Source organism: Fistularia commersonii, chromosome 11, assembly GCF_037954325.1.
Source record: "Fistularia commersonii isolate RoL2024-O1a breed Wild chromosome 11, RoL_Fcom_v1.0, whole genome shotgun sequence".
Taxonomy (NCBI): Eukaryota; Metazoa; Chordata; class Actinopteri; order Syngnathiformes; family Fistulariidae; genus Fistularia; species Fistularia commersonii.
This window is the reverse complement of record NC_141294.1, coordinates 7,290,764-7,411,634: the sequence shown is the minus strand read 5'-3', so window position 1 is coordinate 7,411,634 and position 120,871 is coordinate 7,290,764. Positions and strand designations below refer to the sequence as shown.

Sequence of the window (120,871 nt, the reverse complement as noted above, 5' to 3'; positions counted from 1 at the left end):
AATGATATGTAAATGACTCTCAGGAACTTTTTTATTGGCAAAGTTGAGTATGGAGGCTGCACTGTCGAGAAAAATAATTCAGCACAACTATAGTCCTTTGGTATTATTTGAGATATTAGTTGGTACAGGTATGACTTATCCTTATATCACCTAAGTTGAGGCAAATTTTAAGCTTGAATACATTTCATTAAGCCACTTTCTCTTGAAAATTTGTACTGCCATATAATAGTTGCAGTTGACTGAATAGTAGCTTGTCTTTCTCTCTGTCTCTCACTGAGGTTTCATAGCAGTTGACATCCATGGACTTGCATTTCTGTCTCTTGCCATTTGCAATTTCTGTTAACGCCATTCTCACTCAGTCCCCTATGTTTAAATTAGTGTTTATTCCACTTGCCCTTCTTCTTCTTCTTCTCCTTTCGGCTTTTCCCTTCAGGGGTCGCCACAGCGAATCAACCCTCTCCATCTAACCCTTTTCTCTCTATCCTTCTCTTGCCCTGAAAACGCTAAATAGATATTTTATCCCCTCAGCGTTACCTTTGTGCACAGGGATACTTTTCACATTTTTCTGCCTGCATTATTCTGCAAAACTTGTGCTTTCCATTGTATTTTTCCCTCTTGCTTTTCCTTTTTTATTCCTGTGGCACATGGCCAAACTCCTGGTAGTTATTATCAGGAAAGATCGATATACTATCTTTGTACTTTTACCTTATATACCCATAATGGGCAGTGATTCAACTCTGTAACTGGATTTCTATTAGTGCATTTGATGCTAAGTTATGTCAAATCTACAGATGGAGTTCCTGAGCCACCATTGTGCTGAAGTTTTCCCAGTATGTTCTCATATCTTTCACCTTTTGTATCTCACTATAACGTTTATTTCCTGCCTTTTCCGGCTCTAGATCGCACGTCCTTTTGGCCCGATGGCTCCTTCTTTCTCGTTCTGTGATGTTTTATGGCAGCTGGCGTCCAGAGAGTCGAGTCTTTCAAGTTGTATTGTTTCTCAGAGTCCATTGCTGTCAGTTCCATAAACCAGGCGGCCATGAAGCTACAAGGGGAGGCAGCACATGAAGGAAAAGAAAGCACAGAGTTGTGATGCAGTAAGGTGGAGGCTTAATAAATTACTCAGAACAGTAATCAGAGAATTTATGGAAATTATTTGGACCGGGTGTGAAAGTGAGTTGAGATATGGGAATTTTAATCCCTGTTTTACAATGTTGCTTACAGAGAACCACTCAACGGGTCAGCGATATCATGGCAGTGGCACTGAAATAATGGAGTGCATTCCCTAAACAACTTGTGGATAAGAAAGGTAGAAAATGATAACACAACTGCAAAAAAAAAAAAAAAAAAAAAAGGATGGGTGGAAGAATCATTTGAAAATATATTTGGTTAATGGAGTTGGTGCTCAATGGAGAAATATGACAAGCACTGACAACCTCTGAAAAAAAAGGCTCGGAGAAGTTGAGTTTAGTGCTGACCTGCAAGTTGACATAGGCAGCAAACAAATTATTAGTTATTTCCAGAAAGGAATAATTTCTCTGCAGAAGACCCTTTAATGTCATTTACTTTGTGGTTATTTTTCAGAGGCCAAACTAACCCCTTTTCGACTGAGGCCTGATTTTTCAATTCTTGAAAATTGGTAGAAGTAAATTTTGTGCAAAACATAATAATGTACATAATCCCCAAAACATTTTATTTTATGTTTATGCTTGTTTTATTTGTGTTAATGTTGAAATTGTCAGAATGCAAACCATTCAAGTCAAAATCAGATGCAAAAAACAGAAAGTCTCCCCCAAGGCTCATAGATATTTTCTTCTCTACGTGTATTTTAAACATTTCAATCTCTGAAGCAAATGCTGATTTCAGGTTTATATTTTACTCTTTGAGACAATATTGTGTATCAAGATAACTGTGAGTCATTTCTGTATGATAAATAGAGCACTGGCTTTGCAGCAACAGCTTTGTAACTGATAACCTTGGAGTAGTTTTGTGTAGCTACATTAACATTTTTGTGCTTTTCCTGCATACATAATAGCTTGTCAAATTTTTGGAGTCTTGTTGCCATTTAAGTGGTATATTCATGAGTTTGAATTTAGAGGCAGGGGATTGTTTTATACTCATCTCTTTGTTTTATTCTCTCTTGATAGTCTGGAATAGATGACCAAGATAAGGCGGCACTGAATCAAAACCTGCCACAGCGAGGTTGCCTCTTTGTCTAGAAAACTGACAAATGGAAATTTCTGATAGTAAATAAACTTCCTGCTCAAAATTTGACCGGCAGTTTTGCAATCCATATGGCAGCACAGTTCCCAAAAAGATGACTTTCTTCAAGTGGAAGGAAGTTCTAACCTAAAAGGGTTTCAACTGTCTCCTCTGTGTAGTGATCTGAGATAGTTAGATGATGTTTGTAAACCCAGAATGAACTAGAGGCAAGAACCTGATACACAGTGTCCTAACTTTCAGAAAAATGAAGCTTCTAGACCTGATTGGCGGGGGGAAGACCATCCATCGGACTTTGCATGGTGCAAATACATGAAACAATAGAATATATGGGCTGGTATTGCTGTCATTACAGAGAGTATCCATATTACAGAAAACAATCACAATAGCCAGCGATTAATAAACATGCACACAAAACAACTAAAGACCACTTCCATCGCAGTGTTGGAAGTAAAAATTTACTTTTGAACCAGTAGCCAGCCGCTCTCTCAGGACCAATGATGTTAAGGAAAAGCAGCCACTCCATGCACTTCCCTTCTCTAAGCGTATTGATTAAACAGTCCTTACTGATGACTGCTCTGTCTCGGAGACAGTAAAGAGGGTTCTCTGTCACATTTAAATCACAGATCTGTCTATATATTATTAATTTCTTTTAAAAAAGAAGGGGGGAGGTGTCACTTGAGTTAGAATTTTTTTTTAATCTACTGTTAAAATCTTTTTTAGCTACATGAGTATGGACGACAGATTATTACGTTCATGTTTCCAGAGTAAACTCACTTTATGCTTTTTTTTCTGTGGACTGGACTGAATTCTCAAAAAGATTTGATCCAACTATTTTTGACTGCTCCCCTATCAGAATTACGGACCATTTCATTCTCAGAAAGAGCACAGAGTTTGATGTATTTGATTTTCTTGATCAACACTAACTTGGTAGCTCCCACACCTGTGAGCTCTGAGGTCGAACCATTTAAATTTACTGATCCCGAGAGATGCTTTACTCTTCATGACACAACCTCCCGGTAAATTCACCTCCAGTGCAGAGTGCAACCGCTTTAAACTGTGATGCTGCTGCCATTTACTGAGGGTTTTCTTGTAGCTTTGGAAAGTATTCCGGGGAAGAAAAAAAAATCAATATGCCGGAGCGGACACGTGTTTGATACAATGAAATGGCACAATATATTGCAAGAACATATACAAGGGAGATGAGGACAGCATTTGTCTGAGAGGGAGAGACAACTCTGTGTTGGCTGCATTTATATGTTGATTGATGCCCAAGTTATTGTCCAGAGCGATGACGGAGATAACTGTGCGGCAGAGGTGGAGGTATTCACCCCTATAGTGGAAATAGGATGTAAATAATGGACTTTATGCTGTGCATGATATTGAGCCTACGCCTACTTAAAGATGCCCAGGCTATAAATTTGAATTGGCATATACACAGAGGCGGCTACTGTGGCTTAAAGAGTACAGAGTAAAGTACTTTGTAAGCACTAAAGGGTGCATATATTGAGAATTTACAGCCGGTGAAGACCCATGCAAAATGTGTTTCTTCTTTTCAACGTTGATTTTTTTCCATTTGAATATCTCAAGGCCATGCATTGCTGAAGACCCTAAATATTAGAACGGTTTAGTAACTTACAACCAGATGGTATGTGGATGACAGACTCAGTTATCAAGTACATGTAATGAGAAGGCCACTGTAGATGATGCCTGTCAACAGATTTCTTTGAAAAACAGCAGTTTAATATCCATATGCATGCATGCTATCAAAGTGTGAAATTAGCTGTCCTGCTGTCATGAATGTATCACCTGACAGAAAATGAATGCAAAGAACAAATTCATACTCAGTCAGGATGCTTGTTTGGAAATGCTTTTCATTTTCTGCAATGGCAAAAGCCTCCCTCCCGTTCCCATGACAATTTTCAATAAATTTACTCCTGATTTGTGATCATTTTAAATAATCTCATGTAGTCGAAACGATGTTCTGGGTCTAGGCATTATATTTGGTTGGAGAAAAAGCAATGTCTTCAACCTTGCACACACCGGTTTGATGATGGAAACCATAATATAGGTCAAGTCCCAAGCAGCTTCCCTCTTCTCTCTGTCAAACACTCACAGGCATCAATATAATTGGAAATAGAAGTGTCTGTATCTTTAGAACATCATTTGAATGGATAGAACTCCACTCTTGCATTTAAAAAATCATTTGCGTTTCCTTTTATTTATCTATTCATTTGGAAAAAAAAATATATTCCACAGCATTGTGTGTTTGTGGTCTGAAATGATGTTTATGTGATGAATTATTCCTGGGTATTATCACATCAAATGTGTAAAGCTCCTCCCAATACTGCCTGATATGTGCCTCATGCAGTTGTTATTCGTTATCTTAGATCATTTCACCAGCTGTGAAATTGCTTCCCTTTCTTATATATAATTCCAATTTTCTTTCATTCTTGACTGATTTTATTTTGAAAAAACATCAAAAATGAAGAAAACCAAGACATACAAGCGGCAAAACATTTTTTCGATTTTTGTCCCTGAAAACCAATCAAATTCTGTGACCTTGCAACTACAATTTTAACAACTGCCAAACTCAAAATGAAAAGATATCCAGGCAGTTGCAGGTTTTCCACAACCAAATGTACCTTAAATGTTTTATGTTTGTTATATACTCAGTGTTTATTCAAGAGGAAATGTTACACTTGTGTCTAATTTATGAGACCAAATGGTGTCAAATGGCAAGTTTTTTAGTGCATTAGGGCAAAATGTATTCAGTGTAATTTTGATTTTATTATTTTTCAAATCACCCCCCTCCCCCTTCCTTCAAAAGGAAAGGCTTTAATAACGATTATCACTCCCTCAGGCTGCTCGGTCGTGACGATTTCAAACTCTGTTTTCTGGCATCGTATGCTGGCTCTCGTGGTTGAATCTGTACTTAAAGATATGTCTGCTCTCACAGGAAACACTTTTACCAATACTGAACTGCAAAACGTGTTTTGGAGTTCTAATGGCTGCAGGCAATGTTGAAGCTCACAGAGCCTAAATATGATCTTTACCCTTAGATCTTTACAAACAGGAACTTTAACATTACATGTAATTTCTTCAACAGGTGCGTTTATACTTTAGTATAAAGTGAGCCAGTGGTAATGCCTCAGGCGATAGGATCAACACAGTTTTATAGTTTTGTTACAAGTAATGTAACATTTGGTACAGCAGTGCTTCAACATCCTCCGACAGCCCTCCACAGACCCTCGACATCATCGCTGAAAGTGTACACGACCACTCTGTTGATTATTTCGCTGTAACATAGCAGACCTTCATCTATTAATTCTACTCAATTGAGGGATCCATCCATCTATGGTTGTGCGGGAATCATATACTGCAATTATAATCCTATTTACTCAGTTTTGATCCAGGCCCAACAGGATCTGTTTGGTATCATCCTTTTCTCTGTGTGATGCCTTGTTGTTTATATGATCAGGATTAATCCATATTACATCTCCTCTCACTGTGTAGGGATGCCTTGTAATCCAATGTAGACAATAAAATGCTTCTATTGCTGCAGGATTGGACAGCATTCAGGTATAGCAGCATTTTGGATACTATCATAACGTTCCAGCTTTTGTTTTATCCGTCACCTGCTGCTGGGATTTTCTGTAGCTATCTGGATGGACGGTCCAAATGAGAATAATGGCTGTCGTCGCTCTTTGAAAGGCTCATCAGTTCTGAATGGTATCTCCGGGGTTTGTACGCATAATCCCTCTGGTATCGTTGCGGGAGAAGAAGCCGTGTTTTGTAATGGAGAAAAACATCAGTTATATCAGTACTTTGTTCAGGATTACCAAAGTGTTCCTTTCTAAATTAACCTTTCATCACCACTTTCCTGTCACGAATGAACCAGGCTGCATTTAATTCATGACTCTCCCTCAGTGCTTCTTGACGCAGAATCTATTCCCCGTAGCTTTTTCTTTCTGAGCCTCCTCAGATCCACTTCTTATGTGTAGACCCTTGTTTTTCTTTAAACAAAATGTTATCGAAGCAGTCCAAGAGACATGAATCATCACCTCGATGATTGTGCAATTGTGCAATAAAATACATATTTTATCATTGTGGAGATTTTCCCTGACTGATGGTCAGAACAGAGTCAATTTAAAGATTGTGATGAACATTCTTATAGTTCTCTAAAATGTTTTAAAGAGGCTGGAAGGCTTTTGAAGGACTGAATTTCAATTAAATATTCATCAAATATTAGGAGTGTAATTTCCACTCCTGGTTTTAAAAAGCAAAAAAACAAACATAAAATAGGTATTCATAACCTTTTTGATCAGAGTAAAATGCTGCTTTTTTTTAATCATCACTGCTTCAACACCGTTGGTAGGCTTTTATTCACAGCTATTAGCGGAGACTTTTGCGGCCACTTGGTGTTAATTCAATCATAGATTGTGTTATTGTTAAGTCTGAGCCCTGACAGCTGAACTCTTGAAAAAGAAAATAAAGTGCCCCCTGTGAAAAAATGATCACTGATAAGTATTTCAACCCTGAATAAGAAAGAAACAAAGCATATAGTCCCTCTTCTTCTTATCATTTCTGTTGTTCCTTTTAGGAGTCACCTCAGCGACTCATCTGCCTCCACCAAACCCTCTCTTCTGCACCCTCTTCTCTCACATCAACTAACTTCATTCCCTCTTTCACTGCATCCATTGAGCTCCTCTTTGGTCCTCTTCCAGTATATTCCCCATCTCTCCCTCGCACAGATCCAGTCACTCCCAAGGAGGGCTTCAACATATTCATCTCTGCTACCTCCAGCTCTGCTTCCTCTCTGAACCAGATTGCATCACTCAAATCACCGTTGTCTTCTACAGCTTTCCTTTCATTCTGGCTGATACGTTTTTATCACACATCATATCTGACACTTTTCTCCACCAGTTTCAAGCTTTTTGCAGCCTTTTCTTCACCAGGGTATACCCCCATGAGATATTCCTCCACCTGCTCCATGCTCTCAATACAGATCACAGTGTTATCTGCAAACGTCAGAGAGATTCCTGTCTAACCTGTCCAAGCGGCTGCCCGCCTGGTGTTCAACCGTCCCAAATTCTCCCACACAACTCCCCTTCTTATGTCCCTACACTGGCTCCCGGTAGCCGCCCGCATCAAGTTCCTGGTGCTTGCCTACCAGGCAGTGAATGGGACAGCCCCATCTTATCTCCAGGTTATGGTCAAGCCACATGTCCCTACCCGTCCCCTCCGATCTGCCACCTCTGGGCTTCTGTCCACCCCATCACTCAGAACCGCCGGCTGCCGATCGAACCGGTCTCGGGTCTTCTCAGTCTTGGCTCCTCAGCGGTGGAACGAACTTCCGAAAAAGGTAAGAAAAGCGGGGTCGCTGCCCATCTTTCTCCGGGGGCTGAAAACATACCTCCTCACGAAGCACTACCCTATTAATCACACTTACCCCCCCAACACAAAAAAAGATTAAATGAATGTATGTATGTATGTATGTGGTTCTGAGATGGATATTCGGTTGAGTGGTCACCTTCTGACTTCCGAATGCTGGTACTTCGGATCTTCGGTGACTGAATTGCACTTCTTGTAAGTTGGATAAAAGTGTCTGTCAAATAACTGTAATGTAAATGTAATGTAACCTCATATGTCACCCTGTGCACCACCATAGCAAACAAGAAGGTGCTGAGAACTGATCCCTGATGCACACCCCAATCCACCTTGAACTCCTCTGGAGTGCCTACAGCACACCTCATCGCTGTCTCATAGCTCTCATACAATATCCTGCACCAGTCAATATTCTAAATAAATTATCATAATAATACAGGAAGGACCGAGGTTCCACAGGCAACCCTTGAACGGTTTCGCCAAAAACTATACTGCCACCTCTCTGAGAGACTTACACTTCCTGCCTCATCCTCACAGAATTCCATTCATTATGTACAGTACCTCTTATTCTGCACTTGGGGAGTCTTGGGGATGCTGGAACCTATCCCGGTTACCATGGGGATGAGGTGGGGCACACTTTGGTCCGGTTGCTAGTCAATCACAGGGCCACATATGGATATGAATCTAAATCAATACACACAAACATATATTATATACAAATAATATATATATATATATATATATCTGTGTGTGTTTGTGTGTGTGTATGTATATACATATATATATGTGTGTGTGTATGTATATATATATATATATATTTATATACATATATGGGGGTGTGTGTGTGTATATATATATATATATATATATATATATATGTGTGTGTGTGTGTGTGTGTGTGTGTGTACATATATATATTCCCTCTGTCATTCACGAGGAGAATTTTTACATTTTTTCCAATTAACCTTCTGCACGTTTTTGGAGTATGGGAGGAAATTGGAGAAATTGGAGGAAACCGACACAGGCACAGGAAGAACATGCGAGCTCCATACTGAAAGGCCCACAGTGGTAATCATGTGGGAATCAATCCTGTCTTTTGTGCTGTGAGGCGGAAGCACCGATCACTCTGCTACCATTTGTCCCTCCGCACTGCGATCCTAGATACCAAATAGGCTCATGCCTTCTTTATCACCCCTGTTTATTCAACCAACATGTTCCTTGAAGTCTGCAAGAATTACCACTCTATCACCTCTGGGGATGTTCTGCATCACTTCATCTAACTCACTCCACAATTTCTCCTTCTCTTCCAACTCATGTCTTACCTGTGGGGTATAACATCCAACACCATTGAACATTGCACTTTCAGTTTCCAGCTTCAGACTCATAAGTCTATCTGACACACTTTATACCTCCAGAACATTCCTAACAAACTCCTCCTTCAACATGATTCCTTCTTCATGTCTCTTCCCATCAATACCAGGATAAAACAACTTAAATTCTGCTCTTAAGCTTCTAACCTCACTACTTTCCTTCCCTGCATCATGTCACCCATTTCTCCCGCTGACCTGTCATCCTCCCGATACTCAAAGCCCCTACTTTCCCAGACTCTTGCCTTTCCTATTCTCTCTCCGTTTACAAACACGCCTTTCTCCTTTCCCTCTTCAACCCGCATCAGCCCAATTTCCACCGACTCTCTATCGGCTTTCAGCACCGATGGGGTCGCTGTTAACGACCCCATGACCGATCTGATGGGAAAGTCGAACGCTTGATTGGCATGTTGGCATAGGTTTTACGTCGGACGCCTTTCCTGTCACAACCTTTTGCATGTATCTGGGCTTGGGATTGTCTCAAGAAGAGCCCCATGACACAAAGCATAGGTCCTAAAGGTATTATTTTAATAACAGAGAGTGGAGTAGAATAGAATACAACTTGATTAATCCCCAAGGAATTAACATCAGCATCAACAAAGATGCTTTTCATATTGAATCCATGAGTCAGGTCAGTTCACAGTTATATTCAAGCTACAGAGGCAATATGTACTCCTGTGGTTTCGAAGTACAGAAAAACATTTAGAGAATTCATAGTAGGTGTTTGAGCTTGGACAGAAGATTACAGGAGCTGAAGCAAAGCTAATCGAGTGGATTTAGTCGTGCAATAATACCGTATTCTGTCGTCGTACCCAATTGGTCGAAGTGAATGCTCTGAATCTTCGCATTTATTCCAGTAGAAAGAATAAGATTATGTATTTTTCGTTCGGTGAGGGAGGGTATAGAGAAGGAGTCATAGTGGATGGAAAGAATGAGAGAAGGACACAGGAGATGGAAGTAAGTGAAGAGAGGATGTGTTTATCTCTTCTCTCCTTCAAAGCCAGAGGCTTGACTGAAAATGTGTGGGAGTTTTTTTTGTGTGCCTACTAAATCTGCCTCTCCCTTTCTGGCTCGGCAACCTTTTCTCTCTATCTGCTTCCCTTGCCGTCTTTGCCACTCCCTCACCAAGTTCCCTATGAACACTCTGTCAACTATCTATTTTCTATTCACCCCATCTCTTTTATTCTCGGGTCATATCTTTATTTGAACCTCTAGTCTCCATCATTGGTCGGGGATCAAAAAACCTTGAATACATCGAAGTCTGTAAAGCAGGCGGAGGGACTCTGTGCAGAATTGCCACAGCACTTCAAGCCTGAGAAAAGCTACTGGTAAAAGCTCCTCCTGACAGAGCTAAAAGATCGGCACACACGGTCAACCCGGATTCCCTTTTGACAAATTATATCAACATGTAAAATAAAATGTTCTGTAATTTGACTACCCGTTCACATCGCGGTAATCCGATCAAACAGGGCTTGATTACGATGACGGGGTGGGGGGGTGGGGCTTGCTTGCACAAAACAAGTATACAGATCTAACGTAGGGATGCTGCAGCTCCGATGTCCAGCTATGAGGCCCAATGGTCTTACTCAGTAATTATATATAAAACATTTAACCAAATGATGTGCTGTGTCTGTCTCACTGGCGCATCCCTGCTTAATAAGATGAGCGTTAATTGCCTCCGATATCAAGCGGTAATGAAAACAGTAAAGCAACAGGGTGACCTAAATACGGTGCAAATGCAGCTCTGTGACAGTAATTAGAACAATGACGACTTGGGCACAGCACAAGGTTCTGCCACACGAGGAAAGGATACAGTAGGTCCTTTCAAGTTATTTTCCGGCAAACATTCTTAAATTTGACAGTCAGGTTAGAGTTCAGTTCTTGTCCAGCATGGCCTTTGCAGTGTGTAACACCATTATATTCATCCTGAAAGCCCTTGGGAATTAAGGGGCATCCGGCTACCTTTTTATATTTTTCATCTTGACATTTTTGTCAAGGACATATATATATGTATGTATATATCACAATAATGAGGCTAAAACTTAACTTCTTGATGAGCCTGACAGTGAAAATCTGCATCAAATGTATTCTATTGAATGTAATTCATTTAGGTGCAGATGTGAGAGCCTTTGTGCGTGTGTTGGGAAGCGCTGTTTAAATTGAAACAAAAATAGCAGACCCATTGGCCTCCGATAACGTGTAAATACGATGTATTAATGTTAAAAAGACCATGAACAAAACGGGCATTCGTGATTCGTCTCTTCAGAGACGGAGCTGCTTCAGTGAGTTGCTATTGAATACTATGTGCCAATGATTTTTCATTCATCCATCTGCCCAGAGTGTACCTGCAGCTGTGCGCTGAAAAGAGATCAGATACCACCGAATGCATTGTCAATTACTCTGATGATCCATTTTCTATCTCGCTTTCAGATGCAAATATCATTCCCAGATACAGATGATGAGATATCAGACAAAAAGCAACACCTTGTCTCCGCACCGGCCCGAAAACAGGACAGAAACGATGGGTCTGTCGAAATCGGCACTCGTGGAGGATGTATTTTATTGAATTGTAGAGGTGGGACTATTGTATTTACGGTGTTTACAGTTCCATAATATGGAAATGCTCAAATAGTTTAATTACCCGTTAAGATATATTCCATTTAGACTCAACCAGTCGTTTTTCAGACTCTGCCATCCTGAATGTGCCCAGCAGGTGGCAACATGATGATCCTGACCGCCATCTGGAAAGTTGACTGTCAGTCAAAAATAAAATCTGACAGGATTTTACGTTCAACAACTGACTTTATTTGAACTTCACATTATCCCCCCCAGCTGGATTTCCAACACAAGCATGTTTGCAATTTCCTTTTTAAATCACTTTTAACGCAAGTAATCCAGCTAGGAAGGCCTCGCCATTTGCCTTGTCATGTTGTGATAAACTGCTTCTGGATGATAGAAGCCTAAGCGAAAAGTTAAAACAAGAAAATAAAATATAATTCACCCTCGATCTTGCCATACTATAAATCTTCTGTTCATGTGGCTTTTCCGGGACCTTGAAACGGAAAGTATGGATTCTTGCCCACGAATGTTGGCAATAGCAGCGTTTAATCCATCTGATTCTAGTTTGTCCTTCCATTTTTCAGCGTGCACTCCATACAAACTCAATACAAACGCATTTTACAATAAATTTAAATTCCTCCATAACCAGTTTTTGCTTGTTTTTATTGACCCAGTGCATCGTTCTTAGACGCACAACAGCAGCTGCACTTGTCCGCTTGTGATGCGTTCAGGTACATCTTGTAATTTTGTAAATTAGCAACAACCAAGTTGTTAAACAATTATGTCGGAGTTAAAATAAAATATCCAGAGCACTACTAATAGGACTGTGCATTCAATGGAACAATTCGTTTTAGAATCCCTTCTCTTTCCCTGTTCAATGTCATTTTTGAATTTTAATCTTTAAATTCCAATGTAGCACCAATTTCCCCGCCGGCTGCTTCGATATTTCCGACAGTACTTTAAGGTCATCACAAAACCCGGAGCTGATCCTTTCAAAGTTTCCTCCGAGTTCCTTGTCGGCTGGAGGGGGACGTGGGATGGATGGGATCCGATGAGGTGAAGAAAAAGCGGATAAAGATGCGGAAGGGCAGCTGATATGGAGAACAATGTGACTTCCGTTGGGCACGGCGAGGAAAACATGACTAATTCGAGTTTTACACCGGAGACGGGTCGCGCTGACGCTCACCGAGCGACGGTCCTGGAAAACCCACTGCAGGTAAATGTCTGACAAACATAAGAGTCCAGACGAAATTGATTTTCATTTAAAAAAAAAACAAGGACAAATTTGAAAGCAAGTGAAAGAGAATGAAGTCTGAGTCAACTGTGCTTTGAATTTGCATTAAAATACTTCAGTACAGTCTGTTACCTAAAGTCAATGTGGCTCATCGTCTTCCTCACTGACTTTCAGTCTGCAAATTGATTCCCCACAAAGTATTTTTCAATTATTTTTCAAGAATACGAAACAAGATGAGATGATTTTAGCCACGGGAAAATAGATAGATAGATAGATAGATAGATAGATAGATAGATAGATAGATAGATAGATAGATAGATAGATAGATAGATAGATAGATAGATAGATAGATAGATAGATAGATAGATAGACTCTTGTGCACTCCTCATCTTTCACTTGGTACTTAAGACACTTTATAGTTTTCACATGTTATTTAAGACACTTTATAGTTTATTTGTATTTCTTACTCTTCTTTTTTTACTGTTTATACAATTTTCTACTATTATTTATCATTGTTATATTTTTCTTGTAACTTTGGCATACCAATTTCCTTTGGGATAAATAAAGTTATTCTTATTCTTAGATAGATAGATAGATAGATAGATAGATAGATAGATAGATAGATACATACATACATACATACATACATACATACATACATACATACATACATACATACATACATACATACATACATACAAACATACATACATACATATCTGTGTTTGCAAAAGTGTTCATGTGTTCACTCTGTCTTCTTTTGGAATGGGGTTCTTTGCTTTATTACACTGCAGTTGGTTACTTTGTACAAATGTCATCTCTCACTGTGTCTGCCTGTGTCTTGTGATCCTCATGTCAGTCTTCCTACTCATGCGCGCACAAGCATTTTTCTCATGCTCATGTCCCTTTGCCATTGTGTGTCCTCTCCTCCTCTGACATGTTTGTGGGTGACATAATGCGGGTCCGGCGAGAAGCCTGAGAAGCACATGTAATGACTAATGGCACGTTGGTGGGCGTGACTGAATAGATGTACTGTAAGGGTCCTGAACAGCTGGCTAATAGGCCTATTAACCCCACCAACGCCGCCACCACCACCCACACCCTGTCCCAAGCTACCCACCGTTCCAGAACAACCCAACGTCCGAGGGACAATATTGGTCCGTCTTGCGTTTGAAATGCCTCCAGGAGATGAGCATTTCTTTGCTCTTGTGGATCTGAAAATTTGGATGGACTCAAAGTTTCATGCGGATAAATATTCACACCGCTCTCCTGCCCACTTCTGATTTTTTTTGTGTCGCAGGGGTTTTTCTCGAGCAAGCTTTGATAAATATTCAATAGAATTAATAACCATGACTAAGTTAAACCACCTTCTGTGTATCATTGAGCATTATGGACATCAAACATTGATTTTTATGGTATCTGCTGGAGGTATATCTGCATACAAGTCATTTGATGAGCATTTTTCTGATTTAGGTGCTCTTACCTGACATGAGCTGATCACAACATTCAAGTATTATTCTCACAATATGCTTTCGTCCTTCCACATCTGTTGTAAGATGCATTGTTGCTATAATAACTTGCGCTTTTCAACAAGAAAACCATTATGTTTATTAATACTGTCAACAAATTACCTGAATATCATCAAAGCTTTGGAAGAATCGATTTATTGGATTATTTCTTATTATTTGACAGAGAAGACTCTGCATGTTGTTTATACTCCCGAGAACTTTGCATTTGTGAATTAACTCCAGTATTTCAAACTTTTCCTGGGCAGTCAGTTGGTATTCTCAACTTTCGCAACACACAGCCGGAGTCACTCCTTAAATGTAACAGATCATTAGCCAAAAATAATTGTGCTTTAGATATCATGAACCAGAAGGTAAGATTCTACAGCAATTGGTCATCGCATTTTTATGTCCCTCAGTTTTCCTCCCTCTTTTCTGTCTCTGTGCTGACACCCATGCTTCTTCTGTACCCACCATCTCCGTACAGAAACCAGACATCAGCCCATCCTTGGCACACACAGACCCTCATTGTCATTGTCCACAAAGGCCCCATGGTGTTTGCGTTATAGGTCAGTGTCCCACGACAGAGGAGGATCGGAGCTGTCAGTCCTTCCATCCACTTTTGTCCCTTCAGCTTTTATCTAAGGGAACGCAGATTCAGGTGTTCCCCTCCTTTATGCTTTTTATGCAAGGACACACCTATGAGAAACTGCCGTCAGGTGTATGTTGTATTCCAACGTTCCCTATGGTATCTGATATTGGATGCTGGGGGGGTTACCAGGAAAAAAAAAAGTTATTGTTTGCTCAACGAAGAACAACCTCCAATTCACATTTATCCGGTAAATTACGACGTCGAGATAACAGAAGTCAGCCGACTCAGCTGTTGCAACGTATTCCATTCATCCATTCATCACTACTTATCCTGACATACAACCATTCCCCCTTTTCATTCGCGCATCCGGTCACCTATGAAGCTACGGCATGTTTTGGGAATGTTGGAGGCCTCCTGTTGGAATCGACCTTCTTGCTGCGAGGCAAAAGCGCCAACCATTGTGCCACGTGCCACCCAAGTGTATTGCAAGGATTGACAAATAAAATTGTTAAGCTATAACAGTGAGACACTTGTTTACCATTGACGCTACTAGATTATGTATTATTAAGGATTGTGCTCATGCAGTCGGCAAAAGAGAAGGAACTCTCAGTATTGACATTATCTTTTGTTTATACTTATATTCACACTAAGTAGTCAACCGGATTCCTGTTTGAGTTGATGGTTTTACTCCTTGGGCCAAATTGAAGAGTCGTAATATTTGAGGAGACTTACGTGAGATTTTAAAATCTGGTTTTCCATCTCTGGAAGGGATTTTTCTCTTATAATTCTACACCACTCTGTCCAGAGTTGTTTGCCAACCAAGCTGTCCTTCCTGCTTCCCTGCACTGAGGGTGAGAAGAAAAAGCCTCATGAACACGTTCAAGTACGGCATTGTAGTTTTCCTTAACATCACAAGAGTTAATGATTCATATCTTTTCTTATGAATACCATATGATATAGTTTTAATTTATAACAGGATGTTTTATTTACTCTTCTTACTAACAACTAATTCCAAATTCAAGCAATATGTTTTTCTCAAATAAAAGGCCTGTTTACCATTTTAAGGCCACCTAAGAGATAGCTAGAAATTTCATTTACAAAAGTAATGCTGCAATTCTGTATGTACTGTATAAATATATGTGTGAGTGTGTGTGTGTGTGTGTGTGTGTGTGTGTGTGTGTGTGTGTGTGTGTGTGTGTGTGTGTGTGTGTGTGTGTGTGTGTGTGTGTGTAGTACACCATGTACCATATTACAATCAAAGGCTGAATGGGGACTGAAATATGAACATTTGCTGATTTTGTTAGCTTTTAATGAATTCGCAATGTACTGAACAATGAAAAAGTTCACAGGGAGCTTAGTTCCCAAGAGTCTTTGCACTTTAGATAAAGTGTGTAGTGTTTGCTAAGCAAGTACAAGTCGAAGACACTCCCAGTTTATTGGCCTCGCCCGCTTTCACCGCTTTGTTTGCCTTTCCTGTAACAGGAAAACTCCCGCTCGTGATTCCTCTCTCTCTCTCCCTCACTTTATTTCTCTCTGCCTCCCTCTCTCTCTAAGGTGTTTGCCACCTGCTGCACCACCTGAAGAGAGAAAAAAAGTAGTAATAGTAGCTTGTGAGTGTTGACCTACACTACAGCTGAAATTTCCCCAAGATATAATGTATATCAGTAAGCTGCGAACAATAACAGCCAGGCTGAGAAGGTGTGAAAATCATGGTTTTCACATCCGCTTGGTTCAGATATGTATTTTAATTTATTTGCTAGAAAAAAAAGCTTTGAAACAGGAGTAAGTCAAAATTCTATTTAATACAGTGATTCAGCTTTTTTAGAGATGAAAATGCTAAGGTTCTCTTTGGGAGTGACCAGGATGCATAGGATCAGGAATGAGTCTGTCAGAGGAACAGCACAAGTTAGATCAGGGGTGTCAAACTCAAGGCCCGTGGGCCAGATTAGGACCGTGAACAGGTTTAATCCGGCTCGCAAAGCTAAACAAATACCAGGTTTGAGGAGTGAATTGAACAAAAGGTACGTAACAGTAGTTCATATGTCATGATTTTACCGATCCGGCCCACCTTCTAATAGATTTTCCCCCGTGTTGCCCCTGAGCTAAAATGAGTTTGACACCCCTGTGTTAGATGTTTTGGAGAGAAGGTCAGAGAAGCCAGACTGAGATGGTTCGGTCATGTACAGAGGAAGGATAGTGAATATATTGGGAGATATATTCTGTATATTGGAGCTGCCAGGCAGGAGGTCTCAAGGACGACCAAAGGGAAGATTTATGGACGTAGCGAGAAACGTATGAAGGTAATTGGTGTGGGAGAGGAGGATACACAGAATAGGGTTAGATGGAGAAGGTTGATTCGCTTTTGTGACCCCTGAAGGGAAAAGCCAAAAGGAGAAGAAGATGAAGATAGTGATTAAGCTTTTTCTTTTTCCATGAAGGTCTATGATATATTCCTGGTTGAAAATATCACATTATAAAAATGAATGCTGGATCTGACCTGGAATCTGAAACTGCCCCTGAATTCAAAGAGTTTGCCGTCCCATCTTCCATCCCTCCGCCATGGGTTATTACAATCAGACAGACATGTAGACCGACAGAGAGCTTCCACTGATCAAGCAATCCCCTCTGGAGAAGTAATCAAGTTCAATTCCCATCCTGGCTGAACTTGATCTAATGGTGTTTAGTCCCTCATTACTCTTCAAATTGTTTTTTTCTGCCGGGGGAAGTGGAGTAAACTCTCCCCAGGCTGTATATTCAGCACCTGTAATCTAAAATGCTGTTTCCTATCTCCTTTTCTGCCTCGCTCTCTCAAGCACACACACACACACACACACACACACACACATACGCGTACACACTCACATACGCACACACATTCATGTGCCCCTCTGTATTAACCAGCACCTCCTCCCATGCTCTGTACTGGCCAAGCAGTAGGCCACTTACACTCTGTCCTGCAAAGCTTGACAAGGTTATTGATCCTGGTTTAGTGAACAGAGAGCAGCTGGTCTGATAGATGACTCTGTCTGGCCATGTATTACCCCGGTGCCATTTTCATCACCACAGCGAGCCCGCCGCCACAGTTTGTGTCTGGCTTCTTTGACTTTTAGAGAATTGCGTCTGACATTGCATGCACACACCAAAACACATTTGCTTTGATATCATATCAACTCGGTAGAATCTCATTATCTTCCCACCCTTCTGTTTCCGTTTCTCTCCTCCACTTTTTTTTTTTCAAAATCCTGTTAACCTTACATTCACTGCAGTCATGACAAGTATTAACAGTTAACTACAAAACACTTGCAATTTAAAATAGAGTGATTTTGCCGTGTATAATTTGATGCCTTGCTGCAGGTCAGCAAACTCATCAGACTTGATGTAATGGTGAATGTGCAAAGACTAGCGGAGTGAACTTTTAAAAGTCTCCGTAAAACCATTCATCTAAATTCTTTATCAGACCAGAGAGAAGATGGTGAGTCAATGCATACATTAAGAGGATGAGGTGCAAGTAGGGCTACTTTAAAAATGGACAGTTTAATTGTGCAAAAACCTCAAGCCACAGGCTACTCATTTTTAGTTTTTTTGTTTAATTACATTTCTATTGTTAACCATTATAAGGTTGACCTCGGAGAAATGAGTATTTATAGGTATGCACGAGGGCGCTGTTCACGGTAGCACAGCAGCGAAGCAAAAAATGTGCTCTGAATGCAGCAGTTAGACTGATATTGTTAATTTGGTTGGTTTGCATTGCTACGTGCACCCTGTAAAGTGGTTTCCCTCATTCTTTTACAGCTTCAGTTTCACATTTTTCTCCCAAGACAAAGCACCAGAAGGCTTGGCATTTGTTTTAGTGGTGATTAAGAAAAAAAAAAAAATCATACTATCACATCTCTTTAAGTGAATCTGGGCCTTGTTTGAGGTTTGAGAACCTAAACATTTTTTTTGCTTAATTGCTGTAAAGGAATGCTTCACTATTAGCTGTTTACCCATCAATGTTGTAAAGAGGTGTGGCATGTTTTCACTGAGGTTATTAAACAGTTTTCTCAGGCAGCGTGAAAGACAGCCTGAAAATTGTTGACGTGTCCAGTTGCAACTATGCAAGTTGTCGGTTTAAATAAGGTTTTACAATCCATTAATTGACTTAAGGGCTGTTATATTGTTATAAACCATTTCAGATGGATATTATGAACAATAATTTACAGTCTCATTTTGCAGGATGAGCTTGAATACTTGTGCTCTCTTTCAGTTTTTACTCTGCTGTGTCTGTAATCGCAGCACAGTGTATATCTCTTCTTTTCCTGCATTTCTCCAGCACTTCTCTTTTTTTTTCTTTTCTCGAGTCTTGAGTCCCTTCACAGAACATCTCCCCTCCTCTCACCACCCCTTCATCACCATAGTCCTTCAGGAGGATAAATACTTGGATGTGCTTGGCTGCGGTTACTTCTTTTACCATGATTGAGTTTCTGTCTTCAGGTCGTTATCATTTTCATTCCACCCCCACGGCAAGCTTTCATTTCTTTTTAAGCTACGTCCGCCCGCAGTATGTTTAGGCCTTAAAATTTAATTTCCTCCCAGCTATAACTCTCCAGGTGAATTGAGGAAGTATCCTGGGAATGCTTAAAGTGAGAAGAGCGCGTATAAAAGACCTCATGACATTGCATAAATTGGTAAACTTTAGAATGACAATAACTGGGCCTTTGCCTTTTGGTATCTCAATGTTTTCTGTTTTGTTTTTTATATCAGTTGTGCTTTTTGGTCTACAATGACCTATCTGGAAATGTAATCTGGAGATTTCATTTTCCATTTGAATCCCTTTACCTTAGTTGCTCTCGGCCCGCCTTTCCAAGATTTTAGATCTGACCTGTTTTTATTGGGTCTCCAGCATAAAATTTCTCTGATATTCTTTGGTATTCAATACACTTTTGGTGTCTGTCGGGCTGCATGCGATTATTTCCCAAGGAATGGCAGCCTTTGCAGGACTTGTTTTTTTTTCCTCAGAATTTCTGTCATATGTCACTGTACATTTTTCAGAATGATGCTCTTGTGAAAAAAATTTGCCTTACAAATACAATGCTTTGATGCGTTGTGATTTCTGTTAAAAATACAGTGACATTGTGCTATTTTTGGCTTTGAATTGTGACGTTTTTCCCAGAAATAACCAAGTATTTCTGTTCCCTTAACCTAACAATTTAATGATTAACTAGCACACTATGCAATCTTGAAATAGCCTTTTTTAATATCTGCTACCAATATACAGCGCAACTCCCACCACACGACAATGAGACAAGAATTCAATACAAATGATGGCTTCATCTCAGGAATTTGTTATTCAAAGGACTGATCTGCCTGTGTTGGTTGCTGCGGCATACTGGAAATAAAAGCTAAACAAATTAAACAGACGTTTACAAATGAAGCACTTTCAGCTCCTGGGCTGCTTAATACATGTTAATTTCAAGTCCAAAAAAGAGACACGCAGAGGTAATGTTTTGACAGGAAAATAGTGTGCGGAGTAAATATTTCAATGGGTTGATTGTCTATGTTGGGGACTAATGTAACAAGTTGAAAACTATGAAGACGTTAAATATTAGACAGCAAAAACATGTCAGACAAAGTTGCAGACGCACAGGGGTTTTAACCTCCTTGACATTGTGTGCATCCCCTGTAGCGCTACATCATCATTTCAGTGAGTTAAGAATCTTTTTACATTTCCTTTACATTTTTCATTTATTTTTTTTACATCATAATGCAATATTAATTGTATCTGTTTCCATGGTGAAACCTTTGAAATTCTGCAATGTGCCTGAGATTATATCATATCCGTTCAATTGAGTCTATGATACAGTAAGATTGCCAAATTTCAATTTTTTGTTAGTGGTTTGAGGATGAAATACAAAGCAAGGAATGCAATGGATTGTAATTTGTCTTGTTTGGATGATAATATCTGCAAAACTGTACAAAAAATTCAGCTGTAGTCACCGTCTAGATATTATACTGACACAATGGGACTTAAGTAGCAATTTGCTGTTACGTTTTGGCATATTTGTTTGTAGGGGCCTGCAAACATGCCGACATCCGCTTTAGATTTCAAATCCCCACCGTACCGTAAATACAAGCTAAATAACCTACAGTATATACATTACCCTTGTTCTGCATGACGTAAACCTTCCACAGATGGTGAACATGTGTTTCTTCACTCATATTTACAAACATGCATCCTTGCCAGTGTGCAAGATTGATGTCATGGGAGGCTTAAGAGAATGAGAGAGCATGTGTTGTTTTTGTTTTTGTTTTTTTTCAGTATTTTTGCCAATTACAATATATGTGTAGGTTTGGGTTTATTGAGTATACGAATATAGAAACACTGGGATATTGAAAACCCTTGAAAAATGAACCGGCTCCAACAGAAAACACCTGCACTTTAACACAGACACACACACCATTGCTTTTCAACAGAATTCTAATGGAGCCAGGCTCTTTTCAGTTGTCATGGAAATGACAGATGTGACAGCGGGAGGGAAGGCTGCAGGGAGTGTTATGGGAGTTGTTGTGTGACAAGTCGAGCATCACCTAATCTTCTGTCTGTTTACTGTTTGTTTCCACAGACTTATCTCCTGGGAATCATCATCTCTATATGTGGGAACGTCCTCATCAGCATTTCACTCAACATACAGGTAAGAACCTCCGATCTTTGCAGTGCTACAAATCTTCTGCACACAGCAGGTGCTTAATACTTGTGACAACTAATTCTTTTTCTCTGTAAGTACTGTCAAGCTGCCTTTCTCTTGATAGTTTTCTCCCCCTCGAGCCCACTCTCTCTCTTCATCAGTGTTACTTTGCATCTACTCAAGCACCAAGTATCTAAGCGTGTATGCTGATTTTGCTCACAGGAGACAGAAGAGGTGACTTCTTGTCAATAAACCCCATCTGAACTGGAAATTGCTGCGATTAGTATTAAGGATCCTGTTTTATTGACCTTCATACCACAATTCTATTTAGAAATGACAATGTTTTTCTTCATGGTAGTTATAACGCTCACAATGCTTTTGTTATTTGCCTATAATAAATCAACCACATCTTTATTATTACAGGTACCATTGTGATTTTAGGCACGTCTTTTGATTTGGGGGCATATATCAAACAACTGCAATTGTAAAATATGAATAGCAAAGATCACACCAAAATCTAAAATATATTTCGAACTTTAATGTTTTATGTCTTTTGCATCCAATCTCTGTCTCTCTGTAATGTGCGAATAGGTTTATTTGTGTATATCACATATACATCACACACATTTTTAACTTTAAACTGTCCATATGTAATATGCTTATATACTTGTGTGTGTTTATGTGTTGTACATATGCTGTCTGTGTATATATATATATACACATACACACACACATCCATACATACACGCACATATATATGTATACACATTGGTTTTTAAGCTGCAGTTCAGAAGAAACATTTGGAAACTTATGCTAAATTCTGGATTTATCAGGCATCGTTGGAGAGAATCCTTCACGATTATGAGTCACACATTTGCTTATATCTTCCCTATATCATTGATTTATTAATCAGTGCCCCTTGGATAAGTGTTATCAAGCTGAGAATATTATGCTGTGTTTAGTGTTGTGTTGCAGCCTTTTTATGTTGTATTACCTCCTGAATCGTGTCTTATTTTTCAATGTCAGATGTAGATGTAACTGTGGTAGCTTTTGTGAGTCTTTGCATACTAAGTTTGATTTGTGCGACTTCTCTCTTCTCTTTTAAAAAGAAATATGCCCACCTCCGTCAGTCTCAGCGTGGCTCGAAGCCCTACTACACCTCCCCGCTGTGGTGGTGCGGCGTAGTTCTCATGGGTGTTGGGGAGCTGGGGAACTTTGCAGCCTACGGCTTTGCCCCGGCATCACTCATAGCTCCACTTGGCTGTGTGTCTGTCATAGGTAAATGTGACCTTTTTTTTTGTCCTCATACATTATCCATGTGTGCGAAGCAGGAGGAAAGGTTGGTTCTTCAGGGATGAATGGGAGGCAGAGCCAAGTGAATTCAACCTGCCATCTGATCCTGTCATAGGAAGTAGTAGCAGGCTGAAAGAGATACTGGTCCTGATTTCCTTTAAAAAAAAAAAAAACAATCACCATTGAAGATATTGCAGAAAAAAATCAGTTCACAAAAGAAGGATGACTGGATTTAATGTTTTGCAGGTAAAAATGCTGGTTAAAATATATATGCCATACAAATCTCAAAGTCAAATGCTTTACATCAATAAATGACTGAATTAACTGTCCGTTTATCTAAAAGTTGACTTGGGTTTGCATGAACTGTCAGCGTCACTATCTATACCTTGCAATTAGTGTAAAAAAGAAAATAATACATTATAAAGATGATAAAACGTACTTAAAATTTGTTTAAATTTAGTCAAATAGTCTTTGTGGCCTTGACTAGCATGCAAACCATTGATAAAACTATTATCTTTGTGATTTGTGTGTAATTCACTCAAGCATTATTCCTGATTATTCAGGATTGAATAATCTTTATTGTAACATGTACAGTCTGGAAATCCCTGGATAAAGAACTTCTTATCTCACAGTCCAGAGTGAAGCCTAGGTTACAAAATAAAAACCAAAACAATAAATAACAAACATATTATCGCAATGAAATGTAAACAGTGCAAAGACATGTAAACGTAAATGCATTTTTTAAACGTAAATGCATTAATTCACATCTATGACTGAATGATTCCAGTAAGCCATTACTGCTCTTTTTATAACTGCACACTCACCTGCATCTCTTCTAGTTATTTCTCTCTCAATTAGACAGACAACCATAAAAAGGATCCTTCGTTTTTCTGTCAGGATCTCATGTGTGCAGCCGTTCCTCGTGCACGTGGCAGCTGTGTTTTAAAGTGACTTCATTTTCTAGTGTTCCTCCAGGTCTTCAGCACAGACAATGAATGTTCTTTGATTAACTTACACCTTGAAGGATATTCAGTAGCTTCAGGTATTAGTGACATTATGAATCTATCTCCAGAAACGCCTGAACCAAGCTGTTGGAAAGTAAGCAGTATTCATCAACACGTAGTCAGCCTTGTTGCCACTGCTGGCAGCTGCTTAATGCGAGCTCTCAAAACACAGGTTATATATTGAACAGGTTTACTTCTTACCTCCTGCCACTCATCAGTCACTGTGGAGGAGGTAGTGATGACTCACAGATATTAATGATAGCTATTAACCTGACATTTCAAATTAATTCACTATGGCCGTGTCACCATGTGAATGAATGGCTTGAAGCTTGGAAAAAAAATCACAAAGGTTCTGGTTTTTCAGAGTTTTTTTTCCTGCAAAGAAATAACTTTTGAAAACCTCTTGCCACAGGAAATGGAATTAAGGGTGCAAAGTTTGCCTTGTCAGGTCACTATGAAAACATAAATGTAGAATAAATACCATTGACATATATAGAATAAATGCCACTGATTGATAAACACCTTGGTAAATACACAGAGATTGCACAGAGATTACACATTGCATGTGGAGGAATTGCTAAGCCAGAGGTAATAAGGTAGGAAGATAATCTTAAAGCTTAAAAAAAATTAAGAAAAAAAGTCTCACCCGCTTACTGTAAATTATAATAATTTATCTGTATATATGTTCATAACTGTGGAATATTTCATTTCATAACAGCCACATGTACAGTATTTTTTCATACTCTTAGACACTTTATAGTCTTCACTTGTTACTTGAGAAACTTTATAGTTTATCTGTATTTCTTATTCGCCCCCTTTTTTTTTTCTTTTTTTTTACTGTTTATACAATTTTCTACAATTATGTATTATCATTATGTTTTTCTTGTAACTCTGGCACAACAATTTTCTTAGGGGTAAATTAAGTTGTTCTTATTCTTATTCTTATTCTTAAGATGTGTGCGGCCTGAGCAAGTAGAGCGGGAGAGGGGGGAATGCAGAGCGCTGTCTGCCTTTGTGACTCCACCTCTCACCTCACACTGACTCACACTTCACACACATTTGTGCATAACTATAGTCTTGTGTCAACCGATTTGACTCACAGAGTGCGTTATCCAGATATGCTCCGTAGGCGAACACACACCCGCACCTGCGGCGCTGTTGTGCCAGTTTTACAAGCCCTGTGTGACTGCTCTTTGGGGGAACAGACAGCGGGAGGTCCTGAGTTAGTAAACAAGAGAAGTGTGGAAAAAAAACTGAGAGGAGTTTGTTTACAGGGAGAGAGAAGACAAATAGATATGCAGTTATATTGTTTGTCTGACATTTCACAGGACGCAGTTACAGCCCCTGTCCATGGGGGTCCCGATCTCTATCATCGTCAATATTTCTCAAGCAACCGAGTATCTGATTTCCCTGTTAGGTCCTTTGGCTATTGTTTACAAAAAGGAAGGTTGTCATTATCCAAATAAATAGAAACATTGGTTTAGTTCTCAGCGCTGTCACGCTGGCCTTTTGGAACTATCTGTTTCTAAGCTCAGTGAGATGTATAACTTTTATACTTCCACCAACTCTATTAGCCAAGTCATGTTCAGAATGACACAAATGATGTTTCAGGCATGACATCTGAATTCCACGATTAAACAACACCTTGACTGGTGAAAGAATGTTATGTTTTCCCACAGGCGGCTTCCTTTTTACGCAGAGGGAACATATGGATGGGTTCATACACACACACATCACCCAATAAACACACAGGAGCGGTGACAGAACTGTGTACCCCAGAGGCTCCTATTGCTACATTTCTCCTTTTATCAGGCCATCTGAATCTCACTTTGTATGTGGTTGCTATGGTTACTGGTTAAATCCAGCTGGTCCCAGAGGCAAAGATTGCATCCTAAATGTGTGTGCGAACATGCTCGTCACATTAAAATATTAAAGAACCGACAGTTTCATCCCAATACCAAGGGGGGCCTTAATAAACTTGCAATCTAGTCATAATTGTCCCCACAAGGTTGCTTAAATTCAACTTTACCATTAGGATTTTTTTTTTGGTTTATGAGAATTATTTTTTGTGAACTGCTACTGAGCATCGACTCCAGTACCGCAGATAAATTCCCATTGTGCTTTTGAGTCAGTGCTTAATAAGCATGTCAAGAACCTGTCTGTCATGCTTGAAAAACAGTTAATCCACCGTGTGACACACCGGGTATCTTTTTCACATTGAGCTGCCGATGCACTAGGGCTAATCTCCTTATGAGGGCGGCAGAGTTTGTACACAAACTGCCTGCCTCTCTTTTTTGTTGACATTTTGCAGCAATTGCATCCATTCAATTTGTCAGTCTCTGTCTGCATGCCATCACCCCGTGCTCTATCTTTATTTTTATTTATTTATTTTCCTCCAAATCTCCAGGCAAACACAGCTGGGTCTACTGGAATTATTCCAGGCTGCAGAATTAACATTACTTCCTGACTGGCTGTAAGATGATCCATTCAGTTGTAATGAGGTGTTGAGGATCCTTCGCGTAGGAGCCACGTCGTGCGACAATAACTCGTCCTTCTTTGTGACTGTCGAGCCGCCGTCACTTTATCCATTCACAACCCTATCTAGCTGTTTATCCTTGAGCTTTTCTTTTCCTATGTGCACCCATGTGGACGCTCATCTGCCTGTTTACTGACACGTCAGTGCCTGGCTTGCAATGTCTCTCTGTCACAGCCCAATACAGTATGCTTATTTGTCTCCATTGGTTCACTGCATATTGCAGGAAAATATTAAGAAGACTAATCTGAGGCTGAGCTCATGTGAAACTGATTGCTTCTCAGTGTCCCAGTTTTTGACATTGATATTGATAAATGGCTTCATTAAACATGTGGCGTGGAATTGCTTCTTGCTGTAATATGATGCCAATGTTATGAAGTCCTAATGACTTCCATTTATCTGACCATACTGATGAATTTCATCGGGTAATCAACCCCCATTGCACTAATAAGAGTATTCGGGCACAGAGGAAAGTAGATGTGTTTTTACACATTATATGGTGTATTTTGGTAATATTGTGACATTTAAATATCACATCGCATAACATGATCATTCCTCATCCAACCACACACGGCCAACAACAAAAGTCACATATATTTGCAAGTGTTTTCATTGTATTATACTTCTCCAGTCAGTTTTTAATTTAGTGTCAGACCACACTTGGAATTAAAATGCCCGATCGCATTATGAAACAAATCAATCTGAACTATGAGGGTGGCAAAACAAGTCTTATTAGAATTGTGTTTCTATTGACAAGGGACAGGTTTTTCTTTACAATGCGCAACTATGTAATATGTGTCGAGAGTGTGTTTCGGTGCATGACTCGTTTCAACAGATGTAGTTTCTGAAAATGTAATAGAGCTCAGGTTAACCTCTGCCACAGTTGGAAAATGCAGCATGAATTGATGGACTGTTAAAAAGAGTATAATCTTTTTTTCAGCCAGCGCCATAATATCTGTGATTTTCCTCAAAGAGACAGTGCGGGCTTCTGACATTGTTGGTAAGCAAACACACTGTCACCCTCACAGAGTGTAAATGTTTTTACAGATTACAGATATGAATTTAGATGTAATATTCTGACCAGAATTTTACTGAGAAAGAATGAAATCATATTTTCCATGAAACTGTCCCCACTACTGTGGTCTACACTGCTGAAAAGCTTTTTTCTGTCTTGACAATGCTACAAAATCCCACAATTGTTATAGTCACAATACTGCCTATTACAGCTGCCAGAGAGGGAATTTGCATCACGACCACACGTTACACCGAAATGATCGTTCACTATTCATCCATTTTTGCTTTATTTACTTTAAATTGTTTATTGACACACCCATTTAAAATGGACCACATGATTTACTGAAAGCTCAGCAGCACAAAAGCATGAAATGGGCCGGAGATTTTCTAATTTTGTTTCAGACACTGGGTGGAAAAAGATAAAATGCAACAAATATAGAAGCTGCTGTTATGTTAATGGATTAGGCGATTTGCAAAATCCAATTTTGAATGTTTTGTATATTAATTAATATGCGGCTACCCCTCATTAGTAAATTATAATATTTCAGCCATGTTAGATGAATTCATATAGTGCCAGATTATATCAATTTCCTGGTTGCAGAACATGGGTGTTACAGAATCCCAATGAGAAGGGTTATTTTGTTGGTATAAAACAAATGTGATGGTTTCCTCATACATACTGTACAATGGTGGTTTGTGGTTTCAGCCATGATAGCATTAATTTCCTGTTGTGACAATGTTTACAGTTTGATCCATAGTGTTAGACTGATCAAGAAGGAAGCCAAACCACAGAGCAAGAATATTCAAACCAACCGACATCTTAATTCTAGGGGTTTCCAAAAACTCTTAGCTGTTGAAAACTTTGAATGGAAATGACATTTTGAATTTCACTGTCTGTCAGGACGGTAAGGTGACGGGAGGGTTGTGTGAAAACTGTCGATTTGGCCAAGGAGTGTAAAATATTTAAAACCCTGTCTCTCTCTAGGTGGCAGTTTGGCAATTGCAGGAACGTACATCCTGGTGACCTTTGCCCCTCACACGTACACGCATATCACAGCTCAGCTGGTCCAGTACTATGTGGTCAGCTGGCAGTTCCTGCTTTACCTTGTATGTAACTCTTTTTAAACACAATTTATATGTTGTTAATATCTTGTTGTCCAAATGGCTCTTGTTTGGTTAGTCTTGCCATTTTCCTTCATTTTGGAGGCCGGCAAGCAAAATGGAAACTTCTCTAATTGTAATGTTACATTCTTATTGTGACACTTGAAGTAGCGGAATACCATCCTGTGAAATGTCAACAACAATCTATTAAGATCATCAGTTCAGCCCCTTTGCCTTCACATATACATCTATACATAGCCATTACCATAGTTATTATGCAGAGCTGAAACAAAATGAATAAACATTTAATCCAAATGCTAAAGCACTAAAGTCAAAGAAACACCTTAAATGATTTTAGTGGGAGAACTCTGCAGTATAGGGTCACATCCAATTGCATCTCCACTGTTGGCTGCAGAGAGGATGCTCATTTCCTTTATTTTTTTGCACCTATTGACTTGAAATTCAGTTGTAGAAACTCAATCTTCTGAGAGTGTAGAGACAACAGAGTTCTGTTCCAGAGACCGTGGATCTCTTTCTCCTGAAAAATAAGGGTTGATAGGTTTTTTAGGTAGTGCAGCCTATTTTAAATCTGCTCCAAAACATTCTGTATCATTGTCTATGTTTTACATCCAATTTTAACCCACAAAAAGTAGTTACAAAAACATCACGTACCATACTGTAAATGCTGAAATATACTTTTCCCAAATATATATATATATAAATATGTGTGTGTGTGTGTATAAATACATATATACAAACACACACACACATACATATGTATGGATGTGTATGTATATACGAGTATATATACATACATATACACACATATACATGTATGTGTATGTATATACAAATACATTCATATACACACACATATATATACATATATATATATACATACACGTGTGTGTATATGTATGAAAATGTACATGTTTATGTATTTATAAATATATATATATATGTATTTGGGAAAGGAAATACACTTCAAAGTGATGCTTTAAACCAGGGGTGTCAAACTCGAATACACAGTGGGCCAAAATTCAAAACTGGGACAAAGTCGCAGGCCACCATTGATATTTATTGAAAAAAATCTTCCTCCAGATATAACAATGAGCCTTTTCATATGGACCCAAATAAGTTTTGCTTAAAAACTAAATGTGGAACAAGCATAGCTTTATACTATACAATATATAACTCAATATTGCACATATGTAAAATCCTGTTCTCTGTCTAAGTAGCAGCGTGTCAGTATTAGCATAAGGTCAGTATGACTGCTGTCAAAAGAGTAGAGGGCATTTATGTGTCCTGTTGTGATTTTCGTGCCAAAACACCAGCAGAAAATTCTGGGATTTGTAGAATTAGCGGTACATCCACTGTAGACTATACTGGCGGGACAGCTCTAATAGTCATTTGGTATGGCTTTGAGGGCAAAATATAATTACAGTGTGGGCCAAATTTGGCCCACGGGCCAGAGTTTGACACCTGTGCTTTAAACTGTGATTTCAGGGTAGTTTTCAATTTAAAAATCGAAAAAGAAACTAGACCTTTTTTCCCGTCTGTCGGTCACTCTGGTCGTATGGAAAACTAACAAAATCCTGAAAACAGATCATTGGGTTGTGACAAATGTCTGTAGGGGCAGAAGGATGTTCTGATAGACATCTAAAGGTCAGCTCGCCCTTTATTTCTTCAGTTGTATTTTTTTATACCGCTCTGATTCTCCATCCATTTGAGGTTTGGCTTGTTTTGCCAGAGGTCCTTGAACAGTTGAAGCTATTGGATTTCCAAGGACAGCCTTGGGCTCCTCATTATAGAACCACGTTTCATTTCATTTTTCTGCTACCGTCATTTGTTTCAATTAAAGCTTGCCAGTCACTTCCTACAAATAGCACTTTGAAAATTTATGTTGATAAAAGTGGTCTGAGATTGGAAATTTCGTTTTCAATTTCCGTGTGATGTTTCAGGAAATTAAATATGCATTTATTAACCTTCTCTTCTGTCCTCTCTTTCTCAACAGTTAATAGAGATTGTGGTGTTTTGCATCCTGCTTTATCTGTACAAAAGGAGAAACGTGAAGCACGTAGTCGTCGTGATTTTGCTGGTGGCCCTGCTTGGTATGATCAAATGGAAACCACTTGATTGAGGTTACGCTAGTAATGGATTATTCTGTTTTAGGTAGCAAGATTTGTTTTGTTGCCTGGCTACCAGAAATGGGGTTGTGTTCTGTTATTACCTCTCTAAGGAACTGAGAGGAAAATGATGTAACAAAACACAGTAAAACCACACATCAGTATGGATGAAAGGTATTAACTTTGGTGTTTTGCTGTGAGTAACTGTTGAAGAAAGCTGTTGCCTCTTGTGTTGGTACAGCTTCCCTGACCGTCATCTCAGTCAAGGCTGTGTCAGGGATGATCACCGAGTCAATAAAAGGGCAGATACAATTCATCTATCCCATGTTTTACGTCATGCTCGTCATCATGGTTGCTTCCTGCGCCTTCCAGATTAAGTAAGTCAGTAATTTTCTCTCCACCTCCCCTTTTCAGAAGCACAGGATGAGACAACAGACAAGTACTGACCTCTGAAATCATTTGAGGTCATGCACCCTTCTGCTTCTTTCTTAACAGATTTCTCAATCAGGCAATGAAAATGTTTGATGCCACAGAGGTGGTACCCATCAACTTTGTGTTTTTCACAGCAAGCGCCATTCTTGCAGGTATTTAAGCAATTCTCCTGGATAAGGCCAGTGATATTGGACTTTATATTATTTGTGTTACTTTAAACAGTTTGATCCAAGGAACAATAAAGTGTTTGTGAGCCTTCAGGGGTTCTAAAAGCATTGAATATTAAATGTCCGCAAAATGAGAAATAGCTTCATTTTACCATATTTTTATGCTGACATTTTTGTTTACATAATTACAAGCTCCGATCAAGCTCTATGCATAATTCAAAGAAAAGTCAGAAGACCACTTTTCACTGGAGGCAGGGACTCATCACTATCTGCTAACTACTAAATGAAAAATCAGAGCTGGAGGGAATCATCAGTATCACCATTACTCAGTCTGCAGACACTGTTGATTTTGGTTCATAATTTTATGAGTCAATTTCAATAGTTATTGAAATACTTAAAAGTATGGATCAACAGGCTAACAAATTAGGACATATTAAGCCATAGTTCCATGCATGTTTCCATGGGGGGGGTTTTGGAGTATATACGTCTATCATTACCAAAAGCATAAAAGTGTCCTTTACCCGGTCAGGTCTAGAGCATTCTCTTTAACATACAAAAATTTGTACCATACAAAAAACTATTGGCCATTGGTCAAATTGTTATTTTTGACCTTGCAAAATGTCAGTTGGATACAGATTCTTGACCTTGCATCAACTTTTATTACCAGATCTATTGATCTGTTGTTGGAAACCATTCTAGTGCATGAATTGCTGAAAAAAAAAAACAGTTGGTCAGGTTTTGTTTAAGTGTTAAAATTTACTGCCATGGATAAGTATGAGATGTTTTTGGCAGGAGAAACTTATTGCTTTGGTTCGCACCCAGTGGCCGTCAGCAGTCGCTAGTGGAGTGATTGCAGAAGGGAAAAGATATCAGCCAACTGTAGCTCTCTGGTCACAGTAAACACTATGTTTACACCCTCCTCTGCCGCTTATCCTCAGTTATCCTGCAGGGCATCGTTGCCAGTCAATATTCACTCACTCATTTCCCAATGCATGTTTTGGGAGTATGGAAGGGAACCAGAGAACCCAGACACAGGGTATTGTAAAGATGAATAAGGTCGCTTTTCTGCTGCTGCTCATCTGCCTAACTGCTGCACAGAGCTGTAAAACTGTGCTAATTTAAGGTGTCCTCAATTTGAAGGGCTTGTTTTTTTCTAAAGGGCTGTGTTGTCCAGTGTTGAACAATATGGGCCTTTTTTCTTTCACAGGAATAGTCTTTTACCAGGAATTCGAAGGCTTGGCATTACTAAACATTTTCATGTTTCTTTTTGGGTAAGCATTCAGTGACACTTCAGTAATTGTTTTCTATAAAGCTGGGATCCAACATTCTAGCTAATTTTTTGTTTCGTTTTGCCAGTTGTCTCTTGTCTTTTCTTGGAGTTTTCCTGATTGCCCGAAACCGACCAAAAACAAAGCAACCAGATCGAAACTTTATTTCAATGGAAAGGATTCCCGGTAAGCACAGCTTTATCTATAGCAAAGGGTGGTGGCGCGCATGCTGCCTTTTTTTGTAATTGAGATCAGTGCTTTTTACTAGCAGTGACAGCATGAATCTACCATCACTGACCCTGGATTTATCTCATCGGTCATGTCTGCCAACCTGGCACCACAATCTGTCTAATGAGTTCTGCTGTGTGTGTTCACAGGGAGTAGCCGCACAGACAAAGTGCAGCCTGAGGCAAAAACCCCAGCTTACGGATCACTAGCAGCCAAACTGATGTGCCGGGCTGGCCCAACAGACGAGTCATAGGACCATGTTCATCTAACAGGACTGTATTTTTACAGATTTGTGTGCACATGCCTCTCTTGAAGTATTCTGAAAATGTGTTTGTCATGAGTATGTAAATGAGGCATGTATTAATTTAAATCAGGGCCAGTATTTATGTCTATATTGATGTCAGATGTAAAAACTGTCTGGACACTGTTACAGGGCTGAAATTACACAATATAGCATTTGCTTCTTTCTTAATCTCCTCGATAAGGTTATTAGATGTGTTTCAATAAAAGTGTCTTTAAAACGCCGGATGATCAAAAGTGCAACTTCAGTTGGCTCAGCACTAACTAGTACAACACTAACATGAGTGATCATCAGAATAGATTGGTCTAACCCGTTCTGAGGGTTGGACAGTTTAGTGCACAACAATGTCAGTGCACTTCTGCCCCCTAATGGCAAGGGCTGCTCAAAGACATAGGTGTCATGCTATTCTGGGATGACATGGACACATTTAATTTAAAATGACAAAACTCAGCTCACTTGTCTGCTCAAACTGTCTCTCCCAAGCTCATTAGAAGTCTCCAAAGAATTCTGAAACAATGGAAGAACAGAAACCTTCTGCCAGTAATGTTGTATGAGAAGCACAGGGTGTTCTACTCCTTCACCTTAAATAACCCTCTACATACTGTACCACTACCAAACTTTAGTGCTGCTAAGCAACAAAACTTTTATCAGCCACCTACACATTATGGGATATGTAGGAATCTGGCATTCATGCTTGAGTGACTAAAAAAAGAAACTGTTTAAGTACCAGTTGTTTAATGTATTTTGGCACATTGTGCAGGCTCCACTGTGAATGCACTGGGGTGTAAATGAAAAGATTATCCACGCAGGTTAGTAATTACAATGCAATATGGTTCTTTTCACAGCTTATATTCAAAGAAAAGGTCTAACTAATGTCACATTTTCCAACAGAAATGCCATAGTGTGAAAGGCGAAATATCTAAAGATTAAAAAGCATTAATTTTGATTTTCTTTAGATTCCAAACCATTAATTTTGAGGTTGTTTTTTTTTTAAAAAAACAGAATGCCAGGGTCAAAAATGTTTTCATCAACTCAGGGTGATAAATACAGGAAAACAAATTATTTGTAAACGGATTCTGAAAGAAATTAAAAAAAAATAATAATAAAACCATGCATGACCATCAGTTAGAGTAACTAATCTGTTGACAATTCTGAGTCAATTTCAACAGGAATAATAAGGTCACATATCTAAGTGAATATAGAACAACTGTGATCACTCTATTAACCATTAGCACATTCCTGCAGTCATGGTCCATGCATGTTAGAAGATACGCAATTGCACTTCCACGAGGGAAGTTACTCAAGGCACAGCATTTATGTCAGGTCACTGCATAAATGAAGCATCTAGATGATTATAAATAACTTCAGGCTATTATATCAAGGAATTGGAAGTTCAGCTAATAGGCATTTTGATCACACCTCTATGTTGAGTTTAGCAAAGCGATACTGTAGAGATGTTGGATTACGCAGTAGCACTATGCCTCTGTGTTCCGGTGGCTGGCCAATAAGAGTGTTGAGGAGACCCGCCACACTAACGAAGCCCAGAGCTTCACCGCAGCCTGCAGAGAGGGAGAAGTCCCCCTGAGTAACCCAACCGAGTGTCACACGGGAGCAGTGAGAGGTGACACTTGGCAGGGGATCCGGCCACAGTCCAAAAACAAGATCAGAGGATTGCAGGGAGGAAGAGCTGGGTTCTTCATGTGCGGTGATATCTGAAGCAGAAGCAGAGGGAAGGTCCGTATCTTTCCCCTTAGAAGAAGCAGCTTTCCTTGAGACTTTAAGAGACTTCAATCTGCTTTTAAAGTGATCCTTGTGTAGCGGCTCCTGAGGGCCACTGCTGCGTGGCCCTTTGTTCATGAGCTTTAGGTCCTGTGTAGTCGCCACACACACCATGGCGTGAAGCTCCGGTTTGCCCTTCGAAAGCAGTGACAGACGCACCCAAACCAGGCTCATCCCAGCAGCTGCGAGAAACGACGCCTTAGCTCTGTGGTCAAATGCTGGGGTCTCCCTAACATGGCGCTGCCTTTGACCTTTGGATGTCGTGGGTCGACACCAGCTGGAGAGCAGCCTTAGTGACTTTGTGTTCCTAAAAAAAAAAAAGCAAAGAAACATCCAATATCCATTTAAAAATAGTATTCGGAGAGCATCGAGCTTTTCCAATCATCAAATAAGTGCCCGCTGCAGCTAAATCTGAAATGTAATAGAAGCTAACTATCAAGTCTGTTGACTTCCTCCACGTTGGTCATGCCAAGCATGTTTCATAGATTGAGAATGCATTTAACAATGACTTCACTATTCTAATCTCTGATGCCCTGGAGCAATTTACCACTGAATGCTTTTTTGAGTGCCATCATCTGGGATGTTATGAAGAAAGGGAGGCAGACTTGAAAACAATTCACTGGGCCTATCAAATGTTGCACTTAAGTTCTTAATAAAAGCCAAGTCAGTAACATTGTTGGGGTAACCAACATATAAATTATATTTTAGGCCAATATGTCAGGAGGGGAAAACAGTATCATATGAATGACAAAACCAAATGTAAAATAAATTAACAGAAGAAAAAAACATTTACCTCAGAACAGTGAAGTGGCTTACGGACTTTTTCACAGTGGCATCTTGATATGATGTCATCTCTTTCATTACTGTGTCAGCCACTGCGCCACTTTGATTCTGGCTGTCTCCGTTTCTCTCCTCTCCCCCCTCTCTGGAGAGGAGCTCCCATTCCTCTACAAGCTGTTGCCAAGGGCAACAGAATGGCGCCAGACAACCATGTTTAATGTAATTGGTCCTTTTGGCAGGTGGATACCTGAGGGGAGGTTGGGGGTTAAGAGGTCAAATCCCTGTCAAAATGCTGGGGGCTATCCAGACAATTATGTGACAAACCCTGACTTCTAAGCGGCATCTAAGTAGGGATGAAGAGGTAGCATTTTTTTTTTGTTATCCATCTCATCTGTGGCAGGGGATCTGGGCATCAGGGGAATTAATGCCCAGAGCCTTGAACTGCTTCCTTCTATCAAAACACCCAATGCAGTTACAATCTACGATATAAGGCTGTGGTCATTATCTTTAACTGGCAATTTTACTGTATTACAATAACTGAAACCAGGAAAGAATAAAAAAAGTTCAAACAGAAGAAGACAGTGCTGAGCTAAAATTTGTAAAATGGGGAATGCTGGAAATTGATTGACACAATTTTCCTATTTGAAGGGTAATTTGACTATTATGACAAATAGAAACATATTATTCTGAACCCAACTTCATGAACAAGATGGAGTTCTTTATCTAGGTGGTTTCTTCAGATTCGGTTTCCATCAGTCTTTATGGGCTACATGCTGAAATGATGTACAAGGAACAAACGTCTCAGCGGCAGCTGACATCAATTGACAGAAGCTGTCTGTAGAATAAGGAATTGCTGTCAATATAATAGCCCCACCAGTTGAGGTTCATTTTCGAGTTGGTATTGCAATCACCTTTTGAATTTGGCGAGGAGCTCAGCCTCCTGTTCCTCCTGGAAACGACCTCCAGCAGAGCAGTCTGGATAATCATGGGGGAAATGTGGGATGCCTTTATTCTGAGAGTGCTTTAGACTCATGTTTAGCCCACCAATGCGAACTCCTCGGTACACCTGGCAGAGGAAGCAATAGGATGGAGAGGAGTGAACATTGGTTTTGAGGTTTCATGAAAGAACGCAAACCTAAGGGATTCCAGCCAGCCCTTAAATTTCAAGGTACATTGAACATTTTCACAGTGCAAATCCAAATAAAATGGAACTGCCAAGAATCATGAACAAGGCAACAAAATAATGCAAATATTTCAACAGATAAACACAGGGATTAAAAAGAAGACCAGAGGGTCAGCAGTATCTTCCTGCTGATACTGCTTGTAGTTTTATGTAGCCCTATAATAAATATCACTGCTTCTGATGTGGGTCAGAGATATTTGTAATCATCATCCTATTTTCCCTCCTCACTTGCCCTTGATCTGATGCACTGAAAACCACAGCGAAGGGGACCACATATCTGACAAGATAAATCGCTTGCTATCTTGCAAACAAAAGTCCTCTAAAGTTTGAATACATGTCTTACTGAAGTTCTTCAATGTCCAACAACAACCTGTTGTAGACATATCAATGGAGACTTCTGTTTTAACAGATGAAATAAGTAGAGTGGGCCATCCACGCTACATCTGCATTCAGAGATGGAGCTCTTAATGAAGCCCAGGTCACTTAAATATGTAGATCTTAAATTTTCCGGTGTGTGTGCACACCTTTCCTGAGAGCTAATCTCTGAATCACATCACTAGGGGCATACAATCATACCAAGTCTAAACAGAGCCAAAATCAAAGTTATTGACTTATTGAGGTAATTAATTCACCTATCCAAAAAAATCGTAACTGTTGTTCAGGTCAATACATTTTTTGATATATGGTCATTGCAGTTTGTTTCTTAAAAGAAGCGGTTTCAAAACCACCCGAACAGTACATCATGTCTACATCATATTAAGTCTACATCAATGTAGACTTAATACATCACATCATACAGAGAAAAAGCAGGTCTCCTCCACCTACCAGAGGGATCCAGAAGGCCATGCCCCAGCCCTTAGGAACCAGCAGGTCCCAGCCGGCACCCCATGAGTTCATCTCATAACCCACTTGCTTGCCCGGCTGGTGAACCAGCAAGATGGGAATTCGGCCCTGCAGCGGCGTAGGACTCAGCCTGGAGCCGGGCACAAGGACCTCACTCCTCATTCGATTCAACTCCTGTGAGGGAATTCATTGCAAGGAAAAGGTCGTCAGTCCAGTTAGAGATGGAGATGCCAAGTTAAAAAAAAGTGAGAGAATGATGTGAAAAGGCGATTTACAGGTACCTGCTCTGAAAGCTTGTTATCAGTGACATTATCGCGTACAGCCTGCTCCCACAAAGAACTCTGAGAGCAGTGTTCTGGGACCCCTCGCAACATCAGCTCTCTTCTCTTCTCCTCATCCACCTCTACAAGATACACAACACACTACTGTATAGCCAGAGTTTCACTTGGGTCTCCATGAGACTGCAGTGATTTTTTTTTTATCTATAATTAACACTTGGGGTGTATGACCTCTCTAAAAAAAAAGGGGAAAAAAAAGTCACAAAAGCTAATATAAATTGTATGTATCTAATAGTCATGTAAGAGTGGTTTAAATCTGGTTGACCATGCCAATGTAGTGAGCATAGTCTGATGATTATGATCCTATCTCTCCTGTTTCTAATTAAACTACAAAACAAAATGAACAACCTTCGTGGGACTCTTATCTCTCAAATTTACAGGTTCTCTCTGTGAAAGCGACCAAAACAGAGGAGCCGATAACACTAAGGCAAAGTATATCAGCTAGAAAAACTTGGACCAAAAAAAAAGAAAAAAGCCCGAGGAGGTCCTTTATTACAATAGTAAAACCTCTAGCCTCCACATACCTAATCCTGATGGGAAATTGTCTTACTTTGTTATTGTTTGTTTTACAATTTGATCTCAATAGGAGTGCCTCAGTTAAAAAGGCAACTCAGGAGGTAAATGCTGTTGCTTTCACTAACATTTGAACTTAACAGAGACGTCGAACTGGTAGTCAGTAAAAATCAGCTCAAACAGAAGACAGTGCTGAGCTAAAATTTGTGAAATGGGGAATGCTGGAAAATGATTGATTCATTTCGATTAAATGCCTGTTTTGAATGTAACCCCTAAAAAAGTATATTTTCAGTAAATCCTGTTGTCTGTCGCTGATGGGTGTTTCGGGAGTACAGGATCCTGCCAGGATTCGAACCTGGAACATCTGCATGGCTGGGCAGAGGCCCCCCCGGAGCACAGAACCAGAGGTGCACTCAGCGAAACAGCCTCAGGATCAGAAACAACAGACTCATTATGACTGAAGAAAAAAATGAAAAGGTCAGGGCTCGACAGTGAAATTGGGAAAATATATTAAACACTAAACTGCTACTGATATGTAGAAAAAAAAAAATCTACATAGTGCTTTGGCAGCAACCTGAATATTTACTTTGCTGTCTAACTGATGAATTTGTCACTCAGCTTCATTGTAATCTGCAGGCTCACCTGCTCCCCATTCCATTCAGTGTGATTTCTGCCTACATTGCCCTACTAAAGGGGTGGGTTTGATACGAGGATTGGCCAATCAATACAGAGTATCAAAAATCCCTGACGCAGCACTGAGCAGAGCCTGAGGCATTTTTTGGAAGGCTTGCTCCCAGAGCCAAAGTGGATTGAACAACCTGAAAAGTTTATTTATTGTGAGCAAAGATTGGAACACAAATAAAGACTTCACTGTAATCAAACATGTCATTGCTGGCCTCTTGACATTTGGCTGCGGGAAGCTGTTTTTCAACTTACGTTGTCTCAGCACAGGGTTGTGCATTCCTTTATTCTGATCGTGGTTATATTGGTTTTACCTACCGATTAGTTGTAATGGCTGTGTCATTTATTCTAATTGCTTGTATGAGGAGTCAATTATTGTCAATCGCACTGTTCTGATCTAAAGCTGTTGTTCACATCCACTGAATCTGAAACCACCTGAGGTAGGCTACATGCCGGGCTAGGTTTTTACACGTTTTGGAAGCATCGGGACTCCGCATGAGTGCCTCTTCCACCGCTTATCTTGTAGGTCAGAGTTTACCTTGAGCCAGCTTTACACAGGGCAAAGCTTTGACTCTTTTTGTTGGTAAAGTCAGCCTGGGGTCATCGACTGTCAGTCCAAGTACAGTGCCTGAAGGGAGCTCTCCAGTTGAAAAGATGCCTGAATGAATTACACAGTCATGGTTCAGTCAAGGTCAAACAAAGAATGAAGTGGTAAGCAGTAAGAGACAAAAATACATTGTGAATGACACTTGGAAGCACTAAAAACAGATGACTAGTCTTGCAAAGGTGCCCGAAAAGCCAGCAAAACTAAAAAAAAAAAAAGAAATTCTAAACCAACCAGAAATTCTATCTAGATACCCTTAAACTGACCACAGGACAGTCAGTTTTGAAGGAAGTGCTGGTAATGACCCTCTAATTAAATAAAAAAAGAATAAATAAATAAATAAATAAATAAATAAGAACTTTAGAGAAACGTAAATGTGTAAAACAATTTACATTCTTGATTTTATATAGTTCCATTTCAAAGAAACAAGGAAGAAATAGACCTTTCAGTGTGTGAAAAACATCAGACTGTTGTCTATGCAGATTCATCTTCTGCTCATCTTTGCATTCCTCAGGCCACCAGAGGTAGGAGGGCTGAGATTTGCTCATTTCCTTAAACAAATAAAAACAGATTTTCAGTGAGGAATGTACATATGTATCAGCTCTCTACTTTCTTATATTGAAAGAACATTTTCTCACATCACAATCTGTTGCAGCCTCCAAAGTTTCTGTCAACACTACATGGGACTGTGGTCCAATTAGGCGATACCGCATAATCTCCATCGTGAGATCACTGTAACAGACCCAACAGCTGAACATTTATAAGTTTCCACACTTGTTTTATCATTTGCATGTCAGTTTTCAAGTGTGTTTATGGTAATCAAAACTTTAAAATCACAAACTTTATAATGATTCCACTTGAGCTTGACTTCCAAGTAATCGGGGTGGTTGGTGATCTGGTTCCATCACCCAAGATCTTCTTTGCTGAAGGTTCACTGGCATCTTTCCAGTTTTTCTTTCTCTTGATCCCAGCTGTCTGCTTGATTTCCAGATTTTTTTCAGGCTTTGGTTCTGTTTCTATAGTGGAAACCACCTCCACATGTGTTGCCACAGGTACAACCTGAGGAACTATAGGTTCAGTGCACAGGCACACATGTTGTAACTCTGGAAGAAGGTCCTGAAAGAAGTAGTTCTGGGGTAAGGCATCATGATTGATGAATATCATCTTAAACATATATTGTGAGTCTCAAACAAAACCAACAGTTTTTTGCAGGATTCAAAAAACTGCTATTTAGCTATTTAAGACAAGCAACACCTGTTTGAGAGTGGGATGAGCCCAGATCCAAAGCTGTCTATGTGTTGAGCCTTGACTTTTGGGTCTCCAGAGGAAGGTAACAGGCCCAAGGGGCTGCGAGGGGTATTTTCCTGCTCTGTACAACACCACACTGCCTTGCTTTCGCCCTGAGAGACAGAGGACTGCGGCAAATGTCGGACCTGAAACATTGCAACAGTAGATTACAAAACGGACATGACAATGGGGGGGTGGGAGGGGGCGCTGGAAAAACACGCTCACCTGTCTCCTTGCTGGTCAGCAGAGAGAGCGCACTTAATAGCTTGTCCTCCTCTCCTTGTAGCTCAATACAGCAGTAGTAAGAAAGATCCTGCATGGAGAGATGGTACCGTTAGTCATAAGTAAAGGAAGTAAATGAAGTAAAAATTCCACAACATCCTTTGTGTATGAGTCCTTACCTGCAAAAGGCAATGGGTGGTTATGGCTCTATAGCAGGCCCTGTAACATTTGTACGTAGGTCTGTCCCCGAGGCTGTAGCCCCACTTTTTCACCATGTGGAAGCGCTTAGCATGCCAAATGTGTGTCTCTAGCCAAACATTTTTTCTCTGTCGCCGGTTGAACTCAAGCAGGAGATTTCCATGCCGGCGGCGCGCCTTGCGGCATTTTCTCTTTGCCTGTTCCTTCTTCTTTTTAGAGCCAGCCTGGAGGCTCTTTTCCCGCTGGAGGGAGAAGAAAGAGGAAAAGATAAATGTGACTGAACTGTCAGGACAGTTGAATGTGTTCATCGCACAAGGAATACTCAGTCATCTCTCCAGCCTGAACTTAACCATTCTGTTGGCCATCTCGCGCAATCGGCAAGGGAGACGCTTGGTGTTGTGGCTCATGGCTCGCCTCCTCATGTGCTTTGGTAGCGCTCCAAACACATGACAGCTCCCTGTTGTCTTGGTGACAGCATTCAGCATGGCTTTGACCTCTGCAGCCCTGGCCCGAGCAAAGTCTACACCTGAAGTGGTTGAAAGCAGGAGAAAAATGATGAAGCCTGCTGCAGAGGCATCTGTCTAAGCCCTATAACAGCCCCTGTTGAATTCAACTGAATGTTTGCTTTGGAGGGTAAATATAGTGAACGACAGAAAAGCTGTAGACTAAAAAGGCAAACAGCAAGTTGATTCTTTTCTGAATAGCAGTGTGTATCTGTAGCACAGTGACATGCATTTACCAGTGATGTACCGCGGCATCTCCCTGGCATAGCCTCCACCATCTTTCTGGTGTCCACGTACCCATCCACCCTGGGGCTGAGAGCCCCTCTGTCTCTGTACAAATGAGCGATCACCTGGACTCTCACCGCATCCACCTGAAAGAAGGATCATTTTGACTACGTATCTCCTGTGTACTTATATCCACTTCACTCAAGACCAAAAGGTAAATGCCATTATATGTATGCTTGTCAAATCTTGACTGGAACTATTTTTCTTGCTGACATTACTCTTCTCATCCGTGACTGAAGTAGCTTCAAAAATTGACAACGGTCGATCATGAGTCAGTGCATGTCTGAGAACGATGATGTATATGATTGCTTGTCTTATCAACTGTCTTATTTAAAAGTTAACTGCTGGTACCTGCGAAAACATTAAGCATATTGCTTCAATAAGCGAGAAAATAAAATGCAAAGAAGCAGTAAATGGTGCATGCAGCATCACATGAATCATACTTGACACAGTAGCAAAGGCTACAGAAGCGTTAATAATGGATCCGTAAGTCACCTCCGCTTTGAGAGCTCCTCTCCTTATTAGGAATGGAAGATGGGAACTGCACATTCGCAGGCTGGTTTCTCATCTTCTTCTCCCGCATCTTGACTTTAGCAGCTGACATTTTCTATAAAAAAAAGAGGCATCTATCAGACGCGTGCTGACAAGTCTTACTCACTCAAGAGCTAGTAGCGCAACATGCTAATACATCACTGGCTGCTAGCTGGCCAACCACGTTAGCCTGGGTAGACACAATTAGTTAATTTATCAAACTAAACACATACTAAATGACTCTCACAACACCGAGTTACCTCAACAGTCCCCAGTATTCCCGAGTGTCAGAATTTGTAGTCTGAATGTACATGAACTACTTTCATCAATAGTTAGCAAACATGTGAGCGTCCCCTTTTCTTCTTCGGACAGGGTTTTAAATGCAGCTCGCAAGAGCGCCCCCAGCGTTTATTCTCACTTTATCGTAATTATTTTTCAACTCGTCCCCCCGGTCTGGTTAAACACCCAAAATTAAAAAAAAAGAAAAAAAAAAAAAAAAAAAAAAAAGAAAAAGATTTATAATTTCGTAACTTTCTCTTATATTAAAACACACGTGTCTACCAGACGAAGGAAGCGCGTTCAAGAAAAGTGTCGCGCAGCTACAACGTCATTTACGGTCAAAGAGCGCCGCCGATTGAGTCGTTCTCGTCCAGCTCACCGCCTAATCTCAGCGCATTTTTGCAAAACTTATACCTTATTTACCCCTTTTCATCGTTTGACATCGTCCGTAAATGGCTGCATTGATCAGGAGGATAATCAGCACCGCTAGATCCCCCGCCGCCATCGGTCCGTACAGGTGAGAGGGTTCGACACAACCGACACACAGATGACGTACAAACTGTCAACAAACACCCTGGTAGACTTTCCAATCTGCTTTATTGCTATGGAAATTCCAAAATATTATTTTTTTCTGCATGTGTTGTCCATGACTTTCCACCCTAATTCATTCAGATGGGCTCCATTTAGGATCAGAGTTCAAGTTGACCTTTAGAACTGATCCCCGAAAGGTAAACATTGGAAAAAGCCCATGGTTAAATTGTATCTGAATGTTGAAGTATAACTTCACAACAAAGTGATTTGTCACGGCCTTTCACTGGAAGAGGACTAAATGTACTGAAAAATCATTTCACCCATACTCACTGTCACAGCGAACCTTGAGAACACGCATAATTGACCTCTTTAGTTTTGCATTGCACCAGTTTAAAAGTAGTTGTTCAACACATGAAGCACCAGGTACATCGTCGGGAAAAATATACTCATGTAAATACTCAGTTTTAACCAACTGTGGTACATTCATTTGCTATTTAGAAACACAATAAAGATGGCTGAACTACATCATTTTCTGAAAGCTATAAAGACTCCATTGCGGGCCTTCCCTTCCCAGCCAGGCGGTTGTGGCCGACCGGACCATGTACATCTCCGGACAGTTAGGGATGGACCCTGCCAGTGGACAAATTGTAGAAGGTGGCGTTCAGGCTCAGACCAGACAGGTCTGACATATTGTCATATTATTAGTATAATATAGCTATTATTTTTGATTGTTAATTCACTACATATTTTGCTCACAGTCCTCCCTAAGTTATTCATTTTCTATCATCTCTTAAAATAATCAGCGAAAAGGTCGATCAAATGTGCACTAAATTCTTCCCCTTTGTCCGTCAGGCTCTTGTGAATATGGGTGAAATCCTTAAAGCTGCTCAGTGCAGTTATGAAAATGGTGAGTTCAAATTTAATCTGAAACGGAAACAATTTGGTTTTTGTCGTTCACAATGTTAGGAACATGTTCTATTTCCAACTTTTAGACCATTGCTGAACAACTGAAACATCTTATTCCTGCAGTTGTCAAAACCACGGTGCTCCTGACTGACATGAACGACTTCAACAATGTAAACGATGTTTACAAGCAGTGTAGGTATTTTTTTTCACTGAGATTTCTTGACAGATTTTGCTTCTGGGTGACGTAACCCAGGTATGTGCAGTCCTTCCTGAATTCTTTAAGTCAGTGCGATTTTCAAGACACATCCATTGTTTTCAAATATGTTGCACACAACATATATAGAGTGTAGGTCACAGCTTACTAAATTCAAATCCCATGCCTATATTTTATCGATTTATTGCTGAACTTTACAATAAAATGTAAATGAATACCACCTTAGGGCTTCAGCCCACTCCCTGAGAAATCACCGTTCTGGTCAGTTTTCTAACCAGAGAATGATACTCTCATGTGAATTTGGTGAGGAAAAAAAAATGTGAAAGCAAACTTGCATGAATAAGCGATTATTAAATAACCATGCTTATTTAACTATTGGTTGAAAATGTAATACCTTACATGTTTTAGGTACTTTGGATGTTTAACCCAAAGTAAAATGGTTATTTGAGTCTGGTCCCAATGGCAGAGGTGAATCAAGAGAAGTAATGTTCAGGATTTCTTTAGACAAAAATACTTAACTACCTTATCTAAAATCTTCTCTATGGATTACTAGTAGTGTGGTCTAAAACTTATATTAAAAAAAAAATCTACACGAAAATAAAGAAAAGGAGTTCAAACATATTTCATCATCCAAATGAATCACAGTAAGTCCTCAGTTTCCTTCTAAATAAAGCTTACCATCAGTGCTTGGGCTTGAAATGGAAATTTTGCAAGTAAATGCATGGCCTCCCATGGTACCTTGAGCTTTACTGAACACATTAACACAATTTAACACCAATATGCTTACATTTTTAATGTTGCCTACATTCTGATATTTCATGTGCTGCTTTCTTTAGTCTTCAGCACCAACTTCCCAGCCAGAGCTGCCTATCAGGTTGCTGCTCTTCCTCGAGTGAGTATTTCAAGATCTGTCTTTTCTCCATTAATCCTCATCCTTGATGGATTAATAGCAAAGTGAGCCAAACCTACTGGTGAACTGTCATCACTTGTTGCTCATTGTTCTGTCCACAGGGGGGACTAGTTGAAATTGAAGCCATTGCTGTTCTGGGACCTCTGATTAATTCATCCTAATCAGAAAAGTTATAGATCCATTTAAAAAATGGGGAAAACAATAGAGCAAAACTAATGTCTTGCACATATCGTTTTAGTATGGCTGTTGAATAAAGTGCCATTAAGTGCCATTCTGTGTCGAGGGCCACTTTCCCTTCTCATTTGCATGGATGATATACTGTATGTTTGGACACCATGATGCATTTTAAATCCCCTCCACTCACATTTCACTTAAGAGTCCAAGCACTGAATCACATTTGATCCTGTCTCCTGTTACTTCATGCCGTATAATGGATGATTAAATGTTACTCAATTATAAATGTCATTTACTTGGTGGTTAATTGCCTTGATATCAACATGGCTGCTTACATTTGATACACACTCAGTAGCCACGGGAGTTGGTGATTGATCCTTACATTACTTCTTTTGTGGAACATGCAAGTATATTTTCACCCGTTGTTTCCTAAACCATCAAAACAAGTTCACGTTTGCAATGTTACTGACAAAAATATACTTGTTTGCATGTTAGGATATGTTCCTGATTTAGTATATATTCTTTTCAACGTAGTAATGTTTCTTAAAAGTATGAAACAGAGAGAAGTGCCGTGGTTCCCGTACAGAAATACACAGACCCATTTTGGTTCAAGCAAAAAACAATAAAAAAAAAAAAAGACAGTGAGTTAATTTTTTTATTCTGTACACTAGGTTAGCAAAATTTTACAAAGCTTGGAAAAGGTATATATATTACAGAGAAAAACAAGAGATAATGCAGACAGTAACAAAAAAAAGTTTCTGACAATCACATTTGACAATTTCATTTTCTAAAATGTTTAACCATACACTGTAAACTAAATGTAAGTTAAGTTTCATGCCCATTAGTTGATCTTCTACATTGGCTCCACTTGCCACATTTAATGGGAATAGTAAAAACCAAACAATGTGCGGAGTTGCACACCCATGTTGTTTTTTAGCTCTTGTTACCTGAAAGACATTTTAAGGAATATCTACCAAATGGTCTGAAAGTGCAGAATGACATCAATCATTATTATCCTGGAGCTGGCCATGACTCATCACATAATGTCTTCTGCATGTGCATTTAACCATCTGTGTTTTTTTTGTTTTATTCTTTCTGCCAAAAATGGTCTCAAAGAAATCTGCAATTTAATCACCAAAACTGACAATGAGACTATTAAACAAAAATGAAAAATAAAACAGTTACTTTTGATTAATACTTAGTATCGTCATTCCAATTAAATGTTTATTGGAAGGGTTTTATTAAATTATGGGAGTGATCTGAAAATGACAAAAAAAAAAAAAGTTTTAAAATGTGATGTTATTTGTTTCCTCTGTGAAAGCTGTCACAACTTAACCTGCATTGTAAAGCAAGCCAGCGTGATGAGCTGTTACTGCAAGGTGTTTGTGACTTCACAGTTGATTTTGGCTTTTATTCCTCATAGAAGCAGCTACTATAAATACTTTAACTCCAGTCATCTATACTTCAACACACCTCAACACTAGTCTCTATATGAAATATTGCACCCTCATCTCATGTTACCCATCTTGAGTTTTCAATACAATTTCATTTCAAAAGCCTCCATAAGCCGCATCTGGCTCCAGGCACTTTTGGTTTCAGTTAACAAAAAAAAATAAAGGAAAAACATGTGAAGGCACATGCATATTAATGTATCTTGTGTAGGCTCTTGTTCAGAAGACAGTACTGATGTCGTTGGATTTAGTTCCTTTGTCATGTAGTTGCTTTTACATTTTTAGTTTTGAGGAATTCATATTTTGGTGACTCTCTTCTGCCTGAAAGATGAAATTTGGTGTGAGACAACATACAAACATACATACACACATTCAGAAGTTGTGTTACAAACTTAACCTGTATTGAGTTAGTTTTCATGATCTTTGCGTTTCAAGAATATAAATTTACCAGGCAGTAAATTAAATTAATCATTAAGAAATATTTATCACAAGTGAAAGTAATGAGCTGACCTCATTCTCACAAACAACAAACAGATCAACTAATAAAGCAAACACAATCATGGCGTTTTTATTGCAGAATTATTCATTAAAATGTACCTTTTTTTTTCATTTTATAACAAACAAGGCACATTTATTGCCTCTTTTAATACAATATGAGTATAAATGTGTTTATTTTGCCACAGTTCAATTTTACAGTGGTTTATTGTTTTGAATCTTACCAACTCAGTCCTCCTTTTTGGCTTTCTCACTCTCCGTGTCCTGAGAGGGCTTGGCTGCAGACACCACTGCGCAAACAAGGACAAAAGAATAAAAATCAATACAAGTCACATAACAAGTCGCCACAGGAGACGTGAAGAGTTCCCATTCCTTCTTTAACGCATCTGTTTCTGCTGAGCTATTTTACAAGGGATTTCACTGGCATATGTGCACACAAACACACGCATGCACACACATACACAAACACACACCTGTATGGTAATGAATCTGGCAAACACATGCAATTGCCTCAAGAGTGAATGTCTCATAAAGCTTATGCAACGTCTCTTTTAGACCAAACGTGTATTCTACGCGTGGTGCCTGAATGGGCGTCTCTGCTGTCAAAGAACAGTATGTTCTCTCATAGAAAAGGGGTGAAACCTGCTCTTTAAACCAAGATTCCATCAGGGAACTGGCCACTGGAGGTACATTAAATGACTTGATATGGTCATTAAATGTGGAAAATTAGTAGATAGGTTCTAATTGAAAATGACATAGTTACAACAGACCCCGAGTGTGAAAATACAAAATTTGCAACCAAGTTTATAACAATACTGTGATTGGTCTTAAAACATATTTTCTTCAGTACTGAGAATATTGTATATTTTACGTGGCATCTTTGTGAAACCAGTCTGACTACATGTTGTAAATGACAGTGGGAAAAAGCATAATTGAGTTAACAATTACAGATCAACACATTGCATTTGGCTGAATCCGTCCTATAAAATTATGCCAGATGGACTCCGGCCAGGGTGGTGGAGCATAAAACTGCATTATGTAAGTCGAGGCAGTAGGGTGTAATTATTCTCTGGACCATTAACAATAGAGCCCAATGACTGAAAGTTGCATGACTAAGATTGTTATGTATTGACAGCATACTGCTGCTACTAACAACATTCAAGATGAGCCTTCATTTTGCACCCAGGGTGTTGTATGTGTGTCTTATTTCTCCCTCTTACACTGCCTTTCTGTTCTACCCAATGGACCAACAAGATCCCGCTAATCCTGTCAGCTCCAACAAATCCCGAGACTGTCGAAAGGAAACTGTAGGACTGTCCAACATTCCGTTGTGTGTCTCTGCGTTGCTATCCATCAATTTGTTGGATACTGACATCTTTGCTGGTTACATGTGTCCTTCAAGTCAACAAATTGGGATACTTGAGGCAAATAGCTCTGTTTTTTGTTTCTTTACCCCAAAATGAATAAAGGTCTCCTAATGTCCTGATTGAACAGTACAGGGGTCATTACATTCACCCCAAAATTCCATGTTTGCACATTTTCGTTACTGACGACATGTTTACTTTTAAGATTGTCAGCTATTTCACTTGACAGCAATTTGCTCTTTTTGACCCCCTCCAAAATATTTATTAGGTGCAGGTACAATGTCGTGATTCTTAGCTTGGAGTTAGCATTTTAGGGTTGGAGATGGGGGGATCAAATTTTTGTCCCCTTTTTAGTTTTAACATACCACAATTCAGCATGTCAACAGAGATGGGTAAAATCTCCCAATCAGACAACCAAAAAGTTCTGCAGGAATTTGACTTCATAATTACTGATGGAGAGTAATGTGCTATGAAGTACTTTCTTTACTTGAATATAGAAAATAACTGAGTATATAGTAGCAAAAGTGAAGGCAGCACCCATTTGTTAGTTTATCTTACTTTCAGGTGAAGGATCGACAGCTGCGCCTGGTGCTGAGGCTACTTCAGAGTCTGTCGGGGTAGGGTCTACCCCTGGAGCCTCAACTGGGGCTGCACTGTCTTCTGTAGACACTGAGGTTACTATGGCTCCTGGAGCTTCTAAATCTACTTTGGCTGAGGCGTCTGAAAGCACTGGTGTGGACGCTGGAACCTCTGCCTCTGGGATGGGTTCTTCTGGGATTTTCGCTGGCTCAGCATTCTCAGGAGGTGCCTCTTCAGCAGAGGGTTGAGCCTCAGGTTGGGCTTCAGGGATGACAGAAGGCAACAGGGGCATCTCTGGGATGGTTGCCACAGCAATCTTTGTATCTATTACAGGTTCTACAGCCTCTGTGGGTGGTGAGGATTCAACCGGGGCCGTTGATCCAGCCACTGCTGGGATTTCATTTGTTCCTGAATCTTGACTTGGCACTGCAACAGCAGCATCTGGTTCTATAACTTCACTTGGTACTGCTGCCGAAGCTTCACTTGGGGTCGAAGATTCGACCGGTTCTGCTGGGGCCGTGACTTGCGCAGCATTTTCAGATGGAGCCTCTGCCTCTTTGGGAGCAACAACCTCAGGAGAAGCCTCAACAAGTGGCTCCACATCAACAACCGGGACTTGTGCCGGCTCTGGCTCAACAACCGGGGTTGAGACTTCAGGGGAGGCCTCTGGTGATGACACCTGTTCAACAATTGCAGGAGCCTCCGTCGGCATGGGTACGACAGGTTCCACAGCAGAGACCTCCTCAGAAGTCTCCACAGGAGCTTTGACCTCAGGTCGTTTCTCAGCTGCCAAGGTGTCAACAGGGGCATCAAACCCCAGAGGAGGAACGGCCTCCTCCACGGCAGGAGCAACTGCGAGCTCAGCGGAAGCTTCCGATGCTTCAGTGATGGGTGTGGACTCTTCAAGGGTGGCAGGGATTTGTTGAGGAGCAGCCATCAGATCTTCCCCAGAGCCAAGGTCTTCCTGGGCCTCCATGCCCATCGTTACGGCCAGCACCTCATCGTCTGCTCCCAGCAGATCATCGGGTAAAGCGCTCTGCACGGGTAACTGCATCTGGTCCTTGATGGTCTCCGTGTCTTCTGGGATGATGCCATTTCTGACTGCTGTCAAAAGCAGAGATGAGATGTACTTTAATGATCCCATGCTCGGGAAATTGTTTAAACAAAAACAAGGCATCAACATTCATCGGCTTGTTGTTCAGGCACGGAGTCCTTAATTCTTCACGTGGCTTACATCACCAAGTAGAATGTAAAGCTTTAAAAAGTTACCTTCATCGGACTGAACATAAAGCAATATAATTACCGAAACTTAAACTCGCCTTTTCACCGAAGTACATACAAACTAATGTGACCCGTAGTTAATACAGGATATAGGCTGTGAGGAACAACAGATGCTCGCTCGAGAAAACATCCTTTCATTTCCTCAGTTGAAAGTCAGACGTTGAAACCTGTGTTCTAAAGCCCAGAAGGCATGAAAGGCACTTTTAGAGGAAATAAAACACACGTGACATTGACAGTGTGTGCTGAGAACGCTCGAGCTTCTTTCACGTTCCATGACTCAGGTTCTGTTAAAATGATGGGTGTTAATATGATGTAAGCCCTTGAGTAAAAACAATAGTAGATGAGAGGCAAAGGTGTGGATGGAATCTTGGATACAATACCAGGAACTGTAACACATGTTACTGGATTTATAACTAACTGATATTCCTATCCCATCTTATTTATGACTGAAAGAGCTTTTGTGTTAAAGAAAATGGGCGGCTGGTACGATTCAGCTGGCTGGAAAGCTGGGAAGCTCCAGCTTCCTGATTTTATTTGCCTGTCAGAGGGGCAAAAAGTAATGAGTGGAAGGGAATGTGATTGCCTGTCATTTCAGATGAAAATTCACACGTAGAAAAGAATGTAACAGAAAGACGGTTCAGCGCAATATTGTCCGACTGCATTAAACCAGAGAGCGTAATGGTGGAATTTTTATCAAAAAAAAAAAAGCCATTACAGATGTGGTTTTCAGTAGGTATCTTTTTAGAAAATAAATTTTTGCCATTTCAAAGGGGCATTTTTTTTTCAAAAAGCAATCGGCTACTGGTGTAAAGCGGAGATCGGTCAGGGAAAAAAATGGTTTGGAAACGTGCGCATGTGGGTTGAGACATAGGTCTATCCGAGCGTGGATGATTCAGGTGTCAACATGATTTAGCAACCAAAGATAACAGAGATCCCAGTCAAAACATTGGCATGGCTGGCCAGTAGCACAAGAGGAGGGGGGTTGGACAGACGGGGGGCCTGGACGGGGGATGGGACCAGCGATGACTTGGATGGCATACAGCTGTTTTGTTCCACAGACTGTATATTGTATGATTCAGCCACATGAGAGAAGCCTAGCTGGACACACAGTACAATAAGTGGCGTCTTGTGGGGGGTTGGGTGATGTAAGACCCTGGAAAAGGACCAAGGACTATCCAGGTAATCGTATAGCTGGGCGGCTGAGGAGACAATTGTCCGACACAAACTTCACACGGTGACGTAGTGGAAGATGGTGAGAGTGAAAATGATGCCGATCGGTCTCCCATCACGGAGTACACACAGTAACACGCACACAAGTGGACACACCCTGTACTCATTCACACTGACTTGTCATCTTGATGAGCACTAACAATTACACTCAAAGAGAAGAGCTTTTTAACAAGGCTGAGGACTGTCCTGTGTACCGTATGTGGGAATGTGAAGCAGCGCCTGGCATGACAGAGCTATGTGCCAGTGGGTCGGACCCATGAATGGACAATCATCATCTGTGTTCGTCTTCATGCATGTGTGACTTGAACACAGAGTACGTGTGCACGGGCCAAACAAACCCTATGTAATGTATATGGAGCGTGACTGGATGTTTGGAGGGGTGGAGGTTGCAGAGCCAGGCTATCACATACAGAGGAATTCTTAGGGAAACTTGAAAGCATGCAAGTTCTTTTTAGAAAGGAAATAACTGCCTTTCAATACTGATATTTGAATTTTCATTAAAGCAGACCAGAATTATATAATTTAAGCGTCCTGGTTTTTTTTTTTTTGTTTGTTTTGTTTTTGTTTTGTTTGACTATTTTGAAATTTAAAATCTGGAGGAGGATTTAGATAAGTGACATGCACCACATTTTAAGAACAGTATTAGTTAACAAAAAAAAAAAAAAGGACAAATCAGGCATCTTGCAACTAGGGAGAAAACAGGTTGGGTAACTTTTGTTTAAACACTCCAGGCAGGCGTTCACTCAGGGTGAATTGCATGCAATTCTAGTTAAGTCTGACCCATGTAGGTTCAACCAACCCCCCAATGGTTTGATGGAATGTGGCAGTCAACTCAACATGAGCACAAGTAAACTCCATCTCAGGTCTCACATCATCAATCCATCACAGGGTGCAGTTTATTGGTTTTGTCCATAGGCTTGCAGAGAAGCTGAATTAAAAAAAAGTTGTTTTTCACTTATTTATGAGAAGAATGGTTAAACTGGGGCTATTCTGAGCCCCGTGTGTTCGTACTGCAGAGAGTGGGGCAGCAGAGTGGGAAAGCACACGGTGTCCCAGAACAGCCGGCTGCAGGCAGACACACACACGCACACACACACACACACACACACAAAAACACGCACACACACACACGCCCGACGCCACGCACCGAGGACTGACAGACAAAACACTGCTTGCAAAGCGGATGAAACCTAAATCCGGTTCGAGTCCGACTTCTTGCACAAGTTTTAAAGCACCGCGGATGTATCTCAACTAACGCGTGAAAATAAAAAAAGCATTTAACTCCGTGGGAGGGGGTGGAAGCCCACGCACGACACTCACCCACGGGGGCTCCGTTGCTCTCCTCGGGCTTCGTCCCCGGTCTTTTCTCCTGATCGACGGTCTGCGCGCTGGATGAAGAGCAACCCATGTTTTGGGAAGGAAAAGAAAACTTTCGATCGATTCAAAACTTAGTTGTTTTTTTTTTTTTAAGATTAAACACAGCGGGCTTCTACGTGTAACCGGCTGCCAGGCGGTGATATGATGGACAGCTATGAAGAGTCGCCGGGCACCAGGAGCTCCCCTTGTCCGCGTGTGTGTTCGTGCATGGCCTGCAGCTCCTCCTGCACCTCCTGCCCCAGACAGCGATCTGTTGTGAGCAGCTTGGAGCTCTGCAACCGAATAGAGACCGACTGCTTCCTAAGCACAAGCACAGTCTTTACACAGGATGAGGCACATGCGTGTGTGTGTGTGGGGGGGTGTGTGTTGTGTGCGCCGTGCAATTTCTGCGGAAAGGGAGGACCCTGTGGTCACGTTTGTGGTAACACATGTTTAATGTGTGTATTTTTTTTTTATGCAAGGGAGTCTGTGTAGCATGCAACTGTGGGATTCATTTAGAAATCAGATGAAATAAATCAAGGGTTTTTTTTTCCATACAGAGAAATTTAATTCATTTTATTTTAATTACAAAATAAAGAGTGCTGACATTTTAAAAAGGATTATTTTGTTGTGTGAAAATTGACATAAATAATAGTGAAGGAACTGGGTTTGTTTCAATCGAGCCAGTTGAGCAGTTTGTTTTATTTTTATTTATTTTTTTAGAAAGAAAAGAGGCTGAGACTCTTGTAGAGAAAAGAACCGACCAGTCTGGCCTTTTCATTTTTGCACAAGTTGGGTCTCCAGTGTCGCCACCTTCATAGATATCGCTTCAAGTAGGAACGTTAAAGAAAGTAACTGCTGCGCATGAACCAAAATCCATACAGGTTTCAGAAAGCAGCTTCATTAAAATGCACATTTCCAAAGAGTGGATTCCAAAAAAGGCCTTGACAATGAAGCCACTCCTTTTTGAAATATTGGTGTACCTTGTCAGTGGCACAGCTTTTAATAGATCTGTATTCAAATTGCATACCAGCAACAGGTTTCAAACTAGGTGTGGCAACAAAAGACCGGCTGTGATACAATGACAAACACCAATTTTTGTAAATAAACAAGGTGTGTAGCTGTATGTGATTGGACCATATAAACACATATCAAGAACCAGAAGCGCTCCTGACCTCTTCAGATCTCAGCTCAAAACTTAGTGAAAAAAAAAAAAAAAAAAAAAAATTATGCTGTGGCGGACTTCATATCCACCAGAGTGAGGAGTTAAGGCTCACCTTGATATTGATGCTAAAGTCTGCAGCGGTGAAAATATGGGGGTCTATGGGTGTGAGGGTACTTGCACGTATGTGAAAGCACCAGCAGTGCCAAGAGGTACATGCACTTTTTAGCACCATTGAGCTGCCGCTCTTATAAGAGACCTGATTCTGGTTCATCCAGGAAGAAAGTGGAAAGCAACATTTTGCAAGGCACTTCCTTGTGCAAGATTGCAGGTGGTAGAATGGACTCTCTATAATTGGGACTTTATGAACTGGAAAATGGAGACACGTGACTGTGAAACTCCACCTTCGAAACCTCAATTGCAACAAGTCACTGAATGTTGTGGAATCAGGATTGTACCCTCAGTTGATTCATTTGGTCTAACCACTTTTTGGAAGTCTAGAAGAGCCACAGGAGCCTCAAGATTTTTCATCATTCGAGGAAGGCCGACTTGACTGAACTGAATAAAAGTTAAACGTGATCGGAGGTGACGGTGCAGGATGCACGTGTAGCGACAGACAAATCCTTGTAGTTTTTAAACCACACATAATTTCCGATAATCTGCACGGTTTTCCTTTCGTTAAAAATTGTGGCTATTGGCAAATAAAAGCCATATATTTGCTTAAATTGCAGAGAAAATCAACAAAATTGAGAGAGAGAAGAGAGAGATTTTCACAAAAGGATATTATTCTGTGTGAGGGTCTTCAGCTGTTCAGCGACCTTTTGCTGAAACCTCATAATATTCTTACACAGGCACATACTTTCATCTGAGGGTTTTTCTGTGGGAAGAGAATGAAGGAGATGATAATCTTCCCGTCTCTGCCTTGAAATCCGTACAACCTCACCTCTCCTACCTTTTCTTCAGACTATCTGTCTCTGAATCTGTCTCTGAATATTTCAGTCCCTGAGTGTGTCTGCAGGCGTTGCGGTGACCGAGATTGTTAAAGATAGCCATGACAGCAGCGCAGGAAAGACTGAGAAATTTAGTGATAAGGAACATTTTGTGACCTTGGTCCAATCAGTCATCATTCTGCCGGGAGCGGATACTAGTATTGCATTATTTCAATTGTATAAAGCGCAGAAAACTGCCACTCAGGAAATTGAGCTTTTCCTGTCAGTGATTTGAAATGCAATTTTTCTTTTACATTCGAACCAAGAGCTCATTCTTACTACTTAGAGCCACTGCAGGACTGTCTCAAAAAATTAGAATATTGTGATAGAGTTCTTTATCTTCTGTAATGCAATTAAAAAAACAAAAATTACTTATTCACGATATTCTAATATTTTGAGATAGGATTTTTGAGTTTTCTTAAGATGTAAGTTATAATCAGCAATATTAAAATAATAAAAGGCTTGCAATATTTCAGTTGATTTGTAAAGAATCCAGAATGTATGACATTTTTGTTTTTGTAATTGCATTACAGAAGATAAAGAACTTTATCACAATATTCTAATTTTCTGAGGCGGTCCTGTATATCGTGTGTTGTTTGTCTGTGAAGATTTTCAGTTGTCCTGGCTTGTCCTGGCTTCACTGATAAATACACCTGATTAGATTTGGTGATTTATGGTTTTGAGATGGCTGTTTGGTAGAGCGGTCACTTCTGACTTCCAACTACTGGTACTTCGGATCTTCGGTGACTGAATTACACTTTTTGTAAGTCGCTTTGGATAAAAGCGTCTTCCAAATTACTGTAATGTAACGTAATGTAATGTAGATTTCTCGGTAGTCTAGTTGCCACGGTAAGGTTTTTGCCGTGTCAAGCCGAGTGATTCTCCAGATGTGTGTGAAATACCTTTACATATTCTAGACTTCAGCTTCTCGGTCATTTCTTCCATTTTCTCAAAATCTTCGGCATAGTAAAGGTGCCGCTCATCAGGCGCCGATGCTATTTCTCTCAACTCCTGTTCAATGGCTTTACCCACACCAAAGGCATAGATTCTGATTCCTAAAAAGTAAAAGAAAAGGATAATCATTTACTGATTGGGGCAATTCGATCAAATAAAGGACTTTGTGGAAGCAAGAAAATAACAGTAAGAGTACCAATGTTCTTTGCTTTTGTAGCCCATTCAGAAACATCATCCTGTGACCTTCCATCGGTGAATACAATGCCGACACGTGGGATGTCGGGTCTGGCTCCCTCTTTAGCTGTAAAGCTGAACTCCGACATGTGACGTAAGGCCGAGCCAGTCATGGATCCTCTTCCCATGTACTGCATCCGAGCTACGGCCTGCTTGACGTCCTTCGCAGTGGTGTACCGGCCCAAGGTGAACTCTGTGCGGACTTTGGTGGAGTACTGAAGAAGCCCGACATGTGTGCCTGTCTTGGAAACGTCCAAAGAATCCACAATGCTGTTTACAAACCGCTTGACCAGCTCGAAATTGACATGACCGAGGCTCTTAGAGCCGTCAATCACGAAAACCAGATCCATGAAGCCACACTCCGGTTCTGTTTGAAAAATACATATATTTTTTAACAAGTATGACCAGATTTTGACTTAAATTCAATTTTTCAAATCGTGTGTCGTACTTATACAACTCTTCCCATCCTCTGCCAGCGTGAAACCTTCCAAACATTTGCAGATGTAGAAGTCGGTTGTGCTGACACATTGATGCTCACACCCATGCTCCTCCAGCTCACAGATATCCAAACCTAGAAGTTCATTGAAATATTTTTCAAGCATCAATTCATCACACTAAACAACCCACAGAATATTCCCCTTACTCCAGGGATCAGGTACAAAAAAAAAAAAAGAGTATTTTTTCATACACGGACCATACAGCCAAGGAAGTTAAAAAACAATATAAAACATTTGAAGACCATAATCAATACTTCTGGGGTCTAATGTTACAGTTGCCATTTGTAGGTTTACTTTTCTGATATATCAAGAGAGATCTTTTTCACAGTACCTACTGTAACATGCCATCATAGTCTAGCAATGAGGAAAATTATGATATTCAAGATGTTAAAAGAAGATGTTTAGTAACAGGTATGAGGTGAAGTGCATTGGAAAGATGAAAATATCTTTCTAAACAAACATGTACTGTTAGAGTAATGACAGGTTACTGGCATAAAAAACAAATACCTTATTATTGTATTAAGTAGGGTTTATAATGAAATAAATAAAACAACAACAATTCGCCAACGTATTAATCAATGCCTATTTTTTAACCTGATCTCAATGATAAATTAATATAATATTTATTGATTAATAGTTGCAATTTGAGCCTTGGCTTTAAGGTCATGGCACTTACATCATGTTTTTAACTTTGCACAAACCTTTTATCTAAATCTTATGTCTCGATTGCCATGAAATGCATCTGGCAGTTTATTGCTGAATCTCCACCAGTACGTTTCTTTAGATGTCGTTTGACATGTGTTCCATTTTCTGCACTTGAACACACACAAGTCACTGATATTCTTGTATGTTCAATGAGCACAGTGATCTCTCCGTGGAAGACACACCCCTCTTATTGTATCACATCAGGGCAGGAAGTATAATGGAACTGTACGATATAAGCTTACTTTTAATCAAACTTAAATCAAATGCATGTAGACCAGGTTATGCCATGTGTCTTTTCAGCTGACAACAAGCACCAATATATTGCATCTGTTCCCTTGAGACAATTACACAAAAAAAAAAACAACCATCATCCAGTAATCACCACATGTGATTAAGATACTTTAAAATGTAGGTTGTTATTTATCTTTAACTCACATTTTGACTTTCAAGACTTCAAAACTGCATTACCATTTATTTTTTCCAGACGTTTATCAGTTAAGCATTGCCTTTATTTCCTGATGCTGTCCTATTTCATCCATCCAGCAGATGTCCTCAGACCACTATGACGCCACCTACACCACTTCACATCCACCTGCTCACCTTTTCATTCCTCATACTGGAATGTCGTCTAATGAATTCATTGAGCAGTGAAATTAGGGAGTAAAATGAGCCGGCTTCCTGCCATCACATCCTTGACGTCAGAATTCAGAATTACTTTTTAAACTACATTCAGCACAGAGTTGTCACATTCATTGAGCTAAGACCGTAGAAGTAAAACATCAGAATAGAAAAAGAAATCGATATGAGAAGGGGCAAAGCATCAGACAACGTACTTTTACATGTCTTCCCATCAGACTGGAGGATGTAGCCTTTTCTGCATTTGCACACACAGGAGTCTTCTGTGCTGATAAATTCCTGTTCACATCCATGACCACCACCAACACAGTAATCAGTCTCTGAAAAACAAATGGATGAGAGCATTTACGTTGCATTTTTTTTTTTTTTTTGTTACAGATATTTCTCTTTACCTAAAATCTGTGTTATTTTGTTTGCTACATATATGCAGTCCATATCTCAAACTGTACCAACATGTTTCTGGTCATCTCACCTGACCATCTCACTTACTACTACAGCTCTTGCCATCCAGATTGAGGATGTATCCCTTCATACAGCGACAGATGTAGGACTCTGGAGTGCTGAAACAGTCATGCTGGCAGCCGTGGTTCCCCAGGTCACAGAAGTCTATCTCTGAGGTGGAAGAATCTCCCATTAATGTAATACCTTCCCTGCTCCTGTTTCAACTAATACTTTGTTTCACAACTTTTACTATGGAACATTATCTGAACAGTTAACAGTGATGTACGTGTACATGAATGAGACTCTCTCGCTGTAAATCAAAACCACAAATCCATCAAGACAAAGTCAAAGTTAAGTTTATTGTCAATATTGCCATATGTTCACACATACAGACCATTGAAATAGCCTTACTGTAAGACCCACGGTGCAAAAGTACAAGAAATTATAAATAATTTGGCAAAAACAATGACAAGCTATGCTGAGGTAGTTATGGTTAAAGTGCAATTTTCATTTGATTTGTTTTTAAAGTGAGAGTCCATAGAATATTCCCCTTACAAGATTAAACACCCAGTATTATTCACATAATCAGAATGTAGGGTCATATACATGTTTGTGTGTGTGTGTGTGTGTGTGTGTGTGTATAATTCTGACAAGTCAGGGTTATCGCCATGCAGACAGAAACATGATAAAAGAGGCGGAGGCTGAAAAAAGTCCAATGACAGAGATTTGAAAGAGCTTCAGATAGAGGGAGAAATACTGCATTATTACTGGTGCATGTCTTCAGGTCTGGGTTGAGCTGATACCCTGCATGGCAGAGGCACTCATATCCATCAGGCAGGTTGGCACAGATGTGGTCACAGCCATGATCCACCTCGGCACACAAATCAACAGCTACAGCCACAACATGGAGATAAATCTGTTGGTCATCCATGTAGCGTTCAATGACAATGGCTCTTTGAGGGAGCCACGTTTCACATAAAAAAAAAGATTTAAAAGAATATAAAGGTTGTATGAAAATAAAAGATCTTTTACCTTTACAGGTTTTGCCATCAGGGTTGAGTGTGAAACCACTCCTACACTTGCACCTGTAAGAGGTGGGGCTGTCCACGCAGATGTGCTTGCACTGATGGTCCACCACCTCACACATACCTGTGCCTGCACAAGCACACCGGGGGTGAAGCAAAGGACACGAAAGGGACGTACCTGAGGACAGGGGATCGAATCACCTTCACACAGTTTGGACCGGAACACGGAGATAAGGGTTTCGATCTGGCTGAAGTTAGCCACCAGGTAGACGTGCTCGGTGTGCGGCTCACTCCCTATGGCCTTCAGGGTGTTCATATCCACTCTGCCGACTCCGATAGCAAATATCTGAATGCCGGCTCGTCTCGCCTGTGCAGCGATCTCCTCCACTTTGTCCTGGGGTCGTCCGTCAGTCACAATCATGGAGATTCTCGGGACGCGCATGTTTGCTGGTCTGGCTCCTTCGGCTTCAGTGAAAGCCGTCTCCATCGTATATCGGATGGCGAGACCAGTCATGGTTCCTGTGGCGAGGTGCTTCATGTTCCTCACAGCCTGCATCACCTCAGACTTGGAGGTGTAGGTGTTTAGGGAGAACTCATTCTGAACCACGCTGCCATACTGAAGTAGTCCAACTCGAGTGCCATCAGGGCTCACCTCCAAAAACTTAAGCAGATTGATGATGAACATCTTGACCCTCTCGTAGTCGCTGGGTCGGATACTTCGGGAGCTGTCGATCACGAAGACAAAGTCCAGTGGGTTGGCCTTGCAAGAATTCTCTGTGATAGAAGATACCAAAATTTGAGCAGTTGCTGGTAAAATTTAAATAGGCCAAGATAACACAGTGTTGTCCAGGGGCGGGCAATTATTTTGGCTGGCGGGCCACATTTCTTATTTAATCTTTATCCGCGGGCCAATTTGGTGAACAAAATGAATTAAAATATTTCAATTTTTTGGCATTTAATTTCAATTTTAAAATGATTAATAATAATATAAATGGATGTACCGACCGACATTATTATTTTGGAAAAAAAAATTAAAAGGGAAAAATAAGTTTCTAAATTCAATGATAATTGAAAATACTTGCTTAAATATTCAAAGAAAATAGTTTGGCACGCTGGATAAAAAAAAGCATAAAGGGCCGGATGTGGCCCAGGTCTGGTGTAGTTTCCACAATGGGGAAATTATAACAGCAATTAAAAAGCAGAAGTTGAAATCATAGATCATAAATACTACCAATAAATAAAGTGAAACCCTGTGACGTATTAAAATAATAAAAACAGTGGGACTATTAAATAACATCAATTCAATATAGATGAATAGAACAGTTTATATGGTTCTCTATACAATATTACAAACAATAAAAACAGTTAAAACTCTCAGCTGAGTTCATACCCATTGTTTTGTTTTGGACAGCTGTCTGATTTTGCCCCCTGAATGGCACCGGTCTGGTGGGACGCCTGTCCGGACGAATTGCATTACAGCTGAAGAGGAAGAGGAGGCCAAGGAACGGGGAGCTCATTCTGACAAGGGTTGAAAACTGTAGCATTTTTAAAGCGAGAAAGACAAAGCAAACATCAGACCGTAAATATCCCGACTAAATATAAATACAAGAAATTGAAGGGAAGATAAACTGACAATGTATTTTTACATGCTTTGAATGGTATTGTTCGAAAATGTATCATTCAACTACTTCTGGAGAAATCTGTTTTAGTTTTACATTTTCAGTGTCTACAGCAAAGTAATTGAATCTAGACTTTTTGAAAAAGTATCTGAGGTTGCGCTGAAGTTTAGAATGCGTGGACTTTTGCCACCTTGAATATATGATATCGCTAAAACTTCTGTTCGATAGAGTCTTTAGATATTTGGCAGGGTAGGTGATTCAGGATAGGCTAGTGCCTTTTCCGCACAGTCCTCAGGAGAGCCATTCATTAAACGCAAAGTGAAGTCAGAAACCCTCTCCTGACCCGGCTAGAGTGTCTATTTACATTTAGAAAATGACACCATCATCATTACGTGCAGTCATTTCAAACTGAAGATTAAAACATTCAAAGACGTGCATGTGGTAACATCTGATCTGAAACCTTGAGTCCATGATTTATCAACCTTTATCCCTTTGATTCAACTCAATACATTTTGGAAGCAAATGTTTGATAAAGAGTGATCGTAACACGACAATAGCTGTTGAGTCAGTCAGTTTAAATCTCTAGTTAAGTGTGAGTGAGATATTGGGGTTCCCCAAGCGAGCAGCCCCTCCTGCCTTTCCTGAAGACACGACTCTTTGTAAGCTGGAACAACAAAAACAGTTTGTGCTTAACAGTGTGTGGGGGGGCCTGTTGCCTGTTTTACATACTTTATATCTCTGATGACCCACAGTGAAGCAACAGATGTAGGAAATGGTTCCCTAACCCAGGTCATTAAACACGCTGCAGATGAGGGCTCCTTAATTTTCACCGTTCTTTATTATTCATATTACTACTCAAAAGTATATGTATGTAACATTTGCCCCATGTGGCACTCTACCATTAAATAAATCCAAAAGTACTTACCTTGATATGAAGACCAACTATCTCTCCTTAGACAAATAAATCAATAACCTTTGAGTAGGGAGAGCAACTTCAGAGTGTAAACATGTATAAATTCAGTCCTTCAACGTCTGTAAAAGCACTTGTTCTGCCGTCCCTTATTCTGTCTACTCTGAGTGAGAGCTTCCAGCTGTTTCTCCTCTTTACTTAGACCAAGCCAAACGCCCCTTATTTAAGTCAGTCTGATGTTAAAACAGTGCATCTCTCACCTTCAGAGATTTTGCAATGTCTTAACTCTTTAATATCCTCACTTCAAAAATTCACTACAGGATTGAAATGTTCCTCTGTGGGAGGAGTGGACGATGTCAGCAAAAACATAAATGTTCTAAGAAATACATACAATTTTTTATGTTCTGTATTCCATCATTTTCATTATTTTATGTTTATATCTTGTCATATGAATTAATTTAACCTGTTTAGAAAAAAAACTTGCAATTGAAAGGATACTAAATGAAAACAGTAACAGGGCTTCATTGGTAATTATGTAGAATCTTTTAGATTTACAATTTTTGACATAAACTTTATTGGTGAAAACTTACCTGCTAACTACCGTTATGTTTCAAATCATCATTGGTTTAGAATTGTTTCTTGGGTGCAATTGGGTCACTGAATGGGATTTAGAGAGACAGATGACTCAGTTATTGACATATAAATGTTAAGACACACAATCTGACATTTAAGTAATACATATACCATATATGTCAATGTAATAATGTTTTAATGGACAAATAAATGCCATATGGAGTTTATTTCTAACAAAGGAGCTGCAACTATCTTTTTACAGGGGATTCTGCATCCGGGGAGTAGTTTTCCGAAAAACTACACCTGGTGGGGCGGGCTTGTGTTTTTACACAGACCAGATGCTCCTTATGACATGATTGAAAAAACAAAACAAGTTTCCACAGCCTTTAAATCCTTGAATCCTGAATCCACATTTATTCAGCTCCTGAAGCAGAGGACAGATACAATCATTATGGTTCCAGGTTCCCACAAGCAACTCGTCCATAATGTCTTCAGGGAATTAACCCATTACTGTTCAGATAAACTGATGAAAGCAAACAGATAAACAACAACCTGTGACATTTTCTCAATCAGGGGAAATTCTGAATAACAATCCAAGCAGCACAAGTCAACACTATTAAAGGACAAAGAATTCTAGAGTAAACAGCAAAGGAACACATATTTCAAGAGACTGCCCTTTGATCGTGTCAGAATATAGACAGATTTATTTTTTTCTTTGGGAATCATCCTGTTAAAGACTCGCTTCACATGTGGATTTATAAAGTGGTCCCTTTGAGAAAAAAAAAAGATACAAATAAAGGCAATCCCAGCCTGAACACAAGCAGAGGAAACACTGACAGGAAACAACCCACAGCCCCTCAAATACTACTGAACGTCATTCCCCTTTTGCTAATTTGCAAAAAGGTCAATCACAGCTAGGGCTCACATATTTTTGATACACACTAAACTTAAATATAATTAATAAAAATATATGTTATCCATGAAACTCTAAAGAGCTTCAATTTAATATCTACGAGACTCAAACTGCACACGAATGATTGTATGACATTTCTCCAGTTGTACTTAAAGAGATATAAATTACAATTGTAGAGGTAAACTGACGATAGGAGTGGACCCCGAAAGAAGAGGAGGGTTAAGTTTTCAAAGTGATGTGTGCATGTGCATTACATAAGTCAGATGGCTCAGTGCATGTAAGGGCATGCAAGATGTACGATGTGTGTGTTTAGCGACAATATGCTCATGATCATACTGTGCACTGGAGAGGCAGTGTGGTGTTTTGTTGACAGTGGGCTCCAGTAGCAGGCTAAAAGACTTCACGCTGAAGCAGCGGAGCCGGGTGGGACGTTCTGCTTCGGAGGGACACTGCCACTGTCGTCATATGGAGGTAGCAGATCCTGGAGAGAAGGGTCAAAATGGAGAAAGAGTCTTCAACATTAGGATTTCTAATATATCCATTTATGCTACGGCACAGTTCAAAGTTTGCTATGGACTTGAATCACTTGGTGATTTTATTATGTGTAGAATAGACATTAATGGAAAGGACATTAGATAATAACCCTGTTGTACTCAATTTCCTTAGGGATCAATAAAGTATTTCTGATTTCTGATTACACATATCTTGATACAAAAAATAATTTTAAGTTCATGGAGAACTTCCTAAATGTGAATAATCATTTTAGTGGCACTTAAAGAAAGAAGTTAAAATCATGCCCATATTGTCTAACTACAGACAAGCGAACACGTACCTACTTTTTGCACAACATTGCGCTTAAAATTGGAAGGAGGGCTAAGTGATAACTGCTGCTAAGCTCTTTGAACAACAGCCATGAGTCACAGTTCCATTCAGTTCAGGCACAGTTCCTTTAAATGAAGTGCCCTGAAAATGAAAAGGAAAAATCTCCTCTGTTTGTCCGTTCCTCTGGCGCTCACTATCAACAACTGAGCAACGCGGTGTGTGGTCAGAGCATCTCTCGTTGTGACCGGACACGTACTGCGGTTTCAATGTTGACGTCATGGCAAGAAGTGTTGCAGGTTTGCTGAATGGTCCAAGTGATTCAAGTGATTTTGTATTACAACATCATGTGTGGCCTGCCGAACCCACATGTAGAACGTGGGTTTGGTGGTGGTGGTGGTGCGGTGTGTGTATGGGGGGGGGTCTGTCAATAACGGACAGTTGATCTTTTGCAAATGTGAACCACTATGATCTTTTGAGGAGGACTCATTTAATATACTCTTTGGATGAGTAGCTCCTTTAACAATATTCCTCTGCACTGTAGTGAAGCTGGCCGATCAGGGTGGGAGACCCAGTGAAAATGCTTCTATTCAAAACACTGATTATTACACTCATTATGCGCATTTAATGGTTACATTGGCATTGTTGTTCTCTGGACACGGGCAAGAAATAATTCAGACCATCTCGCTAATCGCAGTCGATTCACCAGACCGGATACCAAACTGTATGTGCCCCAGACTCATATGGAGTACATTATTGTGCCTTTAACATACAGCTGCACTGTATAACTAACACGCACGCTGACAGAGTCAAGGACTACTTGCCGCAGAACTAAAAACCTTTGGCCCTGCTGATATATGGCCTCGGCAGAAACTACAAACCTGCTTGTGATCTGTGGGAAGGACCACTTGACTGACTGCAGGTGATTGAAAAAGCAGTGCAGTGGGGAAGGTATGATGATTTTTCTTTGCGGTGGTATAAAGAGCAGCTTCCAGTGTTTCCCTCCACAGCTCAGGTGGTACTTGCATCATGAGTTCATGTAGACTGCAGTTGACTGTAATGAATTATTTCCATATGTGTGGATGTTTAACCCGAGAGCCCATAAGGAATACAGATTATTCATGAAGCCTGTTAAACCTGAAAATACTGCAAAAACAAATTGGGTCTCGAAGGAGAACTCCCCCTCCACGCCCCCCTCCACTTTATGAGCTCATGTTAAACCCAATAGTGAATAAACTATTTTTTACCAATTCAAAACAGTCTCTCGCTTTACTTCAGAGAATAAGTAGTCACAATATTTCAGCTGGCAGCAGGGTAGCAGCCCTCTAGGTATATGCCTCCAGCATGATCAGCTGTCCAAAGATCCCTTACTGTGATACCACCAAACCTCAGGACTTTGCCAGCATTGAGCCTCATCCCTCAAGTCTGCTCATTCAACCCTGCTAGACTATTTAAAAATGTACGAGTAACAGAAGTCCTACTTTTTCTTTCCTTCAAACCAGCAGTGACTTCTACTGAGGAGCAAATAGGGGAAGCCATTTTCCTCAGCAGCTGTTTGCCTTTGAATGTGAAATAAAGCAGAAAATCTAGATGAGATGATGCTTCAACTCGGGCTTCTGCATGATAACACAGGATAACACACAGCTTGGGAGGTATGCTGCTTTGTTTGAGCTTGTTGAAAACCACTTTCTGTGTCTCCTGCAGCAGTTTTAGCCGGCAAGTAAGGGGGCTGCAGTAAGTAGCGGCATGTGACAATGAGAAACCGTTGCCGCACCAACTGAGCTGGGATATATTAGGAAGAACAGAAGCACTGGCCTTTAAGGAATATAAGTGTAATTATAATTATGCATATACACACTTTTTGATAAGGGTATATATTTTTTCAAGAAAAGATTAATTACGACAAAAAATACATTTTCAGCATCTGCAGTTGGTGTTCGCAAAATTTTCAATTTGAACTTTAAACTTAACATCCTTACACAAATGTGATTTAGTTAATCATTTTTCAACAACTATAATTTCACTCACTGCATTTATATTCTTAAATTAAGAATTGCAGTGTCTTTTGGAGACGGTTATTTTACACCCCTAGCCGGTGCGTGTTATTGGATCCATCCATTATCTGAGTGTGTAATGAAATCGTTAGAGCTCCTAATTGGTTTGACTTAACAGTGGTGGAACAAAACATCTAAACAGCAGCATGTTTTCCAATCGTATAGCACTTTTATAGTACGTTTGTAGTACTCTAAACCCGAAATACTGAATTAATATTTAAAAGGGACTTCAACTGCTGCTGAAAAAAAAAACACACCAATGAGCCCTACAAACAGTGTTTGTTCATTGCACTGAACTTTAGTGAGCCAGTTTATTCGGGGAGGGGACTTACCGTTGTGTCGTTGGTCGTGACATAGAGCAGGATTTCCGCAGTACCACGGCCGCACACATATCTGTAGCAGTTCCACACACATGCTATCAAATAGGCCTGACAACAACGAAGTAAACAAAAATGCAAATAAGATACAATTTACAATCAATGTCCAATACAGACTACGATTGAAAACATAAATACAGGACTATCTCCGAAAATTAGAATATTGTGATCAAATTCTTTATCTTCTGTAATGCAATAAAAAAAAAAAAAAAATTGCTTTTTCACGATATTCTAATATTTTGAGATAGGATTTTTGAGTTTTCTTAATATGTTAGCCATAATCAGCAATATTAAAATAATGAAAGGCTTGCCATATCTCAGTTGATTTGTAATGAATCCAGAATGTATGACATTTTTGTTTTTGTAATTGCATTACAGAAGATAAAGAACTTCATCACAATATTATAATTTTCTGAGACAGTCCTGTAAATAATATCATGGAGGTAACATATAAAAGCTGTTTATATATTTGTCTTTTAATTAGCATTGGTTTTGTTTTAAAAGCCCATTCCAGAAAAAATGTTTATTGAGGCAAGGTTTTCCAAAATATACTGAAGCCACCAAATTTTTTCATGTATGATCCACACGTAGCGGATCACACAGAACTGGGACAATATGATTCCAGTTCCTGCCAGATCACTTACAACATGCTCTAACTCTGATTAAAAACTCAGATTGTTTTCAAGATTTATCTAAATAATTGTTTTTGGAAAAATACACTTCTGTTGTCTCATGGTGTCCAACAATGATTAGATCTCATTGACTGGAAAAACAAAGCAGCATCTGGTGTAGTTAATAAACTTGTTTGAAAAACCCGGTGTGATCTCAAAAGTCAATTTAGAAGCTGATCTCCAGCCCCAGTAGCTCAGAAATGTTTACTGTGTCTGCAGCAATAAGTTCATGGCAGACAAGGACAGTTTCATAGAGACGCAAATGAGAATGTGTCAGAAAGATGTTTTTTCTTCTTTGAATGGGTAACTGGAATTACCACATTTAGCAAAAATGCCCTAATTTTTATGCGCTATTACTATACTATATGCCCTATTACTATACTATATCTCTTTATTTATGTTAAAAGACATTTAGAAAAAAAAAATTATGTTACTTATTATCGTTGTTACAAATAAACTGGACAACATTATTGTATTAAAAGCTCTACAAGAGAGGCAGCTTTTTGGACAGTAAATACATCAATATATATGATCGTGGCCAAAAATCTCAAAGAGCAGCTAAAGGGACCACAAGGAATGGCAGAAACTATAAGCCATCATGCTTCACAAGTTCTAGAGTCAATACTCAGCCAGAAATCTTAATCAGCTTTGTCTGCACTTAATTCATGAAAACAAAGAAAAAAGGATAGCTAAAAAAATGTCCTCTGTGTTTTACATTTTACATCTATTTTACAACTTATCAGGAAATTCTGTTGTGATAATCATTTGAGTTTGGTATGTCTGCAAAAACATGTTTAATCATAACTGCTGAAAAAATGTTACGCATGAAAAAAAAAGGAACACTACCTTGAAGCCGAGAATGCAGCCAATGAAGAGCAACACGATGAAGACCAAGCATACATTACTGAGCGCAGCGATCTCCTCTTTGTAAGGGAAGTTATCAGGCTGGAGGTGAGACAGGGGAAGTTAGTGCGCGTCAACAAAAACACAACCCTTTCGGCCTTCATAAAAAAAAAAAAATTAAAAAAAAAAACAATTAACAACACCTGTTGACTTTACCTAATAGGATTTCTTACCAGTTGCTGCAAGTAATCCTGTATGGTGTTTGGGTAAACCACTATGCTCACAGCAACCAGTGTGTTGAGAGCAAAGTCAAATATTTGGTAGCAGAAAAAAGGGATGATCCAGGATGCATGCAACTGAAAGGAAAATACTCTAGTTAGCTTTTAGGATCTCAGCATTCAAACCAAATCCTTACATAACACTTTGGGCACATATCAGATCTTCAGATAGTAGGTTGCTTAGAATAATTCCAATGCAGTATATATACTGTAGTTGTGTTTGGATTGCGAATGTTTTCAGAATAAATAATCTTTCCTCTTCCGCTGTCTGCATAGGAAATACATAAGTATAAACTTCATTTAGTCTAGAAGAAAACATGGTAAATAAGATAATTAAATCAGTTTACCTTGTATGCACCGTATGTTGCCATCCCACAAATGAGTATCATCAGCAGGGAAATGCTAGAAGCAATGCACATATCTAAAGGACAGATAGGAGGAGGCTTGGTGAGCATAAGGTCACTGACTGAGACAGATTCATATTTTTGTTTTCATCATGCCCAAATGGTATGTATAAAAATAGACTCTAAGAGGATAAATAGACAAATAACCTTTAAACCAAATAAGGAATTAAACTCTACAGTGGAATGCACCACATAAGCTTTACCTGATGTCAGCGTGGACGGAAGTGATCAAAGCTTATACAGGACTGTCTAACAAAATTAGATGATTGTGATTAAATTCTTTTTCTTCTGTAATGCAATTAAAAAAACAAAAAATACTTTTTCATGATATTCTAACATTTGAGATAGGATTTTTGAGTTTTTTAAGATGTAAGCCATAATCAGCAATATTAAAATAATAAAAGGCTTGCCATATTTCAGTTGATTTGTAATGAATCCAGAATGTATGACATTTTTGTTTTTGTAATTGCATAACAGAAGATAAAGAACTTTATCACAATATTCCAATTTTCTGAGACCGTCCTATATTTGTTACATTTAAAATTACAAACAGCTGGTCTAAACACATTTCATGTCATTAGTTAAATACATTACTATCCTTGGCTTATGCCACAGATTGTAATGCCACAGATTGTAATTTCAACCAAGAAATCAAAGCAACATATTTTGTAAGTGTGAAAGAATCCCTTTCCAAAAGTTGTTTTTTGTGCAACATTTAGTCCCTTCAGCAAGACAGTATTGGGTCACCGTGGAAAACCCAAGACTGGCAGACCACAGATTGTTATGTGCTTTATTCAGTGTTTTACACAGCAAGACTAGTGTCCTAGTTTCTGTTTTTTTCTACATTTGATCTCCGCTGCCAGCTGGACAGGCTTTGCTGAGTTATGATTTTCTGAAAATGCGGGGGAAAAAAGATGAAGGTAAAAATAATAATGGTGCTTCAGTCAAAAAAATGAGAGGTATCATATAAAAAAAACTAGCACTGAGGTAGTATGGAATCATTTTCAGCTAATGATCAGGTGTATTATCTAGGGGAACCGGCGCTGTTTTTTATACTCTATGGATTGAGTGGAGTATAGAAAAGACATGAAAACACAACTTTTACCCCTGGACACACTTCAGCTTCACACAATGCTAAAACAAGCCACATCATATTTTGGTGGATTGTGTGCCTCCTGCAGGGGTGGTAGCAGCCAGCCGAACCTGCAGTCATGGGTCATAGGGCAGCCTAATCCTCTGGAAGTGGGACAGTATCTGCAGAACTAATCAGGGACGGGCGGGGCGGCAGCTCACACTTGCAACCCACCTCAAGTTAAACTCTTCCACTCTTCAACTGGAACTGTTTTTTTTTTTTTTTTTTTTTTAAAAAAGGCTTTTCAAATGTTCTGTACAGATGAACATTAGGCCTGTTTTAATTCTCCTTTCATTTTCGTGGTTTGACCAAAAATTGAGCCAACAAGCGGACACTCCACGATCCCCCCCCCCCCCCCCCCCCCCCCCCCCCGCGCCCCCCTCAGATATACAGGAGTTGTCCCAGGTACAATAGACTATAGTTCTCTGAGAAAGGAAAATCAAAATGTCATTATGATGTACTGGAGTAAAATCAATTGATAAAGGGTTTTTAGAGAGCGGGTTGAACATCCCCATGGTGGCTAAAAACCGAAGTGAAACAATGTTACGCTGATACATAAAAAAAAGCAGGATTACGCTGCTTTGTATCTGTGGTTGAGTGTTTACAAGCCCAAATAACATGAGATCCTACAGATGCCTAAAAAATAGTAAAACTCAAGCAGGTAAAAGAAGTAGGAGAGGGTGGGTTTCTTGTTCAGAGCTTTACCAGAGGGAAGGCCCTCTGCAACAGATTAAACAAAACAGCAACCCAGATTTAACCTCTTAAAAGATGAGAAGATAGCCACAGCCTGCCCTCCCTAAGCTGGTTCAGGTCTGACTCTCCACTGTGAAATACTAGCCTTCTGGGCTACTTACTGGCATCATCCAGGTCATTAGACAACTCGGTGCTGGTCATGTGGTATCGCTCTGGATCGCTGAGCGCTGTCAGAAGGATGAGTAGCACCACGGCATTGATGAGCTTAGGGGAGGAGAACATATGGGCAGATAAAGGCAACAATATGGACGACAAAGCTTGGGGGCAACTTAGACAGGAGACAGTGGATCAGTTCTAATTAAAACAGGCTGAAAGTGTTCAAACGATAGGCTAGGATTTCAGAGCATGTGAAAGATTATTTACATGGGTGGCAGAGGACACAATGCAATTTCTGCAATTTCCCAAGGAAGTGATTTGTAGAACCCAATATAAACGTGAAACAGAATAGATGTGTTGCACGACTATAAAATCTTCATCTCCAGCCAATCTTGTGTCTGGCTAATTGAAGGTCAATGCAAAGAGGAGTAGCAGGTGGATGTTGTGGAAACATTCTCTGCAGTCAAAAGATACCCTGACAAGAAACCTGCTACCTGATGATACCAGACACCAACTCATTAGGAAAATACCCCACAATGGTGACTTCTTGTCAAAAACTTCTTGTCTTGTACTTGAATTTCTTTACTTGAATTCCAGTTGCAAAGACAAAAACATTTCGACAAGAATTCCCCATCACCTGGATGACTGACAACCTCCACAAGGGTGCACAACAAAGATCACATTATAAGTTAAGCGTCGGGTACCTTGCATGAATACACAAAAAAAAATAATTAAATAGCGGGTTTTTTTTTTAATTTTATTTTTTTTAAAAACAGGGCTGAATTTGGAGCAAAATGCATTTTATGTTTCAAAGCAGATGCACCGTACACACTTAAAGCCACTGCGTGTTCATAAGTGACCTGCTGTGGAGGTGATAGGCGGTGCTCACCATGTACCAGACCCCCAGGATGATGGTTCCGGTGCGGACATGGCAGCACAGGCAGCAGCGTGTAGTGTACCAGCGTTCCCACGGGGACATCGTCATTCTGTCGGATTCAGCACAGAAGCGCCAGCGTCAGGAAGGAAACCGCGTCGGTGTTCACCCGCGGCGTCCAAAGAGACTTAGTGGCGTGGACAGACAGAACTGACAGCGCAAGACGACTGTGGAGGCAGTACAACTTCCGGTTACAAAATAAAATATTTTTTTTTCGTATTTACCCATGCGAAGTGGCCCATTTAGTCAGAAACTGTCAATTTTCGTATTATAAATACGAACCTTATGGTACAAAAAAAGAGAATTTGTAACGTGTAATCATGAAATACATGTTTGGTATTTAGCCAATTGATTGTTTTACTACTTGTGAAGGAACTACTTGTGCAGAAAAACAATACTAAATACTTTACTCCGTAAATACTAAAACAAGCTGAATGTTTTGATTCATCATTTGTGTAAACCATGTCCTGAAAAATACAGAAATCTCAAGGGGGTAGTGACAATATTTTTATTATGCTTTTTGATTCTGTGTTGTATTTACAATGATGCGCTGTTATCTTTCAAAAATAGAAACCTCTAACTTCCGGTAATCTTCGCGTGCTTGTGGGAACCCGGATAAAGTCATTCACGGTGTCCAGGTGGTAAACACAAGCAGGAGGGTGAGGGATTAAGGGGGCAAACAAATCCGTTGACATAAGAGAATTTCAGAAGGTTAAGATAAAATAATTCATAAATTAGTGGTCATTTTTCCTTTTCTTGGCATCCTCCAGTAGCATCTTCTGACGGTGACTTACATACTTGGTCTTCATACAAACAGCCACACAACCCCTTAAAAAATACTTTCCTTCACAAAAGCAAGTATAGAAAAACTGGCCTTTATTTAGTCTTTTTACATATGGCTTTAGTTTTTCTTTTATTACAAACAGGTTTTTACAAAAGAGTCGAAAGACTTTTTAATCCACCACAGTTGGAAATTCATGAAGATGTTGATGACACTGTTATGGGGGGGCGACAAAGATTAGAGGTCATCAAGCAGTCACAGACGGTAAAAATGTAAGGGAGCACATTGAAGTACATCATCAGACAAATGGACGAACCGGATGAAATGAAGTCAATTAAAATGTAAGCAGTAATAGAAATCAAAAAATACAGAAGAGAAGTGATTCCCTTTTCTGCATCTGAAGATGCTCATGTGGCTCTATGTCAAATTGTGTCTCCATGGTTGAGCCAAAAATGTTGAAAACCACATTTGAGCTCTAGGTCACTCACTCACCAACCATTGCACACTGTACCATCATGGCCCCCAAATGTTGGAGCAAATAACAACCAGTAAGCAAAGGCCAGTTCAGTATTAGGTCCCAGTGTTGAGTGACCTGAAAGTTATCAACTGGTTCAGTTTTCTTCACAGTACCTGCCAACTGTCAGCCACCATAGTACATTTCTAAACATGTTCAGTATTTTCTACATGGCTAATTACTACAATACAGCTCCTTCAATCAGTTATTTGATTCAGCAGAATTAGAGGACAGAGTCAGAGTATTAAATGCATACTCAAAAATCATAAACACAGCATGACATTAGATAGCACTGCATCTAGGTTCAGTTTTCAATGATCAAAACTTGACCTGCACAAAAAGCTGATTTGCTTTCTTGCTCTGGACAGGTTTTTCAAAGTCCACTGTGGAGACATTAGGTCAATTTCTTTCCAAAAAAGGTGCTGCAATGACAGGTTATCAAGTCTTTTGCATACAGTGGCCTGAAGTGTGAACTCGAGTTTCATGTCTCTCTCCTCGCCTTCTTCTTCTTTGCTGGCTTGGCTGCTTGTATCTCTTCGGGATTCTCTGCAGTGGGAAAAGGATAAGAGATGGGCTGGATTGCTCTAAATAAGATATTTAAAGTCCCACCCCCCCCAAGGTTTTCAAGTCCTCACAATAGCTGGACAGTTTTCCTCTGGAGGGTTGCATAGATTTTGAAAATATTTTATCAGTCTTGCTGGTTATTTCAACAATTTTCCCATTGTAGAGAATTACAAGACTGCCCCCTCTAAAACTACCAGCAGGCCATGGACTATATTTTATTTTATGCACTGCTGAATTGTCCTAGTAAACTAAATTAAAATAACAATTGTATTCATTTCTGTGTAACCATATCTGTAAATTGTAGCCAATTTAGTAAATACGTAATGGAAACAGAAGATCTGCTGAGGAGATTCCTAATTAAGGAAAAGCCAAAAAAAGTACAGTTCATGTAGTATCGAACAATCCACATATTACATGACAAGCATTAGCATGACAACTGGTGATGGTTTTATTTTTCAGGATTTTAATAGAAGTTATAAAGTATTTAAGTACATATATACAAGTCTTGGTCCACTTGAATGCTGTCTACATGAATGACCAGTAGGGTAACGGATCTGTCTTTAAGCTGGGACATTCTGTAATAAATTCATGAGGCAATCCATGGTGGAAAGCCGTGTTGATCTCTCTTACTTAACTGAAGGAGGCCGGTAACAACCTCATTTCATTTGACTATTTTCATGCAGTTTCTTGCTAGTAAATGGTTATGTTCTTACTGTGTTGTATTGGAGCAGGAAGGTTGTTTTGCTTGGCAGTGGACTCTCCATTAGTTGGCTTCGGTGGCACTTGTGTGACTGAGGATTTCGGGGATATGTTCTCCTTCACTGCTTGCTCAAGCTTCCCCTAGACAGGAAGAGAGAATAATTATTTAATGCCTAGATTACAGGGAAATGGGACCAAAATCCTTCTGAGATAATACTGGATCCTGTACAGAAGTTGGAGAAGCTGAGGGGAAATGTCCCTTGTTTTAGTAAGTACCACTGACCTCAACAGCAGTTGCTTTGACAGGCTGGACGGCAGCAGTGTTCTCCTGAACAGGTGGCAACTGTTTCTTCATCAAAGCGGCATGTTCCTCCTCTTTCTCTGGGACATCACCCTTCACAGGATATAAACAAATTTCATTTACACGAAAGAGTCAAGAAGATGTGGGTCAATTTTGTCACAGGCAGACTCACATTGGAGTGAGTACTTCGATAACATAGGCAGAGAATATAAACACAATGCCAAAGAACTTGAAAAATCAAATTTCCACGTATACAGAGTACAAGTTATTAGACACACTCTTACTCCATTTCATGTCTACTCCTGCCTAGGGTGGGGGAGTTTTATGTGTATCCACACCAATGGTTACCTGACCAGACACTCCACCCTCCTCAGCAGCCTTCTTCCTCTTCTTTTTCTTCTTTTTAGATTTGCCTGCACTGTCAGATGGAGTCTCTCCCTTGTCCTTCTCATCTTCATCATCATCCTGAAAGGCCGTTAAAATAATTGTTAAAAAAAATGAGCAAGCGCACACATGATTATCCATAATTTAATTTTTTTTCCGAACCAGCGTTGTTAATACTGAATAGAAAATGGGAAACTAAACAGGATAAGATAAGATTTGAGTTTTGCAGGCAATTTAAATAGAACAATTTGAATACTGGTCACATGGGCACCATCTTGTGGTCCTGTTCAAAATAGCAAATTTATAGACAATCGCTGTAGTTTGTACAAAAAACAAAAGTATAAAATCAAAGCAGGAAGAACGAAGGCATATGATTGAAAACTGAGAACGCACACACACACAAACACACACACACACACACACACACTTACTCCTGCTCCAGTAAACAGATTAGTCTTAGCAGTCTCAGTCTGCTCCTGAGTAGGACCAGGCTCAGGGGTGGGTTCTTCATAGTTGCCCCATGCCTCAGAGGGGGCATTCCAGTCAGAGCTCGGATCCACTGAACCCCCATCTGAAAAATAATGTGTTAGCATCAGAAACCAATCATATGGGGACTGATCATTGTAACCAAAATATAAATGGGTTGAAGTGAAAAGGGAGATAGAACATGATCCTTACTGAGCCCAGACCATTCATCATCCACTCTGGGCTGCAAAAGCCAGGGCAGCTCTCTCACAGATTGGGGCTCTACATACACACACACACACACACACACACACACACACACACACACACACACACACACATGCAAGAGAAAGGAACTCAGAAAATCAATCATCTAGTAATGAGTGAACACTTCAACCCAGACTGATCAAATCAACATACTCACCAGCCCTACTGACTCCCAAGTTGGTAAAGGACGCCAGATTCATATCAGTTGTTGGAATCCCTCGATCAATCACAGTCCATGACTCTGCAACCATGACAAAAAAAAACCAAAACAACTCTCGTCAATTCCATTACGGCTCACACTTTTTCCACAAAGGATCTAATCAAAAGAAAGCAATTATCAGTGATGTGTGCATAAGGTTTTGATTCTTTTGACCTGCTGTAACAAACCTTTTAAATATTTTAAGTCCTTTGTGTCATAGCTTTGCAGCTCTATTATGCAGGGTAATTGTACCTTTCGCCTTTCAAGCAGAGCTATAATTGAGCTAATTTATAGTCATTGATCACAGACTAAATCTTCAGCCAAGGTAATCACAATTGCCAAGTTGATTCAAATAAAAGGGCTACTAAGTAAAGACTGAATCAATGCCAAATTTCAGTCTTCATTCAATTTCAACAGTTATAGTGTTGATACAGTTGTTACAATGATTACGATTCACATTTTCATTGATCTCCTCTGAGTAAGAGACAAATCTGAAGTGTCCATAGCCACAAAACGCATATCATTCAAACACTTTGGTAATGCAAATGTGGCAAATTAAAAAGTTGAACTCTTGCGGATCTCTAACGGATTCTACTGACAAATGCAACTTATATCATAATATGGCAAGACTGGGATGTTCTGAGGCCAATTTCTTGTCACAAAAATATTTGGAGTCAGTGTTTCTCATCTTCCCAAGGTCAAATAAAAAGTACTTGAAAATTATTCTGACCTTAAATTACCTAAGTCAGAAGTCTATTTAGGAAGAAGTAAAACACAGTGATTATATGCTTTCCAAATAAAATTGCAGCTGACTAAACTACTTTCTGTCTACTACTGCAAGACACAGTTAAAGGGGCCAAGTGTGACTATAATATTTCATCAATGGAATCTGACATCTTTTGAAGTTTTCTGTTTTTACCATCGATCTCTGTCCTCCAAGTGGTAGTCCAGGGTCCTGTATTTGGAGCTACAGTGCAAGGAGGAATACTGACTGGCATGTCAGCCAAACCTCCAGCCACTTTTGTTGCCTCAGTGTTGTTAACTGATACGAACAGAGAAAATTGTTTCATGATACATCATTATGTGGTTTTCATTTAAACAATAATTTATTATTTTAAACAACTTAAATCTTCTTAGGCTACTTAGTTGGATACCAGTGTTTGGGAGGGTTATTTTATTATAGGAATCAATGAGTAAAAAACTTCCAACTGTCATTTACCTTGAGGTACAGCAGCATCAACCTTCTCTGCCTTCACTTTGGAGGATTCTGCTATGAAAAAGTGATTGAGGGGTGAACAACAATCAGAAAACAATATCTTGTTGAGTATAGAGGTAAAAAGAAGCCATTCAAACAAATACTTAGAACTCTAATACGCAAGACTAATCAATCCCTCAAGAGTCTGTATTTACCTTGTAAAGCTGCATTTTTGAGGAAAAAAAATCCAGAAGAATACCCTCTTATCCCCAAAATGTCAAAACATGTTAAATTAATTGCAAATTTAACAAAACATAATCAAGAGTCACCTTTTTTCTTCTTCTGGTTGGCAGGAAGGGCAGCCACTGAGGCCTTGGCTGGCTCTGGGGGAGCACTCACAGGTGTGTCACCTCCTCCAGGACTGGCTGAGCCATCACTTGAACTCTTGTCCTTTTTGCGCTGCTCACGTTTCTCCTTGTTGCTGACCTTTGTCTCCCACGTGCCTGAAAAGTAAAATTGAATGCAGTGTTGCAAAATTGTGCGAGGGTTTACTGAAGGATTAGTGGGGGAAGTACGGTATGGATTAGGCAAGATCAAGGAGCTGACTTCAGATCTCTACAAGCAGCTGCAGAAAAGAGAGGCTCCAGCTAGGTGCATTACTCTGTAGCAGGGCAGTTTGAAATGGTAAAAAGATAGTCCTTAACCAAGATCAAAATTAGACTTATTACATTATTCTAGTGAGCTCTTGGGAAGCTTGTAACTTGTTTCATTATTTTGTCAATTAGGGACTGCAAAGATCTGGTTTATCTGAAAACAGGAGAAAATAGAAAACTGGAAAAGGCAATCCGTACTTTAAAATCTAAATAAGCAGAGTAAATGTAAATAGGTCAATCTCTAGAAATACATGCAACCAAACAGAAAAAATGATTACTGAACAGTGTCTATCACTTTTTTTTTTTACCGAACAATTATATTTAATGAGAATGATTACTTACCTTCCTCTGGCTCTTTGCCATCTGCAGTCACAATCTTTGTATCTTTCACAGCCTGTTTTAGTTTCTTCTTGGATTTTTTGACCTAGAGGGAATTTAAAGGGACACAGGGATGATAGTTAATCAATTACAAAACCATCTTTTAATGAGGACTTGGACTTACATAGTTAGAAAACAGTGTAGAAAACATATTTTTGGAAGTGACAATGTAAATGTGACAAAAAATATAAATAGCATAGTTAAAATTGTGGCATGTATATCCATGCATATGCTAAAATATTAAAAAATATCTATGCATTGCTAGCTGTATGATTTTGCAATTGTATTATTACATTTCCAATGATGATAAAAGCAATCTCTTTTTCAGTTAGTTCAGTGCAGAGACCACGATTTCTTCTCCAGGAACTGCAACTGGACAGAGCGCGCCATATTTACAGAACCATGAACTGTCAATCAAATGAGCATGCACAAGCACTCTATTTATAAGTGCCGCTGCACAGTGTCAAGACAACCTCATCTGTTGCCTTCCCTGTTTGGAACTGAAATTTCGGTCCATGCATAATTACATCTCCTCACTCAACACCACAAGGACCACCATATGTGTTGCTTTATCGTGATCCAGAAGGACCATTCGATGAAATGCCACACCTTGTGCTGCCTTAAACCAGGCGTCATCCATAGGGAGTTTGCTGCATCTGCAGGTCAAAAAATGTAACCCAACACTGGTGCACAGGCAGCTGGTGCCTACGTCATTGCAGGGTGACAGTGGGGAAAGTATGGCGTTTGCAGACAGACTCCTTATTTGAGGAGGACACCAGAATAAGTGCCATGTATTCGAAAAGCAGATACAACTAGGAATCGTGTCTATATAAATATATCGTATCTTAATCTCACAGCAGCATTTTGTAGCTCCAAAAAAAACAATTTACCTCTGCAACCTTTTCGGTCTTTTCTTCTATTGGGGGCGGCTGGTGATGTGGCACTATCTCTTCCGACGCTATGACTTCTTCCGGTGATTCAGCGACAGTTCTCCCATTTGGTTGAGATTTCTACATAGAACAGAATGAAATGCACATATTGAATGGTTTCCTTTTTAATCTCAAAACGGCCGATAAATGAAAACAATCAAGGTATACATAACCCGGTGGAGCAATAAACTGTGACTAGCAAGGGTTTCAGCCATTCTACTACAGCTGTCAACGCGGCGTTAGCCTCAAAGCTAGGCTTGCTAACGTTACGGTTATCGAAGGCAGCAAGTTTTTTTAGTTTGCTCATACCTTTTCCAATTTTTTCTTCTTTTTCTTGGGTTCCTCAGACTTGACTGGTTTAGTGGAACCCCGCTTAACCTCAACACCATCGTCCAATGCGTTTACAGTAGGTTGTTTCCTGAAGAAAGACCGGCAGGCCGAGGCCCACAGAGCGACCATCAGCACCAGCCCGATGCACGCCGCTAAGAGGATCACCCATGGCGGAATAAGCTCATGCTTCAGTCCCAGATCCACGCCGAGCTCGGAGCGTAGCAACTCCTGGCCTTTGGACAGCAGTTCATTCAGAGACTTTGTTAGCAGCGTGACCTGCCGAGAGGCCGCGTCCTGCCACTGGTCCATGTGAATTATTTTGGAAATTAGACTGATCCGCGCACTTCGACTGCCGCTATTAGTCGGGCTAGCCTGCAGTGCTAGCTAAAAATAGCGGAACGACTTTGACATGATGGAAAACAATAAATGTATCCCCTCCTTCGCTAACAACATCAGCCGAACAAGACGGCCCGATAGCTAGCCAGCTAATATTGTAAAAAAAAAAAACAACTCCTGAAATCACGACGGAAAATATCACAAGACTACACTGCTCCGACAAATGATCGCCACAATACATATAACTGTGACCGCTTGAGAGACAGGTTCACCTCATATGGTTCAGTTTTGAGTGGTGAGGAAATGGTGCCTTCATGCTCAATTGTAATCTTCAGCTTCCGTTATATCGACCGCAAGCAGACCAGTAAATGCGTAATAAGCGTTTTAAAATCTGCTTCAATGATTAAAAGCCACCGGTATTGTTGTCTATCATCTTTAAGTAAAAGGTAGTAACATACAAATAAAACTTTTAACAGAGGACTTTCTTCGGATTTTAATTGTAGGATGATATGGGCGGCATATATTTTTTTCTTTATTCGTCAAATGTATTGGACACTATTTTCCTTTCTTTTCTGTTACAAATATGTTTCGGGTGTTACGTGCATGGGTCTTATTTTTTTGATACGCGTTCAGTGAAATCTAGATTTCAATTTTTCAAGGATTAGTGAATGCCTCAATAGCCTGGGATAGCTGGCCAAATGGGCGCGGCTCTGAGTAACATCTAGCTGATTGGCCAAAATTTAAGGTTCAAAATTACCCATAACGGTAGATGCTGGTTTTAACTCCTCCCACTCAAAGCCATGTTCTCTGGCCTCTAATACGTTGAAGCAGCGACTTTAAACGTGTTGGACTGGCACAATAATTAATACTAAACTGTGTGCAGCACATTATGTATCTAACAGTGCTAAATATAACATTAATTTATTCTGATTTTGTTTCCTTTACTTACTATTTAAGATATATATTTTATCAATGCAACTGACTCCAATAATTTGCACTTGTAGTTAGGTAGTATAGTTTTAATAAGTTGAGGCATGAAAGCCATCATTTGAAAAAATAAAAACTCACAATTCTGTGATATTAAAAAAAAGAAGGGTCTCACTTTATCAAAGCAAAACAATGTAAAATTAATTTCTTAACACTAACACAGTGAAGAAAATAGAAAAGACTGGATAACTTTTTGCATCCAAGTTTATTTTGAAATTCCCTACTCCCCCTGTACAAGAAATGAAAGAAAAAAAATTCCAGAAAGGCAGCAGTGAACTTTCAGTGATAGTACTTTTCTTGGGAAGGAAAAAAAATCGTAATCACAGTGTCTTCTTTTAAATACGTCTACTGCTGTCATCTTTGGCTGGGTTTAGGTGGACAGCTGTCTGTCAAAACCAATTCCTGGGAAGCAAGTTTTATGCCAATAGAGCAGAGCTGTGGGCTTTTACCTTTTACATTGCCAATGCAGGAATGTTCTGGACTGTATACATCTTCTTCATGAACATGAAAAGAAAAAAAAAAAACAATAAAAATTGAAATAAAAATAACGAGCCGTTTGTGTTCACAACACAAACAAATATTACCATCTGGGGAGATAGTGACAGTATGTTGAACTTCATAAAACTGTATAGACAAAAAATAAATCTACAAAAATGGAACTAGGTAAATATTACACAACAGTAAACATGTTTTACTTGTTTTAGTTGTTTTTTTTTTTTTTAAACTCTTTTCTGTTGAATCTCTACACAAAACCAAAATTCTTGGTCTTAATGGCTAGCAGGAGTTTCTGTTTGAGTATCTGTTTTGAAGAATAGAGTGGCACGTAGAGACGTGAGATGCAAGTATTGGCTGTGGGGAGATGCTGGTCATCTGGAGGCCTGATGGTGATTGAGGGCATTGGCTGAAAGCCCTCCTCACTGGCTGGCAGAGAGGGGCTGGAGGTCCAAAAGTACACCTGAGGATGAGGGAAATTGTCACATTAGCCAGCACTAGATTTAATTTCCTTTTATTTGATGAAATACATTGTCTAATTACTTATAGAAATTATTTGTCATAAATGGGCAGATATATACAGGACTATTGCAAAGCTGTATATGCTGAAATTCCATGTCAGAGCTGAAAGCTGAGATTAAGTGTCTTCAATATATATGAATAAACCTACCAGATCTTGCCTCTCAGTCATGCTCATCTTTTCAACAATAGACCAAAACCAGCGTTTAAACTGCAGTAGCTTGTCGGCATTTTCTCCTGTTGGATGAAAAATATAATTAAGCAAACATACACCATACTAGAGAAATGGATATGGAGCAGAGATGATCAAGACAGTATCCATACCAGACTCATCATTGAAAGAGGTGAAGCTAATGAGCATCTGTACATTGACCTCTCCACAACCATTGACAAGCAGCCTGAAGTCCTCTGCAGTCAAATCCTCCAGGGCATTTTTAGGAAGGACATCAAGTAAACCCTTCCTCATTGCCTTGGTTGGACAAAGAATTTTTTTTTTACAAATGTACATTTCGGTAAATAATCACATCAGTTAATGTCTTTATCAAAAAGAAAATCTTCAACTGACAATTTTGTAAGCAACAGATTATCTGTGCATTCACAACTGTGATGGTCTGATATTGTTACTTACATGGAGCGGCTGCTCTGCCACCACCAGCATTCTGTGCTCTGCATACTTCCTCACATACTCATACACGTTGAGGGGAGTGACTGGCATGTTAACCCCACCAGACAGAAGCTCCACCTGGTCCAGGAAGAATACATACATATGTTTCATAGTAAGAATTTCCCATTTCATGTCTCACTGTGCCAGCTATTACCTGTCCTGCGCCTTCCTCTTTGCAAAGGTCAATGGCAAAGGCCAAATCCATGGCAGCAAATACTGCATCTGCCTCTCCTGCCTGTGAATGGCGGATAAGCTGCCGCAGACTCTCATACATGACTGGGTCAAAGAACGCAAAGTCATGCCAGTTCACCTGAAGCAACAAAGAACACACATTATTCACAAAAACAGGCCCAAAATCTAAACCATGAGAAAGTAATTGTCCCATACCTTCCTCCCAAGCAACACCTTGATGACATGCCTATTTAACGTGATCGGGCAGAGCTCATTCTGAAGAAGACATAACCCCAGTATTCTGAAAGGAAAAAAATGTATACAACTTCCTTGGTATTGTCATAATTCAATGATGATCATCGGATTTAGTTGGTATAATGAAGAAAATTTTACACAATTTTTGTATGAGCAACACCTCAATTCATTTACCTGCCAATATTACGGAAGCAGTTGAGTCTGGCCTCTGTGTTCTTCCCAGGCCGAGGGGAGTAGAAGCCTCGCTTACCAGGCTGGTAGAAGAGAGGAGCATTGTCGTCCCCATCATCTGGGTCATCCAGCTCCATGTCCACTACACTGCGTGTCGAGCCATGGCGCTTTCGGTTTTCCTGCTGCTATAGTCCAATCAAATACAAGTACAATATCATGTACTAGTACAATACTTTTGGGTTTACACAAGTGGGTCTGTTATATACAGGAATTATTTTAAGTTAGAGAAAGAGATTTAGTCAGTGCCACCCCGGCACAATTTTACCCTTAATAATAAGTAAATCAACATCATCATAGTTGTGTTCTTCCACTGATAATGGGCAGACCAGGGTTTTACAGATCATCATGACATTACATAGGAGATGAGCATTCAGATTTGAAATGCTTTCACTGTATTTACAATATCAGACATAAGTAATTGGTGTGGTTGTAAAGATGGAAAAACAGATTGTTTACTTGTGCTTTCTCTGGAGCCTCCAGGAGACCAAGGTCCAAAATACTATCAGCACCATTTTCCCTGGAAAAGAATAAATTAATAAATTAGTACTAAGAAAAGTGACGTCAAAACATCTTGCATACTTATGCTCTGTGGAGGTTTGCTTTAGACCAATCTCCTCTAATTCATGGTTTACAATTTAAAAGTATATGGACTACTATCATTTATAGACTACTACTATCATTTATAAGGTAAGTTGTAAAAAGACCCTTAGTCATACCAACTTGGTAACTTTATTCTACACAATAAATGGTACCTCCAATGAAAATGATAATGAACTGTTGGGGGGCATGAAAAATATTATGGTTTACAAAAATTCTAATAAAAAATAGACTGCTGCCACAGTATAAGAAATTTGGTCCTTAAATGTGTTTAAAATGCCTGGTCTCTGTAATCTGGTGATGGCTACTACCTGTAGCATATATGTACCTTCCATGTGCAACAAGAAGCTCCATAGCTTCTTCCACCCTGGCTCGGAGAGAGTCTTCACTGGCCAGCAGCAACAGCAGTTGAGCAGGAGACAGCTCAAGCAACATGCCTGTGATTTTACTTGCAAATGCCTTGGGGAAACACCATCATTTGGTTAGTGAGGGCAAGAACATTTTAAACAGATTCCAGTCTATAACTTGATTCTTGAAGACAAAAACTAAAACACTTTCAGGTTTTATAACTTCAGCCTATTAAAAAAAAGAAACAAACAAAAAAAAAAACTGATGGGTGAATGTAGGTATTTACCGGCTGCATCGCATGAACACGTGGGTAGAGTCTTTCCCCAAGAGCTTGTCGGTGTGCAGGCAGTGGGTCGGGCTCATCACTGGGGTTGCCCTCTGACGAAGGCCTGAAAGGCCTGGTGTCAATAGAGAGCTGTCTCCTGGAGTCTCTGTACCCACATGCACCCAGAGATTAGTAATAGTGGCACTTTTAGATCAGAAAAGATTTTTTTTTATTTTGAAAAAAGTGAGGGAGGGAATATCGTCGATTGTATTTCACCTGTCTCTATCTCTCCTGGAACCTGCTCGAAGACCACCACTTCTCCTCTCTCTCTCCCGGTCCCTATTCCTCAAACGCTGCATTAGGTCTATTACACAAACGCGCACAGGCACACACACACACACACACACACACACACACACACACACACACACACACACACACACACACACAGATAGACAAGATTGCTTTCAAGAATAATCAATGAAAAAAAATAGGTATCATTTCTAACATGCTTTCAGCATCAAAAAAGTACCATTTAATACAATAATGAAATCAAATATAGTTTCTATGTATTGTCATACTTGAATTGTAATCGTGATGACACGTACTGCTGGCCTGCATGCCCTTACTGACACTCTGGACACAGTCCAAATTTGGCAGCTTATCGTTTGACAGGAGTGCCAGGGCAATGGCTGTGTAGAAGCTACGGGCCACACCGCTCCCCTCGCCTGGTTCATCCTTAAAGGTGACCTTCACCCGGTGTACAGCCATGGGTGTGGTTGTGCAGCGCCTGCCAAAGTGCGTATTCAGCTGACGCATGGTCTGCTGTATTAGTTGGTCTCTATCCCGATCAACTTCCAAGGCCAAGTCTCTGGACTGCAGGTTTCTCAGCTTCTCCATCTCCCGTCGGAATTTGGATTCCTTCACTTCAAAGCCACCAAGCTCAGTGAGGATCTGAGATTAACAACAATGACACATCTTATGTTGAGCCTGCTTAAAGGTTCTCCATGTAACAAAAAATATGTACTCTCTACAGCTTGCAGGGTTTCATTTGGCAATTGGGCCGGCATGACAGCAGGAGAAACATTCATAAAAATTGTGGCCAGTGATTTAAAAGATAACTTAACCATTCACTGCCATGATCATTAAGAAAATGCAAAATATGACGACTAATGATATGAAGTGAACGGGTCTGTTGAGGCTCTCTGTCATCCAGGTCATAGAACTGGCCGTTTAAGCTGGTCATACCAATTAAACTTTACTTTTATGAAGTAAAATTTGTCAGCAAATCTGAATTATGTTTCTGATTTAGTGGTTCACAGTCTCATTGACGAATAAGCAAAGATGTGTTTACACACAATATGAATACTAAATAAAAATATATATAGCCAAATAAGCTGTAAAAATGGATTCAGTTTAGAAATTAAGACTCATAAAAGCCCACAGTGATGTTGGGGGGGGGGGAGCATGCAGAATGTCTCTAAACTACAGCAGTGAATGAAGGACTCAAACATACAGATCCAGGCTCAGCTCCAACATCCTCCATGAAGACACGTCCAAAGAGTTCCAGGGACAGACGCCAGCGACCCAATAGCATGTCATGAGAAATCATCATTCCCATGAAACTGCAGTGTGGTCTGGTTGTAGAGACAAGGTGGACAAACAAATCATGTGGGTTAGTCAGACTTAAACATAGTCAAAAACTGTGCTTACACAACAAACTGTACTGTACTTGTTTTCTTGTAAGTAGCAGTATGCAATGAACACAAAAGCCAGTACAGTTTCATCAAAGATGTTACTGTTTTTGGCAGCAGTCTGATCAACAGTTAAAGAAATACCTGAATGATGGGAGGGGAGGTCCATCACTCTCAGTGAGGCCAATCTCAGCCAGTAGGCTACTCTTCAACTGGGCAGCCAGATCATGGGGAGAAGGACCTGGTTTTGAGGTTTCTAGCTCCTGCTCTGCCAGTGACTGGCTTTCAGTGGTACCCTGGGAAGTTTCCATACTCATCACATTCTTCAGGTTGGCTGAATAAGACATCTTGGTGGGCAGGATCTGTTTTCGAGTGATTCATAGTATTTCATAAGTAATGTGAAATGTTGTACATCTTAAAATGACAGTGAGATGATGAAAGAATGGAAATGTGGAAATCGGACACAAAACACAGGCTGTGTTCTAATATCCACTTGAAAGAAACGGTTATCCAATATATTCATTATTTCCTATACTTCATATGCACAACAGGAATAATGAAAGGGAAATAATGAATCGTGGATGTTTTTAGCTATCAAAAGTGTCGGTAACTTTGAAAAGAACTTAAGTTGGACTATCAGTGAATATTAGAACACAGCTGCCAGCGTGTTTGTACAGTGAAGAGGGGTGGTATACCTGAGAGGGGGAGGGTAGAGAGGAGCCCATGTTTACCTCCAGGCAGTTCCTGTCCACGCTTGAATCAGCCAGGCCTTTGGAAGCCACATAGGAGGAAGAGTACAAGCCCTGAGAGGGACGACCAAATAGATCCTCCTTCCTGGCATTAGGCTGTCAGAGAAGGAAAAAAAAAAAAAAAAACCTAAAACCACAGTTCCCACAAGTATAAACTAGATAGGGTACGATTATGTGTTTTCAAACGTTCTAATAGTAATATTAGTAAAGAGTATAACAATCAGGGACACCCAGACCATATTGAAGGTTCATTCTTCAATTTCATGAACATCATAAAGAATGCATGGCGCATGATACAAAAAGAGCAGAAACTTAAAATTTCATTGATCAGGTTTTTCTTGTGATTTTATGGTGCATTCAAGGATATAGTTAGAGCTTATTCCATTCATCTAAGACCATATAGAATCTAAATTCTTTCAAGGTTGGAAATTATGACTTTTAAGGTAATAATAGGAGTTGCATCTTTAACTACATCATTGCTACCTCCAAGAAATTGCTATCAATGTAGGTCATGGCTCCCTTTTAAAGTTGTAAAATCATGGAATTACCAGGACTCAAACTTGCAATTCAATTTCTAAGGACACTTCAGATGATTTAAGTATATGCATACCATTTGAGAGAGAGAGAGAGAGAAAGAACCTACACTTTAATGGATAACAGGGCAATGAACTTGAACTGAATGCGAAAACAAGTCATTTTGAGTATTTTGGAGTTTTTCCAGCCTTCGCTGTCTTGGGATCACATTGTAGGACTGAGTAAAAGCTCTGACCTGCAGGAGATGTGGCTGGTCTGCCAGAGGGATAGCCTCCGCCAACGGCACATCAAAAGGGTTAGGTGGGATGCAGCCAAGGAAGGTCATGGAGTCGGAGCGACGGAAGAAGGGGTGGTTCTGACCCGTTTCAGCAGGAACCGGGTCCTCGTCCTTGTCCTGTAGGGTTGAGCCTAAGATAAAACAGAAAAAGTTAAACATAAAATGTCAGCATACATTGAGTTTATATTGACCAAGCCTTATCCATTATCAAGTTTAAGGACTTACTTTGATTTGTGTCCTCGTCATTCTCATGTTCTGAATCTTCATTGTCTAAACCAAGTTCTAAAATTTCTCTGTTCCTGCAAAAAAAGGTTTACAAATTTGTTTTGAAACATTGTCGTTTATAAATGCATTACCATTTAAACATTCCTGACATTTACTTTATTGGGAAAGTGTCACTAATAACAAAGTGTCAATACGTAACCCTATACAGTTTATTGGTTAGAAACATCAAGGTTCAATACTCGATAGGAATTCAGGTCACACCTTTGAAATTAATAATCATAGACCAAAAACTGTTTCTGAAAGTTTCTCCATTTACCGCTTTCTGTCCAACTGTGGGGTGTCTAGAGTAGTCTGCTGGTTCATGGCCTTAATCCAGTAGATGAGTGCTTGAAAAACATAGGCCACATGCTTAAGGGAACACACGTCCAGGACAGGAAGCACATCTGAGTGCTCATCATTGTGGGAGCGCATTAGTGATAAGGCGTAGTTCAGGAAGTCCCCCCGGGCAGACATCATGCCCTGACGGGCAGTCAGAAGAGTGGCAGTTCTCCTAAAAAAAAGTAAAGACGGTTGAGGGGGGAAAAAAACAAAAACAAACATATATATATATATATATATATATATATATATATATATATATATATATATATATATATATATATATATATATAGTTGTCCAAAATTCAATTTGAAACATTTCCACAAGTCAAAGATGCATAAGATAAATGGACTTTCCTCCAAAAATGTAACTTTTTTTTTTTTTTTTGAACAGAAAACAACATTTAGTAATTTTACATAAACCAACATAAATGTTTAAGGTGTAGAAAAAGGTGCTCTCAAAATAAGATTAGATTTTTTTTTTTAACCTGCGCCCTTCCATGGTGCGGAGGTTGGCCTCCTCCCGAGCAGTCATGCGCTCTCTCCGGGCTGAGTGTTGAGAGGCATGGAGTGGGTGGCTAGGGTGGCCTGGGTCTCCAGCAGACGAAAGAGCTGAACCATAACGTAACTGAGCTTCTGTGGAATCCATAATTGACACCATCCAATTCCAGGTGGGAATCAGCTTTTCTTCAACATAGTTCTGTTTCAAAACAAAAAGAGACAAAGAAACTCTCAAAAAACAGTCACCTGAAAACAAATTTCTGTTCTTGGTTGGGCTGAGCATTTTACCTGCAAGTTTACAGCATCCTGGTATGTCAGTTTGACAGCAGCAGGATACTGTGAGTAGACAAGGTGGTTGTACTTCGGAATCAGACTCATGAGGTCTGAAATCTGCCGAATAACGATACTGTAGGCCCTTGCCAGGCTGCTGGCAGATGTCAAATAGCTGCTGGAGTTACTGGCTTCAAGAGCTGCTGCCGCTGCAGCAGCACTAGAACTGATTGCACTGGAACGACGCAAGTTGGTGGGATCAATGTATATGAGGCCTGTAGAACTTGCTGTAAACAAAGAAATCAGAAAAGACAGTTATTGTATCCAGTTTCTAAGGTAATGAATGAGTACCTTTTCATAAAGTACACAAATTACTAACCAGCAGGTGTTGAGGAGCTGGAGGGTGCACTTCCAGTGGCCCTTTGGCTGGGGGTGTTTCTAACAGCCCACTGCATGGAGCGAGGAGCCTGAGCTGCGCTGTTGGCATGGGAGGCACTTGTGGTCCGTTCCAGGGGCTCGTCCAACAGAAATGTCTCTTGGTCAACATCGTCACTCTGACTGCTGCTGCTATCAGAATCACTGGAGTCATTGGATTGGGAGTCATCCTCTGAAAAGAATGCAGGGACACTGCTGGCACCTTTAGAGAGAAATAGGATAGGGAATGAGAAAATAGAGGCAAGATTAAATGTCTATGTGTTCCTTCATAATGCCCTATATTTTATCTTTAACATCAGATTTATTCAGGCAGGGGTGCATGTTAGTGAATCACACCACTACAAAACCAAACAACACTAAAAGGACAGTGTGAACACTGAGGCATCAAGGGGAGGGGAAAAAAAAAAAAAAATAGCTGCAGTCAGGTCCCTGAATATTAGACAGAAATTGATTCAATTTTTCAATTTTTTTTACATTTTCCCTTAACAGTAAAAAACTAGATGATTTGGCCATTCAAGAATCCCATGCGATTTATTTACCAGGAGAAGTTGTCAAGTTGAATTGTTGTCATTTCCATGGTATTGTAATACTTTCCCCAATATTATTCCATTCTGTATCTGAAAGTTTTGAGATATTTTCATGACCTTGGTTTTACTTTCCCTGAATTTTACCGGACGACTTTTACTTATCCCAGACCCTCTGTATTAACAATCATTAACATATTTCTGTGACCAAATTTTGCAGTGATGCAGCTTCCTTCTATAGTTTTTACTATACAAGCCATGAAGGGTTTTCCCCTTTTGCCAAGGAAATCATTTAGAATTTAGATAATATTTGTCTTCTGTGGTGTCACAGATTTAAGATTTTTTGTTGATTTAGCCATTCCCCAAAGACATTCCTTTTTTTGTTTGTTGTTTAGCAAAATAACACCTTTCATTTGAAGTGACATCTCTTTGGAACTCGTCCTGATAGCGAAAGTGAAAAGCTACCAATCACAACATGCCTCATTTCAATTTCATTGTTTTGGTTTAAGCAGCCAAATGTCCAAATCGACCCAGATATACGTAGCTTTGTTTTTCAGTCTGAAAGGTCGAACATTTCATTCCAGGAAAATGTCTATTAGATTAATGCAGTGTCCAATTTACAAAAATGCCACTAATTTTACTACACAAATAAACGGCTGATTAACCTCCAGACAATCTCTCACAAATAGGCCGGTGAAACGCCAAGTGCAAATTGTTCCATGTACATAATGCGCCATCATACATCTCATACATCTGTGGCCATGTGGGTACTATTTCCGCTAAAGAGATTCAATTAATTTGATTGAAATCATCATAATTCATATTCAAACAGTAGAATGGTACAATGAAAAGAAACAAATGAAAAGATACAAACTGAGCACACTAGCATATGAAGCTACTGGATTATATTAATCTAACGTTAATAACATTTCAGCATAATTGTTGTTACATTGGCAATGCTCCAAAATGTGCGGTATTAAAAAATGTAATTTTGCATTAATATCAATTTACGCATCTGAAACGGTGATTATCATCTTAAATTAGTCAAATGCATGTAAAGCTGTGGTAAGTGAGCTAATCACAGCTTTTGGCTAAAGCTCTATATTGACATTTTGAACTGTTAGTGTGTATTTGAATATAGTCCCGTCACTGTTCGCTCAATAAAAGAGCAAGAAAGGTGGAACAAAATTTGTAGATACCACAAGTAGAACATAAGCAGCATTTGACAGTTTGTATTGCCATATGAATGGTCCAATTGCATACTAAAATGTGTTGGAGGCGATTAATTAGATACAACTACCATTTTTCCAAATACTGGGGATCATAAATAGTAAAATGGGAAATAACTATCATTAGTAATACACATTTTAGATGAAAAGGATAAATACCACCATACCATATGGAAAATCTACAAGTTGGTTAGTGTGTTATTTGGCTGAAGGAAAACAGACTACAACTGTGTGGAAGGGTAATGTTAGTTAAAAATGACAGACACAATTACAGTGAAATGTGAGAAAGAACTCTCAGCAGGAAACTGTATGCATTTTGCAAATTCACTCTTGCCCTGACATCTGTATATGTATTGAAGTAAAGAGGAGCTCATACCAAAAATAGGAAATGCCAAGGACACCCTACTGCCTGTAAATGAAATACATTGGGTATTCAGCCAGGGACCATCTTGTTTGCTGTGTCATTAGCTCTCCAAACATAAATCCAACAACCCAAAATGCTGACTGTTAAGCACTACAGACTTAGTGAGGACGGAATTAGTTCAAGGGGAAAATATGTCACAGTGCAGCAAGACAAAAAATGCAATTTCTATTCAGAACGAAAATGAAGCCGAAATAAAAAACCTAACTTTAAGAAAGCCCTTGAGACAGGTGCCCCAGTTTCCACCATAAAATTTTAACAGAGCCGTTCTTAGAATTGAGGATTATTTTTCATGACGAGAGCGCCATGAAAAACCAACCTGCTTCAGACCCAGCCGTTGCTGCAGTGACAACACTCCTGCGGCCACTGGCATTATCCTGATTGCTGTGGTTGCTTTCGCTGTCACTCTCTGTTTCAGCCGCTGCAAGGAGATCCAGCTCCATGTCGCTCCCTAAGAGGCGGAACAAACAAGGAGAGGACGCTGTAAAAGTGCCCACAACTAGCGTCAGAATATTAAAAAAAAAAAAATTATGGTAAAACCATTCTGTGAGGTGCATTACATTGTGTTTCTGCAGATATCAGAAAATCGAATATAAAGCTTGTTGATTACACTTTAAACAAATGTAATGTCCATGCCTCACTACAGATGCATTAATTTATAATAATGTCAATCATATACATCTGGCATAGATTTTAGACAGTCATAGATATGCACATATACCCTCTGACTTATAATGGAATTAAAGGAACACACGAAGTTTGTGTATGGTTATTAGTGCATTTTTCTTAGTTTGGTCAGGAAACATTACCTAAAACAGCTAAGAGTACAGAGTAAATCATTTAACGGATGCAAGTGGTACTGTACTGCAGTGTCAAGACACCAGAATGCTTCACCGCAGGTCACTGGTCTTCCCTTCATCCATCCACTTTTGTTGAAAATTTCACTTTCCCAACACAGAACTAATCTCTACTCTTTCGCCACGCTCAAATTCCTGGTTTTGTAACCATCAGAAAAGCCTATCCAAACAACAGCCATCACACTATTCTAATCTGAATTAGTAAATGTTTGTATAGCCTAATCAAAATAAATTACAAATAATAATGTTTGATTTTGAGCAATTTGAATCTTAATGCTATTTAAGGCCTTCATTTTTGGAAAATGTATTTTTTTTGTATCAGGACTTTCAATGCTTTTTTTTAATAAACTGCAGATGCCCTGTTTGCAGATCTGATGGTATCAAATCATGAATAAGCTTGCACTGCAACACCAAATGTGCCTCACCGTCCTCATCATGTTCATCATGCTGGCCTTCTGCCTCAGCATTTTCTTCTCCCTGTTCTTCTTGATCATCATGATGGTCTTCTTCACCTGCAACTCCTTCTACAACTTCAACCTGAGAAAGAAGCAATAAGACCAAGTATCAGTCATGTAATTTGAGTTTTTTGTACTTTTGCAAGCATGAATTAAAAATACCAAGGTGAACAAAGTGTCTGAGACTTGGTGGCTGCATGTTAAGTTAATTTGCCTTTATAATTTCAAAATGAGACTCCCACCTCTTCCACATCTGCTGATACAATGTCATCTTGCTCTTCATCTCTCCCTCTCACAGGCTGAGACTGGCTGCTGCGCCGAGGCTGGGGATTTCTAATGATATAAGAGGCAGTGGTCTGGCTTGAGCTGGAAAGAAGCAGATACACAGGTTTACCAAAAAGAAAAACAAAATGTTATCCTTTTTGTCCCACACATATTAAGCTTATGTGTATACCATCTATAATAACATTGAGTAGAAAAAAAAAGGCTGAAAACAACCATATGACTACCGTTAATAAGAAGCTAAAGGCAACAGAACAAACCTGCTAGACTGGTCAGGGGAGGGTCTCGGGGGAAGTGGTTCTACAGAGAAGAGTTCCTCACTGCCCTGTACGGCATCAATACTGGTGCTTGCTAAGGTGAAAGGAGCTGTAGGTCTTGCGATGCCCATTCTCACGGGAACAATCAGAGATTCAGCGACATTGCAAAGCTCCTCCACAGCATAAGGCAGCAGAGCTTGGAAAACACGGCGACATTTACCAATGGGTTGGGGAATGAAGTTGCTATCAGGAGAAAATGGGGGAAATAAATAAATAAATCGGCATGTCATATCAGAGGACTTGGTTTTATCTACAGTATCTTTTGAAAACTCTATTCATGCGTGTTCTTACTTTTTCTTCTTGGAGGAGGCCATCTCAACACTCAGTATGACAAATACACGGGAAACTGAGCGTAGAAACCTCCTGGTGACATTGATGGCTTCCTCTCTGCGCCCAGGAGTGTATTTGTTCTGCAGCTCCTTCACTAGGGTTCCCAGTAAGGTGTCAATAAACTAATCCCCCCCCAAAAAAACAATTAGAATACGTTAACACTTACATTAATATAGAAGGTGCAGGATACATAGAGCAATCTAATTTAATGTGAGAATCCCCAAAAATTGCCTTTTTGCAATGCTACAGAAAGTTTTATTGAAGTTATAATACTGAAAATGTTTGACACGATATTCTACACGATAAGGAATGGCACACAATTGAGTTAACTGTTATTTAACCATTACAATTCTGTGTGAAAAGCACAGAGAAAGTATTGTGCAAAGAAACTCATTTTTAAGTGTAAATATGGATATTAATCACAGACCATCTGATGTTAAAAAACAGGACTTACAGTGATGTCAGGAGCACACTTGACAATGAGGCAGTGGGTGAAACAGTCAAGGCGAATGGTGCCACTTTGCTGATTCAAGTACACTTGCTCTTCAGGTAGGAGGTGAGCAATTCTACTGCTGGCACTAAGACTAGCAAATGGAACAAAAGTTGAGAGGAGTGAATATTGGCCAGTACAGATCAAACATGATGCATTGCAAGTTTGAAAGTAAAACAGGGGTATGCTAAATTGACATTAGGGTTAGAACTTTTACTTAGGGACCATGAAAATGCTTTGGTACTCACGGGTCTTTATTCTCCTGAGAACCAAACATGATCATGGACTTGAGGGCATTCCAGTCCTGTAGGACTCTCTCCAAAGCCAACTGAGCAAAGCGGGGAGGCTCAAGGTCATGATCTGGCATATCAGAATCTTAAGAGGAAAAGAGGAGAGTCTTTATACAGTATATGCAGCATTAATTTAAGTTTAATGGGAGATGACTGCACAACTACCTTCTGCATTAGCAGCCTTGCGGTTCCTGTCCTCTCTGATGCGGGGTGGTCTATACTGACAGTGCTCAACGCTCTGCCTAGCAACAGTCTGAACCAAGAAGAGTAATATATGCTCTCCCCTAGAGATTGAAGGAAAACAGTGGAGTAAACTTACTGCTATTGCTGGAACATAAATGTTTCCTTGAATGATGATTGGAATAATCTACAGGTTAATAAAAATAAGCAAAAAAGGAATAATCAAAGTGTGCCAAACATGAAATTGTGATGGAGACTCACCTGCTGTTTGGTGTGGTGACCAGGTTAGTGGTAGTGAGCAACCTGTACAGCAGATCTAGACGGGCAGCTTTCTGCCCAGCAATCAAAGTTTTACATTTGCATTTCTCCCAACAGTCACAGTAAGCTGTAGGGGAGGTCCTCTTGAGCCTAAAAAGGCAGCAACATCAATTTATGACCCAATTTTGGATATATTTTGAACAGACAACCAAGGCCAAATGATGGAGAAGATCAAAGACTGAATACAAAGGCACTTACTTGCAGTCATGTCCTTTGTGACACACCCTGGCACATTCTGTGCAGCAGCAAAGGGACTCGAGTAACCCACAGGTCCGGCATTCAAAGATATCCTAAATCCGCAGACAATGTGACGAAAATGTCAGCTGGGCTTTTTCATATAAATATGACCAGAAATGGTATTCCATGAAATTACCGCTATGCGTTGGCTAAAAAAAGACCCTTAAACCAGTGTGCATTGTCTACTACTTTAGTGCCTTGCAAAATTCTTTATTCTCCCAAAAACAACCATACAAAAGGACATCTGTTGTGATTCAACACTGACTGGATTTCATAGAGAGGGCTGACCTGATTAATGTGCTCAGCTCCTGTCCAAGTAAAACTGCAGGTGTCGTTGCAGCAGAGGACATATAGGGGTGAATCATCTGGGTTGGTCCCCAGGGGGCAAATCATTTCCATGAACACAGAATCTGCATCCTCTTTCTCTGCAATGCCTGGGTCACCCACTGTAGTGAAAATAGTTGAGGGAAAAAAAAAGAATAGAAAATTGAATGACATAACATACTGAGGATCCTGAGGATCAATAGACAGTGGCCACCACAAAAACAGAGCAAGTAATTATTGTAGAAAAAGAAAAATTGCCTTCATAGTTTTCCCTAAGTCAATCCCTCAGTCTTAGGAACCAATAAACACATTCACATACATTTTAAAAATAAAAGGGAAGCAATCGGCCGGAGTATCAGCTGACTTTCTGTTTGAGGTCCTTTTACAACAATTTGTAATGCAGACAGCCAACTTATTTACTCACCCTTGGCCATTTTCTGAGCTGCTTCCAGTACAGTGATGGCAGCTGGATAGGCTCTACCACTGACTGCCAGCATGAAGGGAGTCATTCCACGGGCATCCCTGAGAAACAAATACAACATCATAAAAAATATGTCTAGGAACTGCAGACACATTGTAGCAATTAATCATATAAACAGCAACAGCTATATGCTGTTAGCTATGTGCTAACTGAGCATATTGGCTGTTTACAATTAAAAAAAGTAAATAAATACTTGGCGGAGAGTAGTTCTCGTAGATGTGGCCTCAGGACGACACTGTCACACATCAGTTTGAGAATAAGGTGAGCATTGGCTTTCCGGTCTTTAGACTCAACAACAGCTGGCTCTGTTGAAGGCCCTGCAAATTGAGAGCAAAAAAAAACATACAGACATAAGACAACTCTAACCAGATGTGAGCAAACAGCACGTAGGCTCAAATGTATACAACTCAGGAAGCATTGGTTGACACCTTTAAACCTAACACCCAAAAGCATCATAACAGTGACAGACAAGAATATGAAACTAAACTGAAAAGGTCTTCCTGAACTCTGACTACAGGCAAAATTTTTGGCAAGTGTGTCTTAACTTAAGTTTAATAGCATAGTTCATGTTATTAGAATAAATACAACCCACCATTAAAGTACATGCATACTTAAATGCATGTACAAAATCATTTCTGCTTGACTCATAAGAATTTTCTTTCAGCACCCTTGTTACCGTCTCCACACATCTAGATTCTACTTCTTGGGTCTAATTATTCACGACACAAAATATAAAATGATTATCATATTTACATTATACCTTAACAAATCATTGTAGTTTTAATGCAGGTATGGACAACAAAAGCAAAGCTATCCTACACCTTGAGACATCTCAATGAGAAATATACAATTCTAAACAATAACCCCAGTTATCCTTAAAGCACTTAACAGTCTAAAAACAACACTAGATTGAAGACTCACATGACAAATTTCATTAAGATTCTAAAAAAAGGAAGGCGTTATTAGCAACCAAAAATGATCTTAACTCTGAACATAACAACCAAGCGAGCAGTGACAATAAATAATGACACAAAATGCAGTCTCATTGCACTTGCAAGTTGTGAACCAGTTCTAAGTATGACAAAAATAGAATAAGAGTTTCGAAATTGAACTACGGCTAAAGCCGATGTCTTCAGGAGCAACATCTTGAAAATGCAACATAAATTAACGTAAATGATGAAAAACAGTTGCATACTAACATTTTAAGTTTCCAACCATACTCCCTGGCCCTGGACAAACATTAAGAATAAGAATAGGAATAAGAACAACTTTATCTATCCCAAAGGAAATTGTTGTGCCAGAGTTTCAAGTAAAACATAACAATAAGAAATAATAGTAGGAAATTGTATAAACAGTATAAAAAAGGGGGTAGAATAAGAAATACAAATAAAACTTTATGGCCAAGGGACAAAAGGCAAAAGGTTAAACATTCCTATTCAATTTAACAGCAACAGAAGTCAGAAAACGAGGTAAAAGTATGAACCAAAAAAACACTATACCGATGTTTTGATTCCAATGGCTATTTGCCCAATAAAGTAAATCTCTCTAGGCATTCTAGAGATATTCCAGTGAGAGAATTAGAATAGATTTAGGTTTATTGCTGTTTACTGTCCAAACCAGTTTAGAGGTCATACAATCTCTCACTTGTGTCTCTCACTTGTAAAGCGTCTTTGAGTATCATGAAAAGCACTATAGAAAACCTATGTGCTATTATTAATCATTAATATATAATCGACAAACAAATTAAAATGAGCAGTGAATCTAAAATGTGATTAAATGAAATGCATCAAGACTGATGCACCAAAAAGTGTCTTACTGGTTTCAATGGATGTTTTCTCAGGACTAAAATATTCAATTTAAATAATTCTAAATTACACTGCAGATAACTATATACAGTGCATTGATAGAACCAACTTCATCCAGATAAATAATTACTGCAATCCGTTAATTTAGAATCATCTCTTTGCATGTCTAGCACAGATGTGGGATAGTTAGAAAAGATCTTTCCAGTGCATTCTTTCAACAGTATAGTTAAGTAGTGGGGCTGACCTGGTATGGTGGAGGTGCTGGGTCCCTGGCTGGTCCCAGTGGAGGCTGTTGTAAGTGAACCCACAGCAGGTGCAAGAATGAAGTCTATGTCACCATCTGTTAGTAATACATTATACAAGATGGTGCTTTCAAGGTACAAAGTAAATTACAACGATGCTACATCACAAACACTGAATTCTAGGCAACATTAATGCATTGCATTGATTTTCCATACCACTGAACAAAGTTTAATAAAAAAAAGGAGGCAACAGAAGGTCAGACAAGGACCCTCAAGAATAAAGAGAGAAACAAACAAAAAATATAAAAAAAACAGTTCAGCACTCATTTTACTGAATTTTACTGACCTGGATCCATGGGTGGGGGGTCAGGGACCCAACTTGGTGGAGCAATCGGTGGGGACACGGGGTCCTGGTGATCACTGGATGATGGCCCAGACTCGTGGCGGCCAAGACCAGCTGCACGCAGAGAGCGCCTCATCATTTCCCTTAGACGAAGCCTAGAAAAAGACAAACCATACACAGACCCAAATATTTCCTTGAATAATGCTGTTTTGTCAACTGGAAAAGGAAACGAAACTTGAACTATTTCAACATTGCAAATATTTTATGATTCAAAAACACATAATTCAGTATTCAATTTCCCATAAGTTAAACATTTTACAGATTTTAAAAAGGAAGACTCCTAAATAATATACAGTTGACACTGATTCCCTTGAACTGTACAATAAAAACGTGTAATAATATTAAAGCTAAATAGATAAATTAATTTAAATAGAATGACATTGAATAATTGTATACAGTAAAGGCATCACCAACAAAAGATAAAATTGCAAAGTCCTTTTGTTGTACATTAATCATTTGTCATTAAAAAAAAAAAAAAAAAAAAAAAAATCACCATAATTTTTAAGCATTAAAAAGGAAGAAAATCAAAACAGAACTTGAATGACTGCAAATCCCAATTTCCATCACCTCTGATGACAGACATGTCACAAATGGCAGTTTTAAAATAAGGATCAGCGAGCTTTCAATGTTTCACTGCCTTTCACTGACTAGTGTAAAAAAACACAAATCACACTAACTGAAATTAGACTTGAAAAAAATAGTCCCTATACATAATGTGCACAGCAAAATCTTTATTTGTTCTGCAAGCAATTTGTTATTTACCCTCTACTACTGGAGGAGCCTGTCCTGTTTCCAGAGCTGTTGCTTGAAACCACTGAGATGGCATTAGCAATTGCCTCAACAGCAGACAAGCGCTCTGCAAATGTGTTTCTCTCTGACCTTTCAGCCTCTGAAATGGAAGAATATTTTGCATTAAGATGCAGGTCAGGGAGCTGCATAAAATTAAACTAATGCATCTGCACAATCAAGCCATTAAATAATTGTCAAATAAAAAAACTGCTCATAATTAATTCTTAGTTTGAAATGTGAAGACACAAATGTGTAATAATATCCAACAAATGAAGGTAGATCATGAATGTTTGAATGTACAACTGGATAATAATGCAGAGAACAGGCCTGATTCTTAGAGAAACTCCTGGTGACGGACTATTAAACCATCTTACCCTCCTCCTCTTTGGTTTCCTTGTTACTAACAGGAAAACAGACGGATACAGCAGCATGGAGAATATTGCGGTTTCCATCACAGCGATGGCCTAGAAGTGCTCCAAGGGCCTGGCTACCTTGATCTAATAGGAAGGCTTGTTCGAGGTTCACCAAATACTGACGACACGCCTCATAGTCACAACGTAGAACATGTTGCATCAGTGTCTGTTTCTACAAGAGAAAATGACGAGTGGCAGTTAGAATCACGTGACTTGATATTATTCAGTGACAAATAGACCATTGTTTTGTTTTTTTTTTGCAAGGAACATTGAACACGACAGTGCTCCGATTGTTAAATCATCTTCCCCTTTACCTCGACAGCCATTATAATAATAGCTGCTTTCTTTTTAATGGAGGAGTTTGAGGGGAGATTCGCCAGAGAGTGCACCCCCATTCCCAGGCTATTTATTGGCGGTAGGTCCAACCAATCAGGATCTCGAATTCCACAAATGCAGTCTTTAGCCATGGGGTAGATTGTTCCGTTTCCATCTCGAAGGATGATGGGAGATTCCTAAAGAAGTTGTTGATACAAGCTCTATAAATGTCATTCCAAATGTGATTTCCAAAGCAAAAATCATTATTTAGGAGTACGTCTTACCTGCCCAGCAGTGAAGATGGCCACATTGCGCTCACTCTGCCCCAGGAAAGCCAAGTTACTAGTAGGGAAATTATTTTCTTGCTCAGCTTTGCCTGTGGCCAGGTCAAAGATACAGTACCGTACCCAATTACCAGTTTTTAGTACTGCATGGACTCCTGGGAAGTAAATATCTGTATCACTCAAAACTTCATAGGTATGGTATGATAAAAAACTTCATAACATTGACGCACACAATAAGCCAAATGCTGAAATGTACTTATCGCCTACCTTTGGAGTCAACATTCACAGCCAGAATCTCTGCCTTCTCTGGGATACAGAGTTTTTTGGGTGTGCGCTGAAAACAGTCAGGGACTTTAGGTGTTCCCCCAGTTTTGACAACCTACCATTACGTTTCAAGACAAACAAAAAAGGATTCAGATGGTTTTATATTCGAATCCCTTTGAGAAATATATGTGTGAGTATATATGTATGGGTGGCCATACCTGCAGCTCATCTATTCTGAGGAGCCTGCAGTCTTGCAACAATGAAGATGGATCTGAGTCAGTGGGTGCAGCATTGGTCTGGTTGCCCATGCTGCTTGATGTTCCAGGAAATTTCACAGCAACATAAGCACCATCTACTTTCAGCACCTAAAATTTGATAAAACGTCAGTGAAATTAAGGCATTGCCAGTTACAAAATACACACACACACAAACAAATGTATCTGATTTTAGGATGAGAAAGTCATAGGAGAATGACGCTCTGGCACAACAGCAACTTTCAATCTTAAATTGATGACACCACATCAGATGCACCCACCTTTCCTACAGGAACATTTTTAACATCCTCCACAAACACCACCTCCCTGAGAGGCCACTGTTCTTCATTAACTTTCTCTTCCTCTTTTGGAGCAGGAGTAGAGCGCCTACGCTCTGCAAACAGAACAAGATTCCAAGTATTAACGCCTTAATCACTTGTAACTGCAGACATAAAGAAAGAGTAACTTAGCATACAATTCCATATCCTAGTAAAAGAACACATCTGACCAGCCCTAAACACAGCAAAACATGGATGAAAAGAAGTATCGGACTGTTTGTATCCAAAATAAAAAAAAACAGACTGGTAGAGGTTGATAAGTGAAGTGCAATTCTGAACATTGTGGGATTTGTCAAACATTAGGGGTAATTGATACAATCAAAAGTTTTTCAGTCTCATAGCTCAAACTAAAACAGAAAGAAGCGCACACATTGGGTGGGCTTTGTGTTTGGTGTCTCAATGACAGTTGGACTCAGCTTCTCCGCCACACAAACCCACAATCTTCTGAAACAGCTCAAGTTACATAAACATAAAGCGACTTTTAAAGTCAACATGCAATTTGACATGAACCACTCCATCCAGTGAGTAGTTATCACAAAATGATGCCAGAGATATAATTAGTCATTAATATGGCTGAATACTCATCAACATGAAGTTTCTATATATTCATTACATCTAATAATAGATAAAATATCAATTTCCATATAATTTAATTTCATAGAATTACTATAAATTTCAGGTCAAAATAGACTCACAATACAGAAGACTTTAGAATACAAAGAATACAGAAAATACTCAGAGTAGGGATTTTTTTTTCTTTGTAAACTGGCATAAAAAAATCTGAGTGAATGTCTGCACCATCTGTTTCAGAGTCAACGGATTAATCAGATGATGAAGTGAGTGTCAAATTGGTGCTGTGCCTGTGAGAGAAAATAATAAAATAAAACAACAATTGAGGGAGATAGAACTTAAGATGGAGGCCATACAAGCAAGGGATTGACATACTATAGGGCAGTGAGGCACTGCTAGCGATGGAGGAAGTATCACTACAAGTAGAAGCTGGGGAAGGAGGAGGACCCATCTCGGTTTTCACCAGCTCTGGCTTGTTTTCAGTTCTGTTTGGATGAAACGAAAAAAATCACATTCTTCTTGTTTGGTGGTCGTTTAGTTTCAAGCAAATCTACCTTTAACTTTGATTGGCTAACGCCCTCAAATTACACAAATGACAACACTAACATTTGGAGGTTTGAGATCAAACATTGAGAAACTAACTTGATTTCCTGGGTTTTAGTGTTTTTTTCCATATTCTTGAGGCTCTCTGGTGACCGGAGCTGGAACCTGCAGCTGTCATTCATATTCCACACAGACTCCAACAGAACACCCACTTTGGGAATCCCAGCACTGACAGAAAAGGCCACGGCACCAGCATGGTAGAGGGGATTATTCCTTAAACAGACCTAAGAACAGAATGAATGACTATCAGTACAAACACATTTGTTTAAAACTTCTCAGCAGCACCGAATCTACTTTAATGAAAACCATAATAAAATGTGGTGGTTACCTGCGTTCCCACAGTTATATTGGGAATTGAGGAAATGCCCGCACTGGACTTTGGCTTCTTATTCTTGGCTCTGGCCTTTTCAAGCATCTTCTTCCGTTGACTAAAAGGCACAACACCCCTGGAGAAAGATGCAGACAGCAACAGAATGAATTATGTCCTTTACTGCTATGTGACATATCGCATAAAAAGTTCACTATCAGGCAAACGTCACATTTCAAGGAACTATGCCTTCCAAAAATGTAAGCATTTACCGTAATCTTTTTATAAGTGAGTGATAAAAAAATGGTAAGAAAAGGAAACCCCCAATTCAAACAGATCATGAGTAACACAATAGCAATGCAAATATGCGGAAAAAAACTCAACCTCCCCATGTTTGACGAACATGGACAAAAGTAAACACTCCCTGTATTTCAGTGTCTTAAATGCTTAAATGTCAGCGAGCTGTACATGCTACCGGGGGGAGGGGGGGGGGGGTTGTAAATAAATAAAATGTATGTTAACACACACACACACACACACACACACACACACACACACACACACACACACACACACACACACACACACACACACACACACACACACACACACACACACACACACACACACACACTTATTTATCTTTAACTCAATGACTAGGATTGTATTCAATGGTTTTAAGACAATACATGAAGGTAAGAAACACCCAAAACACACCATATGCGGTAATAGTTAACTGATGATACATTTATAACATGGTCATTGGGCAACATTCAAGGGTGACTAATAGGTCTTGATGCTTTTACAAAAGTGATTTAAAATGTCCCTAAAAACAGAATTGATAACCACATAAGTAAAAAAAAAACAGGAAGCGCTAACATGGCTACTGGCAATTCAATAGCCAGCTCTACCTCTTAACAGCTGTTAATGAGATGCAAATAACACCTGTCCCCCAGCCATAAAGTGCACATGTGCACACACACAAAAACAATCATTTCCTGGTGTTTACTAAATTAAAATGAATTAATTGCTTACTGGCTGCCTCACAGGATCACCGCACAAGACTTTGGAAAAACTTATTAGCACTTGATCTACTTTGACAAAGATTTTTCATCAAGCTTAACTACAGTTTGTCCTTTTGCTATCAAATAATATCCTTGTACTTAAATCTTTTACATCTCATACCCAAATGTTTTGAAACCTTCCCTAGGACTAACACTTGGAGTTTGGCTCACACTGGAGTAGTGGACAAGAAGTCTCCCTTACGCATTCTTTTTATCATTAGAGCATTGGGTAAAAGCTGCATTTAGGCGTATGTAAAAACCCTTCCTTATCAGGAGCACACTGATTTAAATGATTGTATTGTAAAAAGAATACAATCATATTTGATGACAATCATATGAACCAGATAAGTCTATCCTTTCAGTAGTAGGTGAATGGGTGTATAACTTTATGGGTGGCAGAGCGGCTGAAGGGGCTGGAAAATGAGGGGTAAGTTAGAACAATTCTCTGAAATTACTTGACTCTACCTTAAATAACATTTAGTCAGAATAAAGAAATGTGACTCCAGAGAATAACTTTCTCACCACCAATAGAGGCTGTTCTCCAGCTGGGCACATGTGTAGAGGGCACAGCAGTGCAATGACACCATGCGTTCTCCCTGCAGCTCAGGGAAAGCCTGTGCACTATGTTCCAGCTTGGAAGCCACTGTGCTAAGTGTGTCGTCCACCCAGGTTGCAACCTAGGAAATAGTAAAATGTTTACAGGATCACTTCGGCTTGGCTCAGAAGGTAAAAGTAGTCATCTTAAAGTCGAACAATTCTGGTTTAATTTCAGAGCTCTTCCAGGCCTGTTGAGTGTTGTTGAGAAAGACATTGAACCTCTAACTGCTTCTTGGGTAGTGCTTATTCGCTGCCTAGTGCTCATACTCTATCTATGATGGCTTATATTCAGTGGTCAAATTTAGCTGATTTTATGCTTTACATATAACTGAATATGACTAAATAAATGTCTGTCTTATACTTAATTGTTGATTAGACACAAAAAAATTTAAAAAATAGGGGGAAAGAATAGAGCAAACATCAGGACAGTGCAGAAAAAGACAAAAGATTACCTTGTTGGTCTCTGTAGCTACAGTTGCTCTGATACTATTGGCAGACAATAAAGTTATCCTCTCATTGGCCAGACCCAAAAAAGAGACACGGGGGTGATGAATGGAAGGATTCTGTTGGGACAATACCATGAGGAGTCAGTGACAGAAATGTTGAACTCTATAATTGACTACCCTTTTTTTAAATAATAAAATTTACAAGAGTTTAAACAATTATCAGAGCAAAATTTTGAACTGCATGCATCACAAATACTTTCTATTGCTACCAAATAATATCACAGTACTCCTGTCATGGCATCAATAAAATGGCATATCAGTATTCCAGAAGTACCCCATGTACTGCTAAAGAAATAAAAATCATCGACCAGACCTTTTTGCTAATATACAGTCTTATCAGCTAAAGCTGCACTTCTAAAGGGTAATTACATATACTGCCAGACCACACTTCACTTTCAACTGAGGAAAAACAAATTATTCCTCTCTTTGGTTAACAGACACATGAGAATAAGACAGTAGGAGCTGTAGGACCTGTGATATTGTACATAATTTTTTTCACCTTGATATTAATATTTTTTTAAATGTGTTTAATCAAACATGTAATTCAATGCACAAATTCTCAACCTGTGCATTCCTGTAGGGTTCAGGTTCACTCCACTTCCATTGATAAAGCTCTCCTTTCGAGCTGACAGCCACCAGCTCTGAAAACATTGCTCCAATGCTTACAAACTTCACACCGTCCTAGGGAGAAAATCAGAGATCAAAATCTGAGGTTAATAGATAAATAATCTTTGTTGGCCAATGAAAAGCAGGTTTTTCTGATTAATTTTAATGTGTAAAATAATTTGTCTGTGCTTGTTTGTGTGATTTAATCAGCTTTCCTTATTTCTGTTAAGGACCAATAACAAATAGAAAGAAGAAGACTCATTGACTCAGTTGTAAAGAATCATATTGTTTAAAAAAAAAAAATGTTGAATGTGAAAATGAAAAAAACATTACTACTTTTTTAAACAGCAAGTCTTCAAGAAAGACTTGATCTCTGTGATCTTCTGAATGATGGGATTTACAATACTGTCAACAGTACTCAAACATCAATTTCATTGATTAAATTATACGTAGGTCAAACAAAGCAAAGAAACAACAGTATAGAAGGGATGGGGAATTACTAGACCATGCTGTTCAATTTAGCAAGAGAGAAAAAGCCTTTCTTGGCAAGAAGGATGAAGTGATATTGGTAATCAGCAATAAAATTGATCGAGATTCTGAGATACTTCCTGCTTCGGTTTTTCCGAATAGGGCTGCTTTTGTGTTCTTGTTAGACATTTCTGGTTTCTTTGGCTTTTAAACCCTCCCCCCCAACAAAAGCCCTTTATTTTGCAATTTGCACAAAACATTCTCTGTTTCAAAATATTGTAACTTAAATCAATAGATTTGCAGGCTCCTCCTACCTTGTCCGGCCACCACTGTAGCTCCTCTCCCAACGAAACAGGACTTTGAACTGGGATGTTCTTCTTGTCCAAACTGGGCTCACCCTCACGACTGGTAGAGCCTCGCTCTGTATCGAAAGAGGCCCCATCCAGCCACCGGCGCTCACGTAACCTCAATACAGACTCACGCTCACGCAACAGCTCTGAGTCACGTTCTAAGGGAAGAAGGAGAACTGGTATGCAATAAGGTCACACCAGTGGGATAGAAGTAAGCCACTCTCTGGGAAAGACCCGTCAACAAACTTGTAAGGATAGAGAGAGATTTTTTTTTTTTTAGAATCTAATATAAATCAAAATTGCAATACCGAAAATTGAGTGGGAGTCTAAATTATAATGGTGGGTAAGTCAGTCTCCACACTCATATGTTAAAATGTGAGGTAGATGAGGAAGTGGATAGACAGAGGGAAAGCATGCATATGGCCTAAGAGTGGGCTAGGTAGGTTTTTAGAACAGACTGCCTTGAAAGGTTCCTGTTAAGACAGGTGGGCCTAGCGGGCCTTTCTCAGAGAGCTCACAGTATTTACTACAGCCATGCACCATAAAACACCAAACATTTAGAGCTTACAACACCATATAGATAACAAACCCAGCGGCATAGGCTGAAGAAAAAAATAAAACTAAATTCCCCCAGCATGTAAGCACAGAGAACATGATACCAGTTGAACAGTAGGGCATACATTTGCATTCTTATAATTTGATTTGGAGTTTGTAGGTTAGATTTCTTTTCCATTTCTTTTTCATCTTACAACATGGCTACAGTCTCATCTTTCGAAGCTTTTTAACTTCTTTCCCCACAAATATTTACCATCACCAGTGTTACCTCCATAGATCATCCAACGCCTTGTTTTACGACACCACAATTCAAGACATGAGATGGTAAATTACCTCTAGAGGATCCAAGGCGGGAGAGTGAGGAGCGTCTAAAAGAAGGGTATCCAAAATAACTTATGTCTTCTGAAAACATGGCATCAGCGTCAATGATCACGCTGGGATGGGCCGAGTGAATGTCTGCATCCAATAAGGACATCAGGTCCTCTGCTTGGGATTAAGGAAAAAATGAAACAAGGTGAAATAAAACCCTATTATACTGAGCCAATATTTATGTGACTATTGTGAAAAGCCCTTGACTTCAATCATAATTTTTGGCAAAACAGGAAAATCTCCAATTGTGTGGAACATATGTGAAAGGATGACAATTCCAAGGCGCTCAGTGTTATTAATGGCATGTTAAGGCCCTTTTTGCTAGAATAGAAAGTAGGAGCATATTAGTTGTGAAAAACGTCCTCTACTAGTGAGACAATGTGCAATAAGTATTTGGTATAAGACACTGTCTTTTCTGTTCCCATTTCCAGATTTGTGCTTTTTATTTATCTACTTCTTTTTAATCACAAACCTCCAGGGAGATAAGACTCGCTTGCTGTGTCATCTCCGTCATCTCCATCTTCATCATCTCTGCTCAGCAGGTTGTTGACAGCAAGATTGACATCCAAATTGGTTCTCTGGAGCTCCCTAATGATTACATTCCGAGACTTGCCCTGAAGGACTACCTGGGCCTGAGGAAGGAATACAGTAGTTATTAACAACTGTGTGACCAGGATAGGGTTCCATGTATTTTGAATATCCACACAATGTTAGTGTACTAAACTAATTAATTAAAAAAAAAAAAAAAAAAAAAAAACATGCACAAAAACTACTTTAACACTTCGGATTAAAGGTGTACATTCCCAAGAAACACTTACCTGAGAAATTAGTTCTTCAGGGATGACAGAGGCTGGGATGACTGGTTGAGGCTGGCTACCGAGAAGGCCTGAGCCCCGATCCCTTCCTGTGCGAATGACCCTGGTCTGTCGACGAGAATCACGAGCTGCTGTTGATGACCTGCCTGATGTGCTTCCACCACCCCCTCCTCCTCCACCCCCTCCTCCTCCACTGCTGCCCCCTCCTGCTCCACCTCCCCCAGCTCCCCCGCCACTTCCACCTCCTCCACTGCCGCCGTTTACACCTGAGCTCCAGCGACTCCTGTTACACAGTGAAAAGCCAGGGTCAGATACAGCTACAAAAAACACCACCTGGCTAAAAATAAAGCATATTCCAAACACAAACACATCTCGAGGCTCAGCCACTCCAAGAACAGAAAAACAGCAAAGCAGAAAGCTCTGCATCAGCAGCAGTCACAGTACAGCAGACATTTAATTGTTGGATGTTTTCATGGTTTGATCTGAATTATGGGGGGAACAGGGTTTTTTTTTTATATCCAAAAAAAAAATCAATTTAAAAGAGATGCATAAAAAATGCATAATCAATGTTTTGAATTGCTGAACCACCATTCAATCCTTTTTTAGACAGCTTTACTGTGGACTGTTTCAATATCAGAACCCAGATCAACTGAATCTTGACAGGGGTAATTGTTTTCAGATATCAGAAATGGCAAAAGCAGCGATAATAGGGCCAAACACACAGCAAATTTGATTGGATTTAAATAGTATGCATTTTTCTCCTGCACATTCTATAGTGCCCTGAGTTTGTCTCTTCAGAATGCATGGTATTTAATCCTTCTTGGAATTCAACCCTATCCAGCGCCGGCTTTCAGAGCTGTGCGCCATACATCGAGCTTTCACAGGACCATTTGTCTCTGTCAACCCTGCCAGAACTTACCCAAGGGTGTTGCCTGCCAGTCTGCCCAGTGTGTCAGAACCAGACAGGAACCAGGGCGGATCACTAGTCCTGCCTGGCCTGGAGCTCCTTCCTGTCCCTGAACCACTGCTCAACTTTGAACTGGAAACAAAAGATGGGAGATCAGTTACAACCTACAAGAGTCCCACAAAGGACCAAATAACTGGATTTATTTTTCAAATTACCTTAGTGTACAGACACTAAAATGAACCAAGGAATATATCAATTACACTCCTTGGTCCGGGATTTACTTTTTTTTTTGATACTATACAACGCTGAAGGGGCTTGCTGGGGACTAGAATGGCAACACCCTTGGGAATCAGAATTGACTGCAACTCATTCCTCCTTCGAATCTCTTAAGATTTCTTGCAGTGGGATGCCTTAAGGTATGTTATTTTACATTCATTGTAAAACTATACTTTGGTGAATAAAATAAACTTCCCCCAAAACAAAACATTTAAAAGTAATTTCCAATATTAAACAGGACAGAATGTAAAACGAGGGATTAAATACATTTAAGACAACCCCCCCTATGGAAAAAAAATTAAAAACAATTGTCAATGGCCAAAAACAATCTTTGATTTTTTTAATTTTTTTACACAATCAAAGGAGAGAATATTTGGTGAACGGATATACTTGCCCAAGATACTATACACTTTTAAGGCCTAATACCAGTACTAGTGGTGATGATAGTCACATAATTTGACACAAGTTGGGGAATTGGCAACAGCCACAGGTCCAATATTAGTATATTTGTAAACTGGCCTGAAAATCAGCTCAATCACTTTGCTATAATGGACAGTGTCAGGATGCTAGAATACAATGCTCAAGATGCCAGAGAAAAAATTCTGAATGCAATTATCATGTCCTAACACAACCGAATTTAAAAGCCAACACAGACGAGCATGGCCCTTGATATAATTTTAATGTGATCACCTGCAGTCAGCAATGTGTGATACCATGCATCTGATACATCAGTGGGTTGATACATTAAAACTCACTGATGTTTCTCAGCCCAGCGCATTCCCTTTCTTTCTTTGATCATATTCAGAACAGTATCACCAAACAGTTCGGGATGGAGTGATACGGTATGAATGAGCTTCACCTCCATTTTTCTGGTTACTTATTAAGTCCTGAGTATTTTTCACAAGCCTAAAATGGCAGCAACAACATCAAAACCTTTCTGAAAAGTTCTGAGATTTTTAATTTTAAGAAAAGCCTGAAGGGGCCGAATATGCTCATTCCTCAAGTGAAAAAAAATCCTGTCCTTAGAAATACAATGAGGAATCAGAGCACAGAAAGGCCAAATATTAAATGACACTATTCAACATTTACATTATCAGGTATAGTATTTTTTTAAAATATACAAACAACTGACTTTGGTGGCTTTGCATTGCATTGGTGTCTGAGCAATCTGAATTTTGGAAGTGTATTAGGAGCAAGTGACAGAGAAACACAAATAACTAACCACTGTTAGCCTTGGTACCTAATTAATAGCTTTTATCTGGGGGGGGGGGTGTAAAAGTTGTTTTAAAAGCAAAGCAACCATTATAAAAAACACTATTACACACTATATTACAAAGTTACCAAACTGGAGAAAGAAAACATTAATTTTCCACACAGATTTGAAATCGCTTCGTCTTCAGTCTGCAAAAGGCAATAAAACACATGTTCTTCAGGAAAGTTTGGAGCAGAGTGCTCCTTAATATTTTACAGCCCAAGTCACATGCATATTTAGCAACTAAGGAGGCCTTGAAAACTCTTGAGATCACTGTTGGATGCTGTTCTGCTGGCAAGACATGAGCCATTCACTAAAAACCACAGTCATTGCCATTATTACACAGAGGACAAGTAAGTATACTTACATCGTCTGAACAACATTAAACAACTTTAAGCAAGCATTGGGCCTGCCTCTGTTTATTGTTGCTATTCAAGTGTATCACTGAATGTCTCCACAAAAAGCAACAATTACTTCAACGAGAGCCATTAGCATACCATTTTGATATTTTTTTACATTAACTGCACTGATATTTGAAAACTGTGCTTTAGATAGAAAGTACATTAAACCAGCAAAAAGGATTAAGTTCACATTAGAATTCCAGTCCAGAGTGACCATCATCAATGAGCCTTAGCGTGTTGTGTGTGCCTTGAACTAGACACCACCTTGAGCAATCGCTTTTCCATCTCACAGCCAAAGCTTAAAACATTATCTAAGACAGATCCAATCAGAGCGGCATCTCACCCATCATTGCCATCAGGTTTACTGAGCTCCAGGCGGTCAGGCTGAACAGCAAAGCTGATTCTGCACACACGGCCATCCTAGATAAAATGTAATAAAAATGTTGATGTTTATCATCTGGCCAACAAAAACATATACAAAGGAACAAAATTATTATGATCTAAGCAAAAACATGCTGCAATGAGATTAAGTCTAATAATAATAAATAAGTTAATCCTGGCACGACATTTATCATAAAACGTAATTTGACGTTTTCCTGCACATAAACAACAAGAACAAACACTACGAGCATCTAATCTGCAAAATCAATTGTGGCACGCCTGGAGAAAAACAAGCGGACCCTGAATTAGGGGGTTCCTATACATGAGGAGCCAATGTCATTGCACAAAAATTTTGAAAGGTTATGTTAGTATATATTATGACTCTCACTATTATGGAAGAAGTGAATTCAAACTACAAATAAAACCTTTTCTGCAGGCTGTTCATTGTTTGAATAGATTAGTGATTATCTCATCAGCATTCTGCTGATCTAAAAAAAAATCCTTAACAGTGATCCTATCAATAAAATCTCTTCATCATATTAAATCCACAACATGATATAATTATAAGGGAAAGCCATTTGAGAAAGGACAGCAGTACCTCAAGGAGAAATCCAGCATGGTTTGGACCAACAACACACTGTTTCAGGGGGGCCTGCTCCAGCAGACTAAGGTGTGGATGACTACGTTATGGGGGGGCACATACCAAGGCACATAAATGAAAAACAAACCAAAAAAAAAATCAAGACACAGTTAAAAAGTTTATGTATACGTACATATATGAATTAGACCACAGTTACTGTGACAAACTCACCTGTTATAACTGTATTTGTTGAGTTTCTCTGACACTTCACGGAGCCTTAAGAGGAAATGAAATCTTTATTAATGCAAATATGTAATGGGTTAAACCAAGGATTATGTCGGCCACTTAATGATAAAGAGCTAGCAATAAAATGCCTTTCCTTCTTTTATTAAATCCCAAGAATATTTAATGTGCTTATCTCACACACTTGTTGGAAGAAAAAAAACTGGCAGAGATAAAAAGAATAAAATGGTATCGTCTCGTATGACTGCATGTACATTCATGCAGAAGAAATCAAAAATCTAATTAATGACAAAATGATATTTTGCAATATTTGGCTTGCAAAATCCATCCATGAAATTAGCAGCTGAAGCTAGGAATGTCTATCCTGCTACTGATGACAATAATAATACAGAGGCTCAGGTCACAGACTTAGTTGAAAGAACAAAACATGAAAGCTGCGTTTAATTTAATAATACAAGGGATGATATTCTCTTAAACCGATTTAGTTGCCAAGTGTTAACTCTGAATATTTTCTTATTGGCATTATTTATCACCATTACAGGGTTGTCAGGAATGTTTACTATCCTATGTATGTTATTTCTAAAAAAAAAAAAAAAAAGCGTGCATTCTTTTCTCCGTGTAACCTTTTGCATTTAGCAAGGAACTTCAATTTGTAGGAATCTCAGTTTTACAGTAATAGAATAATCAATTAATACTCATCTATCTGTTAAAGTATTCCATCAGCAAAATACCAACTACTGCATTTTTATAAAATACTTTTACATTTGAATCTGTGAAAAGAGAAAACACGTCTGGCACTTCAGACATTGTCATCATATGCAATCTCCCAAATGAGAAAAAGGAGTAACATAGAATGACATATCACTTTTCAAACGTAATGGTCTCAAATAATCCGAACCCTGTGTAGTGCAATTTATATTGCCTACTGACATGTTGTTTTATTAAGTCTTTATTGGATAAGTTTTTTTGGTCTAGGCTGTCATACATAGTTCTAGAGATTCTTCCATGTGTGGCCTATAAAACTACAAACTGACCCAATGGATGAATGATAACGAACAAAAGCAAAATGAAAGATTACAGGCCAAACAGAAACTGACAACAATAACTAAATGATATATTGACTTGAGTATTCCGTTTCCTTGATGTCTTGCTTACATATATTACCCAAACATTACAGAGGTATTTGGTCCAGACCGAAAAAAAATAAAATAGAATAAAAAAATAAATAATAATTAAAAAAAATAAATAATACCAAAATCACATTGTAATAATGAAAAAAGTATTTCCAGAGAAATTAAGGGAACTTATGCTAATTGCCTAAAAGACTGCACATCATGTTGCTATATCAAAATAATTGCAATTAGCCTCTTGGAAAATTTGCAGCCATATGAATAACCATTTGACAACATTCTAAGCATTATTCCAGTACTCCAAATGAGTCTACTTCCCATTAAGATCAATTTATTACTGTATAAATTAAGACAATTGTCAACAATACAATTCAGTCTGTCACTCATCAGGCACTAATCAGATTGTATGGATGAGGTTCCACTGTGCTATTCCACAGTAAAGGACATCAGCACACAAAACTTATATTTTAGTTGAAGAAATCCAACTGGATCCTCATGCCAGGCAATAACTTGTAATAAACCTAAAAAGACATAATCCACTGTATTTCAGACAGAGGCTCTTAAGGGTTTTGACCAATAAAACTTCTTCAACAGAGAGGATAAAGGAGAGGCCCAAGCAGCACATGGTGATTGTAGTATGCAAAGGCTTGGGATGAAACAATCATGACCTCTTTCAGGAACTGATGGCCAACACCACCACCCTGTCTGAGGAGCTATTTCAATTACAATATAACCTAAGAGGTTTGTAGTGTGTTTTTTCTGTCCATCAGCCAGTCAATCTGTCTGTTTATCTTGAGGTTTGCCAAATGAGTAGGTAAGTCTAGTGACCTGCAGAACACTTCTAAATATTATGAACCTATTTCAAGATGTAAATCTCAAGGTCATTCTAAAAACACATTGACTTCTCAACCTCTTTGTCTTAAAGTAGAACGACTCATTAATCAGTTCAATCTCAATGGATTACATAAATAGACTTATAATAAATGCTGTGCTTAAATGCGTGTCACACACCCTTTCCTGATTCGGAATATCGGGAAAAACATTTTGTTGGATGGTTCAAGCCAGCGGTATGCGATTTAATTTTTTTTCGATATTTTAAGTTATTGCGCTTGAAAACGGCCACCAGACATTAAAATTACAAAAAGAGATTAGAAATAAACGTATCGCGGAAATATTATCAAACCAGATCACGTTACAAGCATAAGTTGATTTCTTATTACAGAGGGTTATACTATAAATGTAATTCCGCCACCTTTGCATCGTTGCATATTTTAGCATTACATATAAATCTTGATAAACACTGAGATTAATTAAATGTAAACGATCGTATTTGTGGGACGCATACTACCACATCTTCACTCCCCAGAAAAAGCTAAAACATTAACAGTTGGCCTCATCAAACGCGTGGAAACATATCGGGTTGTTAGCATTAGCCTTTAGCTTATCTGTTAGCTGACGTTAGCTACTTCACTGATATGGATTATCGACGAGACGCCCAGAAAACAAATACCGACACATGTCATGAGAATATTTATGTGGTTTTGATAGAAAAACTGTGTATTTAATACTTCTGTGTTTTGTGACCTATATTTCCCTCTCTTTGACCCATCCCCCAATCCGCATTGTCTATTTCAACTTTGACTGGGAGCCAATCCGTCTAAAGAACCAAGGAAACGGGCTGCTAATGGTAGCCATTCCTACAATCGCTAACATTAGTTAACGGGTTAGCATCTGGCGTTAGACTGACTGTTTAGGTAATGTTAGCAAAAAGCTAACGTGGATTGTTCAAGATGCCGGGCCTTGTTTTAACCCTATTTAGGTCATTTAAAACACTTTAACCGAATTCCCCGTAAATGACACACCAAACATTGTTCACGATTTTAAACCCCTACAATATTCTAGGCACTTCACTGATAATCTCTGATTTTTAATCTTCTTTTTTCACGGGCCGCGACAAAATACCTGTCATTGAGCTGATCCTCGGTCCCGGGCAACGGGTGAACCACGAAGTGTATGGATGTCATGAGGTCAGTCCAGAAATACACGCCGACGTGTGAAAGATGTGTAAATTATTATTCCTTTGATTGCTGTAAATATACGGATTCATAGGAATCGTGTAATGGCGAAAAACCTCGAGTTTAGATCCCAGCCTCCTCACCCACATGCCGCCATCTTAACTCTACCAAGCTTCTCTGTGTGTTGATTAGTGCACATGCAACCGCTCTGCTGGTTGGACCCCGAGCACAAACAGGAAACGTGTTAAATTAGATGAGTCTGGAATCGAAAAGGAAGGCAGCAAAAAGAAGATAAAATAAAAAGAAGTACCGCAATTTATTATTACACTGTCGCGCTTGGATGCCTTTGCTCTTGCCAGGGTTTTGAAGCGCAACACTACACCCTAAATCTGTCAGTGAAACTAAGGAAATGTGTAAATGCCGCAGCATTTTTTTTCAACAAACGCCAGACAAAAGAATACCACAAAGCTAAAACTATAAAAGCATTCATATCATGTACATCTTAATTATGAGTCAACTCAAATGCATCCTGACACATGTATTTCCTCCACATTTAACCTACAGTCATGCTCATTTACTTTCCACACAATATTCCCGGCAATGTTTTTTTTTAAATGAAGCAAAATATCCAGTTGCTCAACTGGGCTGTAGATTTTATGTCTCCTGTTCCTCGAGGTGCTTTTCATCGAATAACTATGTGAGAAGAAATAAGTTATCAGAAAAATATTTTTTATTTATTTTTTACTTTTTTAAAAAGGGGAATAGTCAGTGTCATGGTCTATCTGATAATGCTTTTGCATGAGTGAGCATGAGTTGCAAAACTCCTAGGGCCGATGACAAAGATAAATGGGAAATGGATAGTAATAATTCTCCATTTAATGTTGCTTCTTACATGTATGTTACATTTACCAACTCAAAACCCTCACTGTAATATCACCTCCGTTATTTCTATCCAACAAATATCCAGGGATGGATTTTAACACTGGCATTGCAAGTACGCTTCCCCAATTAGAAAACTATCACACTGCAGAGCTGCTTCAACACTAACCTTGTGTTCAAATGGCAGAGAAGAAACTTTGGGTAGTGTTTGATTTTATAGCTGGTGCCCTGGATATAAGAAGGAAAGCTGGCTATTCTTGGCAGCCAGTGGGGAGAGGGTAGGCCAGATGACTCCAACCCACAAGGTTCATGGAGTTACATTTTCAATTTCTCTCTAATCTCAAGAGTTAGTTTGCATGAAACAGTGTGACTCGTTTTAGTATAATGACATTGGAGAAACACCTCATAATTATTTGAGGTATCGTTGTCTGTTTCGAAAGAAAAAAATTCTAAGATGACAAGACAATCAAGATTATACCATTACTTAAAATAATTTGTGATTAATTTTGGGTCTTTTTTCTCCCCCCTCATCTAACCTAATTAGATAAAGTCATTTGTGTATTTGGTCCAGCAGGTGGCAGGATTTGACCCTTATCAAGAGTGGAGAATTGGTATTGAAAGCAAATACAATTTCTCAAAGTAATGCAGAACTTTTCTGAATATATTGTAGAAGTAAAACTATGTTTGCAAAAAAAAAAACATCAGAGAGAGAGAGAGAAAGCAATGAGAAAGCAATGTTCAAACAGAAGGACAGAGTTCCGTAACCAGCCAGGCTGTCAGATATTTTTGATTGAAAATAGCTTTAAAAAGCAACCACCAGATGTGGGTTTGTGATGACAGGACAAGTCATAGCATCCGCTGCCCATGTGTTCATTTTTTTTTTTTTTTTTAAGAATATATTAGAAGAATCAAAACCAATGTGATCGAAGTCTATATGGTCTTTCTTGCAAGTCATCCTGCTACAAAAATATAAAAGATAAGACAAAAGTTAAATATGTGTTTCCATATGTAGATTTGTCACTTAAATATGCCCTGCTGCTTTGAGGATACAGGATAGAAGAAGTTGAAATAAGGTGAATATGAAAGCTATATTATCAATTAAAGTGAAACCTATTTTTGCCGATTGTGTAGGTTAATTGAAAAAAGACTATATTACAATAAAGTTTATCTTTTACTGAGTTCATTGCAGATGTTAATGACTGCAGGTCTTTGCCCAACAAGTCCTATACCCCTTTTGAAAGTGAACTCAAACAAAACCCCACAAACCCTTGGAGCTATTTTTAGGTATTTGGACACAGAGTTATCAAGTGAACCATGGTGCTGTTAAATATGGTGGCATAGTCAGAGCAAGCAGAGCAAGAAAAATGTTCTGGAGTAAAATTGAGTTTAATGGGTTTGAGCAGCTATTAATACATTAAAGGACCGTTTAGGAATAGATTATTTTTGTACATGTTTCTGTTCAAAGAGAGACAAAACATGAAACCATTGCAGATTTGTTTCCTTAACCATTCAGCTTAAGTCAAAATAAGTTATTGCAATAAGAGGTCATGGATTCATTCGATGGATACCAAGCTTTCAAAATAACCTTTGTGGGTGCCTCCAAGGAGATACCTTCACTGTTCTAGGGCAACAGTGACCATTAGGGCCCAAAACTGCATGTTCACACTGGATTGGTCAGCCCTCAGGCACAATTATCCATTCTGCACACTTTACACATCATCATGCATGATGGACATTTAGTGGCTTTTATTTTTAGAGAAACACTGTATATAGAAAACATTATCTCAATTGCCCTTCAACACACTTTGAAAAAAATTGACTGAGGTTTTATAGGACACTGGAGCGCTTCTGCAAATTCTGCAATTACGTGGAAAGTAGGAATCAGTTTGTTCATGACACAAAAGTCTTCTTTTTTGGAGGAAAATAGTATTGCAGCTCAGAATATGGGTCTCTGTTGCGTCATGCTCAAAATGTAGGGCAGTGTAGTTGGCCAAAGATCAGAAATATGGCACAGGATACAAATACAAAAACTGTCTCCTTTGAATCATGACTCCTGACTCTCAGGTGAATTCCTGTGAAGATGTTGATGATAGAAAGTTTCAAATTTCAGCTCTTTTCCCACATATGTAAATTATTTTGTGATAGGTTTTTAGGAGTGCCGGATCCAGAGAGAAAGATGTCTTTCAGCCTGCTTAGTCTTCTGACCTATCTTATATTACCTATCAACCACAACATTATATAAGTGATAATGCTTAGTGCCTCATTACAGTATGTTTATAACTTGTTTTTCCACCCTCTAGTGGCTAAAATAAATACTCATTGGTTCATAATGTTTTTGGCGAAGACACATTTTCTAACAAATGAAAGAACAGCAGTCCTCTACCTTTTAATCAGTAAAATCTGAAATTTGATTTTATCATCCATAATAGAGAATGTTGCAGTAATGTGATGTAACAAGTTTTTCGACCACTAGACTCACTAATGATACATCATGCTCTCTGATAAGCCCTTAACCAAAGCATCATTAGAAATTATTATAGTTTCATTGTAATTTTATGTGTATATTAACAGGTTACGTGAGCTACATTAAAACTTTTGAGAGAGGTTAATATTATAATACAGAATTCGAGTTATTTTCTAATTTCTGGATTTACATCCAAGGAACATCACACCGTGCGAGGCAGAGGTAAAGAAATGAGCTAGTGTGTGCGTATTCACATCCTTCTGTTTTTTTCCTGCTTCAAATGAATGTCAAGAGTCTAGACAGTTGGCAATTATTTAAACTGAGTCTTTTTCAGCCCATCCATCATCTGTAGGTCTATCGCCATGTTCCGCAAACAACTGGACAGTTAATTGACAAATATAAAGACATAAAATTGATGAAGCACCAAGCCAGTTTTTAGACACATTTCTGTTACTTGTGTGAAAGAAAACAAAGGTTTATCTTATCTTTGCTGACATTTTCTACCACTACCTGGTGAAAATGAATTATTTTGCTGATTATGTTTTGAAATTTCAGGCTAAATGTGACAGCTAAGCGAGAGAAGATGATAGTGTTTTTCGGAGAACTATGAAGTTGTGCAGCATGCTTCTGCCATGGTACTGTCAGTCTTCAATCACACACCACCTCGCCCATCCATTTGTCAGTGGTACATGTACCTTTTTGTCACATTGGGTGACACGGTAACCGAATGAACAAGTGAAACTTCTAAGTCCCTAATCATCTTCCTACTATTGGCAGAACTGGAGCCCCCCTGCGATTTAACAGTTTCAAAACAGACACATATAAGTAAATACTCCTTTCTTGTACAGGACTTGCCACATATACTGTGGCTTAACAGCAGTTTTTGGGAAACCTACTACTAAACACCATCTGTTAAGAAGCTTCTTTTTTTGATGTCGCTGACATGTGAAAATTATAAGATGATTTCAATATCTAATGTATTTACTGGGCAGAGTACCAAAGGTACAGTACAGATAGGAATGGAAGAGAATAAAAGAATAAAGAGGTTTGTCCTCTGGTGGTGTTCTTCTCCGGTTAAGGTCGGGGAGAGGATCTCTTGATTTTTCCTCAGTGAAAGTGGGTGAACGGGCCCTGCTCAGATGAACAACCGCAGGTCAAGCTCACTTCAAATGCTACTTTGCAAGCCTGTTTGAGCTGGATTTGATATGATAGCCAGTTTTGTGTTTTCAGATGACTATACTCAAAGTCATGAGTTTCTTATCTCTGTACAACCTAATGCAGATGTGTCATGGAGTTGCAGATGTACTTGCACCATCAAGGTAAAATGCAGCTCGCTATGTTTGTAGGTGATGTAGCTGTTCCCTGCTGACCATGAGTAAGCACTGGATGACAAGGAGCTTAAATCTTGGATACTTCAGACCCCTTACTCTGGCATCAGATTGTTCAAAAGGATGACTCCTCGCTCCCTGTGGCCCTTAGTTACAGGGTGAGTGTAAGGCAGAAAAAAACTGGGTCATTCTGTCATTTCAGTGTTGAGCTAGACATGAATGGAAGCTATAACACAGTCCAAA

The 120,871-nt window shown here is 39.4% G+C and overlaps 8 protein-coding genes across 20 annotated transcripts; 2 read left to right on the top strand and 6 right to left on the bottom strand.

The window, feature by feature from the left end:
• Nucleotides 1-12,528: 12,528 nt before the first annotated feature.
• nipal2 (NIPA like domain containing 2) lies at nt 12,529-33,220 on the top strand. The gene is made up of 11 exons (XM_086154791.1): nt 12,529-12,750; nt 21,468-21,536; nt 22,640-22,808; nt 27,301-27,360; nt 28,360-28,481; nt 30,490-30,586; nt 30,843-30,978; nt 31,097-31,185; nt 32,408-32,471; nt 32,557-32,654; nt 32,846-33,220. The coding sequence occupies exons 1-11, from the start codon at nt 12,631-12,633 to the stop codon at nt 32,947-32,949; spliced, it is 1,128 nt and encodes a 375-aa protein (XP_086010917.1). The 5' UTR covers nt 12,529-12,630; the 3' UTR covers nt 32,950-33,220.
• A 495-nt stretch (nt 33,221-33,715) lies between these two features.
• Nucleotides 33,716-43,221, bottom strand: pop1 (POP1 homolog, ribonuclease P/MRP subunit). 2 transcript variants are annotated; one of them, XM_086154783.1, is made up of 16 exons: nt 43,005-43,221; nt 42,709-42,820; nt 42,165-42,299; nt 41,776-41,951; nt 41,407-41,667; nt 41,231-41,318; nt 40,973-41,151; nt 40,560-40,834; nt 40,357-40,450; nt 40,161-40,269; nt 39,653-39,772; nt 37,864-37,985; nt 37,565-37,756; nt 36,468-36,622; nt 35,570-35,803; nt 33,716-35,083 (listed from the first exon to the last, which is right to left on the bottom strand). In XM_086154783.1, the coding sequence occupies exons 2-16, from the start codon at nt 42,815-42,817 to the stop codon at nt 34,411-34,413; spliced, it is 2,922 nt and encodes a 973-aa protein (XP_086010909.1). In that variant the 5' UTR covers nt 42,818-42,820; nt 43,005-43,221; the 3' UTR covers nt 33,716-34,410. The 2 variants fall into 2 exon arrangements, with proteins under 2 accessions (XP_086010909.1, XP_086010910.1); XM_086154784.1 differs by having other exon boundaries at nt 42,176-42,299.
• A 144-nt stretch (nt 43,222-43,365) lies between these two features.
• Nucleotides 43,366-46,406, top strand: LOC147229348 (2-iminobutanoate/2-iminopropanoate deaminase-like). The gene is made up of 6 exons (XM_086154793.1): nt 43,366-43,540; nt 44,129-44,234; nt 44,407-44,461; nt 44,584-44,652; nt 45,511-45,566; nt 45,686-46,406. Exons 1-6 carry the CDS (start codon nt 43,476-43,478, stop codon nt 45,743-45,745), a joined length of 411 nt encoding a protein of 136 aa, XP_086010919.1. The 5' UTR covers nt 43,366-43,475; the 3' UTR covers nt 45,746-46,406.
• Nucleotides 46,360-53,917, bottom strand: LOC147229347 (uncharacterized). 2 transcript variants are annotated; one of them, XM_086154790.1, is made up of 4 exons: nt 53,479-53,917; nt 49,627-50,748; nt 47,929-47,994; nt 46,360-47,530 (listed from the first exon to the last, which is right to left on the bottom strand). In XM_086154790.1, the coding sequence occupies exons 1-3, from the start codon at nt 53,564-53,566 to the stop codon at nt 47,933-47,935; spliced, it is 1,272 nt and encodes a 423-aa protein (XP_086010916.1). In that variant the 5' UTR covers nt 53,567-53,917; the 3' UTR covers nt 46,360-47,530; nt 47,929-47,932. The 2 variants fall into 2 exon arrangements, with proteins under 2 accessions (XP_086010916.1, XP_086010915.1); XM_086154789.1 differs by having other exon boundaries at nt 49,627-50,751; nt 53,479-53,911.
• Nucleotides 53,918-54,150: 233 nt separating this feature from the next.
• Nucleotides 54,151-63,607, bottom strand: LOC147229346 (matrilin-2-like). Of its 4 annotated transcripts, none has more exons than XM_086154786.1 (13): nt 63,563-63,607; nt 63,277-63,343; nt 61,548-61,692; nt 60,359-60,931; nt 60,165-60,287; nt 59,901-60,023; nt 59,181-59,303; nt 58,889-59,011; nt 57,302-57,424; nt 56,816-57,220; nt 56,568-56,720; nt 55,461-55,553; nt 54,151-54,347 (listed from the first exon to the last, which is right to left on the bottom strand). In XM_086154786.1, the coding sequence occupies exons 3-13, from the start codon at nt 61,672-61,674 to the stop codon at nt 54,292-54,294; spliced, it is 2,022 nt and encodes a 673-aa protein (XP_086010912.1). In that variant the 5' UTR covers nt 61,675-61,692; nt 63,277-63,343; nt 63,563-63,607; the 3' UTR covers nt 54,151-54,291. The 4 variants fall into 4 exon arrangements, with proteins under 4 accessions (XP_086010912.1, XP_086010913.1, XP_086010911.1 ...); XM_086154787.1 differs by lacking the exons at nt 63,277-63,343; nt 63,563-63,607 and adding an exon at nt 62,702-62,899 and having other exon boundaries at nt 60,359-60,722; nt 60,810-60,931; XM_086154785.1 differs by lacking the exons at nt 63,277-63,343; nt 63,563-63,607 and adding an exon at nt 62,702-62,899.
• A 53-nt stretch (nt 63,608-63,660) lies between these two features.
• Nucleotides 63,661-72,655, bottom strand: LOC147229345 (lysosomal-associated transmembrane protein 4B-like). Its single transcript, XM_086154792.1, has 7 exons — nt 72,489-72,655; nt 71,605-71,707; nt 69,562-69,635; nt 69,170-69,292; nt 68,940-69,038; nt 67,378-67,473; nt 63,661-64,653 (listed from the first exon to the last, which is right to left on the bottom strand). Exons 1-7 carry the CDS (start codon nt 72,582-72,584, stop codon nt 64,573-64,575), a joined length of 672 nt encoding a protein of 223 aa, XP_086010918.1. The 5' UTR covers nt 72,585-72,655; the 3' UTR covers nt 63,661-64,572.
• Nucleotides 72,656-73,392: 737 nt separating this feature from the next.
• Nucleotides 73,393-80,790, bottom strand: LOC147229344 (protein LYRIC-like). 3 transcript variants are annotated; one of them, XM_086154779.1, is made up of 13 exons: nt 80,172-80,790; nt 79,824-79,943; nt 78,898-78,979; nt 78,232-78,405; nt 77,927-77,977; nt 77,627-77,749; nt 76,666-76,749; nt 76,455-76,523; nt 76,208-76,347; nt 75,741-75,857; nt 75,375-75,485; nt 75,106-75,232; nt 73,393-74,374 (listed from the first exon to the last, which is right to left on the bottom strand). In XM_086154779.1, the coding sequence occupies exons 1-13, from the start codon at nt 80,499-80,501 to the stop codon at nt 74,310-74,312; spliced, it is 1,593 nt and encodes a 530-aa protein (XP_086010905.1). In that variant the 5' UTR covers nt 80,502-80,790; the 3' UTR covers nt 73,393-74,309. The 3 variants fall into 3 exon arrangements, with proteins under 3 accessions (XP_086010905.1, XP_086010906.1, XP_086010908.1); XM_086154780.1 differs by having other exon boundaries at nt 77,927-77,974; nt 80,172-80,646; XM_086154782.1 differs by lacking the exon at nt 76,455-76,523 and having other exon boundaries at nt 80,172-80,646.
• A 911-nt stretch (nt 80,791-81,701) lies between these two features.
• ubr5 (ubiquitin protein ligase E3 component n-recognin 5) lies at nt 81,702-116,124 on the bottom strand. 6 transcript variants are annotated; one of them, XM_086154773.1, is made up of 59 exons: nt 115,905-116,124; nt 112,801-112,845; nt 112,588-112,669; nt 111,952-112,028; nt 109,692-109,811; nt 108,776-109,055; nt 108,430-108,589; nt 107,922-108,074; nt 106,998-107,209; nt 106,174-106,290; nt 105,556-105,666; nt 105,029-105,183; nt 103,464-103,581; nt 103,175-103,359; nt 102,908-103,017; nt 101,906-102,018; nt 101,589-101,735; nt 101,374-101,485; nt 101,107-101,261; nt 100,822-101,019; nt 100,469-100,679; nt 100,068-100,194; nt 99,249-99,400; nt 98,905-99,000; nt 97,049-97,172; nt 96,799-96,896; nt 96,339-96,496; nt 96,012-96,103; nt 95,757-95,903; nt 95,481-95,599; nt 95,274-95,400; nt 94,990-95,119; nt 94,497-94,657; nt 94,149-94,388; nt 93,849-93,972; nt 93,577-93,688; nt 92,614-92,745; nt 92,250-92,282; nt 90,065-90,322; nt 89,704-89,972; nt 89,403-89,614; nt 88,853-89,086; nt 88,537-88,610; nt 88,270-88,442; nt 87,447-87,596; nt 86,896-87,113; nt 86,574-86,694; nt 85,639-86,011; nt 85,334-85,421; nt 85,079-85,223; nt 84,773-84,903; nt 84,304-84,364; nt 83,791-83,972; nt 83,578-83,662; nt 83,345-83,500; nt 83,155-83,268; nt 82,851-82,995; nt 82,678-82,763; nt 81,702-82,470 (listed from the first exon to the last, which is right to left on the bottom strand). In XM_086154773.1, the coding sequence occupies exons 1-59, from the start codon at nt 115,964-115,966 to the stop codon at nt 82,258-82,260; spliced, it is 8,583 nt and encodes a 2,860-aa protein (XP_086010899.1). In that variant the 5' UTR covers nt 115,967-116,124; the 3' UTR covers nt 81,702-82,257. The 6 variants fall into 6 exon arrangements, with proteins under 6 accessions (XP_086010899.1, XP_086010901.1, XP_086010903.1 ...); XM_086154775.1 differs by having other exon boundaries at nt 85,666-86,011; XM_086154777.1 differs by having other exon boundaries at nt 87,483-87,596.
• Nucleotides 116,125-120,871: the final 4,747 nt, after the last annotated feature.

What these genes read in the sequence shown, in the direction of transcription:
- LOC147229344 (XM_086154779.1), bottom strand. Translation starts at nt 80,501, where the DNA reads ATGGACCAGTGGCAGGACGCGGCCTCTCGGCAGGTCACGCTGCTAACA. An exon ending in TTGGAGGACAGAGATCGATG is followed by an intron (nt 76,750 to 77,626) that starts GTAAAAACAGAA and finishes TCATGGTTGCAG; the next exon opens with AGTCATGGACTGTGATTGAT. An exon ending in TGATGAATGGTCTGGGCTCA is followed by an intron (nt 76,348 to 76,454) that starts GTAAGGATCATG and finishes ATTATTTTTCAG; the next exon opens with ATGGGGGTTCAGTGGATCCG.
- nipal2 (XM_086154791.1), top strand. Translation starts at nt 12,631, where the DNA reads ATGGAGAACAATGTGACTTCCGTTGGGCACGGCGAGGAAAACATGACT. An exon ending in TCCTGCGCCTTCCAGATTAA is followed by an intron (nt 30,979 to 31,096) that starts GTAAGTCAGTAA and finishes CTTTCTTAACAG; the next exon opens with ATTTCTCAATCAGGCAATGA. An exon ending in ATTTTCATGTTTCTTTTTGG is followed by an intron (nt 32,472 to 32,556) that starts GTAAGCATTCAG and finishes TCGTTTTGCCAG; the next exon opens with TTGTCTCTTGTCTTTTCTTG.
- ubr5 (XM_086154773.1), bottom strand. Translation starts at nt 115,966, where the DNA reads ATGACATCCATACACTTCGTGGTTCACCCGTTGCCCGGGACCGAGGAT. An exon ending in AACAAATACAGTTATAACAG is followed by an intron (nt 112,670 to 112,800) that starts GTGAGTTTGTCA and finishes CCCATAACGTAG; the next exon opens with TCATCCACACCTTAGTCTGC. An exon ending in CTTCTTGTTGCACATGGAAG is followed by an intron (nt 84,365 to 84,772) that starts GTACATATATGC and finishes ATTCTTTTCCAG; the next exon opens with GGAAAATGGTGCTGATAGTA.
- LOC147229347 (XM_086154789.1), bottom strand. Translation starts at nt 53,566, where the DNA reads ATGGGTTGCTCTTCATCCAGCGCGCAGACCGTCGATCAGGAGAAAAGA. An exon ending in GAGCAACGGAGCCCCCGTGG is followed by an intron (nt 50,752 to 53,478) that starts GTGAGTGTCGTG and finishes TGCTTTTGACAG; the next exon opens with CAGTCAGAAATGGCATCATC. An exon ending in TGTCGATCCTTCACCTGAAA is followed by an intron (nt 47,995 to 49,626) that starts GTAAGATAAACT and finishes TTGTTTGCGCAG; the next exon opens with TGGTGTCTGCAGCCAAGCCC.
- LOC147229345 (XM_086154792.1), bottom strand. Translation starts at nt 72,584, where the DNA reads ATGACGATGTCCCCGTGGGAACGCTGGTACACTACACGCTGCTGCCTG. An exon ending in TAATGACCTGGATGATGCCA is followed by an intron (nt 69,636 to 71,604) that starts GTAAGTAGCCCA and finishes TCTGTCCTTTAG; the next exon opens with ATATGTGCATTGCTTCTAGC. An exon ending in TCACGACCAACGACACAACG is followed by an intron (nt 64,654 to 67,377) that starts GTAAGTCCCCTC and finishes CCTTCTCTCCAG; the next exon opens with GATCTGCTACCTCCATATGA.
- pop1 (XM_086154783.1), bottom strand. Translation starts at nt 42,817, where the DNA reads ATGTCAGCTGCTAAAGTCAAGATGCGGGAGAAGAAGATGAGAAACCAG. An exon ending in TGGCCTTCTGGATCCCTCTG is followed by an intron (nt 36,623 to 37,564) that starts GTAGGTGGAGGA and finishes TTCCTCTGCCAG; the next exon opens with GTGTACCGAGGAGTTCGCAT. An exon ending in AGCCACTTCACTGTTCTGAG is followed by an intron (nt 35,084 to 35,569) that starts GTAAATGTTTTT and finishes TTTTTTTTTTAG; the next exon opens with GAACACAAAGTCACTAAGGC.
- LOC147229348 (XM_086154793.1), top strand. Translation starts at nt 43,476, where the DNA reads ATGGCTGCATTGATCAGGAGGATAATCAGCACCGCTAGATCCCCCGCC. An exon ending in GCCGCCATCGGTCCGTACAG is followed by an intron (nt 43,541 to 44,128) that starts GTGAGAGGGTTC and finishes TTCCCTTCCCAG; the next exon opens with CCAGGCGGTTGTGGCCGACC. An exon ending in AGGTTGCTGCTCTTCCTCGA is followed by an intron (nt 45,567 to 45,685) that starts GTGAGTATTTCA and finishes TTCTGTCCACAG; the next exon opens with GGGGGACTAGTTGAAATTGA.
- LOC147229346 (XM_086154786.1), bottom strand. Translation starts at nt 61,674, where the DNA reads ATGAGCTCCCCGTTCCTTGGCCTCCTCTTCCTCTTCAGCTGTAATGCA. An exon ending in TGTCCAAAACAAAACAATGG is followed by an intron (nt 60,932 to 61,547) that starts GTATGAACTCAG and finishes CTTCTATCACAG; the next exon opens with AGAATTCTTGCAAGGCCAAC. An exon ending in CCGGTCCAAACTGTGTGAAG is followed by an intron (nt 60,288 to 60,358) that starts GTGATTCGATCC and finishes GTGCTTGTGCAG; the next exon opens with GCACAGGTATGTGTGAGGTG.